Source organism: Chelonoidis abingdonii, chromosome 8 (assembly GCF_003597395.2).
Source record: "Chelonoidis abingdonii isolate Lonesome George chromosome 8, CheloAbing_2.0, whole genome shotgun sequence".
Lineage (NCBI taxonomy): Eukaryota > Metazoa > Chordata > Testudines > Testudinidae > Chelonoidis > Chelonoidis abingdonii.
The window spans coordinates 17277584-17416554 of NC_133776.1; the positions used below are offsets into that span (position 1 = coordinate 17277584).

The 138971-nt window shown below is 41.8% G+C and overlaps 5 protein-coding genes across 7 annotated transcripts in view; 2 read left to right on the forward strand and 3 right to left on the reverse strand.

Moving 5' to 3' along the window:
* Positions 1–4185, reverse strand: part of SEC62 (SEC62 preprotein translocation factor) — a 35580-nt gene extending 31395 nt beyond the window's left edge. The window contains exon 1 of the mRNA XM_032783704.2: positions 4086–4185. Within this exon, the coding sequence (XP_032639595.1) occupies positions 4086–4121 (36 nt within the window). The 5' untranslated portion in view covers positions 4122–4185. The remainder of the gene's footprint in view (positions 1–4085) is intronic.
* Positions 4186–17188: 13003 nt separating this feature from the next.
* On the reverse strand, positions 17189–29485 carry SAMD7 (sterile alpha motif domain containing 7). Its single transcript, XM_075068970.1, has 6 exons — positions 29398–29485; positions 27656–27734; positions 25465–26147; positions 19403–19524; positions 18533–18643; positions 17189–17461 (listed from the first exon to the last, which is right to left on the reverse strand). Exons 1-6 carry the CDS (start codon positions 29483–29485, stop codon positions 17189–17191), a joined length of 1356 nt encoding a protein of 451 aa, XP_074925071.1.
* A 30965-nt stretch (positions 29486–60450) lies between these two features.
* LRRC31 (leucine rich repeat containing 31) lies at positions 60451–76652 on the forward strand. Of its 2 annotated transcripts, XM_032783705.2 has the most exons (10): positions 60451–60988; positions 61957–62214; positions 63588–63737; positions 64125–64292; positions 65657–65824; positions 67145–67312; positions 68713–68880; positions 71092–71259; positions 73819–73986; positions 75239–76652. In XM_032783705.2, the coding sequence occupies exons 1-10, from the start codon at positions 60976–60978 to the stop codon at positions 75556–75558; spliced, it is 1749 nt and encodes a 582-aa protein (XP_032639596.1). In that variant the 5' UTR covers positions 60451–60975; the 3' UTR covers positions 75559–76652. The 2 variants fall into 2 exon arrangements, with proteins under 2 accessions (XP_032639596.1, XP_074925051.1); XM_075068950.1 differs by lacking the exon at positions 60451–60988 and having other exon boundaries at positions 61911–62214.
* A 4244-nt stretch (positions 76653–80896) lies between these two features.
* LRRIQ4 (leucine rich repeats and IQ motif containing 4) lies at positions 80897–90275 on the reverse strand. The gene is made up of 6 exons (XM_075068971.1): positions 90218–90275; positions 88621–89729; positions 84710–84883; positions 83469–83607; positions 82275–82471; positions 80897–81046 (listed from the first exon to the last, which is right to left on the reverse strand). Exons 1-6 carry the CDS (start codon positions 90273–90275, stop codon positions 80897–80899), a joined length of 1827 nt encoding a protein of 608 aa, XP_074925072.1.
* Positions 90276–94313: 4038 nt separating this feature from the next.
* On the forward strand, positions 94314–121559 carry LRRC34 (leucine rich repeat containing 34). Of its 2 annotated transcripts, XM_032783708.2 has the most exons (12): positions 94314–94392; positions 108373–108493; positions 110371–110492; positions 110647–110711; positions 111812–111895; positions 113570–113698; positions 115633–115728; positions 117032–117186; positions 118354–118509; positions 120144–120270; positions 120578–120786; positions 121272–121559. In XM_032783708.2, exons 1-11 carry the CDS (start codon positions 94371–94373, stop codon positions 120779–120781), a joined length of 1281 nt encoding a protein of 426 aa, XP_032639599.1. In that variant the 5' UTR covers positions 94314–94370; the 3' UTR covers positions 120782–120786; positions 121272–121559. The 2 variants fall into 2 exon arrangements, with proteins under 2 accessions (XP_032639599.1, XP_032639598.1); XM_032783707.2 differs by lacking the exon at positions 121272–121559 and having other exon boundaries at positions 120578–121188.
* Positions 121560–138971: the final 17412 nt, after the last annotated feature.

Here is a 138971-nt window from a genome sequence, read left to right on the forward strand (position 1 = left end):
CTATACTGTTACCTTCGCATCTTCCATGGCTAGATGTCCCATTGCTGGGAATCGCTCCCTTCTCAATGGGATAAAGCTTCTACTAACTGCCTATCTAGCAAGGCCACAAGATGCCAGACTTTAAAGTCAGGCTTTTTTATAGCTATTCGCTGGCAGATAATTGGAAGTTTAAACATCAGCCTATAATAAACAGTTAGGGTGGAATCCACAAAGCCCCATAGACTCCTAACTTATGTTAAGGTGCCTAACTTCCACTGATTAAATAGAAGTTAGGAGCCTACATTGATTCATGGATTCCACCCTTGGTTCCAGAAAATCTGATATACCCTTATAAAGGAAAAATTGACTATCTAATAGAGGCAGCTTGCAGTATTACTTTGAAAAATGGTGATCCTTATTGAACTATGCCAAGACAGTCCAAGAAGCTAAGAAAAACAATTGACTCATTTTGGCCAATTAAGAACTCTGCAAATTAAAGAGTACTTTCTTTGTGGACTCATCTACATTCTGTTTGATATATGATGGAGAAACTGCTAAGAAGGCAACATATGTTTATCTATGTATTTGTGTTACAAATTTAGGTTCGGTCTTGCCAACTCTTATACACACACTTAACTTTAAGAATGTGAATAGTCCTGTTAAATTCAGGAGTACTTCTTAAATGCTTTAAATTTGCATATGAGCGTTTGCAGGATTGGAGTCTTAGGTTGCTATTACACCAGACATTAAATGTCATACGTAAATTGTTATTGGTGAGGTTTTCCTGGACTGTATTAAATCTTGTTTGTACTTTGTTTGCTATATAAAGAATAATTCAAATCACTGACACTTCAGAGTATTGTACCTTATTATTGCAATGGATGCAGTTCTAACTTGTAAGCACCTGATTATTTTCTTGTTCTATCTATACTTTTTCAAGTTTCTTCTTTTTTTAATAGTAATTTTTTTAAAAGTTAAAAAAATTAAAAGAATAGGTCACAAGCATAAGAATGAATCCTGTCCTTCTTGGGCCTCAAACCAGGTATGATTTTTTTTTTCCCCCCAGAAAATTCCACACTGGGAGGAAGAAAGAGAAAACATTTCTCTGACAGTTTTTTTGTTGCTGGGTGGTGGTGGTGGTTTTTAATGGTGGGTGTTTGACACTGATCACAGGCATGGCATGCTAGAATAAGTCCCAGTGTGATAGACTAGTGGGCACAGGGCACATGAGATGATCAAAGTGAATAAATAGACCTATTGTATAACTCTACAATTCATTCCATGAACACTGCATCTATGAGTTCACAAATGTGCATACACACATTTTCCCAGACAAAATATGCTAAAATGAAGTTAAGGTTGAGAGTATATATTAGTAATTTAACAGTAATACAACATTATGGGGATGGTGTAATTATTCCCAAAAGATACATTACAAACCCAGGAAATTCAGAGTTAAAGTTACATTTAAAAGAACTCCAAACATATTCAGGTAAAAAAAAAAAAAAACATGGTGAAGAACTCTAAACAACCTTATCTCTGTCCTGAAGTAATGTAATATTTATGATCTCAGATTAAATTTATTTTTAAAAAGAGATTTTTTCACATTTCTCCTCCCTGCATGGCATCAGTTTCTGGGTTTGTAATGCATGGGTATAGGATAATTACAACTTCTCTATAATGTTTTCAACTGAGAAGTTACTGATATATATATTCTCAAACTTAATTCCATATTACTGCAGTTTCTTATCTCAATTTCTCTAGGGTTTTTTCAGTCATGAATACTAAACAAGAAATCTAAGAAGAATATTACCATATAACATTTCTAATTATTTGGAGATCTGCAGTATCAACCTCAAATCTTTTTTTGACATTTTAAATTTAGGGGCAAATTCACCAGTACACCAAAATAGCCAGAGTATGTCAGCTAGTTAAGATGGTTTTACAGCTGCTTTGCATCATCAGAGCAGCATTAAGCATACTGGAGAATCTGACTCTTAATTTGCAATTGACTTATTAAGTGAGAGGGCTGTATTAGCAAAACTGGTAATCCGTGAAGGAGTGTAACAGATCTTAGTCAGTGACTCTCTGTGCTTCCAGGATTCCCCCTGTGCTCCTGCACAAGATTTCTATTAATTTTAACTATATGGGAAGTCTGAAATGCCTGCATTATTCCATTGTTAAGATCATTTGGGACAGAGAAAAGACTGATAGCTGCTTAATTTCTTAAAGTCTTTAACTTAAACTAACTAACAAAATAACTTGTAAATTTTCAGAAACACTCTCTCACTCAATGACTGGTCCACTGTGGATAAATCATTAAATACACCTCTACCCCAATAACATGCTGTCCTCAAGAGCCAAAAAATCTTACCACGTTATAGGTGAAACTGCGTTATATCGAACTTGCTTTGATCCACCAGCATATGCAGCCAACCCTCCCCCCCCCCCGCCCGCTTTATCACGTTATATTGGGTCACGTTATATCGGGGTAGAGGTGTAGTCATTGGGCCAGAGACGGAGGGAAAGAATGACTGTAGTACAGTGGGTACGGCATCCACCTGGGAAGTCGGAGACCCCAGCTTCAGTTCCTCTGCTCCATTCACTTATTATTTATCCACAGTGGACCAGCTTCAGCAGGAGACTTTGAGGAAAACCCACATGAGTGATTAAGGCACTCTCCTGAGAGATGTGGGATACCTCTGTTCAAATCCTCCTTCTCCCTCTGCTAGTGAAGGAGGAATTGAACACAGATCTCTCACATCCCAGGTGAATGCTCCAACCATGGGGCTAAAGTTATAACATGGGCACCATCTTCTCCTCCTCTGTCCAGATTCTGAATGGGACCCAATCTGGTAGGCACATTCAGAGGCCACCTACTAGTTTGGGCCATGCATGTGAGATAGGCAGCCACATGGCTATTTTTCCCAGACTTGTGAATCACTCTGGGGTTTATGAAGGAGATGGTGTCTCAACACCTTGAGGGAGGCAGACAGGCATACTCTCAGAGACATAAACGTAGGCACAAAGGAGAACTTTTACCCTGAAAACTTAGGTGCCAAATTAGTTTTGACACCTACAGCATTTAGTGGGTGTTTTATGGATCTCAGTGGCACCAAAAGTGGGATTTAGGAACCTTTGTGGATCCCACCCAATATGTTTTGGCAACCTGAACTACAAATGCCTTTACTGTTCAAGCTGTAAGAAACACTTTGTTCCCCCACTTGAATATCTACTGAAAAAAAGCTCCTCCCCGCTCCCTATTAGTATTGGTCTAAATAAACATTTAAATATGTAGGATTTGGGAGGAGGAGAGGGGAAGGAGGAGGAGTGATTTACTGTACCTGAAAGAACACCCATCATTCACAAAAGTAATCATTTACCTGTCTAAATTTCACAAAAGCTCATCTCTTTCACCAAAAGAAGCTGTTACAATAAGAGATATTACCTCACCCACCTTGTCTCTTTAAGAAAAAGAACAAAACGTTTTTTAATCGTATTATGAAGAAAATCCCTTCTACATATTTTTGTTTACAACTGAATAGGTCTTCAAGTTGCAAGAATGTATGAGAAATTCAGACGTTCTTTATAAAATACTGGTTCTTAAATGTGGAACCCCCTTCTGTCCCCTCCTCCAAGACAAGGGAAGTATCATTCCCATTAATTCAATGGGCAGTGCACAGATGCGCTTTTGCGACAGGTGTAGCGCACTAGGGGTGCACCTCTGCACAGGTGTGCTAGGGGGGCTTGTGAGCATGCACAGGAGGTGGGTGGGTGGGTGCACGCAGGTCAGCACGGACAGGGCGGGGGTGATGGGTTGCTACGATATCACGACAGGGGTCCCCGCGTGCTCACAGGACGCAAGGTGCTGGGGGGCTGTGCAGGGCTGGGCTTTGCAAGCGGCGGGGCGCGCAGGGGCGCTCCAGGGAGGAGAGGGGCACTCTGGCGGGGCCTCACGGGAGGGAGACAGGGGCTGGGGTGAGAGGCTAGTGGGGGGCCCGAGTGGGCGGGAGTCCGGAGGCGGGGAGCAGGGCCAGCCGCAGGGGGCTCGAGCGGGAGCAGAGACAGGGCAGGAGAACACAAGCCCCCGAGGGAAGCTGCACTACCTGGACCCGCTTCCTGTGTCTCCTCCGCTCCGCCATGTTGTCGCCGTCTGGTCTGCCGGTGACGTGGGGGTAGGAGTCTCGCGAGAGGCCACAGGAGCCCTTATGTAAGCGGGGCGGAGCTGGCTGGTAACTAAGGTGGGGCTGGCGACTGACGGGAGGGGTGACGTGGAGGCTGAGATGGGGACAAGCTCGCCGGATTGGGGTAGAGGCAGTTCTGGGGGACTCCCGGCAGGGCTCGAGCCAGGCGGGGCGAGCACCCCCCTGGGTATTAGGCGGCCTCTTAGCGTCTCTCTTCGGTAGCGCGCCCCTCATCGCCTCGCCGCTGCTCCGCCTGAGGGGAGGGTCGCGTACCTGTGGTGCCTGCATCTTACCTAGCGCCCCTGGACGGGACACCGATGGTAGGTGCTGGTGTGGTGTCTACACTAGCGCTCACAGTGGTGTTAGTTAACACATCTTAATTAACTAACCATTCAAGTGTGGCTATATCCCTGGAGTTCTTTTCTCACCCTTGTGTCCAGGGTCACCACCATTTTGGGGCATTGGTGCACCTCAATCCCTGCTAGTCTCTTCCTGTGCCACACAGTAGTTTAGTCTGTTGAGGGCTGTAATGCTTTAGTCTAAAATCCAGGTTATTGGGTTCAATTCAAGGGATAAGCGGGTGATAAACAGGCGGTCAGCCTAGAATCTGATGGGATGTTCTTTTCTGGCCTTCAACTACCACTATGTGTCAGCATACACAAAATCATGTATGCAGTTATCACAATTTAGAACAATTGCCTGAAATGAGCCCACAAATTTAGGTGCCCAATTGTGCATGCATTTTTGCACATTGGCTGAAGGCATCCTGTTTTGAAAAGGTCCAGAATTTGGTCCAAAAGGCTACAAAGTCCTTGGTCAAAAATTTTAAATTGAGTGCCCAAAGTTAAGCTCCTAAATCTATTTTTACTCAGGTGTTTTTCTTCATCTCAGCCTGCTGTGCTCATGTGTTCTATTCATGTACAATACAAAGCACGTCATGATGCACCAAATGTGTGTGGCAGCACTCCAGGTACATTCTGCCAGGTACACTATTTTATGCCAGGCAATAGATTAAACAAACCAAAAAGTATCTCTAACTGGTCATAGACGTTATTCTCTATCTTGAAAGTCTGCCTCAAAACTAGGTTAATAATAACCCTTTCTTTTGAATATAGGCACATACATTTAGAATGGACAATTGACTACACATTCCTAGATGAGAGATTAGACTAAAGCAAAGATACAGTAGTTGATGCACTGTGCCTCCGTTTGTAGATGCTTGTTGATATGTCTACAGGTTATGAAGGCATTGTACCTGTTTAGGTTAATCAGACCCTTTCCCATAGTTTGAGCAATAGGTGCAGATATACATCTTACATAAAAATCAAATACCTCTTTACCTGAGATTGTTTCACCACGTGCTTTTACTAATAGGCCATATATATTAGCAAAGCATGTTTAGTTCTGTATCAGAATATGCAACTCACACCAAACCTTGTTGTACCTGGTTACTCCTGCTAATCTGGAAGTGCTCAGTGCATCTCAGTTTGTATTCATCCGCAAATGAAAATTATACTGTCAATTGAAAACAGTAAAAAGTTTTTAAAAGTTTCAGATATACTTTCCCCTGAATCACCCTGTGCACTTCTGTGATTTTATAATCACAATTTCCTATTTTTTTTAATGTTTTTCTCTCCGTTGGTGTTGGACAACACACAAGCTACAAGTTAAACTGGCTGACTGTAGAGGGGACTATACACAAAATAAATTGAAAATATAGGGAAATAAAGTTTTAATCCATTTTAGATAGAGTAAAATTAGGTGTTTCTTCTAAAAATAGTGGATAAAATATATTCAGACAGAAGTGTGATTTTTAGGTTGGCAGTAGACTTTTAATAATTATTTAATGTGCTTAGCTCTTGAAGTTACAAAACAGTAGGTTCAAACTGAGGCTGTTGGTTTAACTTTCCTGTGAAAGAGGTTTTGCCTGTCTCCTGAATGACCAAGGATAACACTTTACTTGGCATAGAAGTGATGGAATGCACAAGTGCTAACAGGACACTAAGTAGAAACATGACTTGATATGCAGAATAATGACAAATGGCATGTGATGTAATGCTTAAATCTATCTTATGAGAAGCGTTCTGCTAATACTGCAAGAAAGCTTTGGCTACTCAGGTTAGAGACATATTCATACACACACAAAACACTTTAGAAAGAAAATGCTCTCACTCCCTGGAACAGGAAAATATGTCCTGTGCTGTACCTCTCTGTCATGGTGTGAGGTAGCATATATCTGCTGTTAAAACAGCAGACTTGTTAACTGGGTCATCATCACATCAGGAATTTAAATAAGTGGAACAGCAAAGTTTCTTAATTCAGTCTACATACTGATCTTTCATTAAAAGGCATCTTACACAATTTCTGGAACCTGTATAGTAGGGAAATTCATGGTATTGGAGCAATACTTGGAAAGTCTGCCTGGAAGAATGCAGACGTAGGTGAACTTGGCTCTGCAACAAACAGAGGACTACCTGAAGGCCAACAAAACAGAGGAACTATTGTGGCCACAGCCGTGAACTGAAGGAGAGTTGGATAGATGGTAGAGCCATCCCAGATAAGAATGAAGTGACTTTGGAACTCCAAGGAATGAATCAAATAGGAATAGGAATGCATACCAAGAATCGAGGAGGGCACTATTGGCCTTTCCTATAATTGTCTTATATTGTCGCGGATATGTGGAATATAAAACAATTATTATGGCGGAACCTGACCATGGAAAGAGATTGTTTTACAGATGTCACAAAGTCCAGTGCTGCCAGGGGACGTCCTGTGTCACTGCAGCTGAAAGAGATGGTATCAACCTTCATGGAGTTGGGGTGTGTCCAGACATTAGCATGATAGGGCTTAGTCAAAATTGAGTGATTGCAGGTAGCAGAACCTTTCAAGGTGTTCTGTGTTCATGTGGATTCCAGATGTATAACTTACGTGGTAGTTATCTCCCACCAAGTAAAAAGAGTCAAATGGCTCAATTCATAATGTGAGTATCTCACTTGTTCCAATGGCCTGTTGTCTTTAGGAGAGTGGGATCATGCTCTTGCCTTGCTGGAGTTTGAATAGGGCATAATAAGAGAAATGTTGTAGGTAAGGAGGAGACTGGATCTGCTGGCAGCTACGTAGGACTTCAGGAATTAAGTTCTGAATTTTGTATATTGTGTTAGGAGTAGAGCGGGAATACAAGCAGTTTACAAAGTGGGTTTTGGATGCGTGATGTTCAAATAGTTAAGATTGTTCTGTATTGTATCTATCTGATTTAGACAGTAAGCTGCATGGGGCACAGACAATTTCTTTGTAAAATATCCACAACTATGGAACCAGTGTTTACAGACTTCTTTATAATCCCTGATACTGAGTTCTCTGATTTTACAAATGCCACTGCTCTTAAAAATCAAGATGGCTATTGTGACGCTACATCCCATATTCTTCATAGAAAGATGGTTATGATACGAATATGGCATAACTAAGATACCTTATATGAGCCACCTTGCATAAAATATATCATTGGAAAGGTTATAATTTACTTAATGTGATTATCAGATTTGTATGCATGTATCATTTCTGTATCTAAAGTTATGAATGTTGACTATGTAACAATTACATCTGTGTTTATACTTGGAAAAAGCCCATCAGACAGTAGGTAATCAGCCTTAATGGGCCATTAGAAAATGACAATGAGTCTTTGAAGATGTGAATTTCCAGTAAGGCCTGGAGTTCTTTCCCATGGCCATTGCAAATAAACCTGGTTTCATAGTTGCTTTGACACTGCAAGGCCAGCTGATAAGATCACCTGATACAAAATACCACCTGGGACACTGTTGATACTTTTCCTCTGTAGGCGGATGGAAATCAAACAAAGGTTTCCCGCCTGGGGTAAATCTTTTTTAATGCTGGGGAGGGGGTTAATCTGGACTCTCCTTCATTGCATACCCAGGAAGAAAGGCTGCTGAAAATACCTGAAGGGACAAAGGAACTAACCTGAGGGGAAAGGCAGAGGTGAGTCCAGACAGACAGGGGTCTAGTCTGTAAGAATAAATAACTGGAACTCTAAGCTACAGAAACTCTGCAACTTGCCTAAAATAACATTTAGGGTGAGAAATTACTTCTTGAAACCAGTCTCTTTAAGATCTTAAGCTTAGTATGCGTGTTTTGTTTTATTTGCTTAGTAATCTGCTTTGTTCTGTTTGCTATCACTTATAAACACTTAAAATCTGCCTTTTATAGTTAATAAATTTTTGTTTATTATTAAACCAAGTTTGTGCAACTTCTAACTGGGCGGGGCAAGAAGTTGTGCACATCTCTCTTCACATTGAGGGAGAGGGTGAATTTTTATGAGCTTGTACTGTGCCGATCTTTCTATACAGTGCAAGACAATATTATTTTGGGTTTATTCACCAAAGGGGGTGTGCACATGAGTGCTAGGTGAATACTCTCACACAGAGCTGACTTAAGTCTGTGTCTGCACCTGGGTGTGGCCCTGCCTATGTGTGTGCTCTGCAAAAGGCCAGAGTGCCTAATTCAGCAAAACAGAGAAGCCAGGCTGGTGGAGCAGGAGGGGCTTAGTGAAACCCCAGTACATCAGGTGGCATCCCAAAAAGGGGGTCTAACCTGTCACAGTTATCACTACACATATACATATGTTTGTCCATTTTAGTTAGAAACCTATTTTCTAATACATTTCATAGATTATACATGGTGTAAAGCTTTTGCAATGATAAGAACTTTCAAACTGGCCTTTCTTTTTAAGAGAAATCCTAACACAGCTTTCTGTATCCTTTAAGACAAATAATACACAACTGACTGAAAGGGATGATTCAGAAGTCACCCAGTAACCCACTACAGGGCCCAGACAAAAGAATGGAACCAGTATGGTCCATCATGTAATACATACTTTGGGACAACTTGATCTGCAGATCACTGACACTTTAAGCCTTACCAGCTTTTTTAAAACTGTATTGCATCAATGTATAGAAAGGGAGTCTTTAATCAGAGAATCCAGACAACCTGAACAGTATTCCTCCATATTAAAAAAAAAAAAAAAAATCCTTGTGCAATTTGATATTGAAGTCATAAATGCAGATTTGCCAAAAAACATGAAATATATTTTAAAATGCATACTGTGCATTACGTTACAAGTATAGATCAAATATAAAGAGAAGGCCATGACTGCAAGTGAATTATACTCTATTGTGCCTAGTCTTTAACCTTCTCCTTCCAGGAAGGTTATTAAAAAGGTTATAGCTGGGCAACTTTGGTGTAATCTAGTGTCAGATTCCCTGATCTCTTTCAGTCTGGCTTTGGACCTGATTATATCAGGAAGAGTGGTCTCATTGGTTGATGATCTCCTAGAAATAGACAAATTATATGTTGAGGCTGATTTTTCATTTTTTTTTCTTTTAAATATTTGTCAGCAGTTTTTGATACCAATGCCAGTGAAGTTCTGTTAACACACCTGCAGATACTGGCTAGGATGGATGGGAAGTTTTTATTTTTCTCAAATATATCCTAAATTGTGGGGTTACAGAATTGTTCATGCCTAAAAGTTCTCTCATATGGGGACCACTGTTCCAGTACTATTCTGTCACTGCTCTGGTTAATGTGTACAATATGTGAGGCCATTGCAGGAAGATAGTGAGAAATTTTGGACTATGCTGCCATCAGTGTTCAGGTGACATACAGCTCTATATCTGATTTTCATTGAGCGTAGATGGAGTAGTGTATCTATTTCCCAGTGCCTGGCTAGGATTGAATGTGGATAGGGTGAGGTGGTTGCAGTTCAATCCAGACAAGTTGTTGATGCTGGTAGGACGGGGCAGCATCTAGCAGAAGGCAAGATGGAGTGATGCCTGCCTCCGTGATTGAGTAGAACTGACTACATTTTGTCAATGAGGTTTGCAGTTTGGGCAGATGAAACTTTTGGATCCAACTTTGCTCCTGAATTCTCAAGTGGTATCTACAGCCTAAAATGTTTTTTTTCATCCAAGTCTGGTTAGGAAACCAAAACTGTAACCATTTTCTGTGGTGTAGGCCTTGCTGCTGTTACCCATTCCTCCAAGATTACTTATTGCAATGCACTTGGCAGGATACTCTCAAGAAACATCTCAGAAGCTACAACAGCTGCAGAAAGCAGCTGACCACCTCCAAGGAGAACTTAACACCAGTTTTCCAGAATGATTTTGCTTCTTATTTCCTTCCAAGTGAAATTCAGGTTATTGACAGTGATCTATAACAGTAGTTCTCAAACTTTTGTACTGGTGACCCCTTTCACATAGGACGCCTGTAAGTGTGACCCCCCTCCCCTTATAAATTAAAAACACTTTTTAATATATTTAACATCATTAAAAATGCTTGAGGCAAAGTGGGGCATGGGGTGGAGACTAACAGCTCGTGACCCCCCATGTAATACCCTCGTGACCCCCTGAGAGGTCCTGACCCCCAGTTTGAGAACCCCTGATCTATAAAACCATGTACGACTCCTGTTTGGGATCTGCCTAACTGAGATGACATCTTGTACTATTTGTAATTCAGAATGTCGAGGCAAGTCAGGTACTTCCTTAGCTTTAAAAATCTTGAAGCTGGAGTTGGGGCCTTTGTTTCTAATATGTATATTTCTGTTAGTCTAACAGAAACAGAGTTTGTTGACCATTCTAGGATCTATTTTCATAGGCTTTTACCTCAAGGAACTGATTTTGAGGGATGGACACAGTTCACAGTGTGGAGGTGCGAATTTATTCTACTTTTGTTTATCTTGGTCAATAAATTGTCTATGACTTTAGTAATTTTATATTTGCACTTGGACACAATGTGTTGGGCACATTTTACATATAAAAACAAGTAAATAGTACTAGGAATTGGGGGTAACATCCCATATGTGAGATTATACATACAACCAATGGTAAAACTGGTAGTATATTCCATGAGATTTAATCAGTAATGATTGGTGGATTTCAATGTATGCATATATAAAGTGAGGCATTTTGGTTCTAAGAATCATAAGGCAACTCATATGATGCCTTGTAAAGAGCTGGAATATACTGACAGGCATAGATGACTGGTGCAAATATTCTTGTGGTTGGGTCTGAGTTCCAATGGCCTATTCCTATTAGCACCCAGGACCAGCAAAATCTGAGCACCAGGAAAGTGCTTAAAATAAGGGGGTGGGTTTTGCAACCCCAGATTGAGCAGGGGCGCTGAGGGGCACATTATTTTAGTGAAGTTGCTGCTCCCTCAGACCATTCAGCTCAGCTCTGTTTTCCCATCAGCACTGAGTCCAGCTCTGCCCCATGCCACCCAGCTCCAGTTAGCACCTCCCCATAGGCTGGTTGTTCCCTGCTGGCATGATGAAGAGACAGCCAGACCAAATGTGGGTGACACTGAAACCCAGTGCATGGACTCCTGCTCCTAGTCCCAGGCTCTGCCCCCTGTGACTGATCCTGTGTCCAGGTGCAAACAGGTCAGAGGCAGAGACGCTGAGCAGCAAGATCCTGTGCGCCTGGCAGAGAGCAATTTGTGGGGACTGATCTCTTCTAGCCCTAGCCACCAGCTGCCTATGCTGATAGGGATTCAAGTCAGCTGTATGGGAATGTGTTATTCAGTTGCAGCAAAGAAGACTAGTCAGTTCCTGAGCTGCATCAGAAGTATTACAAATAAAACAAGAGAAGCCATTATACCATTGTTCAGCATCTGAGGGAAGTACCTTGTGAAGTGCTGTGTCCAGTTTTCAGTAACCTTCTGTAAAACATTTGTGGGATGGAGAAGATTCTAAGGAGAGCGGCTCAACTGATAAAAGTTATGTAAGGTCATAGCTGTGACAGCAGGTTGGTGAGCAGAAGCCTATAGAGTTTGTAGAGAAGCTTATGGGGATGGTAATATAGTACTTAAAGGAGACCTCAAAAGTTTAGGTGAGGCTCTGTTTGAACTAAGCTACAGTAAGAAAATATGTGGACAGCCCAGAAAACATAAATTGAGGTTAAAAAGTTCAGATATTTTTTTTCCCTCCATACTCAAAAAAATTAACATTTTGAATTCTCTGTCCTGTGAAGACTATTCCACAATTCTAGGATTTCTTTTTTTAAAAATGGGCAATTATTTGGTCACTGCATAGCCTGAAACATCAGTGGTAATTCTTAACTGGCAGTTCTTTCTTTGATGCACTGAATTACAATAATTATCTGATTTGGGGTCAGATTGGAATTCCTCTCACTGATCATACTGAGTTTCCTTTAGAGATTTTTCACCTTACTCTGGACTATTAAGAATGGAATCGTCTATTAAGACTATATGGGCGTAGTCTACATCATCAAATTCTGCAATATGGGGTGAGAAAAGACTGGTATTGATGGACTTTCCAACTTCTATTTTTTCTTCTCGTCAGAAGTATTTCTAATTCAGTTATTCCTAGCACAGATTGATTTTCAACACATCCAGTATTATATTTTATTTATTAAGCCTTGTCATTGAGCTTGGCTCTGTACAAACAAAAAGTCACAGTCCCTGCCCCTACTAGCTTATACATCTAGTGCAGACACAGGCAAAATAATTTGAACACATATAAGACATACACCCCTTCATTAACTGCTTCATTAAGTAAATAATGTCCAGTGCTACCACGTGTATTCAGGTGCATCATCTGTGTTCAATTGTGATTTCAGTGGCACATCAAAACAAAAGAACACAAAGGTGGCATGGACACCGGAACACCAGTAAATTACAAAGCTCAGCCAATATGGGTACATATTTGAGACGGCTAGTTACACCTCTAGTGCAGCATGTAATATTTGTTAAAAATATATATATATAATCTGAAAAGCATAGCAAGGGCTGAATATGTAGCCCTGTCTAGTAGTGCTGTGAAGAATTTTTTTTGCTTTTCATTCTTATTTCAGGAGCTGGTAGGGAACTCTTGGAAGAGAACATTCATCACTAGAGGTTTCTCCTCGTATACAAAGAGAATGGATGTGTCTGTTTATACGAATCCTCTTTCTTCCCAGTTCATCCCACCACAGATTTCTACCCTGCAAATCTGTGTTCATTATATTTTGGCTGCCCTAAGTGACATGTTTCAGGCATAGAAAACTGATAAATAATTCTTTTTCAGCATGGGCAGAATAATCCCATATGTGCAAAATGATCATGTTTCTTTCACAGTCCAAGCTGCAAAGTTCAGGTCCAATTTTCCCCACCTTTTGGAGTGTTCAGATTTGAGCCCATTTAGAAAGATAGGCCTAAATTCCGAAATCAGCTCCAGATCTGAAATCATCTTATTCTAGGGTATGGTATATTGTGTTAAAGTCCCCTCTGGTTTCTTTAAAAATAAATCTGGCTTCCTTCCTATCCTATCCTTAATAGGTACTGCAAAGGTGCTATTCTCAGCTACAAAGAGATGTCACTTAGCCTCTTTAGCTTTGCAGTGACTCTTATGACCAATTGACCTGAGAGAACAGCAGAGCTCTACCCTCCCATGTGAAGGAGAATTTCATGGGTACTGTGTAACTCTTTTTATATAACAGTAAGGCTTTCATAAAGGTACAAGTTTGAAAGTCTTGCAACTTAAAATTAAGTCACAAACGGAATGTTCCATACAATGAGAAGGAAGGGAAGATTGGAAGGACCATTGCATTAATTGTTTCAATAAGATAAAGGATACTGCCAACTGGAAATCTGGTCAGTTTTACAAAAAAATAAATAATTTAAAATAGCTTCAGGCACTACACCTGTCCCTCAGTCTCTCTGACTATTTTTGTGGTTTTACAATTGCCATTTTTTTTAAATTGTCTTTCCTGTTGCTGTGTTGAAAAACTACACAACAAAAGGAATGTGTGACTACAGTGAAACTTACTATGAATAAAGAACTGTTAAGAGCGCAATGAAAGAACGAAGAATAATTTTTTACTCTAATCGCTTTCACTTTTAATAATCATAAGCCATACTGACTCGAATATTAGGTAAAGATGTTTCAGGAAGAATGTGTTTTAAGTTGACAGTGGCCTTTTATCCAAAAGTTTTAAAAGTAAATTTTGATTATTTTTACAGAAAAACCAAAATCCTTTCTAGAAAGTTTTTAGCATGAAAAATACAAAAAAGTTAATGAAAAGGGTAGAGGTCAATACTGGTAAAGTTATCTGAGAAAAATTGACAGCAAACTAATTACCATTCTAAGTTTATAACACTTAGTTTTTTTGGTTTTGTTTTTTTTGTAGAGAACCTTATGGAGTTATACTTAGTTTTCGGCTTCAGGTTTTTTTTTTTTTTTTTTTTCTCATTACAGTGTTTAATTTTAGGGAATTTTTTACTCATATTTTAGAAGTAAACAATGGTTTTTTTAAATCTCTGCTTAAAACATTGTTTTCTTTGAATTATATCAAAGATTGTTCCCTTTGTACCCTTTATTCCCAGGGATGATCTCCAAAGATCTGATCTAAAACCCATAGTCAACAGAACGACTCCATTGACTCAATAGGATTAGGATCAGGCCCTCATGAGTAGAGAGGACTGTAGGGTCCTAGCACGATAAATAGTTTTTAAATACTGCAAAAATGACAAATTTGGGGTATTTACTATATATATCAGACATATCATTGATAGGTTTGTTGGGTTTTATTAATTTAGCCCTAAAACCAGAACCCTAGTTCTAGTATGTAGAGAAAATACACAATATGTCAGTATTAGAGTCCATCCTGCTCCAATAGAAGTCAATGACCAGAACTCCCATGAAGCAGAATCAGGCCCCTACTCTTTTTAGGCCCAAACTTAGCTGTTTCAATAAGAGAATATGCCTAAAGGCACACAGTATGACAGTACAAATACAGTAAATAAGCTTCTTCATTAGTTGCTGCTGTTAGGCATCTTTCACACATTATCTAATGAACAAGGTGTGATCTACAAGACCAAAGACTAATATAACATGAAAGGAGAGGAGTACTTGTGGCACCTTAGACACTAACAAGTTTATTTGAGCATAAGCTTTCGTGGGCTACCGCCCACTTCATCGGATGGATAGACTGGAACATACAGCAAGAAGATATTTATACATACAGAGAACATGAAAAGGTGGAAGTAGCCATACCAACTGTAAGAGGCCAATCAAGATGAGCTATCATCAGCAGGAAAAAAAATAATTTTGAAGTGAAAATTGAGATGACCCATAGAAGGATACTTATATGTATCCCTTGTTAAGTATCCTCACACCTTCTATGGGTCATCTCGATTATCACTTCAAAAGTTGTTTTTCTCCTGCTGATGATAGCTCATCTCAATTGATTGGCCTCTTACAGTTGGTATGGCTACTTCCACCTTTTCATATTCTCTGTATGTATAAATATCTTCTTGCTGTATGTTCCAGTCTATGCATCCGATGAAGTGGGCTGTAGCCCACGAAAGCTTATGCTCAAATAAATTTGTTAGTCTCTAAGGTGCCACAAGTACTACTGTTCTTTTTGCGGATACAGACTAACATAGCTGCTACTCTGAAACCTGTCATAATATAACATGATTTACTTAAAGATAAAACAAAAGAACAGGTTCCCCTAATTTAAAATTTTAAATTACTTTTCCCCCACAATCATGGTAAATTAAAAACATACTTAGACACTTACCATCCTAAGCATCAGTTTTCCTTTTGTTTAATTACTCAAGGCCACATCAAGTAGACTAGGGGAAAGAGACTCTCTGTTAATGACATACAGTAGAACCCCAGTTTATCAACCCTCAATTTACAAAACTCCATTTTATCCAAAAAGTGTGTGTGTTTCCAGGCGTAAGGGCCCAGTCCTGCAGGGATGCGGATGAAACTGGGAGAGAGCATTACAGTGCCACCATTAAGGCAGCATGTTACTGACTATCTCTCTCAGCCTGCCAAGACCTGAATATGGGACAAAGTATGCGACAAAAACCAACAGTGACGAACACACAAAATAATTAATGCAGGAAACATCACAAAATGCTTTGAGATTTATCCCTTTCTAAAACGTCAGCTTCATGATCCTTGTTTGTTCTGTTGCAGATCATTTTCAACAGAAAAAGTGAGGGACACCAAATTAGTGCATAACATAGATAATTTTGGCATTAAAATGAGTGACGTCCCTTGAAATGTGTTATATGCAAAAGGTATGCTGCTGAGCGTGGTGCGTTTTAATAAGTGGTCTAATAAGGTAAATTAAGACACGGGGAATGGGTGCTGCCGCAGGTCAATAGGCCAGCAGGAATTCTGAGCCTATCATTGGTTGTGACTCTGAGGCATTGAGCCAGCCAGCTGCAAGAACTGGAAAACATTTCTTTCTTGGCTTGTCTTCATGACAGCCTCTGCTCTCACTTTCTCCTAAACTCAGCTCATATGTGCAATCAGGCAAAGCAGAACTCAAGGGCAGCAGCAGGAGTATCTCAGAATAATGAATATAGCAGTTCCATGCATCATTTTAATATCCAGGATTTAACCAGTTTGTGATGCCCACACCCTGCATCTACTTCTCCACTACACACAAATGCTCAGTTCAGGGAGGACATTGAGATTTACTCAAATTGCAGAGCACTAGGCAAATTTCTCTATAGTTTGAAACTGTTCCCATATACTCGCATTAAATTCCATATGAATTTTGCCATTGACTGGCAAAGCAGAATTGGGCTCTCAGCAGAAGTCACTAAGAGATGCTGAGCAAAAGCCAATTGTTCAGTGCTATTCTTTTCCCTCTCACAGCTAGTTCCTCAGCACTCAGCAGCCTGTGGGATCAAGCCCTAAGACAGTATTCTTTGAATCCCTAACAGTTCTGAATGATACTTTTGGAGTTTTGATTTAAATTTAGGCTTTAGTTGCATTAATATTAACTTGTATGAATTGCACTTTAAATTAATTGCACTAATGTGTATTTGCACTTTTTAAAAAATGCTTTTAAAAATATTTTACTGAGTCCTGCTGCATTTGGAGGTTATTTCACTATCCCTGGTTATATGAAGGTTACAAATGGTTTCAAGGAACATCTGAAACATAGGGGTTCTACTGTATTACTGAAAACATTGTACATGTTGGACCCAGCTCAGCTCTTCTGAAAATTGATCATCTGAAAGTCAGTCTGGGCTCCAGCTGTGTCACATGGATTTCCCCTGTTTTCTGAAACAGTCTGCTCCACTGTTTTTGAAGTTTCTGGGTCTTGGGAGCAGGGACTGCCCAGTGTATCACCACTGCTATTGCAGCGCATAGGGGAGGCCATGTCGGAGGGCTGCTCTGATGGTTTGCCTGTAGCAGAAGGAAGGGGCATGGACATAGGAAGATTCATCATGTAGAACACATTGCCCAGCCGCCGAGACACCTTTAAAGACATAAGCAATTACAGTAATTACTTCAATTAATGTCAGTTTAACTAATTGCTCATCTTAACCTTAAATTTGAATGTAGTCCAAATTATCCACAGGGCTGATGGGGACATGACCTCAGAGCCTTCAGGTTGTATCGCCTCCAGCCATCTCATAGAGTCAGATCTAAGGATGGTTAACAAAAATTCAGAAATGTCCTCCACTGCCCCTGCTTCTCAGTTTCAGCTATGCCCAACTTCTGCTGAATTGGTTTGGCTGTGCTCAGCACAATCTGTAGGGGAAGGAGAGCAAGCACCCTTTGAATCTAGACAACAAACTCCTTTCTTCCCAGTAGGTGGTGCACTTCAGCATGCATAATACAGGCTATTGGTGGTATATAAGACAAATGATTAAGAGAAGAGAGAAATAGGTTTAATAAGAGGAGAATGAGAGATATACATGGGTTAAGAAGAAGAAGAAGAAAAGGAACATGGGTTAGGAGAAAGATAGACGAGACAAAGAGAAATGAGAACAAATTTGAAGTCAGTGGATGAAATTAAGAACAGGACATTTGTAACTGATGGGCAGGAAAACTTTCTTATCAGTGAGATCTGTAACAGTGTGGAATACTATCCCAAAGAAAGTGATGGAAGCTTCATCACTTGGGTTATTTTAAAGGGCAGGTCAAAGTAATGGAGAATCTACAGGAGAGAACAATCCTCTGTTGGTTAGAGGAGAGAGAGAAAAAAGGGGAGATGAACTAATTGATCAGACAAGTCTTTCTAATTTCAACCCAATCTTATGACCCTGGCTATGGATCCCAGCCTTCCCAAAGGCATTCTCTTCCATCACTGTCTCTCAAGCAGCTGTTCATAGATCTTCCCCAGGGCACTCATGAAAAGCAAAGGGAAGCTGAATTGGAGTTAATGCACTGTCCACTGGGACTAGATAGTGCACCCTGTCACAATACTATTTCAGATATTTTATGGGTGAAAGAATGTTATAACTTCAAAGAAAATCAACAAAATTTTGTCACCTTCCCATGCAACACAAATCTTTCATTCTCCCTCCATTTAGCATTTCAGTACCTGAGATCGAATTTTTAGTGCTGGTCCAAGTTTTAATCCCATTGTGTCCAACAGATGTTCTTCTGTGAGTAGTGGCAGGGTTTCTCCATCAATAGCATGATCTTTAAATACCTTATCAAACAATAAAATGCACACAATGGCTTGTTAAAACAGACTCTTTTATGTCTTCTATTTTAATCCTGATACCCAGGCAATAAAGGAAGGAAACAGTAACATGGAAATAATTCAGCTTTATGTTAATCTGAGAGCAGATGGATGTGGCTGTTATCATCTGTGCCTGCAGCACATCCACTTGCTCTCAGAGTTCCAGCTGTGTAATGTTGCAACATCATTTAGTTTTATTATTTTAACAAAAGTGATCAATTACAGGGAAGCTCATGTCTTAGTCATTCATTTTTTATCCATGAATATGCAGATTTTCAGCCTCCTGTTTATACTGCTTATGCTTTTTCATGAAATTGAATGAAGTAATTTCACTATTGCTTAAAACATTGCTTAACATCACAGGACCATGCAATTGCTTCTGCCTGTTTGAAAGTTGTGCAAGTGCTATACTGGCAGAAGGTGGGGTATTAAAACACTTCCTTATACAGTTGTTCTCCTATTAACATTCTCATATTACGCCATAATAGAACACTCTGTATTGCAGCATACAACCACAAACAAGCATTAACCTACATTGTTTGCTACCTTTAACTGCATGGTTACACATTGCCTTGCACAAAGGGTCCTCAAGATACTCTACTGCAAATAATAAATAGTAATAATAATTTAATTTCAGTAGATAAAATAATGTTAGCAGAACTTTAAATCCAGGGCATGTATCTTTAAATGTCTAAAAATGTAAGTATGATTAATACTTGTGGTCACCTGTGCATAATCTGAACAACCTGGAAGGCTAATAATAAAGTTGTATACATCATCAACAGTCCATTTGCGAATATCTTCAATTGAAGAAATATCTTCTCCACTCAAAATCAGGCCATGTGCTCCTTTGAGAAGGAAACAAAAATGTTGTGTTTGTATCATCTCAACAGGCAAAACAATAGAAAATCTTATTAAAAGTAAGAGTTTATACACATCTACAGGACCTACTTCATATACTAACAATACTTTATGGTCATGTACTTATAACATAGTCCTAAGCAACATACTAAATAGTCACTCATCACTTTCTAATTCTGAAGGGTTTGGTTTTTTCTTTTATTTGATTACTCTTATTTTCTCTGATGGTACTGTACATGCCTACCATGCTGCAGCATTTTCTCTAAAGACTACATTATCTGATGCTTTTGATTTGTTATACCTTACCACTATTTTAACTTGACTGACTAATATTTCAAGTGAACAAACATGCAAGCCGATAACAGTGCTCTGTGTCACACTCATTCATATCATGATGAAGCATGAACTGCTTATTATATGTGTCAGTCTCCAGGTAAATACTAAAAGTCAACATCTTCTATACTGTTTGAAGGCACATCAGTCTCTAGATGAAGCATTGTACTAGGGACCTCTTCTGTAAAATGACAAAACAGCACTTCATAAAAAATATAACAAAGCTCACAATGCATGTTATACACCAGCAGTTCTCAAACTTCATTCCACCGCGACCCCCTTCTGACAACAAAAATTACTACAGGACCCCAGGAGTGGGGACTGAAGCCTGAGCCTGCCCAAGCCACACCACCCTGGGTGGAGGGGGACAAAGCCAAAGCTCCTTTGCGCCAGGCTGGGTGGCCAAAGCCCAAGGGCTTCAGCCCCAGGCAGGGAGCCTGTAACTTGAGCCTCGCCACCCAGGGTTGAAGCCCTCAGGTTTGGGCTTTGGCCCAGGTCCCAGCAAGTGTAAAACAGCCCTGGTGACCCCATTAAAACAGGGTTGTGACCCACTTCAGGGTCCCAACCCAAAGTTTGAGAACTGCTGTTATATACAGACTATATATGCACCCAAACTCAGTCCATCACAACTAATATCTGCTGTAAATTCATGCAGAAAGAGTATGGGCAGAAGAGATAGGCTAGTTCAGAAACTTCAGCAATTTTTGGTTGGTTGGTTTGGCATTGTATTAACCTAAATTCATTTTGCAGACAGGAAACAAACATGTAACGCAAATCTGCAAGCTAATGAATTCATTTTGCAGCAATACAAACTGACTTTTGTGGATGTTTTAGGATAAAGACCTGAACCTGCTGCCATTTAAGTGAATGGAAGGTTTGTCAGGATTGGACCCATTGCTATTAGAGCACTTAGGAATGGCTGTAGAACAGTGATCCTGTGAAGCTCTCCCACCAACATAGCACTGTCCATGCTGGTGCTTAGGTTGGTGTAACTTAAATTACTCACGGGATCTACTGTACAGAGTTAAGTTGACTTAAGTTTTGTCAACAATCATAAGTCTCTTTAATAACATCAGTGGAGCACATCTACACACTAGCCCTTGTGTCAGATGAGCACATCCACAGTCGTTGCTCTTGCATCAATAGGAGAGCACTGCATCAAGGGTAGCTATCCCACAGTGAAACTCGCCAACCTCTGTTGCCCTCTGCCGCTGGGAGCTCTGGGAACAGATTGCCCTGCATCATGGGGACTTGCTCGCAATCCATTGATGCAGTTCTTTCCATCCTATCATTCCATGGGCTTCCTACTTTGTTTTGCGCTGTTTTTCAGCAGCCCTTGTAAACTGTGTGCCCGCCATCTGTGCCTGATGACATGGATCCTGAGCTGCTGACCTTTCTGGTGATGAGCATTATGAACACAACACGGCTGGTCCTGCAGTATTTCATGAACTGAAAAACAGAGAGTGAATTGGTGATGCCTGCCTTTCTGTCTGCCATGGAAACAAATCAAGATTGCTGCTGGCATTCACTGACCAGGTTGCCATTGTGGATCATCAGTGTTGGGCTCAGGAAATAAGCACTGAGTGGGAGATCGCATCATGATGCATGTATGAGATGATGAGCAGTGGCTACAGAACTTTTGGATGCACAAAGCCACCTTCCTGGAACTGCGTGTGGCGCTTCCTCCAGTATTGCAGTGCAAGGACACCAGAATGAGAGCTTCCCTCAGTGTGCAAAAGCGATTGGCGATCAGTGTGTGGAAGCTGACAACTCCAGACTGCTACTGGTCTGTCATCCAGGAAATAATTGATGGCTTTGAGGCAATGGGATTCCCTAACTGTGGCATGGCAATAGATAGAATGCATGTCCCAATTTTGGCCCCCAAACATCATGTGACAGAGCACATCAACCAGGGCCATTTTACTGATGTCAATGCAGGGTGGTCAGGGAAGGTGCATCTTTTGGAACACTGGACTGTGTGGAAAGCAGCACACTGGCACTTTGTTTCCAAACTAGAAGATTCCAGTGCAGAATATGCAAATGATCATAGTGATCCTTGGAGACTCTGTATACCCCTTGCTCCTATGGCTCATGAAGCTTTACACTGGGAACCTACATAACAGCAAGGAGTGCTGTAACCGCAGGCTCAGCAGCTGCCAAATGACTGTTGAATGTGCCTTCGGCTGATTAAAAGGTCACTGGTGGTCAGTTAGACCTCAGTGAGGAAAATATTCCGATGGCTATTGCAGCCTGCTGCACTCTCCATAACATTTGTGAATCAAAGGGGGAAAAATTTCCCTGGGAATAGGCTGCTGAGGCTGTTTGGCTGAGCTGATTTTGAGCAGCCAGATACAAGGGCAATTAGAGGGGTGTGGCGGGAGGCAATTCAAATTATGGAGGGTTTAAAGGAACAGTTTGACAGTGATTCATAGTAATGTGTCTATTTGACGCATTTGACCAGGCAACGTTTACTTGCTACCATGAATTATCCCTGTAGTGTTTGCTTCATGAACGTTAATTGCAAGGAGCAAATATTCCTACCTATAGCCACTGTGTTTCAATATTAGCACTGAGTGATGTATGTATTTCACAAATACAGACTCATTTTATTTCAAAGACTCAAGTTTAATGAAGAGATAAAACACAAACTTTTGAACAAACAGGATGAAAATGAGGAACAGTCTTGTGGTTAAGGCTCTCACAGCTGGGTGAAATTCCCATTTTCATTGGAAATCAGTCCCTAGACATGGAGTGCATGGGGTACTGTGAGGAACCGGGAGCACATGATGAATGCAGTGCGGGAGTTTGGGGAGGGCATAGATTGGAGTTCTGTAGTGGTTGGAGTGGGAGTTGAGCACAGATAGCTCTGAGTGCAGGCTAATGAGGGACTTCAACGTCTCCGTTTGGTCTTCCATGAACTTTATCATCTGCTTCTGCCCCTGTGTCCTTTCCTGGCTATTCAGCCTCAGTCTTTCACTGTCTCCCTCCATGCTGTTATTTGGCTGTGTGCTGCATCTCTTGACTGCAGCACTTCACGAAACATATCCTCCTTACTCCTCCTCGGTTGCTGCCTTATCTGATGGAGGCACTCCACTGGCATGGAAGAGTGTGTTCTCAAGGGCACATCTGCAGAATGCAAAGAAACTATGAAGAGAGACAGTATTGTGAGTACGCTCACAGCTGTGAATCAGAAAAGTCACACACACCTCTTTCTCACTGCCTCTTGGCTAGCACACAGGTTGCTGCAAGTCCCAGTTATGATGCATTCCCAGGGAGGTGGGGTGGGCAAGGCAGAAAGGACAAGAAGGGACAAAGGGTAGTTTGTGAAGGGGGTTATTATAAGGTGGTAGGGAGCCTAATCTGAATTTTGGTACTCTTTTCCACAGGCTAGGGTAATCAAACCCAATATCTCACTCTTAAGGATAACCTAGGCTGCAAAGGAGATCTCCTGCATTTGTGTGGCTTCAGACTGGCTTCGTACGCTGCTGGCCTGTGTGCCGCATTGGCCCCTGTAGAAATAATTGCTGGGTAACATGAGAAAGTTTCCTGTAGTGGAGGGAGAAACAAGCCAGCTCTCCCAAGAAACCTTTGGCAGAGGATTGCAGAATACCTACAGGAAAATTTCCTAGAGATCACTATGGAAGATTCCAGAGACATCCCCATGTATATTACCAAACTTTCCCACCATGGCCTCACTGCGTAGATTAGGAGTTCTCAAACTGGGGGTTGGGACCCCTCAGGGGGTCGCGAGTTTATTACAAGGGGGGTCGCGAGCTGTCAGCCTCCACCCCAAACCCTACTTTGCCTCCAGCATTTATAATGGTGTTAAATATACAAAAAAGTGTTTTTAATTTATCAAGGGGGTCTCACTCAGAGGCTTGCTGTGTGAAAGGGATCACCAGTGCAAAAGCTGGAGAACCACTGGCATAGATGGACAAGTTCTGGTGTTAATTTCTGTCCCTTATCCCTCCTCTGCCATATAACAAAGTACGTGAGAGCTCAATCTCCTCTCACCATGCAGTATGAAAGCAAAATGAGCACTTACCAGATCTCCCCTCTCCGGCATCCTGCGTGCCATAGCTGGAGTGCTGGGACTGGCTAGATCCTGGGAGCGGAAAAGAGGTCCTGACACACCACACCACCAGACAACCCTGCCGTGTTCTCCACATATTTCTCTAGCTCCACCTCCTCGTCCACCACTTTCTCAGAGTTGAGTCTGCTGTCCGCGGCCTCTATTGCCCTCGAAGTATCCATGGGACTCTTGACAGTGAAGGTGGGGTCACTGCTGAGGATGGCGTGCAGCACCTTATGGAAGCAGCGTGTCTTGGTTAGGCTCCTGGTACACCTGCCTGACTCCTTGATTTTAGCACGATACTGCTGTGTGTCCATTTCGTGCCCCTTCTCCTGCATGCCTCTAGCAATCGGTCCATAGCTATCGAAATTCCTACGGCTTGTGTGAAGCTGCAACTGCACAGCCTCCTCTCTCCATATACTCAGCAGATCCAACAGCTCTGGTGTGCTCCACATGGAAGCACGTCTGCTGCATAAAGCCGGCATGGTCACCTGAGAAGATCCTATGTGAACTGTTCACACTGAGCAAACAGGAAGAGGAATTTTAAAAAATCCCAGGCCTTAAAATGGAGGGGAGTCGCATACCTATGTATCTTCAGGTAGCAGAGTTCAAACTGTTGACCAGAGTGGTCATGATGGGCATTGTGGAACATCTCCTGGAGGTGAGTTAGGGTGACATAACCAAGTGAGGTGTCTGCACTGCTGCTGCGTCACTCTATGTCGCAAAAAGCTCAATGCCGTTCGTCAAGGTGGTCTTATTACGTGGAGTTACATCGATGAGAGGAACATTTCAGTGTGTAAACTTCCATTGTTTTGTTGACAAAAGCTGAGTTTTTTCAACAAAACTGTAGTGCAGACAAGGCCTTACTCACACCCCTGAGTGACATAGTTTACACTGACGTAAGCTGTCATGTGTACATAGCAAACCTGAGGCATGAATTTGGTCTCAAGCAGAGGGCAGCTGATAGGAGAACTTCCTGTGCTGCCCAACACACACATAGGTTTGTTGCTCAAATGGGCAGTTGCTGCCAGGATCCCACCAGGCAGCCTGGAAGAGCTGGGAAGACAGAATGTATCAAATAGGGTTGCAGAGAACCACAATATTATCCTGACATGATATATGTGTTAATATCCCACCAGCATGTGATGAGATCATTTTGCAAAACATAATGGCAAGACACACTATTGTGATGTTTGCATCAGGAGGTTACTTTGTGACTTTGCTCCTCTGTAACTCCATCTACTTCCCACGTGGTTCTGCAAGATTGAACATCACTGCCTTAGAGAATGAAACCTTCATATGCCAGCAAATAACATGTGGAGATCTCTATAAATGGGAGAAATAACTGTTTGCCATCACTGATGTGTACTTATCAGGTCATGTTAGCTGCAGCATATGCCCCTGATTAATGAAGTCCACATTTTGAAACCCTGACTCTATCATTGTAAGTGGAGTTTAAATAAAAAGAGGATGATGAGAAAGCTAATCAATTAAAAAAAAAAAAGAGACCAACTTGACAAACCTGGAGGCAGTAATGGATTGCTGGGTACTGGGAAGCTATATGGCAGTGCTGAGAATGGGATTGCAGAAGGATACATATATTTGTCATCAAAGGCTGTGCAAGAGTTATTGGGATCCTTCTCATTTGCACTGCTGCAGCCATTTGTTTCAGTGGAAATTTCATGAGTAACACAACTTTTTCTCAGGCTGTGTTCATACTCTTTACAGCTTTTCACAGCAGTAGCAGATGGCTCAACATGGGTTTTGCTTTGCTCATGTTTGTTCAGCATCTCAAGCTCTGTTTCTTTCTTGTCCTCTTTCTCATCATCAGCAGTGGTGGAAGCAGAGTCTGCATTTTTGTCTTCAGCTTGGCTTTTGGCACCATTGGCATTGCAATCACTAGTTTTGTGATTCCCAGCTCTTCTCCCTGGCCGACGGCCTCTCTCCCTTTGCAGGTTGCTAATTGGAGGATATGGGCTGGTTGCCATGAGCATGGTATTGCCATGAAGGTCATCAAGGGTGGTTCGATGAACATATAGGTCGCTAGAAAGGTGGCCTTCAGGAAGTCTGTGCCTGCCACGGAAAGCAACTGGGCTAGCTGGGATTCCATGGTAGAGGAAAGGTGCTTCCAAACCCAGTAGCCCTTTACGATGAGCTTTCTCAATTTCTTTTTGTTGAAAAATAGCACTCATTTCCATTTCCATCCTAAGAGGTAAACAGAGCATTAGCAGTGAGGTCTGATCAGTTCTCTTGTCATTTCTTTTTCAATGACAGATTAAACTAGACTGATATAATACATGAATAGAAAAATATTTCTTTCCCATGTTGCTGTGTGTGAAACATAAGAACAACAGAGGAAACAGAGTAAGTGACTATACACAAAGTGTTGTCAAATGCACGAAAGAAAACTCACAGAATATTATGCTTGTGAGAATAAGGGATGAAATATTTTCCAACAAAAGCATGATTTATAAGTTGATAATACGGGCATCCCAGCATCATTTAGACTCATTTCACCACCACAAGGGCTAGAGACTTAAAAAGCTTAGATTCCAAGCAGAAAATTATACAACACCTTGAAAAAGGGCACTTATGTGGCAATTGATACAGTAATATAATCGTATTATGCATGAGGCCTTGACTATACTGCCAGAGCCAATTAACTGTAAGTAAAGATCTTGGGTCAACTCTCCAATGCACCTTGGTCTCTGTCTAATGCTCAGATGGTGCAAAGGGCTGTATTCTGACAGTACATGACAATCAGAGAATTACCTTTGTGGAGGCAACTACCCACTGATATAAAGCCAACAGAACATGTTCCTGTACCAGCCGCCCACCACTGTATCTGGCATAGGGTGGCTTGCCAGAGAAAGGAGGTAGATGCTGAAGGTCAGGTGAAGCTCCACTATGCTTTATCAGTCCTTTCCTGGCACTAGGTCCTTTAGGGGGACAGGCCAGTGCAGAAGCAGGAAGCTGTGACTGGCTCCCCTCCCACCTCCAGTGAGTACCCCCACTGTAGGTACTCCCTCCAGCATCCCCAGCTGTACCTCTCCAAATTTCCCCTCCCCCCTCTAGCAGTGTCCTCTTTTTGGGAAACTGAACTATGGTAACCCTCTTGCAAGTTCCTCTTGCAATATAAAGGTGAGGGGTTTGCTACATTGGGAAGGAAATCCAGCTGATTACATTGAAACTGGGACCAATCACCAGATTTCCATATAATCATCCATGACACCAAGACTGCTTCACTAAACCAGGACATCTGGGCATCCTGTACATGGTGTAGGGATTTCCAATCCTCCAATCCAAATTTAAAAAATACTATGAGTGATGAGTCCAAACTGCCAAGTTCAGATCCGGTTCTGAGTTTTCCCAAGGTCAAGGGTATTTGAATCTAGAGTTCCAAGCTGCAAAGTCTAGATCCATATCCAATCTTTAACCAAGTTCTGGATGTTCCAGCTTGGGCCTATATCTTATATCTGCTATTTAAAGCTAAAAGCAGAATGAGGGAGAGAAGCAGAAAGTTCTTCTGTGCCCCTGGCTTCCTGAAACAGAGGATTTTTTATATATCTGGATGGTTTGAACAAGTACTGCAATTACCTTTAACGGGGCACCAAAAGTTGTGTATTACAAAATTTGCAGCTTAACCATCCCAGTCTGCCTCCTTTGTCCCCACTCCAGTCCTGCACCGCAGTGCAAAATTTACATTCAGGTACCTGGCAATATTTTGTTTTTGAACCAACTCCTGCCTTCTGGCCACAGCTTCTATGGATTCTGTCTGGAGAAAACTATATCCTAGAAAAAAATATATATATATGGTTAGAAAGGTTTAGAATTGCACTCACACTTCACCTATTCCCTGAAATAGCTGGATGTTCCTAAAAGTATTGTTAAAAGTTAACAGTTAGAAGGCCTGTTGAAAATGTAGCCTATGGAATATTTTTCAGAGTCACTGGTATAACTTCAATCCAGATGCTGCAAACTCTTCTCTCTTCAATGGTACTAATAGTAGTAATAACTAAGCCTGGTATCAAGTGTTTGTAGGGTCAGGACCTTAGGAACACCTGTCATCAATACTTCTAAGGCAAGTGAGAGTAGTGACATTTATGAGATAACTTCTGTCTTTGAAGAACATGGAGAACCAACTGATTACATAATAACTGATAGTTTAAAAAAGGAAAAGAAATGTAAGAACACTCCTTAAAAGTCTAGTTACAGGCTAGCTGCAATGGTCTTACAAGTAATTTTTTAATAACATTTCCTCTCTGAGAACTGTATCAGACCCAAACATGGTAAATCAAAGTCAGAGACTCAGAGAAGGGTGAGAAGCTGAAGCCAAAAGTTCCTGTTTCTGGACCATCGTGGCTTCTAGTGCCTTTTTATTCATCTTTGACCAAATCTGGGGTCCTTGCTCAGTTTTTACTCAGACCTGAGTAAGAATCTCAAGATATGGTCCATTATTAACTTGTTATTCCCAGCATGACATGTGTTGCACAATTATGCAACCATGAAATTTGCTATTGTATCCACCTCTTGCTTTAGGACTGAGCACCACAAGCTAAACTTTATTAAAAACAAATATGTAGCCATTTTATGGGAATAAATTATATCCAGGTAACATAGGTCCGGGCAACAGGATCAAGAAGAATGACCAGTGAAACAAACCCTTTAAAACAGCTAAGACCAAAAAAAATCCCTTACAGAGAGTTAAATGTGTGTAACCACAAAGAAACATTGCCAGTCAGATAAATGTTGCTGGCTAGAACATTCTGTTTATATGGAGAGAGATGGACAAATGCCATACTGTATTTGGAAAATGCAAAAGCAAGGGGGAGGATGTGCACACACACACACAAAGCATATAGGTGAAGATGTGCCTAATAAATTCTAGTTGCATGTCTGAAGTCTCATATTGGTGCAGATTGGGATTTCTGCTAGGCAGGCCGCTCCTTTCAAGGCTATTTTACAAACATAAATACATAAAACTTATTTATTGCCATCAGTGACAAATCTGATGAAAACAGGATATCCACTTTTTCAGTAGTACCTGTACTTCACAGGATCATTCAACTGGCTTGTTACCTGGACCGGAAAAACCGACTGGACAATATGTTTGGATGTTTGCATGCTGTGGGACCGAAGGTCCAAGGTGGGAAGCTATAATGGATCTGTCTTGGTCAGCTGGTGCATCATTTCAGTGGAAGGCAAACAGATCTCTAGGGAAAGAGAGAAAATTACAATTAGATATTAAAGTATATGCTCCTAACTTAACTGTCATGTTCTAATCCTATCACTCACATACATTGATTCAGCTCCTTTGACTTTAATAGGACTGGCACGTTTGACATGTGGCAGAACTGGGATAGCTATTTGCAGAATTTGCTCAAAAAATTTTTTGCTAAAGTAAAAAGTAATAAAATACTCGGATTAAGACCTAAATTCTCAGGTCCAATTTTACCTTTCAGCTGAAAAACCAGCATACCACATAACACTCCCACTTGAACACAGATTTTTAAGTGACTCAGAGGAAAGACATCCTGAATCATTCATGCCAACATATAGCAACACTCTGCATTTCTTCAAGGTCTCCCATTGCAAATACTGACTAGTCACAACTTTTAGATTCTAAGACTCAAAAAAGATATATCTTACGGTGCAATAAAAGACTGTGTGAGGCTAGCCGCAGCTGGCCTGAGTCAGCTGTACTTACGGCCACAGGGTTTGGGCTGCGGGGCTATAAAATTTCAGTGTAATGTTTGGGCTCAGATAAGTTGGGATCTACAGTGCAATTTTAGAGCCCTGCACCTGAGCCCTGCAAGCCTAAATCAGCTGAAACTGGGCTCCGAGACTTGATGCCAGGATTTTTTTTTCGCAATGTAGACATACCACAAGTCTCCTTAGAAAGACCACATAATTAGTAGCGAGCTGCAGACATTTGTCAAAGAAATTACTGCCCTGTTTGGTTGTATTGTTTGTGTACATGTTTTGATGCCATTGGTCCTTTGGACATCTGTCCTGGCAGATTGGTCTGTACAATATGGTCAGGAGCATTTTATGGGGACTCAACTAACACTTTCCTGTCCTTAGCAGTAGGAGTCAGTAATTGGCATGTTTTTCAATATTGGTCTTTCTGAGTTCTGATGGAATAGGCCATCAGTTATGTCAGAAAATGTCTCATGTTCACCTTAGGACTTGAGGGGGACTAATAAATATGTTTCAATCAGAGTAACTGGTATTAGAACAGTTGCCTCAGCAATTGTCCATGTGGAATTTAGGGCTATGCGCAAAGGTGGATAGTAGCATAGCAGGAGCAATGTAGTATTCTGTATCCAAAGACAGGATATTAAATTTAAATATAGGGAGAACACAGCTTCATCCATCCCTTAGTTATTAAGGCTATTTTAGAGAACTAGAGACTGTGTTAAAATAATCTCAATCTTAATTTCACATATTCATGAATATGATGATTTGCTGTTTTTAATCCGTGAGAAGTGGGGATAATACCTGTCTACAAATGCAGGTTCAAATGTGAAGGAATTGGCTGCATTCTCTGCTGGCCTGCCCTCCATTAGCTGAGGGTTTACTGCCATCATCTGGTTTCTCATTGCACTTCTTGTCGCTGTCGCAGTTCTAACACAAAGCATATAAAATTCTATTGTAAGTTCAGTAAGTGATTCTATATCCAGTATGAACCTTACCAGAAATAATATTAGTTAGCATATTTTTATATTCCACCTATTGATAAGGAAACCAAGACAACGTACTTACTGCCATTTAAAATGTAGACTTATATCCCCCGCTTGACTGAGCATCTCATTGATCAATTATAGCATATTATAATAGGGCTTGCAAGTTAAATTAATTGTGATTGTGCAATTAAAATTTAATCATACGATTAATCACGCCGTTAACAATAAGAGAATACCATTTATTTAAATATTTTTGGATGTTTTCTACATTTTTAAAAATATTGATTTCAATTACAATACAGAATACAAAGTGTACAGCACTCACTTTTATTTATTTTTATACAATATTTGCAGTGTAAAAACCAAAAGAAATTAGTATTTTTCAATTCACCATACAAGCATTGTAGTAATCTCTTTATCATGAAAGTTGAACTTACAAATGTTAGAATACAGTACAAAAAATAACTGCATTCAAATAAATGTAACTTTTACAGCCTGTAGTCCCACTCACACCTTTGTAAACAAGATAGGCAGCATTATCTTCTGCAAATGTAAACAAACTTGTTTCTCTTGGCGACTGGTTGACAGAAGTAAGACTGAGTAGAATCTAGATCTAAAGCAGGGGGTAGGCACGCGTGCCAAAGGCAACTCGCAAGCTGTTTCAGTGGCCACTATGCGGTCTGGCACCATCCCGGGGCTCTGCATTTTATTTATTTAAATGAAGCTCTTACTAATTATTTATAAACCTTACTTTACTTTACATAACAACAATAGTTTAGTTATATATTATAGACTTATAGAAAGAGACCTTCTAAAAACGTTAAAATGTATTACTGGCACGTGAAACCTTAAATTAGAGTGAATAAATGAAGACTCAGCACACCACTTCTGAAAGGTTGCCAACCCCTGCTCTAAAGTTTTACATTGTTTTATTTTTGAATGTGTAGCAGAGTGGATCTTTGCTCCGGCCCTGAAGGGGTTAAAAATAGCCCAGAGAAGGGGTGAGGCTGGAGAAAGCAGCCTTTAAGGCTGGGCTGATTGGGGGAAGTGGCAGCAGCTGGGGCCCCGCCCAAAACTGAGCAACAGGCCCTTATAAAAGGCAGAGAAGCCAGAAGCACAGATAGTTTCCCTCTGCCTGTAGTGGGAGAAGAGCCTGACTGCATAGAACTGGACAAGGGACCTAGAGTAAAGCAGTGCTGGGGAAAGGCTGGGGAGCTCCTGCCTGGAAAGCCCCAGGCTGTGGCCTAGGATTAGGCCACAAGGTACTGGGGTTGTAGGGTGCAACCCAGGGGTAGGCCAAGGCAGCAGGTCCAAACCCCTTTGCTGCTGATGAGTGGCTGGTACTGCAGTCTGCCCCCAGGGACTGGGGCTAGACAATGACTGGCAGTAGCCAATACTGAGGCAAAGTGGGGATAGAGGGTGGGGAGTTCCCAGGAGGGGGGAAACCCCAAAGAGAAAGGGGTTACTGCCAGGGGGGTAGAATCCCATGTAAAAGGGCACTGGGGTCCAGGGAGGGACATGGGGCCAGAGTAGAGGACAGGTGGATCATGGCCTGCAGAGGGTGCTCTGAGCTGGAATTTGAGCTAATTCCTGAAATAACCAGTAGGAGGTGCTGCAGGGGTGAGTGCTGCCTGTTTACAGAATGCAGTTTTTTTGTACATAATTCTACATTTGTATGTTCAACTTTCATGGTAAAGAGATTACACTACAGTACTTGTATGAGGTGAATTGAAAAATACTATTTCTTTTATTTATCATTTTTACAATGCAAATATTTATAATCAAATATGATGTTATAAAGTAAGAACGGTACACTTTGTATTCTGTGTTGTAATTAAAATCAATATATTTGAAAAATGTAGAAAAACATCCACAAATATTAAATTCCAACTGGTGTTCTATTGTTTATCAGTTTGATTAAAATGGCAATTAATTGTGGTTCATTTTTTGAGTTAATCATGTGAGTTAGCTGCAATTAACCAACTGCCCTAATATTATACAATCTTTAATTGCACCAGAAATAAACAAGACATGCAAAGCCTCATGTAAACACAGTGACAGTTTATACAGTCCATGTTGATGCATACCTCACCACTATTAAAGTATGAAGGAATAGTGATGTATAGGAAGTGTGCTGTTTGTGGAAATTTGTATTTTTAATGATAGGGCAGATCTGTGGAAAAAATGGAAGACTCTAATTAGCGAAGAAAAACACCAACCTGTCCTGATATGAAATAGCGTAATCTAATAGAATAAGCATAGGGCTTTGAGTCAGGAACTATTTCAGATTTGGGTGTTGAAAGCTAAATACAGAATTCCATATGCAAGCATCTCATAAGAGTCTGATCCAAAGTCCAGTGAAGTCAATGGAAAGACTCACATTTATTTGAATGGATTCTGGAATAGGACATAAGTACTTGATTTTCAGTGCACCCTTGGCTTCCACTGAAGTCAGGTAAAAGAGAAATATATTTTTCCTATTTGTTTTGATTGTTTTTAATTTTTACATTTTAAATGAATTAAAAGTTCCACAGGTCTAAGGATCCTTCACATCCTTAGAACCTGTGAGAGGTGATGCTAGTTTTTTGATTCTATCATCAGCCTCAGTCTTTGCATCTGAAGTATCAGTATCTTCAACTAAAATCAAATTCAGATGACAGTGGAGAGGGGAAAAAGGATGATTTTATTACAACTTGTCTTTTACTCTGCTGCTAGGACATGCATCTGCAGCAGTACTGTTTGTCATGTTAAACTCCACTGATGTTCTTTCCTCTGCTTTTTCTTGCTGTCATAAATAGATAGCTAAGGGTTAATGTTTCTTTTACCTGTAAAGGGTTAACAAAGAGAACCAAATACCTGACAAGAGGACCAATCAGGAAACCGGATTTTTCAAAGCTCAGGGGAGGGAATTTTTTGGGTCTGTGTCTTTGTCTGCCTCTCAGCTATGAGAGGGGATCTTTTTCTATCTTCAAGCTTCTAATCTTCTGTGTCCCAGTTGTAAGTACCAGTTAGGCAAAGTATGCCTTGAAATTGTTTTGGCATGTTATTTGCATTGTGTATCTGGCTGGTGGAGTCTTTTATGTGTATTTGCTATAAGTACTTTAATTGTAAAGCTGTTTATCCCTTTTCTATTGTTTGTTTCTTCTATAAGTTGAAGCCCTGTATCTTAATCTAGGTTACAGAGAATGTATTCTTATTCTTTTTATAAAGTTTCTGCTTTTAAGACCTGTTGATTTCTTTTTCTAGCTGACCCACCAGGAAATTGGTGGGAGAAGGAAGAGGGGGGGGAAACGCTGCTCTCTGTGTTTAACTCTCTAGTGTCCCAAGGCGGGAAGAAGCTACGGGGGAGAGAAGAATCTTTTCTGTTTCCTTGTCTTTGGGTTTGTCTCTTTGTGGATAGAGGAACATGCTTCTTGTATTGTGATGAAGAGGTGTTCATCAGTCACTCTCAGGTTAGGCCAGAGAGGAATTCTGGGTGGAGAGGGTGGGGGGAATGGTTTATTTCCCTTTGTGGTAAGACTCGGAGTCCTGAGTCTTGGGGTCCCCCAGAAAGTTTTGGGAGACCGAGTGAGCCAAGACTGAAATTCTTGGCTGGTGCGGCGAGATCAGATCTAAGCTGGTAAAAGATTGAGGGTGTGGTAATAGCTGCCTGTCCCAGATCTGACTTTAGCGTCCAAGACCTGGGCTACCTGAAATCCCCAAGCTCACTACCAGCTTGATATCCTCGCTGCACAGGTCAGATTATGGGCCTGACCCCCTTTCCTCTCTTGTCCCCAACCCTTCCTTGGGGACCCAAGACCAGACCCTGGGTCTCTCTCTCTCTCTCCCAGCTTCCCCCCTTTCCTGGGTAGCCGTGCAATGCTATACTTCCTCCTTGAATACAACGGAGAGGCAATCTAGCTCCCGAGGCTAGGCTTCACCTAGTCCGCTCACACAAGAGATTCCCCTCCCATTTGTCCTGCAGCCTTCCCGCCCGGACAATAGGAAGGTGAGACACAGAGTGGCTTTTCCCTCCCCCTCTGCCTCACTAGGAAAGAACTTCCACAAGGTTTAAAGAAAACTTTATAGGAAAAAAAAGAGAGAAAATATAAAACAACAATCTTGCATTAAGAAACTCAATACAGGCTCTTGCTTATAGACATATGAATAACAGTCTGATTATATGTTCTTATAGATAGCCGATTAAAGATAGCCGATTAATAGATCCATTAAATCACAAATTCACAACATGACAATCAGATCAGAGCCGAATACTTTGCTTTCTTCTTACTCACAGACTTTTAGTCGAATATTTAGGATAGAATGGAGATAGAAGGAACAACTTTGTTTACCCATAGCCGAGAAACAACAAAGACCGAGTATACAGAATTCCGCCCCTGACTTTACACATCCAGTTCTCTGATGGTCCTCGGTCAGGTGTTTGGTTCCCTTTAAGGCAAAAGAAATTAACCTTACCTTACTATCTACTTATGACAGGGGTTCAGCAGCACCAGATCTGGACGCTAAGGTCCAGATGGGAATGCTTGATACTTGCAAGATGTAGGTTGAGAAAGATCTTTTCCTTATTCATTCTTTGCAGGCAATAGTTGCAATGTTTATAGCATAAGAATCTGTTACAGTGTCACACTTTCATTGGGGGTTAAAAGTAATTGATGTTTTTTAATGGTTATCAGTTTTAGAGTCGACAGGTCAAAAAGGGTGCTTATAACATGGCTTATAACTTCCACACCCAATCTCCTATGTGCTTTTACATCTGTATATATGCGCTCATGTCTGACATGTTATACACTATAACCTTTGTTACCCTTATAAACAAACCCCAATATAAAGTGGGACATAAAGTTTATCTTGGTTAAATGCACTATACTACAGAGTATTAGTTGGGCCATATTCCACAGATGAACATCAAGATCCCACCAGCCTGCTGGGAACAAGGAGTAATTGAGGAAGGAAGGCCAACTGATGACACTCTGCTGCTCTTAGGTCTGCCAGGATGGGGCTGCAAAGGCACAGTCCAAACCTCTCTTCAAAATTCCCTCATCTGTACATATCCAGGATTGGTCTTGCCCTTTATAGGCCTCACATACAGACCTGTTTTCCCACAGATTGAGCATTCTCAGAGTGTAGTCCAATGGCACTATAAGAGACATACATTCCTGAATTTGCCCTTCAGATTAATGCTTAATCCCTGGAAAATTATTATCCCTACAAATTAACCAACAAAATATCTTAGTAAAATACATTGTTTAATAGTTATTATTATTAAGAATCCTGTATGACCTAAATTATTAGAGGTGCACATTTGTGCTAGTTGTAACTGCACAGCTTGTGATGCCCTGTTATTGGTGTCCCAGAGTTCTGGGAGTTTCTTGAATCAAAAAAAACTGCATTGAGGAGCCTATGCATCAGCGTTGCTATAGTTGGTTAAGATTGATCCTGCAAAGTAATAAGTACCTCTGTAAGTCACAATCCTTACAATCATGAAGTCCAGTGACAAGCTGCCACTGAATGGTGGAAGATCGGGGCTCCACTCAGTACCCAGCACTTGCAGGATGGGCCTAGATTATGGGAGTTACAGAGCGCTGCCCTCCCAGATGCTAGAGCCCTCAGAAGCAACTTTAAACTCCCAAAGACCACTGGGGCTCCATATAAATTTGTTGTGACTTTTGAAAGCCTTTCAGTTTTTCCAACGTCTGGTCAGGATCTGGAGGGGATCTTTCCAGATATTAGACTTATCAGATGTTATTGCTCACATTGAATACATATGTGAATACTATTAAACTGGTCTTGGAAAGTTTTAGTTCTAGCTTACCTCTGTGCCATGCCACTTGCTAATCGGATATGCTTTCGTCCAACTCCCTTGTCCCCAGTATAGACATCTTTCTCATGTGATCTTGGGGAGTCATGTTATGAGGTGTTGCAGCAGACCCCTTTCCAAGTAAGAATGAAGTCAGAAGGGCCCAAGAGATCATAAATATTCAAAAGTTAAAGAGCTCAGGTCCACATAGTTTTTCTATTAAACGCTAGAGCTGCAAGGCCACATGCATGGTTGTAGATACCATACAAACATGACGACAGGCAAAAATCCACAGTATTTCTGAATCTTTCACACTATAGCCATGTCAAAGGTGCAGAATTCTAGTTGCTACTATTTCCTTCCAAAGCCAAAAAATAATCTTTTGAGACTTTTAAAATTTCAACTTAAACCAACACTAATTTCCTGTGTTCCAAAAGCCCTTGATTTTTTTTTTGAAGTAACCAAAACATCATTATTTACCTAGGTAATAACAGCAAGAAACACACACAGAGATCGGGTAACTTTGTCCATCCTATCAGGTTCAGAGAGGAAGGTGCCCCAAATTATACCAGTTTAAAGTAGATCAGAATCTGTCCCGAGTCTAGCTCCAGTAGCACAACAGTTGCTGTTCTTGGAAAAACAAACAAGAACAACTAAATTAGGCTACACTCTTAAAAAACTTTAGGTGCCTCTGTTCTTGAGGGTCTTCAGTAATGATAGATTGTTTTCTTGCTTATTTGGGAGACCAAGACAAGACAGTAATTTGTGTGGATTGGTCATGAGAATGCTCATATATCTTTGGGTGACTGCCCGACTCTGCATGCTGTACTCCCGAGTTCAGATTTGTATCCGACCACTGTCTTTGACTCCCATCGTGCAACTCTAGAGGAAGGTCTTTTCACTCTATAGTCGCCTGTAGCGAGGATGTGTGTGGTAAGCCTCCTGTCGTTCGCACTAGTTCCTAAGTCTGCTGTGTAGGTATGCTCATGGATAGCGGAATCTCTTATAGAAGTCGACTTGTGCTTTTGCTCGTGAGTGTCTTTGACATGGCTCTCTATGGAGAGAATGTGATAGCCCATCCCCCTCTCCCCCACCAATAGTCTATAGGCAAAACTGAGCAGCCTTGGGCAGTGCATGTGGAATTTAGTATCTCTGTATTCGTGCCAGGCACCATTCGCGTGTTGACCCTCCACTATGTAGTGACGAGACTTACTGCTCTTCTTGTTATATTAGTTACGTACTTATTTTTTAGCTCGTGGATGAAATAGAGTATCAGTAGGGTAACCCTATAGCGATGTAGAGATAACATTCACTGTGAAATCTCGGCCTCACCACATTCACCCTCCATGACCCAATCTCATAATGGTTTTCACACAGGAGGAGGACATGTTCTGAGCAGGAGGCCCAAACATTTGGCTGGTTATCTGATATTATGGCTTGTTAACATTATCTATGGTGGTACTTTGATATTAAGGTTCATTCTCCTCTGAATTCTTGGCATTTCTTACTTCGATCTACCCCTTACATTATCTCAGTCATGCTTGTACTGTCTAACTGTTGATAATTACAAAAAATGCTGTGTCTATTTAAGCTGATATTAATTCTCTCATTCTTTCTCTTGATCTTTATCCAATTTGTATGCCAAAAATGAGAGTGTATTCTCTCGATGTGGTAATGGTACTGTCTCATAAGCGCTATCGATTTTCCTTCAATACCTTGGATGCATAGGGATAATGCTTGTGTCTAAAGTGCTACTATAGATCAGCTAGGTTGGGTTTTGCACGATGGAAATTTGTGGCCGAGGGGAGGAGCTTAGCACTGTGAGACTGTGAAACGGACATCTGCAAGCAGTCAACTAAAACTGATGGAGTATGTTGGGACCAAATGAACACATTACCAGAAATCACTATTACTTTTCACTGTGTGGAGATAGGTATTACTGGCACACACAACCTTAAATTAGAGTGAATAAATGAAGACTCGGCACAGCACTTCTGAAAGGTTACCAACCCCTGCACTAGCCTTTTGCATAGAAAGGACTAAACCCTTTTGGAAATGCACTCAGCTTTTTGTAACCATTGCAGATAGAATGAAAGGCCTTCCATTCTTCGCACAGAGAATTTCACCATGGATAAATTCCTGTATTCACACATGCTATTACCTAGCAACGGTCCTGGCTTTTCTGCTGATGGCCCATTCTACAAGGGCTCAAACGTTGTTGGCGTTAGTGGCTCAAGTTCCTATTCAGGACATCTGTTGAGTGGTAACGTGATCATCAGTCCACGCCTTCGCGTCCCACTACATCATCACCCAACAAGCTAGAGACGATGCGGATTTTGACCAAGCGGTGTTACAGTCAACATGCCAATGAACTCTGAACTCTCTATCTGCACAACTCCTTAAGAGTCACCTACATTGGAATGAACATGAGTAAGCATTCAGAGAAGAAAAAATGGTTCCTAACCTTCCTTAAGTGTTGTTCTTCAAGATGTGTTGCTCATGTCCATTCCAAAACCCTCCCGCCTGCCCCTCTGTCAGCGTTAGCTGGCAAGAAGGGGCAGCCAGATGACAGGGCTCTTTATACCGATACTCTGAGGGTGCGACTACAGAGCCAACCCAACGGATACCACTGAGGGAAAGTTTCTGGCAGTGGTGCTCAGGGTGACACACACCTACATTGGAATGGACATGAGCAACACATCTCAAAGAACAACAGTTGTGGAAGGTTAGTAACCATATTCCCCCTAGTTTTCTCTCTCAGTATAGAGATTGCTGGAATTTACAGTGTTCAACTTGCAGAGCAGTGAGACCAGCGCATATAAACACTCCAGTTGCCTTTTTTGTTTGAGAGAAGGACATTTGAGGGACATGTACCCTATTTGCACCTCCCGACCCCACCCCCAAAAAACAAAACAAAACAAAACTGCAAGCCTTGGGCAGGCATGGAATTTGTCTCTGTATGCACAGCCCCATTGGCCTCACTGGAGCTACCCCTCCAACTATGGTAGTCAAACTACAGCTATGATTTAGGCCACTATTACTATTTATTTAGCCAGTGCTAAGGAAATAGGTCTCAGTCATGTGCTGCTGGACCAAGTGGCGGAAGTAAACCCTAGAGTAAAGGAACCTTCACTGAAAATCCTCTGCCACCAGCCATGCCCATTTAAGCAGGGAGCTGGCATCTGAAGCACCTCAGTTAATCTCAAACGCCATGTTTTCACACAAGAAGGGACATAGTTTCTGAAGCAGGCAGGGCCCAAACCATTTTAGGGCTTTGGTTTATCTGATTTTATATGGCTTGTTAACCAACTTATTTTTGGCATATGGTGATACTTTTTGATATATTAAAGTGTCATTCTCCTCTGAAAAATGTCTTGGCAACTTCTTACTTAGATCTACCCCTTTACATATATTCAGTCATGCTGTACTGGCTAACTTCATAGATTAAAATGTGTGTTTTACTGATATTCCCCCTTCCCCCTGCCATTCTTGTATCCCTGTGGAGCCAATAAATTGAGGTGTATTCTCTTCATGTCTGGTCATCATCAACAGAATTTTTCACTAAAATCTAATTATAGGGCTAATCAGTTACACCTGTGCAAAGTCCATGAAGACAGTGGGGTTGCACAGGTGTCACTGAAGGAAGAATTTGGCCCAGGGAGGAAGCTTTAGCACTGGTGATGACATGAAAGCAGGAAAAAACAATCTGCAAGCAGTTCAACTATAAACTGAGTCCACTTTCTATGGATATTTTTGAGAGACAATGAACATGGACTTCCAAAATCTACAAACTCTCCACAGAAAATCATATTTTTAAAAGGGTAGTTCATTATCAGATATCTATATTCTTTCAGGGAATCAATCCTTAGAATTTATGTGGATTCTAAAACAAGGGAGTAACCACGTCCTTAGTTACTTTATAATAAATTGTATATGCATAGTTGAGTCATGCTTGAATCACAAATACTTTTCAGTGAGACGGAATGAGTGTGGGATTCCATTCGAGCCCCCATTTCTCAGAAAACTTTACCATCTTCTGACAATTCCCATAGTTGGTCTCAGTCCCAAAGTGAATTTTACTGAAGGAATGTGAATTAAATTAATTCAGCCATTTGAGGTATACGGTGGCAGGGGAGGGAATTACTCTCACCATGAAAAAATGTGACCTACTTTTTTTTAAAAAAAAAAAAAAGTCTCATTACTCACAAATGGCTGAAACACTAGGCCCCAAGCTGACCATGACAGTAGTCCTCGTGGAGGAGGAAAATTAAGACAAATTTGAAGATAAATAGTTTAGTATCTTTCAAGTTTTCAAGATAAGGTGTGTGTTCAAACCCATGAGATGTTATTTCATTCACTTTTTTTAGGGCACTTGAGTCATAAAGTGGTTTAGGATGCTGGATGTTTGCTGAAGTGCATCTGAGCTGCCAAAGTGCTTCTGAGATGCTAAAGCATTTTCAAAGGTGCCTTAGTGCTAAAGCTCTTTAGCGCTGAACTGAACCACTTTTACAATGGCTCAGGGGATAGGTGGTAACTAGCAGGAGGGAATGTAGAATTGCCATACTGTATTGGACTAGTGGTCTACCTAATTTGTTTCCTATATCTGACAGTGGCCAGATTGGATGCTTCAGAGGAAAGCACTAAACCTTTGCAATTACCAAACAGCCTGCCTATAGGGGAAGCTTCGTCGTAACCTCCTCAGGGTTTGGCTTGTGGGATATTTGGAGGTGGGAGATGAAGTGGCAAGGACTGGGTCTGAGGACAGAGCTTGGAGACTAGGAAGTGTCTTTTTGCTTTCCTTTCTAGTAAACCAGAAAAACTATATACAAAAACCTGACATTAATAAGATATTAACAGCTGCCAGGGGATTTGTCTGCACTGGAAAGTTGTTCTGCTTTACCTGTACCAGAATAAAGCATTACAACCCCCTAATATGGGCATGGCTGTATTGGTATAAGAGTGCTTTATTGTGGCATAGCTATTCCTGTGTGAGAAAAGGACTAAGCTATATTGGTATAACTATAAGGCACATCCACATCAACTATAAACTGTATCCACACTAGAACTTTTACTGGTGTAACTATTTCAGAAAAAAAAAAAAATCCCTAACCAAAATAGCTAGCCCAGTAAAACTTTTCAGTTTAGACCAGGTAAAGGTGACTGTAGTTAGCAGGTGACCATTAGCACTGGTTTCCATGTCATTCGCAAAATTATTTGGATTTTGACACTAACTTTCTATACAATCCATGACCGTAGTTAATATCTGCTGACAAACATGTTGTTGCTAAATAGCACAATTGTTCTGTGAGCTAGTGCCAGGGCTATTTCAGATACTGCCTTGAAGCACCTGTTAGGGAAACTTGGATGGGTTTTGTTTTGCTTTTTTTTTGTTTTGTTTTGGGTTGTTTTGTTTTTGGTGATGTTTCCACTGGAAATGTCCTCTCGAAATATGGCAGCAAATAATTCAGCTTCCATTAATCTGATGAAGCATGAGAAATATTTGCAGCTATGTGGTTATCATTTGAATAAAGATCAGCAAATACCAAGACCCAAACTAGTATCAGTTGATACACTCAATATAGGAATCTTAGGTTTTGTCCATATCAAGTCACTGTGGTCTTAACTAATGTAACTGAGCAACATAAATCTGTGGTGTCAAGTATCAGAGGGGTAGCCGTGTTAGTTTGGATCTGTAAAAGCAACAAAGAGTCCTGTGGCACATTATAGACTAACAGACGTATTGGAGCATGAGCTTTTTGTGGGGGAATACCCACTTCGTCAGATGCATGTGACAAATTGGGTATTCACCCACGAAAGCTCATGCTCCAATATGTCTGTTAGTCTATAAGGTGCCACAGGACTTTTTGCTGCATTTATAAATCTATGGCTTCCTCCACAAAGGCCGTAGCCCTATGCTTTTAGTGAAACACCAGGCTTTGAAAATCTACAAGCCGGAGAGAAGATTCCACTCATATGTGAGTTTTTCATGTTAGTGGCTCTATGAAGGCATTTTGTTTTTTACTGGTGCCTCAGTAAATCCCATGTAATTTACATTAGGTTTTCTTCTGATTATACTTGGAAAATTTCCCAATTGCTCTTGTCTTTGAAATTCCAAATCTAATTCTCTATACTGAACTTCAGAATATCGTTAGTGTGAATTTGGACTATGTTCATTTTGAATACAGGACACAATCTTGCATATGGTTTCTCTCTGCAGGAAGATTAAAACTTAAATGTTTTGTTTCAGTTGACCTGAAAACACAGAAACTGCCTTACTGAAAGAGAACAGTAGTTTGTCTAGGTTCAGCCTGCTTCAAGACTAGAAGTGACCTAGCCTCAGAGAGATGTAAAAACACACACAATGTACATGGCAAGCTCAGTAATGCTATTTCTTTTCGGAAAATTCCTACCCATACCAAACAGCAATTAGCTTGTGCCCTAAATTATGGGTCAAATTCATGTTTCTTTTAAAAGGCTCACTCTGCCTCCTAATAGCTATCATATTACAAACTGCCACATAAAACAAAACCACTTTGAAAATACAGAAGGCATACTTCTGATTCATATATTAGCTAGAACATTGGTGAGAACTAAAAGGCTGCTCAAAATTTTGAAGCAGAGTTCATATAAAAAATGTGTACACACCAGCTGTCCAGTGCTACATTCATGTATGACTCTTCTTTGATCCTATTGCACAAATCCTGGCTGTAGAGCACATTACATGGATGAAGACAAGTTAATCTCTAGCTTTGGATTCTTACCCTCAACAAACCCTTCTTGGCAGCAGGCAGAACCACTCACCCAGTGCTAATTCTGTCTCAAATTATTAGGCAAAAGGTGGCAAGACACAAACTTCATGAACTAAAAGCACTCACAAATTCAATCATGTTATGTGCAGTGTTAAAATGTGTATAGCAGTCATATGTATCTAGACAATTTATTCAAAGCAATCTACTGCTTTTGGCAAAACCTACTCTGACAATCACAATATATCATGTATAATATGGACTTGTTGGAAGACGATCCTTTTTTATAGTTATATAAATTAAGATTTCATTAATTTAAATACTGCTTTGACATACTTCATGTGCATACAGAATTACCATTTAAAAAGTAATTTGCAATATATCATTGCAATGGTTCTGCTCTACTCTTTTTGAAGGACATAAGTGTAGTTTTAAAATCCTCAAGTAAGTTAAAGAGAGAGGAAACAATTTTTTTAAAAAATACATCTTATTCTTGAATAGTATTCAACATAATATTGATGTAAATACTGTATATTTCTCTCTTGACATTTTTTGCCTCTTCTTTTAGAAGAGCTTTCTTGGCTGCCTCAATTATAACAAGTTTAGATTCTGTTTAAAAAGGAACAAATTTAGTCCAAACAGTAAAACCTGAAATCTGTATTGTTTTTGCCTTAAAACTACCCTATAACTACTAAAGTTCAAAATTGTGCTGGATTCATGAGTCCACACTTAGCAAAATAAATGGCAGTTCTAACAAAGAAAAAGATATGCTGATGTATCAGACAACAGCATAAAACATGCTGCTTTGATTGCGGTAAGGTACAAATTGACAGACTAGATTTAGGGGCTAAATTCTAATCCCAGATACGTGGGCACAAACTGCTCTGAGACTGAGATTAGAGTCTAGTCCTAAAACTGGATTGAGAATAATTTTTCCTCCTCAAGGAAGAAAAATAACTATATTTACTCTGTGTGTGTTGCCGATGAAGTTTGCATACTTTTACAATGTGTGTAACTGTAGAAAATATCAGCATGTTACACCATTATTGACCCATCTGAATACCAAAATTGGAAGCTTTAGTTCATTCATCTAGTCTTTTAGGTATTGTGGCCTTAAGAAATAATTCTAGAGCCAAATTCAACCCTGATGTTAGTGGGTACAGCCCCTGCTAAAGTAAATGGAGTTTAATTTCCACATGCTGTGGCTGATTTTAATAGTAGTTATTATTAGGACTGATCTTGTTTCCACTGAAGTTAATGGAGGTAGGAGCAGGCTAATTATTCTGCACACTTCTAAGGCAACCTTTAGCTACATGTATTACACTAGCATCTAAAAGACATGACCAAGATCAGGCCGTGACCCCCGTGTGCTACACACTGACAAACACTTAGTAAGATACAGTTCCTGCCCTGAAGATATTACAATATAATAGGTAAGACAGACAAAAGGTGGGAGAAAGGAAGAGTTGTTATTCCCATTTTTCACATGGGGAACTGAGGTATAGAGAAATTAAGTGATTTGGCCAAGGTCACACAGGAGGTCATGGCAGAACTGGGACTTCAACCTAGATGTTTTGGGTCTCAATTTAATGCTTTAACCACAGGACCATCTTTCACACAACCATAGCTCTATTAATATTTATTTTTATTTGTGGTAGCAAGGAAAGGCTTCAGCTGAGGCCCCATTGTGCTAGGCACTTTACAAACATGTAAGAAGACACAAGCCCTGCTCCTAAGAGTGTATAATCTAGTATCAGTCTGAATTACATATTTAGATTAAGGGAAATAACAAAACAAGATAAGAGCCCTGCAACCCAACTGAAACCCAGAGGGAACCTACTACAAATTTTGGGTTTGGGTCAGGACAGAAAGCCACTAGACACTCTCGGGCTTGGATCTGGTCAGTTCTGATGGCCTTCTCCTGGCTATGGGGTTCTCACAATGGCAACTGTGTGCCCTGCTCGTGCTGGCCTCTGCCTCTGTGTGCTCTGGAGTGAGTGTGCTGACGAGTTGTAGCACCCACAGCACAGCAAAAAGCAATGCCTGGCAGGAGTGGGACACACCGCCATTGTGCCAACCCCACAGGCAGAGAGAGTGATGGTGCTGACTCAGATTTGGTGGGCAGGGGTTAGGGTGAAAAATGACCTTCTTGGACTTGGGTACAATCAGATGCGTTGTGGTCCAGATCAGGTCCAGGTTGGGCTATAAACTTAGGCTCAAGCAGACCTCTAATGGAAGTTAATTTTAAATAAGAGCACAGTACGTTTGTGTCTCTACGTATACATCCTCTCTAGCATTCAGCATCCACCAGGACTCCCAATAAAGGAGCTGCTCCTGAACACAAACTATTCAGAAACATAAAGGTGTGGTACAGTGAAAACAATTTAATAATAATTACCAGGCTTCGTACATCATACTAAATGCCTCAGACCTATGACCTTGCAGTAGATGGTCTACTTATTAATGGGGACCAGCAAAGAGGGGAAAAAATGGAGCCTAGTGATCTTTTAACTTTTTTGATTTATAAAGCTGGCATGAAAAGGTTGGTTTTTTTATATTGTCTGTTTTGTAACATTGGAAATATAGGTCCTGGATAAGCTGGAAAACTCTTTGACAACTGGAGAACTAGACTGGAACCTAAGGGAGTTAGGCTCCCAAATCCCACTGAACTTCACTTGGATTTGGGCATCTGATTTAAATTCCTTTGAAAATCCTATCCAAGTGTAGATAATATGATCACCAGAGCCAAGAGAATAAAAGCTGAGCTGCTGAAAGAGGAAGGGACTTTTATTCAGCCTGATTAAAACTGTTTGGTGTTTGGGTTTTTTTTTAAATACCTATTCAACTGCAATGATTAACTAACAGTGTGACTAAAGAAAGCCTTTGGTAAATATTCAATGCTCTCCCCCTTCAATTAAGGTATTAGAGATCACAATAAACATCCCGAAAACCTTCCAGAACTTCTCCAGCAAAATCATAGAAAACTGAACTTGACATTTCTTGTATGTCTAAGATGAAACAAGCTGATTTAAAAAATACACACAAAAAACAAAAAACAAAACAAAAATTTTCAGGCATTCTTTATGTATCATAAAGTAAAAAGGGAACAACCCCCAAAAAAATTCTTTGGAGATTACCTTAGATTATGCATAAGCTGCTGTTATCAAATACCAAGCCCACAACCACTAGTGTTATTTTCTGAGTTAATATGCATAGCCACAAGACTTAAACCAAACTACATTTTATTCAGTGAAATTACTACATAAAATCTCAGACTTCAGGCCTGATCCAGAGAGGTACCGAGCAGCCCAACATTCAGTGGCTTCAGCAGAAGCTGAGGGCTTTCAACTCAGTACTGTGCAGGATCAGACTCATACATGGGTAACTTGGGTCAACATTGGCTTTAGGAAGTACAGTGCTCTCTCCATAAGATGGTGACTGGAAGATACGAGTATGTTGTACAGAGTGTGGAGAGAAGAGACTATCCTGATTTTCCATGGTCTTGAGAGAAATTATTCACCATGCAAACAGACAACATGTAGTTCGTGTTCACCAAAATGCTAAGGAAATTCCAGAGATCTTGAAATATTAAGTCTACAGTGCAATAAAGTAGAGCCTCAATCTTTCTCAGTCTACAAATCCGTTAACTCTCCAAGTTTTAGTGGTCACATTCCCTTTAATAGCTGTATGTAAGGAAGTTTCATCTTAGACTTCAATATTTTTACAAAAGATAATACAATGTATAAAGATGTACAAAATATGATGTACAGAATAGTAACAGTAGGTCCCATTAGATATCAAGAGGCTACACATGCTAGAGACATCTCAGATAGATCGACCTAAACTACATCTGTAAAAATAAAACAATGAAGCACATTTTATGGTTCAGTAGCCTGAATAGTCCATAAAGTGTTTCCCAGTCATTAGTGCAAATAATTGAGATTTTCTACTGTACTTCAAATAAGAGAAATTAACATGATGACTAAGTTGTAGCTGCTTAACAGCTAGTTAATTTTAAGGAATATTTTATCATTAAATATTTTTAGTTCCTCTGGGTTAAGATAAGTGGCATTCAATTTTCTATTGTATTTGTTTGAGATTTTCTGCTAAGCATGGCAGCATTTTTTTAGAAGAGTAAATGTGTATGCAACAATGAACCATCTAGAAAAACAGGACATACTCTATTTATGAAAGATTTTGAAAAAAATCTTCAAGCTGATCCATTTGATTTTGTAAAAATTTTAAAGCTTCCCTCCACATGTGCAAGGAGTATATATCAAGAGACTATTTCTAACAGATAGCCAGTGCCCCAACACACATAATTTATCATCTGTATTACCTATCATATACTATGCCTATTTCTTCCTAAAGTTACTGTATCTAGAGTTATCATGGTTTAAATATGCCATAAAGGAGACTAAGTAGATGTACAATTTTTCTGTTGTGATGTGAGGATATTTAATACCAGCATCTGAAAAATCATACATTTCTTGATATTGTGTAACCATGACTATACTGCCACATTATGCTAAAACAACTAGCATTTTTTTATTCCATTAACATGTATACTTACACCTATTATGAAGACCTTAGTTTCAAGATAAAGGAGAACACCATGAACATCCAAGAGTTTGTATGTTCACCATCAGTCTTCATTTCAAGCTGCCTTAGTCACATAATTGGCAGCTTTTAAAACACATGAAGATTAACTGTCAAAAAACTGTCTTAACTAACGCTGACTTTGCTTTAAATACAAATTCAACTGATCTTGATTAGCTCTCATCCCTCTTTTTAAGCCCTACCCACTCTGACATCACAAGCCCTGCTCCTATACCAGCTCTTAAAGAGGCTGTAAAACATAATTACAAGAAGAGCACCATGCTGATCTGATAAACCTCTTTCAACAGTTAACCTGCTAATCTGTTGTTAGCCTTTAAGATGCTTGGTGCATTCACTTAAAATCTTACTGTTCCCAAAAGAAATACAAGAGAAGGTTCAGAATTGCCTCAGCTCTTATCTATAATACTTTTTTTCCTATTGATTTTTAAAAGCTACATGCTTCTGCCATTTGTCAAGCAGATAGCTCAGAATTATGTATCCTATTAGATTCAGGGGAACTAGAGGATGACAATCCTGTTAAGCATATTGTGAGACTAACACAGGGATCAGATGGTTATACTGCTCAAGCTGACAGTTTACTCTTTAATTCTCAGTCAGTGAATTAACACCTCTCAGAGTGAATGCATGGTAAAGGGCAGACTTTAAAATGTCAGACATCTACTTGTTTCTTCTAATGTCAGTCTCAGTCAACGGGAAACTTGCTAATGTTGTTGTGACTGTCAGTCCCCTGTGCACTTGCATTAATGGTCAGGGAAGGGAGAAAACCTAAATGAAGCAACACTAAAATGTCCAAGAAACTGCTAACTTAATGGCTTAACCTGGAAAAACACAGAGCCACTCCTACTAATCATTGCTTATGGAAAGAAGTTTTCACCAATAAAGAGAGGTTATTTACCTTTAATGATGCCTTTTCCTAAAGAGTATTATGACATTAATTTTGAAGGCTTTTTAGGGGTTGGCATAATATAAATTTTCCCTGTTGTGGACATTGTCATGGTTACTGGATTAACTTCATGTAGTTTCACTATGAGTGAGAACATGAAGGCCAGATCCAAAATCTTCTGATACTGGAAACTGTCAGATCTTGAAACTCATTTCACAAACATAATTGTCCCAGCAGGCAACAGCTGGCATAGACTGAGAAACCTTTTTTAATACAGTTGTTCAATCCATACAAGCCTTGACAGTGCTAGGAAACATCCTAAGGCTCAAGAATAATTTCTCCCACCTGGATTTCCCATCCATCCACCCAGCCAGGTACCTACATGCAAAACCTTAACATCTGAAATGTAATTAATTGAACTAATCTGCAAAAATGTTTCCTAATTGGGCAATTTTTAAGTAGCATGGCCTCAGCCTAAAACTAGGAAACATTGGGTAAATTGGGCGGTTTCCCCAGTAGATCAAAAGCAGGGCCTTGCATCAAGAGTCTCTCACAAAGTTTGCTGGGAAACATGAATCAGGTTTCAAAAAGAGGGTTTAATACAGACACACAAAAAGACCCTCTCAGGCTGAAACAAAATCAGCAACATAATTATGACTTTTTTCTTTGATTTTACCTAGCAACAGAAGGCTGGAGATACGGAAGTAACTTTGCAAGATTGGTGGCATCCAGAGTTGGATTCTTGAGAAGAATCAGGATGATTGCATGCTTTAGGGAAGTGGGATAACATCATTTTCTGAAGGAGCGAGTCACTAAGCACATCTATCAGTAGTAAGTCTAGTTGGTCTTGGCTGGATTTTACCAGCCCTGAAGCACAGTGTTCTCAATCATGCAGTGGTCTTCACATCTCTTTATGCTTCTAGTACTACTCCTATTGTACATCTTCACTGGAGGGGAAGTGGGGAGAACAGCAAGGAGAGAAGAGAGAGACCCAAGGGATGAAATGTGGAAGGGAGCAAAGAAATGGAGGGGAATTTATGGTTAACAGAACCAAATGTAATCATGAGCTGGACGTGGGGGGAAAGAAATCTCCTCTTACATCATGTTGTGACTAGCCTATCAGTCCATCTTTGCCACCTGTTGGAGGCATCAGTGCCCTGACACCTCCCTGCTTAAGAAAAACCCTCTCAGGCCAGGCCACCAACAAGACTTAGTCCTCCAGGGGACTAGAAGGGCCAGAAGGAGACACTGACCAATCAGGGGCCAGTAAACCAGTTAAGAAGGCTTTCTTGCACCTGTTTGGGAGAGTGCTGGGTGAGGTTAGTGTAGGAACTGAGTACTTGAATACTAACCCAGAACTCTAAGGGCAGGCTATGGCCTTTGCTTAAAATGCTGCAAACAAGCAGTTACCTTTTATGTTCCTTTGCTCATTTAATTGCACAGACAGCCAAATTCTCAGTGTTTGTTCTTTAACTATTTAAAGGCTGATGCAGAGATCATGGAATGAGCAGTACTGCTCCATGTAAGCTGCCACATATGTCAGTGTCACCATTATCTAAGAGGATAATTTGGGGGGGTCACTTTATTATGTATCATAAGAAATTTGAAGAGGACTATCAAAACAAAATAGCAGTCTTCAAAAATGTAAGTAGGTTATCTTTAAGATGCCTTGAGAACCCAAGACAGTGTCTTTCTGAAGCCATTACAAAAGAGAAGACTGCCCTGGTATTTCTTAAGTTTCAGACATGCTCATGTATCTGCAAAATGTACCAGGTTGTCAATGATGGTGCACTGGTGAAAGAAACAATGTATTAAATAGATCAGCTTCCATTTAAAGAATTAGGCAAAGAATTATTAATTCAGCTGGTGGTGTGTAACTGGCTGTGAATAAGAAACAAGATGAGATGAATGAAAACTGTTGTCACAATAGGTTTGACAACAGTGGGAAAATAGTTTGAGGCAGAGCAGTCTTCTCCAATTTGTCAGAAACAATGGATATGATTGACATGACTCAGCTGGTGATATTTGTGTTTGAAAATAGCAGTGTAAAGGGAGGTGTTGGACAAAGCCACCTGTGAAGAAGTCAACAAGAGGGGAAGTTATTAAAAGTTCAAGAAGTATGTTATTTACAACAAAGTAGCGATGGACCTGGTTTGTGTAAGCATCAGCTTTAACTGGATCCAAACAGGTTTTATCACACGCTGCAGACCGGACACTGATTTTCTAAATGATCACTGCCTTAGTTATCAGCCAGCACATTATGATGAGTAATATGTTTCATCAAGTCCTTTTAAGCCAGGTCTCCCCATATGCAAAATGAGATGAGATTGTTGGGCCAAGGTAGAGTCTAGCAAAGGGTTTTCAGTCTTTTAACTGAGATCATAGAATCAAGAAATGGAGAAACATGATCTTGCCAACAAGGAGTTGTGGCCTGAGAACCTCTTGATGCTAACTGGCGAAGTGGTGCATAGGGATCGCCTGGGTTTGGTATGTACATTTTAGTTCACCAAAGAGTGAAATGTGAGGTCTCAACTAAAAGATGGTGTCACACTGGTCATCAATATCATTGTGAAATGCATGTATGGATGTTGTGTAAGAAGTCATGCATATACACTGAAAATTATGTTCTTAAAGGTCTGTGTCTATGGTCTGGGTACCAGGAAAGATGAAAAACAGGTTTTCTGTCATACAAGAAATGTTTATCTATCTGCCTGTTTACATGTAAATTAAGTTTTGCATGGTTCACAATGGATCTCCTATCTCCAGTCTGAACTGAATGCTGCTGAAGGATTATGAAAACTTCCAAGAGAAAAAGGTAACATGAAGAAGTAAACATCATGGAGCATGTGGGGCAGTGAACCCTATCTTGAGCTGCACATCAAGGTTTGCTGTAGTATATATGGGCCACAAAGGAGACACCCTGTCATCTTTCACCTAGGAAGTAAATGGAAAGTGAGTTTGCTTAATGAAAGAGGGATCTTGTCCAGGCTTAGTTGAAAATGCTGGAGAGAACTTTGGGTGAGATAAACTTCTTCAGACAGGAGCGTAACTTGTCAGCTAAGTTTACTCTCTAGAAAGCGTGTTGCCAGAGGAACAGAATACACCAGCTGTAGGATTGAATTCAGGTTCACCACTTTGCTTAACACCACAGTAATTAATACATAGGTTCTGCTAAGAATCCTCAGAACCTTTATATACTAAAGGTTTCTGAGGATTCAGGGATTGGTATATGTTTCTTGCTAGCCTGTACAAAGAAAATGAGGCATGTTGCAAAGACCTGGAAGGCAGTGCCTGTGCTGCCAGAGGCTGGTGTTTCAGGGAGCTGATCCACTAGACGCACAGACAAGATTTCCTTACACTAGGGGCAGGTGGTGTTGAGCTGACTCTCAACTCTGGGTATTTCTGGAGTGCATCACAGGAGGAGTAGCTGGACTTTGCATTTCTGATTGACATTGCTAAAAAGTTGACAGTCAATTAAAAGCATCAGGACAAAAAATATTATGTTACACAGATTCAGTGAATTCATTCAGTGTGAAATTGGATTTGTGGATAGCTCAGATAAAAAAGCAGTACAGCGCTTCCAGCCGTGAAAAGCTGTCTTGGAGAAGTTTGTAGAAGAGACTAAAAATTAACAACTCTGGGTATGTCTACACTATGCCATTGTAGTGCAGACATGAACTACATGTACTACACAGGGTGTTTCTGGCTATATGTACAAGAAACATGCAAAGATCATGCCTCATTAAGGATACTCTTGTATATTGCATATGGAAGTCAATGCAATTTTTGTGCTTTGTGTCTATTAGGTTAGTGTAGTATGCTCTGTTGCTTTTTCTGGAGTTGCTATCCTTCCTGGATAACCACACGGCTAGAAAAAGAGAGAATGAAACAGGGCAGAGGCAAATTTGAAATACATGCTGTATTTAGAAATGGGCCTTATCCTTCAAGTTCAGAACTAGATTTGTATTGGAGTTCGGATTTTCCCAAAGTTCAGGGCTATTCTGATGTTATGCTTAAGTTTGGCCCCATTATAGAGATAAGAGTGAGCCATGAAGATACAACAAGGCAAGGTACAAAAATTGCAGTTTAAATTGTCAAGCATAAATGCCAAGTGGAATATGTCTAATTATCTAGTTCCAGAACAGACTCTAGGTTTTCATCCTAATAAACCACAGAAAAGAGAGTTTAAAGCTAAAGATCAGTTCAGACTTTTCATAAATCATAATATAATATGGAAAAGATGATACAATTTCAATAATTAGAATTTGTGTAAAAAAAGTCTGTTTCCTTAATCCAGCTTCTTTCAGTAAAAGAGGTCAAATGGCGCTAAGAGTCCGTGTTAACCTGTTAACTCCCTGCACTCTGATCACTCTGACACCAATTAGTATTTCCTTCCCTCCTCCCTCTCCAAGAAAGCTGATTGAGGTAATTAAAGATAATTAGCTAATCAGGCTGGTAGGCCGCATGAGCTAATTAGTCCATCAGCTCAAGATTGATAAAGAGACACACGTGGGAAGTGCAGCAGGTGGGTAGTTGTAGCTAACACTAGTGCTAGCTGAACCCAGTCTCACGGAGGCCTCAGGGAAGGGGGACCTCTCCTCCTCTCAGCTCCTGAGGGAAGGATCTAAAGCACAGTCGTATTATTGCATGAGACTGTAAGAGTTGGTGGAGGGAACTCAAATAAATGGCACAGTGGATACACAACCAGTAGAGTCCAAGCTAGTTCAAATGATGTGAAAAGGCAGGAGGGGAACACACCTTCTACAGTCCAGTTATTTGTTTTAAGGAGTCATATCTGACTCCTCAAGACAGACTTAAACTTGCAAGTACGAGGCTGAACATGAAGGAACTGGAAAAATTAAAGAGAGGACTAAAAGAATTGTTATTGACATTAATGCAAGATAGTTGATGAAACATGAGAGATGGCCTGATAAAGTCTGCAAGCATCCATACCAGTGGGCAAACATTCCTACTTAATATCATTAATACTGCTTCTGAGAAGAAAACTTTGTGTCTGAGTTGCTGAAGGTGCCGTCCACAAATGCAGAGAAGAAAGTGACAATAAGCTTTTTTGCCATTTGTTCAAGACAATACAAACAAAATGAAAAAGAAGAATGAACTTCTTGCGTGCAATCTTCAACAGAGTGAAATATGTCCAATTGTGAATTCCACTCTGAATCGTAACTAGGATGACCAAGTGTGAAAAATCGGGACGGGGGTGGGAGGTAATAGGAGCCTATATAAGAAAAAGACCCAAAAATCAGGACTGTCCCTATAAAATCGGGACATCTGGTCACCCTAATCATAACTTCCCATTTTTGAACTATTTGCAGAGCACATGTCTAACCTTGCCCAAGGCAAGTCTATTATGATGTGCTCCAGACAGCTACCCTGCCCAAGAAAGGTGCCTGACACCTCACTGAAGATCTACCACTGAGAAGCCATCATTGAGCAATCTAGAGACATTAATTTTGATTGTCTCTGAATTAGTAGCCCAATCCCATGGAAAAATGGATTTTCTAACAGGAGTGTCACTATAGCTGCAGGTTTTGCAGCTTCTCAGCTTGGGCATACCAAAAAACCTCTTCCCTCATACTTCCTTCCTCGCAGGGTCCTAGAACCCATGCTCCAGCACAAGCCCAAACATCTACACTGCAGTTAAACAGTCCCTTAGCTTGAGCCCCACAAGCCCAATTCAGCTGTATAAGCCAGCCACAGATTTTTAATTGCAGTGTAGACATACCCTAAAGGGTTTGAGAGGTGTGAGGCCCTGTTTTTGGGAGCGAGGATGACTGGACTATAGAATCTCATGTCTCAAGGAAGGTTTGAGCCAGGGAAGTGTTCCCTAGAATCCCAGAGTTAGGAACAGTGACTAGACCCTACCCAGTCTCTGACCCAGTTGCCTTAGAAGCATTTGGGGCACTGCAATTGGGTCCACTTGCAACAGACTGATGACTGTCTCTAGTCAGACTGGGCCAGGTTGTGACACAGTCATCCTAAGCATCTGACACATCAGTGTTCACACAAACCTTATTGAGAAAGTACTAATACCTACCGGAGTCCTAGAGCACATTGTGGACATTCAAAAATTCTTCCAGAATCACCATCAGACTCATAGCTGGTTAATTGTGAAAAGAGGACAGATACCCTAGTCTTCCAATGATCTCAGTGGAGCTCTTTGGAAGATTGTGTCTCTGCATTTGTATGTATGTTGAAATTTGGGACTTTCACTGAAACACAGCATGCATGTTATACTGCAAGCAGATCTACTAAGTTTACAAAAGCAATTGAAGGAGGTTTTGGAGCAACATGGCGGATTATAGTCTGATGACACAACTGCCTCAGTCTCAATGGAAATCTGACTTGTTCTAGTTAGCAACAAAGAATGGGAGCCACCCAAAGACAAAACTGGAAAACCATACCTAGAAGCCACTGAACCAGTCCATGACTGCTCCCAAATACAAAGGTTGAGCACCGAGCAGTGACCTTAAGTTCCTTTCCTTTCTTTTAGCAGTTCATAGTCATAGATATTAAGGCCATGAGGGAACATTAGATCATCTAGTCTGACTTGTATTACAATTTAAAATGGGGGCTCCAGATTTCTAACCCAAATCTATATTTTTAAAGGAGATTGTCACAGCTCATTAAATCAAAAGGGTAGAAAATCATGGGTTTAAAATTATGGCGTATCCATGAATTCAGACTTGTCAGTTTTTAGAAGACCTGCCCTCCTCCCCATCTACGCAGTGAAATACACAGTCTGACATCATTATTTAGGATGACTATCAAAAGTATTTTAGAATGAATTGCTTATCACAAATACAAACATGCTCAATCCAGTAATACTTATTCTGGCTAAAGTTCTATATAATTTAATGGCGAGTTTTCCTGAAGTGAGGCCTGTAGGATCTGATCCGTTGTACCAGATGGTACCGTATGTAAGAAATACTGATCCTTTGACTCTCTTGATTTCCAATTAGGTTTCTAGTAATTAATATAGTTTACAGGCCTTGCATGAACTCAGCAGATTTCCCATTCATGTAAATGATTAACTGAAAGGGGATTACTCCTGGCATAAGTTCAACCAAAAAGAATTTTCCAGCACTGAAAAACTACTCTGACAAACTGGGAAATGGTAATACAGTATAAAAAAATTGTAAATGTATTTTTCTAGCCCTGCAATTTTTCAAAATAATTAATATCAAAGCACTAAGAACGCAAATATGATAATGTAAAGGTACGTTTCGTATGATCAATCACACTTTTTTTCTTTTATGAAATCAAAGCACATTCTCAATGGAATTCTTGGGAATGGAATTTAGCAAAAAGGTCAATTCTTTTTAAAAAATACTTAAATTGAATGAATTTTAGTCCCAATCTTACAAATGCATACTTTTGGGAAGGCCCCTGTGTCACGTATATGAGAATGCATGCCTGGCACCTTTATTGCTACAGTGAACTTTTGGGAGGACCAGATAAGCACTCTAATGAGTTCATACTCTTAGGAGACCACTACAGTGTCCTTACTGAGACAGTTTGAAGGTCACGGGCAGGACTGAAGAAAAAGTTCAGTGTGTAAGTATTAACATCTCAGTCACCTTCTACAGGAGAAAAATATTGAGGATATCAGCACCGTTATTTCAAAACATTACAAAAACTCTAGCAAAGAACATTTTGAATGGTATTTTTGAAATGTAAAAAACATAGTGAAAAGTTTAAATCTGAAGCCCTATTCCTGCAACCCTTGTATGCATGAGTAGTCTCACTGAGTTCAATGGGATTACTTGTGCAAAATTACTCCTATGCATACATGTTTGTGGGAGTGTTTGATATGTTCTCTGTAATACAATCAGTGTAACTTCAAAGACTCTTTTTCTGGTCATTATAAGACATTAGATAAATATTAGAATAAGGCGTTGGTTTAAGTTTTCATAACACAATGAAACCTGATTTAAACAGCCACCCAAGAAAACAGATTGTCTAGCAAAATCAGCTAAAGGCCAAACTCCAAAAACTTTCTGCTGAATTCAGTCCTCATGTATGCACGCTGAAATCAATGGAGATACATCAGTGAGGGTCAATGGAGCTGCTTCTTCTGCACCCATCTTCAAGTAATGACATTTCCTGCTAACTAGCCTAGTCTAGGGTACTTATCTGGGTTTCCAAAGACTTTTTGGCTGACTTTGCACAGTTGATGCACATCTGTCTTTGGCAGGAGTTCCCTTGGTTTAAATGTAGCCAGCAGCAGATTAGTGGATGACACCAACACACAAATTTGAACCAAACTGGGAAGAAGCATGAAGAGGTTATAGCAGTGAAGGCTGCAGACAATGAGATTGTCCCAGGATAATGAAATAAAATAGCAGATATACAAATTAAGTGGTGAGAAGAATTGGCAGCCATAATAATCACATTAAAACAAGTTTATTTTCATCCAGTCTCCTTAATAGTGTTGTAGCATAACATTTTAATATAACCAGGACCTGAAATTGCTGTAAATAAGGTGTGGGACCAGTTTTGGGATGTTGTTTGCTAAGGTGAGGTGATGATTTCTGATCTGGCACCACTGAAGTTAATGGGAGCTTTGCTATATTGATTTCAATAGATGTAGGAGCAAGCTACAAGGCAGGATCTCTGTCTTAAGAAGTTGCCCACATTAGAGAAAGGACTCCATCGCCATTAAATGCTATAATCTGAATTCAAAATAACTTTTTTTAAATTCTTGGTTATTAAATATATAAGTCCCTTAAATTCTCTATAGACTTTGGGCCAAATTCATCCCTGTGGAACTCCATTGAAGAGACTGGAATAAGAATAGGGGTGAATTTGGCCCACTATACTTATGTTCTGTGTTATTTTAACTAGATGTATTTTTTAAAATAGGTGCATGAAATAAATAATTGGGAGGGTGGATTTATGTTAGAAGAGGCATTACTAAACTGAAGAGAAAATCCCCAAAATGATACTCAGTGATTAAGTACATGGAATATAGGATTTCAGTGTTTGCAAATCCTTTTTTCAAATCAATTTGTGGCATTAATCTTCTAATGGCATTATTCCCTTGGAATATATGCTGGATTAAGGAGTCACGATGAGGCAAATTACAAAAATCCAAAGTAATCTCTCTATAGTGGATTCTGAATAGGATGCATTTTTAACTTTGTTCTAGAGCAGGTTTTGTTCCTATCCTCACCCCAGTTATTACACAGTGGAAAGAACACACAAGCGTGTTTATGTGGGGCACTCAAACAGTGGTGCGATCACAAACCACCTCCCTGCATAGCAACTGGGAGATACAGCTGATCTTTCATTAGCCAGTCCTGCCCGGTCCAGTGTGGGTGCCCTTTTGAGGGAAGAAGACACAGAATCTTTTCATCATGCAGCAGTAGAGCAATTACACAAGACTGCACATTGGAGGGAAAGTCGACCATTGCACTGCTGGGTAAGGAGGACATGACCAGGCCCATACACTGCAATCTGCAGCACATGCTAATCCACGGCACAAACTGGGCCATTCCAAAGCAATGTTAGTGTTTACTCCACCACTGTGCAGCTGTCTGACCAGAGTCATCCTGCTCTGCACTGGAATCACTCTGCTGCCCCCTTTCCCATCATAGCTCCTGCAAGTAAGGCCAGAGATATACCCTAAGGGAGGAAGAAATTAGGTCACTGTCAAACAGCATTTCTAGATCCTGTTGCTGTGGCACTAGATTTTCTGCATAATCCTTTAAAACCCTGAAGCAGTGAAAGCATTTTTGAACGGACAGTACACCCCATGAAGTGTTAGTGTCAAAGCATTAATGTTAGCTTTAAGCTAAAGAACTTGAATGAATCTTTAAAAAAAATACTCAAACGCCATGAGCACAGATTGTCACAAACTGCAATTTAAGAGGCTCTGTGGCATTGCAGTGAGAGTGCAGCATTCTGTTTCATCAGCATCTGAGCCTTTATTGCAGGAAAGAAGGGAACAGCTTGTCCACATTTCAACCCCCACCACTCGATTTCCAAGCAGAAATGAAAAGAGCAAGGCAAGGCAGTGGGTCAGATAAACTGGAGGCAGATAGACTGATCTGACAGTGGCAGCAGCTATGAGATGATGTGGTCAGAGACATGACATGAGATGGAACACAGTGAGATGATAAAAACGTAGCTCACAGAATGGGACCAATCGGAACCATCACCCATGCAAAGAAACTAGCATCGGGAGTCAGGATTGCATTACCATTCCTGGCGTAGGATAATACTAAAGAATGGTAAAGGCCAGTAGAGACCTACTTGTAGAAATATAGTAGCTGGAAATGGAAAAGACCTGTTAGGCCAACTCCTCCATCCCCCTGCCAGAGAAATGTAGTGAGTTCATTGCAGTATGTTTTCTATTTGTTTTTCCAGTCTAGTGTAAACATCCCATCCCAAGCATAACTGGGAGACTTTCACAATCTAATACTGTCAAGAAGATTTTTCCTGATATTCACTTCAGGTTTTTCCTGTCTTATCTTAATCTCATCCTGTTTACTCCTAGCTATACCCCTGTACATCGCCCTAGATAATTCCTCCCTCTCTTTGGTGTTTAAACCATAAAGGTATTTGCAGACTGCTATCATGTTTACCCACACCACCTGTCTTTTAGCCAAACGATGTAATTGCTTTTAAATCATTCCCTCCAGCCCTGCTGATCAATTTTGTTGTTCTTTGCCAAATGCCTTCTGGTTTGTCAGTATCTTTGGTGGTTTGGGTAGGTCTTGCTGAGTTCATGATTTTTTATCAGTGGGCCTCTGTTTGTGATCCCAGTAGCTTTCTGTGTGTTGGGCACACAGACTCCTCTGAGGATGGATTTACTAACTCATATTCCTTAATTTTTATTAATGTATTATTTGAATGGATTTAATGCTCACTCAGGGGGGCATTCTCATGGTCCTGGAGATGAAGGTACTCCGTTTACCCACAAAACAGATACAGAGGCTCCTCAACTTATGCAAGCGTTCTGTTCCAGAACTCCTTGCATAACTCGAATTTTGCGTAAGTTGGGAATGTATACCCGACCGTTACAAAAAAAATAAAAAAAATTCTACCTTTCGGAACTTATGGAACTTTTTCCGTAAGTGCGGAATTGCTTACATAACCCGGGGAGCGTCTGTACAACGCAGGAAATGGCAGAGCAAGCTTCCATATATAGCCCTATCCCTATGCCTCCTCCTTGACCCGGAAGAATTACCTCCGGGTCAAGGAGGAGGCATAGGGTGAGGGTTGTTCAGTCTCCATGAGCCATACAGTCCTTAGCCTTTCTTCTGTGACTGTAGACACAATTGCTTACCAGTAGCCAGGGCTGGATTTAGGGGCAAGTGAGCCAGGTGACCTCCTGGGGTGCTGTAAGGCATTCAAAAGTTTAACAAATGGAGGGGTGGAGGTGCCAAAGTCACTCCTTGGCAGGGACGCCATTTGATCTAGGGCTGGCCCTGCTAGTAGGAGTCATGGTGGTGTATCTTGGTTTGTGGACTCTTGTCGACTAGGAACTGAACTGATATTGCCATACAGTTAAACATACAGGGACAGCTGCTGCAAACTTTACTCAGTCAAAACTGACTTCAGTTGGAGCTGTGACTGAGCAAGGATTTCAAGTTTGGCCTATGATAAACTGCATCAGTTTACAGTCCAGACAATCGAGTACCTAAGGTGAATGAAAATGAACAAGCCTCTATTATCCCTCTTACTAAAACATTTCCAACCAAAGTATGCAAACTATTTAAATGCTCTACTTTGCTCACACTCCTGCAGTTCTTTTGGAGTGTACTGAGAGTGAGTGAAGAGGTGGAGGAAACAAAGAGCTTTTTCTTCAGATACTCATGTAATTTGATCTATAAACTGACTCAGCCCTTCTAAAATCAGCTGTTTCCAACAAGCTGTGGGAGGTAGAAAGCTCAGTACCGAAGTCCATGCAATGACTTCCTCATTTTTTTACTATTAATTTATTCTAAAAAGAAAACTGACAAGACTAGTCAAATGAATTATTCGTGGACCTGGTTACAAAAAGAGTGTTTGCTAAATATTTTGCGAGACCTAGTAGCTCAAATTCAGCAGAACAAACAGCCCAACAAATTGCAGTTGATCAACTGGTTTGTAGCAAGCAGCTGATTTCGAGTTTGCAAAGACAGAAACTCTCTGGTAGACAACAACAATAAAAATGAAACCACCCAGACAAATCTGGCATTTAAGGAAGAGAGAACTTCACTTCTAGAGAATGGTACATTTGTTTTCCAAGCCATGAAAGTGCTTTAAAAGGTGCAAGGGATCCTTTATTCCAGAAATGGAAAAGACAGGTATGTAACTTTGTCTATTAAAAATATTACAGTCCCAATACATGAAAAGTTACAAATGTAAACAGCATTGCTTTACTTGTATATATAATTCTGCTTTATATTATATTATTTGTTATGTACATTGGTCATGAGAAACATAGTAGTGACTAATCAACTAATAAATAAATTATATTTAGAAGTTCTCCTTTCCCACCTCTGCAGAGACATGAAAACCAAATAAAACATTTAAAAACAAAGTGGCATAAAATTAGCTGTATGTAAAAGGACTGTTTGCCAACAGATTTTGTTTTTATCATTTCTTCCTTCAGCCTAATTGCTGGTAAAATAGCATAAGAATTATATATGAAGGACCCAGTGTTTCTTCTGTTACTTTACAATTTTGTTTTCCTTTTGAGAGAAGTAATGCTTGCACTGTACCTGAAATTAGCTGGTAAAAGCAAATCACAAGGCTTTTCTGGCTGGTGTAAATACAGAGGGTAAAATCCTAACTCCACTGAAACCAGTGGGAGCCTTTCCAGAATGTCATCCCCAACACTTGGCACTCAGATGTCTGCAAATAATTTTCATGTGCACTGTTAGGTAGGAGGTGAAATAGAGGCCACCCATCCAGGTATTCCCCTCCATTGAAGAGAGAAAGTGGCTTTTAGGACTACTATACCCAATGAACTAACATAAAAAGGCACCAATATAGCAGAGACTTGGGATCATTAGGTCCACTTGTGTAAAATATTGAGCTCCTCCACTGTGGTGCTAAACATCTTCAGCTCCCTTTGAAGGCAACAGGAATTGCAATGAGTTCAGAATCTGGTCCACTGAGTCGTATACTATTGATACTGACATGGAGAGAATGGTGTGAAAGTAGCTAAGAAATTCCTGATAATATCCACTATTGGGTTGGGGGGCGCAGGTAACCAATTAATAAATGTTGCTAAAAACTGTTCTACCTATGTTTGTCAATCCTCTGAAAGAAGCAAACCAGAGTTCCCAGGATAGATGTGAAGAGGGCATCTTGAAGAGGTCCCCATTTCAGTTGATTATGAACCAAATCCAAAGGAAGAAATCCTTTGCGGAAAAGGGAAAACATCAGTGCTCATCAGGCACTAGATTCTTCAGGGGCTTACATACTGGGAAATCTCACCGCGAAAGCAAAAGAGAAAGTGAAGGAGCAGAAATCAGTAACTCTAGACCAGATAATCAGAATGACGAGCAAGCTCCCCATGTAGCAGGTAATGCTGATACCACAGTGATGGGTGCATTAGAAATGTATTGATGAATGAGTGGTTGGTTTTACTGCTATCCAGAATCCCCTGATTTGTTGTTGGTAGTTTATTTTGTATGTGTTGTTTTCTCCTGATTAAGCCACTATCATGCTGTGCCTTATAATCTGAGGGACATAAATCAAGAACTGGGACCCATGTTGCTGAGGCTGGAGGGATAAAGCTTTTGAGTTACCTCACTCTTGATTCCTAGTGCCAGAAGTCAATGTCAGAGTCAGCTCATCAGTTGCAGAGTTTATGTGGGACATCAGCACCTCAAGTGGTAGCTTGGTTTGCTTGTGTTCAAGGTCAGCTTCTGCGCACCCTGCTGCTAAAGCAATTTTAAGACAACAATGAAAGCAGATATTTCTCACCACTTGATATCGTGAGGCTGGAAATCAATCTTCTAATTTGTGTGTGTATACAAGGTTGCTATTAACCTTTGTGCTACGGAAGAAATAAAGCTATTATTGAAAGGCTGGTGGAAGGTGAGGTTTTCAAAAGGGGTGGAGATGGGGTGAAGAGGCAAAATGTAGAAAGAAGGGGTTACAGTCTTTTGTGCAGCTTTTGGCTGCTCACTTTTGGCCAGGGGTATTAAGTAAAATTGTTGCAGGAGTATTTTTACATATTTGCTAAGTGTTCCTAAAGGCCAGGATAGGTGCACTGTTACTTTATGTACGAATTGGAATGAATAAATAAGATGAAAGGGGGGTTGCTGTGCAGAGCCAAGACTCGCCAAGACCCACCTCAGTACCTACTCGGCAAGGTTAACGGATGGTAGAAACAGTGGTCAGAGCTGTCATTGAAGGACGGAGCAGAAGCCTTGTGGGATTGCGCTGCAATGACTAATTGAACTGGTGAAGCTCCATTGCCTGTACTTCCAAACTATACCAGCACTGTAATAGTCAGGCTGAACTGAGGGGGTTATAATACTTGTGCAGGACTAGTGCAGGGGTAATGATACACAGAATACATCTGCTTAGTGATTTACAAGCATTTTGTATGCTTGAACTGGTGCTATAAGTGTCAAAAGTCTCTAGTGTAGACCAGCCCAAAGACTTCACTAGAGACTTTTGACACCAACAGAATCAGGTACCATAAGGTACCATCAACCAGGGCATGGTGAACCTGTTCCCATTACTCAGTCTAACAATGGACAATTGACATGGTACAGAGGTTTCACCAGTAATCTCTAAAATGGGAATGCAGGCATTCCACAAGTTCTGCCAGGGTCAGTATGTTTCATTATGTCTTAAGATGACAGTTGTAGTTACACAAGACAAAATCTCATCAGTAAGATTACTGTTAAAGGTAACCACAATCCTGTTTTTTTGGTTATGCAGACAAACCTCCACATCTCATTTCCAAAACAAACACAACATCTGGTGTGTGGAGCGTTAAGCAGTTCATGCAGAAACTGGGTAAGAAGCCCAGCAGCAAGAATATGGACCTAAATAATTGTGCCTTAGATGGAACAGATTTATTGGAGCTGGGTAAGCACAAGTTTTCCCACCTACCTACTGAAAGCTTCTGGAACAGAGTCTTCTATTCTCATTCGCCAATGAAATAGTCCAACCCCACTCCTTTCCTCTCTCCCTCTGGTAATTATACTTTCTTCTTATTCAGGATTTTCATCTGAAGATCCCAAAGGATTTTGCAAACATTAACAATTTAAGCCACACAACAATGCTGTAAATCAGGTAGATAGCCTTATACCCATTCTACAGATAGGGAAACTGAGGCACAGTTTATTCTGAAGACAAATCACTCTGTATCATGTTACCATATTAGTTTAGAAAAGCACCTCTATAGTAAGGCATATTGACACACACATATTCACAAATTAAGTTGGTTATTTTTGCTGTTTGTTTTACCTCTAGTTGCTGTGTTACCTTTTCTACCAGAGCTGGAGGAGCTCAATCTTTCCTGGAACGATTTTGTGGGAGGGGTTCTGAAACCCCTTGCTCTTCGGCTCCATCATGTGAGCAAGTTAAAAATCCTGCAACTAAACAACTGCAAGTTGACAGCTGAGGATGTTACTTCTTTAGGTACAGTATGGCAGTTACGTTTACTTTCCAAACCACTCATTACCAAGGGTCTATTGTGAGCTATTAAATCTATGCTTCCATCACACCACAGCAGCCAAAGTCTCTCTGTGTCTGTAAACTCTCAGCTATAAAGAAGTATAAAACACATATACTTGCGAGTAACTTTATACGTAAGATTAGTCCCATTGAGTTCAATGGGGCTATTCATGGGCAAAAAGTCACTCACATGCAGAATGGTTGAGGAATCAGGGCCTATTTGCACAAGTGCAACAAAATTACTTAAACTGGCTTAACATTTTAAGCAATGAGCTTGAAATACCTGCTGGTAGACTGCTCAGAATTGGAAGATCAAATCACAGCATGATCAGTTTAGGCCTTTTTTCCTTCAGTAGCAAATACAGGGAGCTCTGTGCAGATGAAGATACCGATATCTTGTGGAAGAGACCTTAAAAACAGATGGGCTGTCTGTTCAGTGTAAGCATTCAAGATCATTCTGCTTTTTGGAAGAAATTTGGCCAAGATTTGCCTTTCTCTCACTGTTTTGCTGTAATTGGCTGCAACAGGCCACCCAACAAGGGATGATGTCCCATTTTAGAGATGGTATTTGTATAAGAGACCCTGATCTTGTAAACACTTACCACTGAACATAGAATTTACTACTGTGAGTGAGTTCATTGTGTACGCACAAAGGAAGGGCAAACTCAGGGGAGTTTGGGGCTCTGCAAGTTTATGGATTATTTTGGAGGTTCACAAACTATGGCATGAGCTTGAGTCTACTTTTAATTTATTGTTTGATTTTTTTCTCATTCCTTTTTTTTATACTCTCTACCTTTCTTTTCTTTCTTGTGTATTTTATATTTTACCTATTCCAGTCGATATTTTTTCTCTCTAGCCTGTCTCTGCCCCTTTTTCCACCAGCTCTCTCAGTGCTGTAAAAAAACCCACCCCCTCAAGGGGAGTAGCTGCCAGCACTAAGAGTGCTGCTCCCAGCACTGGTGCACTGTCTACACTGCCATTTTACAGCGCTGAAACTTGCGTCGCTCAGGGGGGTGTTTTTTCACACCCCTGAGCGAGAAAGTTTCAGCACTGTAACATGGCAGTGTAGACAAGACCTAAGTGTCAGGGGTGGAGAGTAGGAGGGTTGTGTGTGTGTGTTACTAGGTATGTGTACTTATGCAACAGCAAATCACCTCCTGACTTGCATTTTCTTTTTCAAATAAGAAAACCCAACAAAACTGCATAATTAAAATGAGGATGAAATGACTAGTGACATCCTTTCATATGGTGTTAAACTGTATTTTTATCCTGTACTCAAAATAGTATCTAGAATGATTCATCTTCGACTTCTGGGTGCTTTGTAACAGGAGAGGCACTTAAAACCATTCCTCACCTTGAAGAACTGGATTTATCCTGGAATAATAACATAGGTGGAAAACTATCCCTCTTGACCAAAAGATTCCAGACAGGCTGCAAGATCAAAATCCTAAAATTTACAGATTGCAATCTAACAGCGAAAGATGGAGAATCTCTAGGTAAGTGTATTTCATGTACCTATGTTGAAATACTGGCTCCTCAGAACTGCAACTTTTTTGGTTTCAGTTTTGGCATTTTACAAGAATCAATATTAAGCTTAGTATTGATTGAAAGTTATTAAATTTCTGGCTGGCCACTATAACAGTATCTGTATTGGTTTCCAAAGAAGCCCTTTTTTCTAACCGTATGAGTTAGGATGATTTTGTGGTTATAGCATGAGGTTGGGAGGAAGGATATTTGGGTTTGAATCTCTGTGTTGCCAGTAATTTCCTGTGTGACCTTGGGCAAGTCACTTAGGCCAAAATTTTCTAAGCTGAGAGTCTACAGTTAGACAATTAAATGTGTATTTAAGCACATGAATAAAAAAGCCTGATTTTCAGAGGTCTGGAGACTCTTCAAACAGAGAAAGACTTAAGTGAGAGCTTCAAGTGCTAAGCCCCTCTGAAAATCAGGCCATTTATATTTATGTGACTAAATTTGGGAACCCAAGCCCCAACGGTGTGAAGCTCATTACATGAATAGGGCCAGATGTATAATTGGCCCAAGTCTATCTGTGCCATGGTTTTTACCATCCCAAAATGGGGTAAGAATACCTGTTTCACCAAGAAGTGTTCTAGTGTGGACGAAGGTACTAGAAATATGTTATGTTATTTATTCACTTGTAGGGCCTGACCCAAAGCCATGGAAGTCAGTGGAAAGATGCCATAGTTTGGCATTTATGATCTTTGCAGTGTTCAAGATTTCCTGAACCTTGTGGGTTTATTGGTGGAGGATTCATGGGGTTTGCAAAACTAGTTGAGTTTATGACACTTATTTTTTCCCTCTGCACCCACCCCATGACTTAATATTGTGTTCTTTTGAAGTGATTCTGTATTTTGAAAAAGTTTTTCTGTCTAAAGGGAAACTTTTGTGCTATGAACTAAAGGTAAAGGATTAAACCTTCTTCCCACTCCCCAAAGCTAGAATAGCTCCAGTAGGTGGTCTGTATTCAATATATATAGTTCATCCTTTTGCATTAGAATGTTCTCTCTTCCCCTCACTGTTCCTTGTTGTACAGTTCTTTGTATTTTTTCCATTTTCTCACCCTACTGTTTCACTGATTTTTATTTCTCTGGTCCCTCCTGACTCCTTTGTTCACTGCATTTCTTAAGCAGACCATGAACCCAATTAATTTAAATCAAACTTTTGAGCCCATGTTGTTAGAATGTGTTTGAATGTAGACAAAACAAGTTGGCTCATTCCTGTTTATAGTGGTGTTTTCTGCAATATCCTTCCAGTAAATCTGGTAACTAATCAATTCTGTTTTCCTTTTATTTCAGCTCAGGTTCTAAATGTCATCCATGACCTTGAAGTATTAGATATTTCTATTAACAGAAACATTGGCTGCAGTATGAAGAGTATTGCTCAGGAACTGAAAAATGTGCCAGTGTTGAAAGAATTATATTTGCACATGTGTGGATTAAAGCAAGATGGCCTCCAGTATTTAGGTTAGTCTAGATTTAGTGTGGTTTACATTTGGAACACCAGATCTAAATCTAAAACCCATCTAAGGAAATGTCTAGACTACAGGCAATGAAATAGGTATTTTGTGTGATAGAAATCACAAGAATCATAACAATATCAAAAATATTGATAGACAATTATTCTCTTCTGTTTGGGGATTAAGTTGTTTAGTAAAGGAAACAGACTTTCAGCTCTAGTTTCTTGGTTCAAAGTCATCTTAAGGGGCTAGTAACACCAGTATGTCTACATTGCAATGTAAGCCCAGGGTTAGTGGGGGTTGAGTCAGCTGACCCATGTTAGGGAACCCTAGGCTTGAGCATCTACACTGTATTTTAACCCTAGGTTAAGACTTTTGTGACCCATGCTCAGACCTAGGCCTTTGGCATCCACACTGAAGTGTGCAGACCCAGGCCAAAATAATCATATCCCAGAGTCCCTAGAGCTTCGCCCTCCCTACCTCCTGAAATGTGGCTGCTCTAGCCCTAGGAATGTAGTGCACTGTGGGGAAACTTTACTGCCTGGCCTGCACCTTACCAGGAAGTAGCTCGCTTTGCAAAAGGCTTGACCAGTTCGCTTTCCTTTGCAAACCCAGGAGGCTCTCTGATAGTATGCTTGCAAATTGGTGATCAGAACAGAATGGGTTAACACTGACCTGAGCTGCTGCCATTTGCTGGAGAGGCGGGGTGAGGGGAGGTTGAGGGTCTTCCATTTTCAATAGAGTGGATTGCAAATTGTTGAGATAGAGAGGACTAAGTAAGTTGTCCCATGGAATTGTGGGTTACTTCTGGATGACTCCCGGGACCTGAGTCAAGTAGGGCTGTGACTGTAAAGCAATAGGGCTCAGCTCCTGGGCCTCAGCTTGACTTGAGCTTGGACTTTGCAGCCCTGCAGGGTTCTGGGTCCATGGGACAAGCCCTGGGTTAGCACAACGGTAGTATAATGTAGATGCCCAGGCCCAAGCATGAGCTTACATTGCAGTATAGACAGAACCTAAAAGTCATCACCTGAAGTCTGTCCAGATTATCTTTGTCTAGTTCCTAGTGGACTAATTATTCACCACATAAAACTCAGTATCACAGTTGATGCTATTTGGCACCCTTGATGGTATTCTCAGTAAATAGACTAGTATTAATGGGTATGAAGGGTGAGCTGCTCTCTCACTTTTGGGTGGTTCTTTTAGAGTAAGGTTGAGGGACATTGGTGGGAAGAGCTTTGCAATGTTGACTTACTTCTGTTGTAACTACACAGAAAACCTCATTCTCCAGAGCTGTCATTCCAACACCTTTCGCAAATATTAACGCTAGAGTAAACAAACGTTAAGTCCACAGTCTGCCTTATGTGTTAGAATATTCAGTAACCATGAATTCTGCCTTTTTCATTTTAGACAGGGCTTTCCAGTACTTACCAGAGCTAAACAAATTAGACCTATCGTGCAATAAAGACATTGGTGGAGGGTTTAAGGACTCAGCAGCTCATTTGGCCAGTTTTAAAGACCTAGAAGTCCTGGATCTCCACCAGTTCTGTGTAACAGAAGAGGACATGGTGGTTCTCAGTAAGAACATTGTTAGAAAATTATTAAGAATATAAATGTTTTTAACTTTGAAAACTTCTCACAGGCAGAAAATGGACCCCACCTCCATCAGATTGTAATAGTCAGGACTAGTTTATCCACGCAGATTTGGCAGTGCAGTGATTGTGGAGAACAACTAGCTTTTTGGTTAAGGTACAGGACTGGGAGTCATGATCATGAGTTAGTCACATGGGGGCTGATCCTGAGAGGTGCTAAGAACCTGCAGTTTCCCTCATTCAGCACCTTAGGACTTGCCTACACTTAAACACTACAGCAGCATCACTGCAGCTGAGGCATTGTAGCACATCAGAGTAGACATTACCTATGCCGACAGGAGGGATTCTCCCATTGGCACAGGTAATCCACCCCCCACAAGAGGTTAATGGAAGAATTCTTCTGTTGACCTAGCGCTGTCTACATGGGGACTTAGGTCAGCTTCACTGCACCTCTCAGGGGTGTGGATTTTTCATACAGTTAAACCGATTTAATTTTCTGGTGTAGACTAGGCCTTAGGCTCATGTGTAAAATGGAGCTAGTAACAGTTACTTGCCTCACAGAGATTTTGTGAGGGTTAATTCATTAATGTTTGTAAAGTACTTTGAGCCCCTTGAATGGAGAGAAAATACCGTTAGAATATTATTTTTGTTAGGCCACAACACTAAAGGGGCATTTCTCAATGCAAGCGACATAGGCCCATTTGGACAAATGTCCACATCATAGGGCTGGTCTACAGTACGGGGTAAAATCGATTTTAGATACGCAATTTCAGCTACGTGAATAACGTAGCTGAAGTCGAATATCTAAAATCTATTTACTCACCCATCCTCACTGCGCGGGATCGATGTCCGCGGCTCGCCATGTCGATTCCGGAACTCCGTTGGGGTTGGTGGAGTTCCGGAATCGATATAAGCGCGGTCAGAGATCGATATATCGCGTCTAGATGAGACGTGATATATCGATTCCCGAGCAATCGATTTTAACCCGCTGATACGGCAGGTAGTCTAGACATGGCCATTGACACTAGCACTAGGACCAGCTCCAGCTTTTTTGCTGCCCCAGGCGGCGAAGTGGGGGGAAAAAAAAAGATAAAGCTGTGGACGGCGGCATTTCGGCGGCAGCTCTACCGCGCTGCTTCATTCTTCGGCAGCAACTCAGTGACAGGTCCTTCACTCTGCCGAAGACCCGGACATGCTGCCCCTTTCCATTAGCCGCCCCAAGCACCTGCTTCCTGTACTGATGCCTGGAGCCTGCCCTGACTAGCACCAACTAGGCAATCTTGTTTTGTTAATTGATCACACTGGAGAAACCAAGGGCCAGATCCTCAGCTGGTGTAAATTGGCATGTCTCCAAGAGATGAATGCATGTGAAAATTGAACTCCCCTGTGGCCCGTAGTGGTAACTACATATCAAGGCAGAAATACAATGGCAGGGTGGTGTTAGGAAAGCTTGTACTGCTGTTCTTTGAAGAAACCGAAGACTTCATTCTCCAGGGCTCATTGTACAAACCCCTCTCAAGAGCACTATTTTCACTTAATATTACAGGAAATATACAGTTCACCTCTCACCAAGGAGATGGTTTGGTTTCTTTGTTTTCTGTTACCATTGTATTTTGACATGAATTTTAACCTTTAGAGTAAAAAAATCCCATGACTTGAAGTGTACAGTCTTGGTCCTCCTGATGGGGAAGATAATGTGAAAAGCTACTGATGAAGTAATACTAGTAAGGAGAAGAGTTAATTTAATCATTTAAGTAATAATTCTAGTGATTTATTTTTCATTTGATGCACACATATTAGGACTTTGATACCTATCTACTGGTATATATTATATGAACATATTCTACTTGAGGTTAGCAAAGGCTGTGAGATTTGGACATAGATTCCCCCATTAATTTTAATAGGAGTTGTGTGTTTAAACCCCCTAGCTGGCTTTGAAAATCTCAGCTACTCTATCTATTGGAGGCCAGACTCTGACACCCTTACTCAATGCAAAATAGTACCTACTCCTTGAGTAGTCATATTGAAAAGAATGGGACTATTTATGGAGTAAAGTATTACTCAGCATGAGCAAGGGTGTCAGAATCTGACTATGTTTTGGGTTGAGTTATAAATAAAAGTAGTTGTAGCAAATAAAACTACAGCTATATAGTAATTTAGGATCACAATGACTAATAAATATTGTGTATTTTTAAAGCACAGGTGATACCTTTACTCTCGAGTCTTCAGGAGCTGAATTTATCATCCAATAAAAATATTGGAGTGTCTTCCAACTACCTTTTTAGCAGGCTTAGATTTTTACCAAAGTTGAAATCTGTGATCGTCAGCAGTTGCTCTTTAGGGGAAGATTCTTTTGCGTCACTAGGTAGGAATGATTTTTAAACTATTATATATTCTTTGTATGCAGCAAGATGCGATAGTACAGTAGTTTTGCATTGTCCTTTGATGGGACTCAGCAGATCTGTGGTTGAATTCTGGCTTTGGTCATGAGTAAAAATTTATCTTTCGGTCTTACCCTTGGCTCTGTCTGCCCACATCACAAAACCAGCACATAATTTGGTCTGTCTGCAAAGGGAAGTCTGAAAGTGGAATACCAAGAGTACTATAGGTCAGGACTTAGGTGCATTTAACAGCTTCTGACCACATTATGCCCGATTTTAATGTAGTCCTATTAATCCTTCATCTTCCAAAGAACTATAATGTATTTACTAAGTTTAGAAAAGAAAGCTAGAGTATATGACCTCATACTTCGCTGGAATTGTAATCATTAGTGGGCAGACCTTGTGATAATTATCCATTTAATACTGATGTCTTAATATTTACTACTCCTGAGTGCAAAGGGATCTTGACACATGCCCATAACAGAGACCTATAGTCGTGAGCATATACCTTTGTTTGAGTAAAGTTTTTTCATCTCTAGTTACCAACAGAAACTTTCTGGCCTCCAAGTAAGCAGCCAGTGTGCAAATCAAGAGCTTATAAAAGGGATTATAGTAAAATGTTGCATACAGAAAAAAGAACCTGTTGTTTATTACTGCTTGCTCTACTGAAGTCAATAGCAAAATTTCCACTGACTTCAGAGGAAGCAGAATCAAGCTAGCACTGGTCTGAGGTCTTTGCAGGTACTGTGCTAAAGAAGCGTAAAATATTATTATTGAATAGTGATTTCTTGATATCTTGAAGTCAGCATTGTCAGAAAATGTAATGAATCTTGCCTTTAATTCATGGGTTTGCATCAAGAACTGCTTCATTTGCCATAAAATGGTCAAAATTGCTCTTTTTACATTAAATTGACTTCAGTGGGGCTGGATCAGGCCAATATTGCTAATGTAGAACAAAACACCCATCTGGGTGTTTCACCCAGGCCAGTAAGGGGTTCAGTTAACACCTGCCTTGCAGCTCTGGGTGCCTAAATGCTTTGCTGCTGTGCGGCCCACAGACAGAAATGACCTGTGCTTGCTGATAGTGAGTGTAGGGTGGGGCAGAGTGAGGGCAGCCGGCTTCAGCAGTGTTCCTGAGCATGCTCAGTCCATGTGAGCATGCTCAATACAAGCCAAACAGCAAATCTGTGAGGGGACACATGACCCCATATGCCCACAGACTTGACACCAACAGCCTGCATTCAAGCTTGCTGATCACACCTTGGCTTTCACTTCCCTATTACTCTGCCGGGGGGTTTCAACAACCCTTCCAGCCCCAAGTTCTCCCCCCACAAATGTCTCTGCAGTAAGGTTGCCACCCTCCAGTATTGGCCTGGAGTCTCCAGGAATGAAAGATTAATTTTTAATTAAAGATCACGTGGTGTGATGAGACCTCCGCGAATCTGTTCAACCAAAATTGGCAACCCTACTCTGCAATACACAGCCTCATGCACCGTAGTACTCACAAAACTGTTTCAGGTTTGCTGCTCCTATCAAGAGACAAAACACAGCAGCCTGTTAGTTTAACTGGGGTTAACATATCCTTCCCTTCAATCACAGTGCCAAGCTGGTTAATAGTAAAACCAAAACAAATTTATTAACAAAAAGACATTGATTTAAGTGATATCAATCAAGTAGAAGGAATAAGGATAGAAATGGTTACAAACAAACAAAAGTTAAAATACTCTACTTAGCCTGAAACACAACTTGACAAACTAGTCATTTGTTCATAGTTTTCTCACCATAGACATTCTTCCAGTATGGCTAGTCCTTAGCCAGGATCCAAATACAAAGTTCACAGCACTTAGTTTCTTTGTCTGCTCAGATAAAGGATAATTTAGGGATTCTCTCCTACTGTCTTTATAGCCCAGTAAAACTCTGAAATGTTTTCTTCTGAAGTGTATCCCCAAATAAAGTTCCTTTCCCCTGGGGATGTAGACACCAGGCTGTCTGGTGTAAATGCCATACTGGCTTCTCCAACACTTGTGATTTTTACAATGCAAATGATCTTCCTGCAACCTGTGATACAAATGAATAGGCCACCTAGCTTGAGGGGTCAGCCACTTTTTTTGTCAGGAAAAACCTGTTTATCAACTACCCCTGACAAGCTTGGTTTAAATACATTTTAGTGACATATTTGCAGCACAGCTGGATGCACTGAGCTGGTCAGGCCAGCTGATACTCATCACTGCTACATATCAGGGAGCTCCAGGCAATCTGACACATCTCACACCATCCCAACCCCTTTTAAAAAAGACAACTCAAGGACTTGTCTGTTAAATACCCATTCTATATGTGAAAAATCAAATGTTGAACTCTTGAGGGAGTATGTGAGATTTTATTTTGTCTAACTTTTACTAAGATCCAATAAACCTACGTTCTAAGCACAAGTAAGTAGGCAACATACTTAAAACCTATTTACAGGTGACTACATGGTGAAATGTCTGCTAAGGCCATGATGATTTCTGTTAGTAAGCAGAAGTTGCTGATGTTAATCTTTTCAGCTGAGACTGCCCTTCACCTCCCTGAACTGGAGATATTAGACCTTTCTTGGAATAAATGCGTTGGTGGGAACCTAAAGCTGCTTTTGGAATCACTAAAGCTGGCAACGGAGATTCGAATGTTGAGACTGAGCAGCTGTAACTTGGTGGCTGAGGATCTGACTCTTTTAGGTATGTATAATGTGATGTTTACTAGCAGGCAAGCAGCCGCTGCATTTAGACCACAATTCAGAGACTTGTTCCTTGGGTAGAGCAGATTTATGCATAAATCAGATGACAGGAGGCAGAATGTGGCAGTATCTTTCCACCAGGGAATTTTCATCTTGCTGATGAGGAATATTTACTCAGTACTTCACACAGTGAGGGGGCAAAAACTGAAGAGTGCAGACAATACTGGAAAAATATGCACGGACCCATTTTAGCTGAGCTATTTGTATTACTTCACAAATACAACACTTAGAAAATTATAAATGTACAATGCAAACACTAGATTTAAAGCCACTTCTGAGAAGTTTTATATTGCACAACCAGTATTTCTGGGCTCAGTAACTCCAGCTAAATTATATTTTAACAGCATTACACATAACTGCAGTGGTGCCAAATCTCTTAATTTTAGGGGTTTTTTTGTGAAAGCCCCAACTCTTGGAGTCATGTTATTAGAAGAGAATATCAGCTTTTTTTAAAAGTAAATTTCTACCCCTCTTAGTTGCTGAGAAGTGCTGGAAAATGTGAACCCTGAAGTTTCAAACACCAGAAATCAAATTTAAAATTCTCATAATTTTTTTTTAATCTCATGATTTTTACCAGTCTGTTGACTTTTGGGAGCCTGACACATGACTTTTGAATGCTTGGAGTTGGCAGTACAGTAATAGCTGCTTTAAAACTTTTGGGTCCCTGTAGACCACACAATGGTAAAAAATGCTTGAGCTCTGCTACCACTGTCCAAATGGCACCAGTGGTAAATTACAGGTCTTAATTTTCTTAGGGTAGATCCCTGGCCCCTGCTCCCATTAACTTTCCAGAATTAGGCATGGCTCTTTCAACATTTTTCTCTCTCCAAACCTCACTGTAAAATCTTCCTGCCAGTTTCATCCGATGCTTGACATTAAACTCCATCTGACTGATCCTTCATGAGGTTGCCACACACTTTTAACCTAACACCTTTGTAATCCCTTTAGTTCTCTTCGAATTGCATGTTGTAAACTACACAATGTCTTTTGCGATAAAATAGGCTTTGTGAGACCAATAGCAAGTATCTCTGATTAGTTTGAGCAACATGCTTCATATCACTTAGTAACCAATCATTCCCATGTTTTATTCCTAAAGGACCTTAAATAACATGGTAGTTAAAGAGCACTATTCTTAGTCCTATGCTTTTTGAAACAATATTTGTAATATGTATTCCAATATCCATTTCTTTCAGCATTAGAGGTCCAAGCTGGTCATCTAGCCAAATTACAGAAGCTAGACCTGAGTTATAATGACAGTGTTTCTGACGAAGGATGGGCCACTTTCTTTCAAGGCTTAACTGCACTCAAAGAACTTTCAGAGTTGGATGTCAGTCTTCGGCCATCATCTTGCCGTGACTGTGGAATATGGTTCAGCAAGTTGTTAACAGATATGTCAAAGCTGCCTGCATTCACAGAGATGGGGATGCAAAGGTGGGCCCTTCCGGAATCACAGCAGAGACAACTGGAAAGCTTTAATCAGGATGCCAAAAGGAACGTTCACTTTGACTATTGATGCAGGGTTTGGGTTTGTGAAAAGACCTTTCCAAGTAGCACATGCATTATGTATCGTGTGATTCTGACTCAGAAAATAGCCTGTTTTTTACTAGTAAATCTGTTTTCATCATGTCTCTTGAAATAGTGCCCAACTACACAATGTTATTTGATGTGTGAAATACACAGATAACTCCATTTGATCACATAAACTCCAAATGTCTGAGTATGTAAGGAAGGTCGGTCTATCTTATAGACATATCTAACTGTTTTTAATAAGCTACCTTTTAAATGTGAGCCTCTTCTGCCTCATTTGTGGTAATGCCTTTAAGCATATTTGATGATAGAAAGGTTGGAGCATGTTGGAACACTTATTCAAAATTCAGGACTGCACACAATTCTGGCCCCTGTATGCTATGCCAATGACATATGGGAGCTATAAACGGACCGCAGCAGATTGAAGGACAATTCCCATGGCAATGCTGGGCTGCAGAGCAAGCCATAGGCATTCTGGGTACGACTGCAACAAATCACAGGATCCCTTGGGGCTCTTCCTGCTTATGTGAGGGTCTGTTTCAGTCCCTGCAACAATCTTTATTGCCCTCTACCTAGACTACTCTGTGTTGCCTCTCTCAGTAGGTACAGCCATGGAGTCTAGCCATTAGCATTAAGGATCTGATCCACTGCTCCTTGAAAGCAATGGGAGTCTGTGATGCAGTGTGCTCCTCACACCAGCCCTGAGAGAGTTGAATTAGGACAGGTGGATCCAATCCATCAATTAAGCTCCAAATGGGGGAGGTTTAGGTTGCTTGGGGGGTACTAATTAGGAAGAAGCTCAACTGTGAGGGAAGAGGCAGGGCCTCTATAAAGCCAGGAAGCTAGCAACAGAGATGAGTTTGCAGATCTTCTCCCTCACCCCAGGGAGAAGCAGCATGGTAGGAAGGGGTCTAGAGATGAGAACAATAACGTGGATGTAAACACAGACCTTAATGGCTTGTTACAGGACCCTGAATTGGAACCTAGAGTAGTGTGTGGGCTTGGGTTTCCCTACCATCTACTGCAGAGTGGTACTGCTAGGAGCAGTGAATGCGAAGATTGCCTGAGTTACTGTGGGACAAGACACAGGTTTGAGGCCTGCCTGATGTTGCTGATGGAAGAGAGACCTTAAGAGACTCCCCTAGAAGGGGAAACCACAGTGTGATCTGGCTGGAGGGCTGAGTCACAAAGCAGCTGTATTGGAAGTCTGTGGAGTGAAAGGAAAGTGGCATGTGGGAAGAGAAGGGATTGCCTAACCAGCTGGAGCTAACTGCAAGCAGGAAGTGCCATCCAGTGGTGAGCAGAGCACCCCCCTGTGACAGAGTCCTTCTAGTGACTCCTCTGAGCAGGGGTGCTAGAATGGGGACCATGGCTGGAGGGTGAGTGATGGGTGGAGAGGGATGGGTCTTCTGGGGAAGGGTGCCAGTGGGCCTCCACTTTTAGGAAGCTTCTGCTGCTCCTGCCTCTGGGTCCTGGCTCAGGCCCATAGGGCACGTGTTACGTGTTTGATATGCAGCACAAGCCTCCCATCACATTCTCACAATGTCCCTGTGAAGTAGGTACTATTCTTTCTGCTTTGCAGATGGAGAAAATCAGCACAAAAAAATTGAGTGCTTTACTCTAGACCATACAGCAAGACAAGGCAGAATAATCAGGAAGAGAGTTTAGGATTTCCTGGTCCCCAGTCTTGAGCTCAGCCCATCTGACCCATTAAATAAGGAGCTGACTAGAATGTTCAGTAACCCTTCTGCTGTTCTGTTTGACAGGGCCAGATTCACCCACCCTTGCTCATGTTAATTGCTGCCTTTAAAAGGGCCAGATCCTGCAACATGTACTCATGTTGAGTAGCGTCTTAATCCACGAGATGCCCCATTGACTTCAATGGGATTATTTGTAAAGTAAGGTACATTTGCTAAGTGGTAGTATCAGAAGCTGCCCCTTAAGTGAGGAGTCCTATTGAAATCATGGGACAGATTGAGTAATAAAGTACTGCTCAATTAGTCCTGAGCCTTCAAGCAGAAAGCTTTTCCCAGTGGCAAAGACACATTAGGCTCATTCTCAGCCCAAGTCACTTTACTCAGGAAGGAGCCTCTGCCGGAAACCCCTTCTGTGCAGGAGTTTAGTATTTTGAAGATTCTTTTGGCAGCTTTCAGCACTGGCTATACTGCAGACATTAATTTCTGTAGCAGAAAATCCTCTCTTCTGGCTGGTCAATATGTGTAACCGCCAAATAGACTGCTGCTTTGTTTACCCTTCCCATACTGAATTACTACACTGTTTACTCTATGATTTCATTTGGGCATCTCTGAACTTCCTTTTTCTAGTAACAGCTTGATTGTAAAAATGCACTTTACTATCTGTAGGAGGCAAAACAGAGATCAAATTGTATGTTTGGTCAGACGTGGCATAAAAAAGTTGTTTTCAGAAAACAAATTCTATAAAGGTGAGCATGGAACTCTGATAATGCAAACACTAAAAAGAAGCAAAGAGCATCAGTTTCATTCCACTCAGGACTAACACTTACTAGTTGAAGCCTGTGCTGTCAATGTGTCCATTTCTAGCAATAAATATCATGCCAGGAGAATCTTACATCTAATATGGAGGCACTGAAAACATTTTAACATTAGTTTTAACACACACTTTATGTGACATCCAAACTGAGATAACATTACAATGATCTACCAAAACACCTCCCTCCTTTACTACACCCCATAGCAAGTAGTCAAGACTTGATGAATATCTTTTTCTGGTATCTCCAAACCCCCAATTTCTTAAGATTGTCCTCAATGTGGAAACACTTGCCAATATGCAGGTTGTCTCTTCCCTTGATTACAGTAACCTCCTGTCTCTATTCACATCTGCCAAATGTCCTAGATTTCCTTCAAATCCCCCCCTCTTCCAGCAATACCCTCTTCAATCAGTTCTGTACCCTCCCTAACTTGAATTATTGTCTTGCGTCATGTTTTGTTTTATTTAGTCTGGAAGGTTTTCAAGGGTAAGAAACATGCCTTATTTGTTCTTCTGGTTTTTTAAAAAAAAATCTTACCCCCAAACCCCTTTGTATAAGCTCTAGGGGCCTTAACAGCAATTATGTCTCCCAATCCATTAAAATATCATCTAGTAACACAATACAATGGAAGTATTTGCATGCCAACTCAAACAGCAGCAAAACTCCATCCCACTCCACCCAAAGTGCCCCTGCTTTCATCAGAAGACCTATTAAATAGATGGCTTTTGCAGGGAGTCTTGAAGGTCAACAATCTATTGACCAAATCCTTAGTTGTGGAACGTAGGACCAGCCCTGCACAGAAAGCTCCAGGATGGAAGCACTCTGTCTGATTTGCCCATGTTTCTACATCCCTTCAGGGAGTATTGCGTATCTAGAGTTTTCCCAGACAGGACACTCTTTTGATCCTCAGCCTGGGCAGATTTTTCAAATAAGAGGCAATGTCCAGGATTTTTGTGGCGCAGCTGTTACAACTCAGAAAGCACTGTCTCTGTGCACCAATTGGTCCCTTCCTTGCAGCCACAGCTGCTGGATCCTACCTGCCCAAGCCCTGGCTTTCAGCTCTGGCTCGGGGGAGAGGTCCACAGGGAGGTACTGCCTCCTGGGCCTTTGCCGGCTGCTCTGTCACCGTGACAGGGAGTGACACTGCCCCTCACCTTAGAATGAAGCTCCAGGTACCCTGTCCAGCACCCCCAGTACACACACGCCTCCAACTCCCCCCATAGCAGTGTTCTATTTTTGGGAACCTGAAATATGGTGATCCTATCATACCCCTCCAATGTGTGAGCCAATGGGGAAGGGCCAGCGCCCTACCTTCTCCCCACCTTTAGTACATGCTGGGAGGGAGCGGCACTGCAATTTTTGCCTTCCCCTCACACAGACCACCCACTCATGCTCTGCAAAGCAGCATATGGACTAGTCACAATCTGCCTCTTAATTTGGATTCAGGCCTTACCCAGGTAAATCTCTCAGCGAAGTCAAGGGAAGAAGGCATTGCCTGAGCAGTACTAAGTCAACACTAGGCAGTTATTCAGAGTATGGCCCTCTGTTTGTGAGTGCTGTTGTGTAAATGTGCAGGGCTGTGAAAATGGGTTATACTAACACACGAGAAACATTCATAGATTGCTCTATATGAGCAGGGGCACATTAATATGTGAAACCCAGAAATCAGTACCATTTTGTAGTTTGCAAATTCACTATGTTGCAAATATGCCTTTTATATTAAGACATTTTGCAATTGCATGAATTGTTTTTGGGACTAGACATAAATTTGAGGGCCTGACAATTTGCTGTTATTAAATGCTGTGACTAGACCTACTGAAAATTTTCCATTAAAAAGAGACTTTTTTGCAAAAATTTACAAATTTTGGACTTTTTTGTAAGTCCTGGTGGGAATAATTATATTTCACGTAACATTCCTCTTGTATTGCTGAGTGAGGCAGTCATCACTTCTCATTAAACTCTTGTATAGTATTGCTCTGTTTGGTGCTATGGTGGTTGTGTTTTTCCCAGAGGTGGCTCCACCTCAGTGGTAGGCAAAGTGCTGTCTAATGGTGTATATACATTTAAAACTCTATAGTAATGCAGCTGGATGAGGGGTCACCCAATACAGTTAATAGCAGGTTTAAAACAAAAGGAAGTCCTACTTCACACAATGCATAGTCAACCTGTGGAACTCTTTGCCAGAGGATGCTGTGAAGGCCAAAACTATAATAGGGTTTTTAAAAAAAAAAAAAAAAAAGCAACTAGATAAATGTCACTATTTGGTTGTTATATTAGCCCATTCTGGAGGATAGGTCCATCAATAGCTATTAGACAGGATGGGCAGGAATGCAACCCCAAGCTCTGAGTTCCCTAGCCTCTGTTTGCCAGAAGCTGGGAGTAGACTATGATTGCCTGTTCTGCTCATTCTCTCTGAAGAACCTGGCATTGGCCACTGTCAGAAGATGGGATACAGGGCTAGATGGACCACTGGCCTGACCCAGTGGGGATGTTATGAAAACACTCATTACAGAAGACATACATTTTAAAGAATGTAGTCAGCACAGAGCTCCACAGATACAATTCACTTCCAGTTAATCAATTGCCCTTGTGCTTTGCAATCATATACATTTTACCATCTAACCTCATTTAACTGGAGAAATTTTGACACATGCACAAAACTGGCCATAAAACACCTAAGTTATTTTTTAATGTTCAATGTTTCAGTGGAAATTTTAGCACTGATTATCCCTTACAGGGAGAAGCAAGAAAGTATCTGTCTTCCCAATGTATAAGAGTTCTAAACAGTTTGATATACAAATCATATACGGAATTACTACTTTTTGCCTTTTGCACCTTTGCCAGGCTTTTCTTTCCCCTTTTCTTTTCCTTTCTTATCTTTCTTTCCTTTCTTTAACAGTTTTTGAAGCTCAGCAAAAATTCCAAGCCCCTTCCGCACCATCTGCCCACGCCACCAAGCCTGGATCTGAAAGAGAGGATGGAACAACACTGTTACCCAGAGAAGAAGAGGGTGACTTCAAACAATTGAGCACTGTAGGCTAGTATTGATGCAAAAAGCTGAATGCACTGGGGTTTGTTGGAGTAAACTGGGGTTAAATTCATGATTAGACTAAATTAATTTAAAGTAAGAGGATCTGGCAACCAACTAAATTATATTTTTCAGATTATTTCCATGTGCTATTTTAAAATTAAACTAAACTAAAATTTCTCTAAGGGCGGGAACACTCTCGTTGTTCTCTCAACTCTTTGGTCAAGGCAAGAGCTTCAAGTGAAGAGAAGTCATCGTCCCAACGCTAAACATCACTATTTGGCTGTTATGTAACCCCATGTACCCACAGTCAATTTGGACCTAGCTAATGATCTTACATTGGGTCCAATGAAAGGGAAGTTGTTTCCCTTCAGATGTTGGGTAGCAGTGTGTCAGAAATAAGAGACAATAACTGGGGGAAGGGAAGAATTTGAAGTACAGAAGAACAAGAAGTACCTGCCCCTTGTTCCTCATCCCCATCCTTTGAGCAAAATGACTCTATTGCCTACTGGTGCTGTGGACTGAGCTTCTAATAACCATCTAGGGCAGTGATACTCAAACTCAGTGGTTCAGGAGCCAAATTAGCAATCACTATTACCCAAAAGAGCCACAGTGATTCCTTGTTTCACTTTCTCTTTTATATTGTATAATTAGAATCTCACAGCAAAACAACTAAGTATTCTACAACTGATTAATAACATAGTACAAGCATCCTGATTGGTTGTTAATTATCAGTGTTTTAATATGTGCTACAAAGAGCTCCAGGAGATACATTAAAGAGCCACTTGCAGCTCCTGAGCCTCAGTATGAGTATCACTGATCTAGGGCCATTCCAGGCTGAATCTTTGTGGCCCCAGATTCTACAGTCTTGGGACTAAAGAGTACAGTTTATAGCTTCTTCCCCAAGCAAGGATTTGGCTGAATAGCTCTGCATTTTGCATGGACCCAGTGGCCATTCTCCTGTCAAGCCCACATTCCCCATTTGGCTATGAGATAGAGACACCTTCTTGTGTTCTATGGAATCTGCTGCTTTACTGCTCCATCATAGCTGACAGAATTTTTAAGATATGTCAGGATCTTGCGTGCATGCCCTGTAGAATGTTGTGTAAAACACTGGATTATTAATGCAATTTGTGCAGTCTATTAGATCTCTTATGCCTTGTACCTTTGTAGCCTTGGCCTTTTGATGCCTCTTTTCTTGTAAATACTCCCTGATAGCCAAGTTCCCCTGGCTGCACACCTCAATTGGAGGGTCTGTCATAGGATTCCCATCCAGCAAGACAAGCTGCAGCTTCTGAAGATTGTCCAAGTTTTCTGGGAGTTGGAACAACTGATTGTTCTGAACAAGCAATCTTTGCAAACCTGAACAAATAAAATCACAAAACTGCAATGCACAGACTAATAATAATCTGGAGTGTTCCGCTGGGTGTGCTTACAATTAAACAAGGTATTGCTGGGGTGTGAAATATTTACTCTGTGTATATAAATATTTCCCAGCACATCAATAGGTTGTTTCATTCTATAGAATAAAGAGAGATTTTTCACAGGATTTCAATAACACCAGTATGTTTGTTTTAATGGTATGGTCAACGTTTTTTGTGTTTTTTTTCCCCTACATAAATAGCAACAAGGGTGTTACTGCTGTTGTGCCTTTCTACTTCCACAGCCCTGACTTAATGAGTTTTTCGACTTAGGCTCAAGGTAATTGCAAGAATACAAAATTGTTTTTCCTCAAAAATAGGAACTAGAGTGAAGCATTCAACAGAGAGCTTCATTTCCTAACTGATATGCCACACCCTGAGGTGGGTCGCTGGCAATGAGAAATAGACTTGGGAGCTGGGGATCTTAAAGTATGATCCTCTAAGCTTAAAAGACACCAGTCTGTTAGCCAAGGCTGAATCCGGCTTATTAACCTCTATTTGTGGCCCAACCACCACCAGGGGAGGAGAGAAGGCCACATTGAGTGGGTGTGGGTTACATAAACACCACCTACACACTGCATCTGTGCCTCAGACTCAGGGGAGTTTTGTGAAGCAGCAAAATGCTTTCTTGGTAAGAAAGCCGCAAGAATTGTTAATTGTTCTACTTTGTCATAAATTGACCAATTTGAAAAAACAATGCCACCTATGTCTGCAGATCAAACTTTCCCATGGTGTATATTGCATTTGAATCTATTCAGTAGGGAAAGTCTTCAATAGATCATCAGACAATAAGAATTTTTAATAATACAGTTTACTCAATCTAGTCTCTCATTTGGAGCAGGAAAGATGTCTGGGTGAGAAGAGGAAGATTTTTGAACTCTGAAATCCCTGCTTAAACCTGTGCCCTTACAACACAAATGCATAGGATGTTTTTTCACCTTGTACTTGACATATGGAGTCTGGGAGTTCTTTAAGGAGGTTGTTGTGACAGTCAACTATTTCTAGGTTGCTCAGCAAGCCTATGGAAGGTGGCAGGTACTCCAGACAATTGTTCTCTAGGTACAGCTCTTTCAGATTCTGGAAAAAAATGTGCATGATTTTCTATTTAAAAAAGGGATTTGCATCCTTAAGGAGATCATTGAACAATGCACAACTGAACATTGGCATTGTTAGGTGCTCAGATACTATGGTAATGAGTGTGATATAACTGGATAAATTTATCCAGCAGTGTTTGAGCATCTCCTTAAAGTGCAGCATGACCTATCAAGGCTTGAGGATTTACTTCCTTTGCCTTGGTTCATAGTCATGCACATGCACTAGGTGGTCCTTCTGCCACTCCTGCGTGCTAGCAACCTCTTGAAAGGTATAGCAGCTGCTCTGTAGGCAGGCAGAGAGAAGGGAAAACATGAATTCCATCAGCAATTGTAAAGTGGCTTACTGCCTGGGGCTTGGTGGTGATCGTTCACCCAGTAAAACATGGGTTTAACAATGCTACAGCCCTGGTGTAGAGGCCCAACACATTTTATGGGATCAGAAAGATATACATAAATAACCTTTTCCACATAGGGAGATGGAAATAATAGAGAGAATCTATGTGAAATAGGTTACATATAATATAGAGATATCTAAGTTTTGGGTCCATCAACTTTAACAAGACCTGTTTGTTACAAATGTTTTACCCAATCCGGGCCAGCTCCAGGCACCAGCCCAGCAAGCAGCTGCTTGGGGTGGCCAAAGGTGAGGGTGGCACGTCCGGGTCTTCGGTGGCAATTCAGCAGTGGGTCCCTCACTCCCTCTTAGAATGAAGAACTTGCTGCAGAATTGCCGCCAAAGACTGAAGTGGCGGCAGTAGAGCTGCAAATCGTGATCATGGCTCTTATTTATTTATTGCTGCTTAGGGTGGCAAAAACCCTGGAGCTGGCCCTATACCCAATCCTGCCCGACCTCAGTGGGTTCAATTCTGCAAGGTGTTGTATCCCATCAAATTAAATGGGACTTTAGTGTGCTCAGCACCTGCTGTTGACAGGCCCTGTGCACCAAAACCCGTTGTCCATGGAAGGTGCATTTGTGGAAAGACTACAGGACTGGGATTCATTCTCTTCAAACAGCTTAATTCTTGTGTGCTTCGTGGTACCATGCAGAATTATTACTGAGCTCCTCTCTCTGCTCTTTTTCCTACCTGCAGTTTGCTGATGTCGCTTGGAAGAGTCATGAATTTGATCCCTTTATCTTGTCCCAGATATAATTTCTCTAACGACTGAAGAAGAAAGACTTCCTCTGGAAAGACACTGAATCTGTTTCCAGTCAGACCAAGGCATTTTAAGTTAGAGAGTCCCGTCACCTCTGGAGGTATCTAGGTATGTTCCAAAACATACATTTAAAAAAAAATACATTTATATCCATTAAATAGCTATGTTTTGTTATTTGTTTGCTGTTCTGGGAAATAATCTGTCACATTACTATGGATCAACGAAGAATATCACGCTGGCCACATTCTATGATATTGCCACTTTATGATGGAAATTTTTGCAATGTTTCCCTGCTATATTCCCTTACTGAAAGGCGTCTCTGTGTAAACTTTATCTGAATTAGGCTAATTCTTAGCATATATGTTCCTTCCAGAAGTAGCTTACTGCAGAATGAAATGTAACAGTGTTCTTGTGCTTCCCAATCCCTCTGAGAGTATATGCGTATTATAAATTAATTTACATAAAATAAAATGTTAAAATGGGTCATTTGCATATATGACCACTTCCACAAATGTAGCCTTCAAGGGAAAAAAAATAAAACAAATCAAGATCTCCTGGCAGAAGATGCATTATATCACAAAAGGAAAATGTATTTGATGCCCTAAGAGGAAGACACTCATTATTGTTCATATATTGACAGATTTCAGCTGTATAATTGTCCCCTAGGCTAGCATAAGATAATGGATCTAAAAGGATTAACCACTTGTACATCCATTGTAAACTTGCCTCCTGCTCTGTTTCAAATAGTATGTCACATTTATTGATCCTAGGCAAATGCAATTATCAGACCATTACTTCAGAAAAAGATAGGAATAAATAGAACCAGGCCCTTTTAGCATCTAATCTCTACTATTCAAAGCAGGTTACCATGTCTAGCTTTTCACTTTTTAGTGGGTTGGTTTTGGTTCCTTTTTTCCTGGCTGAATATCTGCCTGTCAGTGGCAATTGGTTACAGGGGGTAGTGAGGTTGTGATGCACATCAGCATTAGGAAACAAGTGTTGTAAACATAATAACTATCAGTTTTATTAACTGCAATTTTAATTAAGCTACTGTCACTCATCCACTCCAATAGTTTTAAAAATGTGTTGTTCTAGCACCTTGCCACCTTTGAGTAGCGTATAACAGTGTCTCACATCACAAACAGCTTGTACTAATGCCTTATAACAGGGGTGGCCAAACTGGGGCTTGCGAGCCACATGTGGTTCTTTTATAGTTAAAGTGCAGCTCGCAGAGCCCACAACGTCCCTCGGCCAACATTTTCCACGGGATGGGGGGAGCTTCAGGGTTTCAGCCCACCGTGGTGGTGGTGGAGTTAGGGAAGGGGGTGGGCAACTTTTTTCGCTCAGCCATCTTTTCCAGGGTTGCACAAATGTAGGGCTGTGCCTCCCCAACAGCCTGGCCCCTGCTCTCCCACTTCCTGGCCCCTGATTGTGTCCTTCAGAATCCCAAGCCATCCAAGCCCCCCTGCTCCTTTTTTTGGTTTTTTGTCCCGCTGACCGCCCTCCCAGGCCCCCACCCCCTTATCCAACCCCGTCCTGACTGCCTCCAACCCATCACACCCCCCCCGTGACAGCCCCCCTTGACTCTACTCCAACCTCCCTGTTCCCCTCCCTGGATGCTTCCCCCCAGAACTCCTGCCCCATCCTCCCTGACTGCCCCCAGTATCCCCCACTCCCCGCCCCCCTACTCCCGGCCCCCTTACCAGCAGCAGGAGCTCACAGCCACGACACCCGGCCAGAGGAAGCTGTGCTTCCTGGTTGGGAGCTCAGGGGCCGGGTAGGATGGTCCTGCGGGCTGGATGTGGCCTGCGGACCGTAGTTTGCCCACGTCTGGGTTTAGGGGCTTCTACCCAGCAGGGAGAGGTCTTGGGGCTTTAGCCCTGTGGGAGGCACCTGCCAAGGCTTCAACAGGAGCAGGGCACAAGCCCTGAGCCTTGGTAGGCACCTCCCGGGGCTGAACCCCCAAGCCTTTACAGGCACCTCCTGTACGGCAGAAGCCCTGAGACCCCACCATCGTGCTGCAGGGTAGAAGCCTCAATCCCTGGCAGGCTCGCTGGGTTCTCAACAGGGCTGTCCCTACCCAGATGCAAAGTATGCAGCTGCATAGGGCACCAGGAAATTTGGGGCACCCGCCCTGCCCCAGTCCCCCACTTCCCACCCCTGCTCTGTCCCAGCCCCACCCCCTACTCCCCTGAGGACTGCAGCAGGGCTGGGCCTGCACTCAGCGGTGGTGGGAAGTGCAGTGACCTGGCCCCAGACGTGCCACCAGTGAGTGCTGGGAGTGGTTCCCCCCAAGCCAGTCTTTCCCTCCCACCCCCATGGAGGCCTGGAGCTAATCATCCCCCCCGCCCAAGGGCTGGGGCTCCACTGCCCACAGGGGGAGGGGGCTGTGTAGGGCCCCAGAATAGCTAGGGATGGTCCTGGTTCTCAAAATTCTGAAGATTATTGTCTGCAGCTTGGAGGGTCAGTAAGTTTGGCCACCCCTGCCTTATAATGAACACTACACAAGTATCAAAGAAAATATCCTCCAAGTAAAGCACTGAAGTACAATTCTTCCATATCATATAATTCTTGGGAAATCTAGGCTCCCACCCTTAGTGAAGTTCATGCTTTGCACCCCAGTAGCTGCAAGGATCTTTTTACTGAATTGGGGTCATCGAGCACTTAAAGGTGAAAGGATTTTTGATGCCTTGGGATATAGTTTCAAGACTGCCATTAATGTTAAAGAAAAACAATGAATAATTATCAGGGTTGGAAGGGACCTCAGAAGGTCATCTAGTTTAATCCCCAGACAGATTTTTATTCCACTTCCCTAAATGGCCCCCACAAGGATTGAACTCACAACCCCTAGTTTAGTAAGGCAATGTTCAAACCACCAAGCTATCTCTTAGAAGGCTTTAGATAGCTCAATGCCATCCTGTAAATGTGGTAAAGAAGAGAGAGCTGTAGATATCTGAATAGATTAAAAATTAAGTTGTAGAACAGTTTGGTATCGACACTCATTGAATGGGGCTAGCAGGGACACTGGGAACTGGCAGGTTACTGATACCTAACTCCATTGCCTAGTGCAGGGTAGACTGAGTCATGGTAAACCAGCGTTGAATTGTAATGACGGAGAAGTTATATTGCTTCTACAGCTGTCCCCATCCAGTGACTACCGTGGATGAGACCACCCCAGCAAAAGGCATGTCCCTAAGTTGGGAAGAGAGAAGAGAAATGACAATAGGAAGTCTCACTGTGTGGGTGGTTGAAAATATTTTGGCTTCTGCATTGGATAGATCTCTTCCCTGTAAAATAATATTCAACAATTACAGTGGCGCTTTCCAGCCAAATATCTCAAAGCGCTTTGCAAAGGACAGTAAGTATCACCTGCTCTGTTTAGAGATTGAGAGACTGAGGCAAAGAGAGGTGAGGTGACCTGCCCAGGATCACACAGCTGGACAATGGCAGAGCCAGGAACTGAATCCTTTGTTTCCTGCTGCCCCAACTAGTGGCATCTCTATGTGGCTGTGCTGCCTGGCATAAGGATTGCTGGGGTTTGCATGCTTTAGAGGGTTAAATATTCTTGAGTCTCACATCACTGGGTTCAGGCTTGTATTATTATTAATACTATTTATCATTTTAGCATCTAGTAACAACCATGACGGGCCAAGACCCCATTGTGCCAAGTGCTGTACAAACACAGAACAAAAAGATGTATCCTGCCCCAAAAGACCATACATATTATTATCTCCCTATGTTGTAGAGTTAAGTGGCTCATACTATTACATTTGAGATGCATATTAGCCTAGTGAATTGAAGTGTATATAGAATCCCACACCAAAAATAAAGAAATCAATACCTCACATATTTGATTGTCATCCAGTGACAATATTTCCAGATTTTCCATAGCACAGATCTCCTTAGGGAATTCATAAAAGAAATTTTCACTAAGATCTAATATCTTGATACAGGTTAATCTGGTAAAAGAAGAAGGTAGCACTTGCAAGCCAGTGTTTTTCAAATAAATGAGGCAAAGGGACTTCCAATGGCAAATCTGACCTGGAAACTTTTCCAAGTTGTTACCAGACAGACCAAGCTCGTTCATTTCTGTGAGCTGCTTGAAGTTAGGAGGGAGCCTACGCAGGAGGTTATTAGACAAATCAAGCACAGTCAGTCTCCGGCAGCAATGCAATGTATCAGGGACTGATAACAGGTTATTGAAAGCTAAAAATAGTTTCACTAAGTTTGTCAAAGAGACAATTTCTTCAGGGACAAAACTCACTAGATTTTGTTCCAGATCTATTATTTCCAGATTATGAAGATGACAAAGCTCCAGGGGAAAGCTTTCAAATCTGTTTTTTTGCAGGTAGATCTCCTTAAGTTTTCTCAGATTCACTACTTCTTTAGGCATATACTTTAGATTATTGCCAGATAGTCCAAGCAGCTCAACATGATGGAGGCATTTACAGATCTCCACTGGGAACTCATCCAAGTTTGCATCATATAGCCTGAGCTGACGGAGCGCCTGCAGTTTGCTGATGATATGGAGCGAACTGTAAGAGAGTGGATTGCTACTTAAATCTAAGCTCTGAAGATATTTCAGCTCCCCAAGTTCTTCACATACGTCATGTATGTAGTTCTCATCCAGATAGAGAACTTTCACCTTCTTAAGATGATGGATGTCTCCTGGGATACTTTCAATTAAGTTTTTTTCCAAGTGCAATTCTTCCAGATCTTCCAGTTCAAAGATTTGTAAAGGGATAGTTGTCTGTTGCTTATTGGCTAAATCAATAAAAAATATCCGATCTGTGACGTGTACAGGTAGAGTATCCTTCACTAGTTCTTTCGTCATTTGTGTTTCCCGTGAAATCTGCAAACTATCCTTTTCAAGAATTGTAGTATCTGCTCTTGAGAAATGAACATTCACTGCATTGGCATCAGGGCTCTGCTGAAACTCAACAATCTGTGCTACTTATTTTTAACTCTAAAGAGAAAAAAAATAAGGAATCAGCAGTAGTCCAACTTTAACCCACTTAAATAACAATAAAAGGACGAAATAGTTCAATATTTGGGGACAGATTCTGATTTCAGATGCACCCATAACACTGAAACTGATGTTACCCACTGACATCCAAAGCTTGAAAGAATGTAAATAAAGGCATTTTTTGGCCCTTAGTCTATTGGTAAAGGCACAAAGGGCCAAATTGAGTGGATGAAATGCTCCTGAAGTCAACAGAGATGCATCTGCTTACCTCATGACTGAATTTAGCCCAATGAGCCAGAAAGTCCTAGGTATAAAATTATATGGACCAAATTTTGTTCTAGGATATACCAGTGTAAATTTGGAGTAATGCCACTGAAGCTAAAGCAGTTACTGCAATTTATACAAGTGTAACCAAGAGCAGAATTTGGCCTTATATTGTCAAGTGATTTTAAATTGAATAAACAGTCCTTACATAGTGTGTTTTGAAATACTTCAAAAGAGGTCTTGAATTTAAGTTTTATGGGCCACATCCTCATTTGGTGTAAATCAGCATAGCTCCATTGAGCGATAAAAATTTACACCAGCAGAGGAGATGTGCTTATATTCTTAAAATGTTTTCAGTACAGAACAATTTGGATTTCTCTTCCCAAAATTCAGTGTTTTTTCAAATTTTCCAGTTTACTGGTGCGCCAGTGATACCTCCTGGAAATTAGATCTTTTCTATCATTAAAGTGTCCCGATTTTCATATTCTACTATTGCTTTGGAATTTTTGCTCAACTAGGGCATGACCTTGATTTCAGTGGGAGTTGATGAACCCAAGTAGCATCATGCCTTTATAGGCTCAAAGGCAGCAAAACACTTAACTTAAAGCATGTGCCTATGTGCTTTGCTGAACAGGAACAGGATTATTCACATATAAGGCTAAGGATATGTTTAAATGCTTTGCTGAACTAGGACCATAGAGTTGTTCTATGGGTTTTCTGTAACAGGCATCATGTTGGATATAGTTTTATGATTATAGTTCCCCCAGCACAATGGCCCCCAGATCTCAGCTAAGGCCTCTGACCACTATTGTATTACATAATAATTCAATAATAGCAGAGTTTTACAAATGATATCACCATTTTACATGACACATATTATTTCTATAGTTTCTGACCAATATGGACAAGCTAAGTGTCATTTGAATCATATGTATATATGCATTTAAAATCCTAGGATTGCAGAATGTTACTGAATAAAGGAAAATGGAGAATGATAGGAAGAGGAGATGATTAGCTCACTTGCATCTGATGTCACAAACCTACTGTGGTGGATATCACAGTCCCACAAGTCAATGTTCAAAGAGCAGCAGCAGAGAAAGCAATGGGAGGAAAAACTAAGAGGCTGGTGGCTGACATTTATCTCTACATCACAGTCTTAGCTGGGATGTCATAATCTCAATGATGAGCAGTTTGCAAGCACCAGCAGAAAGGGAGAGGAATGAAAAATATACAAAATAACAAGTGGTATAGAGAAATTGGAGTCAGAATGTCTGTTGCCCCATCTCATAAAACAAGAACAAGGGAACAACCAATGAAATTGAAAGGCAGCAAATTCAAAGCTGATAAAAGGAAATACTTTTTCACATAAGCCATAAATTAGACTGCAGAACTATTGTCACAGGATGCCCTTGAAACCAAGAAATTAGTATGATTCAAAAAGAGATTGGACACTTATAACAAGAATATCCAGAGTTATAATAGTAAATGATAAAAAAAATGTTTTAGAAGGCATATAAAATCTCATGCTTTGGGATTTAAACCAATCTCTGACTATTAGGGGCTAAGAGGAGAATTGTTAGGGAGCAAATTATCCCTCATCTGCCTACTGCAGGGTTTCTTGCACCTTCTTTTGAAGCATCTAGTGCTGGTCACTGTCTCAGCAGGATATTGGACTAGATGGACCACATATCTGATCCAGTATGGTGATTCTTGTGTTCCTATGAATGGAAAAAGAGATGGGGAGCAAGGAAAAGAAGCTCAGATTTGGAGACAAAGCAGTAGCCATCATAACCATCCAGGCTGGGATTACCAATTTCTAATACAAAGTGAGAGTCCTCAGTTTTCTATTTTTGATGTAGAAACAAAGTTTGTGCCGTCATACACCCTGCTTCTGCCCTGTGAGAGGCAGCAGCACATGTCCTGTATACAAGGGTGATATTAAGATAGTGACAGACAGTAGAAAAATGTACTAAATGAGAGGGACAGATACAGACACCTATGTGTAACAGGGTAGTCTGCCCCTTTAAGGCTGTCTGGAAGCCAGGGACCAACCTGCCCTGTTCAATTATCAGACACAGTGCTGGAGGGGTAGGAGCTCCCTATAAAGGGATGAGAAAGCTCAGTTGGAGGCCTGGAGAGTGTTGGGTATTAGTCCCTCTTAGGTGGGGGAGATGGACCAGTGGCCTACATGTGGTGGAGAACACAGGTTGGTGAAGTTGGGTGCAGAAGATGGTGCAGTGGTTACAGCCCTTGCTACCTGTCATTTGTGCTCAGAGACTAATTCTGAAGAGACAATTATTGACTGGTGGTTCTAGACCCATTCTTGTAGATCCTGCCTGTGGGAGCACAACGTTGGGTAAAGTGGTTTTGGCCATTATCCAGGGAGAGACCTGAGCAGAGTGGGAGTATCACATGGGGGAGAGCAAAAATGGGAGGTTGGGGGAAGCTCTCAAAGGGTCAGAATCCTAGCTAGCCCTAGATGTAGGGTTTCAGAATTTCCCTTGAGGGGGAGAGGTCCGGGTGGTAGGTTACTGATCCAGCAAACCTGGGCACAACAAAAGAGAGTGCCTAGTAATAAAGTGAAATTTTGCAGAGTGCTATTTCAGCCAAGGTGTGGGGGAGAGGGGAACACTGCCTCCTAACAATTCCTCCATTAAGTAACATGTAAGGCATCCATTAAAGGGACACACAAAGCAGGTCAGAGCACCAAAAAAAAAGAGTTCTTCTAGTGAAGTCTGTAAGGGGCCCCCCATCAACCCTCCAATTTCATAGTTCTGACAAATTGATGCCATCATAGGATGAGAGACAACCAATTTCAAGGCTTGTACAAGTGAGGGGGAGAGGGAGGTGGACAGTTCATGGCTTTGCAGGGAGGACCCCAATCAAACATCCTCTGGTGGAAGGAACCCCAAGTGTATGGCTTTTCAGAATAGAACTCCTCTGTAGGGAGAGGTATTTTCATAGCTGTGTCGGGGGACCCTGCTCCCATATGCTTTTCATGGGGAGGGATCCCCAGCTCACAGCATTGCAGAGCACCCCAGTTCAATGCATTCAGTGGGAGGGACCCCCGGTTTCACCCTGTTGCAGAGCACCCCAGTTCAATGCATTCAGTGGGAGGGACCCCCGGTTTCACCCTGTTGCAGAGCACTCCTGTTCAATACACTCATTGGGAGGGACCCCCCGGTTTCACGCTGTTGCAGAGCACTCCTGTTCAGTGCATTCACTGGGAGGGACCCCCCGGTTTCACCCCGTTGCAGAGCACTGCTGTTCAGTGCATTCACTGGGAGGGACCCCCAGCTTCTTAGATACCCCAAGCCAATGCATGCCATGTCTCGCAAGCGAGGGGCTTTGCTGGCGTAAGGAGGGATACGCGGGGGTTTGGAGTCACCCTGGCGTTGGGGAGCGTGAGGGTGACTCTCGCTCAGCTGCTTCCCCAGCAGTGCCCGGCGAGGGGCGTCCCTTACCCGGGGCGCTGGCGTAGTGGGATGAGGGAACGCAGGCGCACTGGGGAACCCTCCGGCGGGACAGGCGGCAAGGGAAAAGCGTGCGGTCGGTGTCTCCATGGCAACCGCGGCCGCGGACCTGAGCTCGCCGCCGGGGCAGCGCTCGTGAACCCCCATGGGCACGGCCGCAGGTAGCCGCCGCGGGGACGGGGGCTGCCGCCTGGGCCCCCGGACTCTGACCCCCAGCCCCGGGGAGCCCCAGGCATTCAGAGCGCAGGGACCCGCCGCCCATGGAGACCCGTCCCCAGTGTGGAGCGGGGCAGGGGGCACGGTGCGCCGCACGGGTGGGGGCTCACGCCGCCGCGCCTTGTGGGAGACCCCGGCCTGTAGGGCGCACAAGCATGTGGGGGCGGGGGTTGTTCACGGCGTCTCTGGGCGTGATCAGATCGGCCACCCCCTCACCCCCATTCTGTGCTGGGGGAGAGACCGGCCATGTGGGGCAAGGCTTGGAAGGACCCACAGGAACTTAACTCAGCTGGCCCATTCCGCCAGCAGCACTTACTAGTGGGTGTAGTGGGGTGGGGGTGCCTCCATCCACCGTGAACGCCAGGCAGCCGCGGCTGGATCGGGCCGGTGAGGCGTGCTTTGCTGCGCCTGATTTTAAAAAAGCTTCTTTGAAACTAAAACTTGTGAGGAACATAGTTAATGTTTGAAATATCCACTTGTAATTGCCTAGTAAGAGTCGCTTGTTTGCCCAACAGAAATAAGGGGAAAGCCTTTAAAACAGATGTGTGTGTGTGTGTGTGGCTGTTTGTAAAAGGGGATTTTTTAAATTTTTTTTTTTTTTTAATATTAAGCTATTTTCCTCCCGTGGTGTGATATCGGAGTTCTCTAGGTGCTTTCACTGATTACATTGAAATGACAGCTCAAACCTCTGAAGGTAACTTTATTGCTCGACAAGTTATACCATGTTAATATTTAATTTGTGTTGAAATTCACTGCTGCATATTGACACTCTTTATTTATTATTTAAGCAAATATCAATGTAAGATACAGGCCTTTGAGAATATAGTTCTAATTTAAAAGTAGATTAAAGATGATCAAGTATGTTGCAACAGTGAAATCTTTCTCTTGGTTTTGCTTAATGAAAAATTTAGTACTCACAGACTTGGGCTTGTTATTTTGCCATAGAGGAACATAGGGGTATGTCTACAGGGCAGCTGGGAGCAGGCAGACAGACTTGTGCTAGTCAGGCTTGAGCTATCGCACTAAAAATATCAGTGTGGAACTTGTGCCATGGGCTCTCAAGCACTACCGACCCCCTGGATCTGAGCTACAGTGGCTAGTCTGCGTCTGCAGCAGGGCCATCCACGCTGCTATTTTTATATGCTAATTTGGCCCTACACAGCTGTACGACCACAGCTGTAACTAGCAGCGCTGCAAAAATGTAAGTGTAGCCATACCCTGACACTATTTGTAGCACAGACTGGACCTGAGGCCTTGCTTACACACACTCTTGCACTGTTTTAACTAATGATGTGTTCTTGAACCAGTTTAGTTGAATCACTGTAAAACAAAAGTGTAGACTCTCTTTGTTTTGGTTTAGAGCAGGGGTTGGCAACCTTTTGGAAGTGGTGTGCCAAGTTTTCATTTATTCACTCTAATTTAAGATTCTGCGTGCCAGAAATACATTTTAACGTTTTTAGAAGGTCTCTTTCTATAAGTCTATAATATATAACTAAACTATTGTTGTATGTAAAGTAAATAAGGTTTTTTAAATGTTTAAGAAGCTTCATTTAAAATTAAATTAAAATGCAGAGCCCCCTGACCAGTGTCCAGGACCCGGGCAGTGTGAGTGCCACTGAAAACCATCTTGTGTGCTGCCTTTGGCGTATGTGCCATAGGTTTCCTACCCCTGTGCTAGTTCAAGCCCAGCTAGCATGAGTTTGTCTACCTGGGCTGGGAGGGTAGCTCCCAGCTGCAATGTAGACATGCCCTATATGTACAATCCTATAATAAACATTATGGGAAGATTCTCTCAAGCATCCAAGATTTGTTCAGTGCAGTAGAGCAGAGGAGTGGTTCCTGATTCTGTGGGCTTGTCTGCATCAGCCCCTGTGTGAGTTAGGGCCTTGTCTCCAATGTCTGACACTCAGCCTTTAACAGGCCAAACTGTTAATTTATGTAAAAACTCCAAATTGCCTTGTCTTCAGTAGGGTTTTACTTCGAGATAGGAACACATCTTTTTTTCCCCCAGTGAAGACAAGGACCTGTGTGGAGTGCTAGGGAAGTGTATGAATACATATGTACATATGAAAGGACAAAATATAACCCTAAACTGGATGAGGGATGCTTAAGTGGTTGTTTTGTCTTTTATCTGTATTACTCTGTCATTTGTCTGATTTTGAATTTTGATTAAAAGTGTGAAGTCTAGAGTCTTTCTACCAAGGTAGTATTTTTTTGTTTTTCCCCCCAAGTTTGGAAATGGAATCAATCTTGCTATCAGAACTGCTGACTATTGAACCTCAGCCCACAGGGGCAGAATTGCTCTGTTGTTTATTTGTCAAAAGAGTTGCAGTTACTTTTAATTGAGTTATTTTAAAAGTTCATATCTCAAGCTCACTACAGGTAGGGGGAATCCTTTTGAGGAACTTTGATTTTACTCTCTGAGTATCTGCCTCTTAGACCTGATCTATACTACAAAGTTAGGTTAATGTAAGTCTCCTTGCATCAACCTAGTTTTGCATGAGTCTGCATTCAAATTTGTCTCCTGCTGATAAAGCGGTGCAGTAACACTAGCTCCCCAAATGGCATTGAGCCATGGTGAATGTACTGTGGTGATGGAGTGCAATGTAGACAACCACTGAAACTCACTGCTTTGGTCAGTAGTGTGAACTCTGCTGCCCATGGGTCACAGAGATCTGAAGCTACCCACCCACCCTCACTAAAAACCCCACATTTTTTTGAAATGCCTTTTCCTGATTGCCCACCTTGTGGATACACCATACACATTGTTGTGTGCAACTGCCAAACCGACCATGCCGGCTACATGCTCCAGACATACTCCTGCATGGAATAGACAAGAGGTATCAGATCTCCTTGGCCTGTGGGGAAGAGAGACTGTGCAGGCATGGAACTGCCATAAAAATGTGACAGATGACATGGGCGATGCAGGTGAAGGGGTATGACAGGAATCAGCGATGATGTGGGAAAGCTAAGGAACTGCAAGAGGCATACCAGAAGGCCAGGGGGCCCAACAGTTGATCTAGTGCTGAGCTGCAGACCTGCTGCTGTTACAATGAGCTTCATGCCATACTTGCCAAGGAGCCTGAGAGACAGATCCCTGCTATGAACAGTGAGGAGGAGGATGGGGGGCATGCGATCAGGGGTGTCCAACTATGCTGCGAGCCAGGACCTGTTTGAGGCTCCACCACCGTCTAGTCAGTCCCAGCAGCAGAACTTGGATGAGTAGGGAAAGGAACCTTGGGTAAATGTGTGAATGCAGTTCCCATTACAGTGATTAAATGTACAGATGGTGCCTGACCCAATGCAGCAGGAAGCAGGTATTGACTTTTCATTAATTTACTCATAGAAGAGGTAGCGGTACATCAAACAGAGGTAGAGTTATCTGGTTTTCATTTCCTTGTAGAGTCAGGCAAGCGAGGCCATACAGAGCAGTTTGTTTATGTACACAGGGATGTCCCTTGAATCCTCCAGAGAGATCTTGATGAAACTTTTATACTCTGCAATCTTCTCCCAAAGCTTTCTAGGGATGGCAGTCTTATTTCTTCCCACGCCTGTCCGCAATGACTTCATCAGGCACCATAGCGGTAAATAGGCTAGCAGCATATAGGCCCAAGTGGCTTTGGGATGTCAGCAGCAGCTGTGCTGTCTGTGCCATTGTTACTCTAAGGGTATGTCTACACTACGGGATTATTCCGATTTTACATAAACCGTTTTTTAAAACAGATTGTATAAAGTCGAGTGCACGCGGCCACACTAAGCACATTAATTTGGTGGTGTGCATCCATGTACCGAGGCTAGCATCGATTTCCAGAGCATTGCACTGTGGGTAGCTATCCCATAGCTATCCCATAGTTCCCGCAGTCTCCCCCAGCCCATTGGAATTCTGGGTTGAGATCACAATGCATGATGGAGCAAAAAAGTGTCACGGGATGATTCTGGGTAAATGTCGTCACTCAATCCTTCTCCGTGAAAGCAACGGCAGACAATCATTCGCGCCCTTTTTCTCTGGATTGCCCTGGCAGATGCCATAGCATGGTAACCATGGAGCCTGTTTAGCCTTTTTTCACTGTCACTATATGTGTACTGGATGCTGCTGACAGACGTGGTACTGCAGTGCTACACAGCAGCATTCATTTGCCTTTGCAAAGTAGCAGAGACAGTTACCAGCCCTATTGCACCATCTGCTGCTTTGGAAATTGGCAGATGACGGTTACCAGTCATATTGTACCGTCTGCTGCTGTCATGGGTGCTCCTGGCTGGCCTCGCTGAGGTCGGCCGGGGGCGCATGGACAAAAATGGAATGACTCCCAGGTCATTCCCTTCTTTATGTTTTGTCTAAAAATAGAGTCAGTCCTGCCTAGAATATGGGGCAAGTCTACTAGAGAACCAGAGAGCACAGCCGCTCCGGGTCAGAGCCCCAGATATCCCACAGAAATGATGAGCTGCATGCCATTCTAGGGGTGCCCCTGCAACAACCCCACCATTGCTTCCCTCCTCCCACAACCCTCCTGGGCTACCGTGTGGCAGTTATCCCCCCTTTGTGTGATGAAGTAATAAAGAATGCAGAATAAGAAACACTGACTTTTTAGTGAGATAAAATGAGGGGAGGCAGCCTCCAGCTGCTATGATAGTCCAGCAGGACAGAATCTCCATTACTCATTAAAGGGTGGGGGAGAGAGGAGCACAGCCTCCTGCTGCTATGATAGTCCAGAAATCTCCATTAGACATGAATCTTTTCGGGGGAGAGGAGCATTTTTTTTGTTCCAAGGGGGCCTCCAGGGGGCTATGATGAGGATGGTTACAGCCCTATGCACCATCTGCCAGGACTGAATCTCCAGGGACGCAAAGCTTTAAAGAAGGGAATGACTGGGAGTCATTCCCATTTTTGCCAGGCGCCCCGGCCGACCTCACCGAGGCCAGCCAGGAGCACTCACAGGATGATGACAACGGACAGCTATCAGTCATTTTGTACCGTCTTGCCACCAGGGAGGGAGGGGAGGGGATGCTGCTGTTTAGCGCTGCAGCACCGCGTCTACCAGCAGCATCAGTAGACATACGGTGACATTGAAAAAAGGCGAGAAATGATTTTTTTCCCTTTCTTTGGGGGGAGGGGGGTGTAAATTGACGACATATTCCCTGAACCACTGGCGACAATGTTTTTGACCCTTCAGGCATTGGGAGCTCAGCCAAGAATGCAAATGCTTTTCGGAGACTGCAGGAACTGTGGGATAGCTGGAGTCCTCAGTCCCCCCTCCCTCCTCCATGAGCGTCCATTTGATTCTTTGGCTTTCCGTTACGCTTGTCACACAGCACTGTGTTGAGTCCCTGCTGCTGTGGCCTCTGTCTATCATAGCCTGGAGATTTTTTCAAATGCTTTGGCATTTCGTCTTCTGGAACAGAGCTCTGATAGAACAGATTTGTCTCCCCATACAGCGATCAGATCCAGTATCTCCCGTACAGTCCATGCTGGAGCTCTTTTGGATTTGGGACTGCATGGCCACCCGTGCTGATCAGCGCTCCACACTGGGCAAACAGGAACAGGAAATGAAATTTAAAAGTTCATGGGGGTTTTCCTGTCTACCTGGCCAGTGCATCTGAGTTCAGATTGCTTTCCAGAGCGGTCACAATGGTGCACTGTGGGATACCGCCCGGAGGCCAATACTGTCGAATTTCAGCCACACTAATGCTAATCTGACATGGCAATAGCGATTTCAGCGCTACTCCCCTCGTTGGGGAGAAGTACAGAAATTGGTTTAAAGAGCCCTTTATATTGATATAAAGGGCTTCGTTGTGTGGACAGGTGCAGGGTTAAATCGGTTTAACGCTGCTAAATTCGGTATAAACGCGTAGTGTAGACCAGACCTCAGAAGCAAGAGACCAGCTACAATCACCACTGCTTGTGGAAAATAGTGCCAGTACTCATGGAGATGGGGACCAACATTTTATTGTTCCATCCTACAGAACAATTCCCTCCTCATTTCCCCTGTGCTCCTGCTGGGCCATACTCACCATGGCTGAAACTGGAGAGCAGTGCTGTGCACAGGCACTCTGGAGCTGAAGTGTTAATAAGCATGTCTTATTTAAGACTTTAGGAGAGCAAGGGAAAGGAGCTCTGAAACGTAACTTTCACTTTATAAATACAACGATACCACTGTGTATTTTTTCTGTCTCTTCTGCGGTTGTGGTCTGGAGGAGTCCCCCTCCACACCTGTTGAAAGCCTGACCTGGATAAGGAGGAAAAAAAAAGACAACTCAGGAGGATATGGTCTCTGAGATCCTGCAAGACAGTGCTGTTTCAGACTGTGAGTAGAGGGGCTAGTGGGTGAATATTGCTGACAGCGTGGAGAAAGGCCCAGGAGTCCCAGCAGGAAAAGGAGAAGGAGGGAGCTGCACCAGGACATAATGGGGCTTTTCCAGCAGAAAACACAGACGCTGAAGCCTCTTGACCTACAGGTTCAACAAGCATGGGTTCACCTCCCTTTGCAGTCAATGGAGAACTCCATGTTAGCGCCTTTCCATGTGGCATCAGGGGCCGTGTCTCTATGGCTCCCAATCCATGCTCGAAAACAGCAAGAACAGCTTAACATAAACTGAACCGAGAGAGCCCTGGTTGCTGTTTGTATAGGCAAAATGGACTAAAATGGACATGAACATTTTCCCCTTTTAAGTTCTGTTAATTTATTTCAGAATTTTTTATTGTATTTTTTTAATTGCACATAGGTTTTTTGTACTAGTTTTGAGATGCAATAGAATTCTATTTTTTGGTATCTTTATTACTTCACAACATATGCTACAGAATGTCTAGAACTACTGAAAGCACCCACTGCTTTTTATTGTACAGGACAACAGAACTCATAGGATCAGTGACAAACATAGTGTAATAATTATAAAGTTACAGCGAACACTGCATATTAAAAGGTGCATTAACAGACAGTGTTACATTCATAAATGCACATCAACCACTGCACAGTACCCTGCAGCCCCCAAAACTCCAGGACCAGGTAGAGAGCACAGTCCATGACACCACATTACAGTACTGTGGCTAACTGTTAAAGGGCTCTTTCAGGGCCTCCTTCAGCTGCATAGCTCCATGTTGAGCTCTTCTAATAGCTCTTGTGTCTGGCTGTTCAAATTCAGCAGACAGCCACTCCACGTCCACCCTTGTGGCAACTTTTCCCCTTTGCTGCACAGATCTTATGCAGGATATGACTGGCAGCTACAACCATTTGCAGTGTTTTTCTTGCTGAGATCCAATCATGACAGTAAACATGGCCAGATTCTCCTCAAGCTAACATGAGCACATTCAGCTGTCATTCTGCACCTGCTGAGCTGTTAGTTGAACCTTTCCTTGGTGCTGTTGAGATGGCCGGCTTCATAAGCAAGTGGTAGTCTGGGTCCCCCGGGATCACTATTGCCATTTCAGCGTTGGCAGTGGTAATCTGCTGGTCAGGAAAGAATGTCCTTGGTTGCAGCTTTCTGAACAGTCCTCTGTTCTTAAAGATGTAACCATTGTGCATCTTCCCTGACCAGCCAGTACTGATAATGGGGAAGTGTCTCTGGTGAGTCCCCAGTGCTTATATTACCATAGAAAAGCCTTTCCGTTGATGTAGTCTGCGGAAAGATGGGCAGATGCCAAAATAGGAATATACGTGCCATCTATCACCCCACAACAGTTCGGGAACTGCATTGATGCAAATGCATCCACTATGTCTTGCACATTACCAAGAGTCCAGTCCTGTGTAGCAGGATACTATTAATGGCCCTGCATACTTGCATGACAGCTGCTCCCACAGTGGATTTTCCAACTCCAAAATAATTTCCCACTGACTGGTAGCAATCAATTTAGTGTTACAAATTTCCACAGTGCGATCACCACTTGCTACTCAACTGTCCATGCAGCTCTAATTCTGGTGTCCCTGTGCTGGAGGGTTGGAGATTCAGCACACAGATCCAGGAATGTGGCCTTTCACATCAGAAAATTCTGCAGCCAAGCCTTGTCTCCCCAAATCTGCATTACAGTATGATCCCACCAGTCAGTGCTTGTTTCTCGGGCTCAGAAGCGGCGTTCCACCATTTGTGGCTGCTCTATGAACTCCACCTACAACATTGAATTGGTTCTTGCTATGTCCCATAATAATCTGTCCTCCAATAAATGTTTATATTCTCTGCCGCTGCAGTTCTTCTTGAAGCTCTGCAAATATCAGAGGACCATACATCCTTGTGTCTGCAATGCTCAAGATAAGAGTGTAGAGCGTTGTGGGCTCCATACTTGAGATGGCAGACAGTGAGAAATACCATGCAGTTTTGGAGGATTTTTTAAAAAGGCACCAAAATGAAGGGATATGAATGACATTATGGGATAGAGAAAGTCGCATGATGAGAACTTGAATTTTCCCATCTGGTTTGGGTACCAGAACCACTGGAGATGCCCATGCACTGATAGATGAGCGTATTATACCCATCTGTAGCATGTTCTGGATCTCCCATTCTATAGCAGCTTGGGCATGAGGAGACACCCGGTAGGGTGGTGGTCTAATTGGGTGAGCATTACCTGTGTCAATGGAGTGGTATGCCTGTTCACATGGTGGTAAACGTCCTGTCTCAAATCGGACATTAAGTTTCAACATCTGAGTGTTTACTGTGGAATCTTCCCAAGCTCTATACCAGCTGGAATCTTTATTTCGTGCCCCAGATGTATGAGGCTACTATAGCCTGGGTTCCCAAATCTTGGGGGGAAACCCTCTTGCCCTTCCCAACTTCCCTGGAGGACCCCCAGACTAGACCCCTGGGTCTCCTCTTATCCCAGTCCCTCCCTTTTCTGGTGAGCCTGGGCATTGCTTATACTTAACTCCTTGAGTGCAAAACAAGGAGCTATTTACTCTCCCCTGAGGCTAGGCCATTTCAAGCCTGTCCTACACCCAGGAGATTCACGCCTCCCTGGTCTCTAGATAACAGAAAACCTCAACAAACAGGAACGAGTTGATTTTTCTCTCTTTCCGGGCTGGTTGTTCTGCCTGGACAGAGAAGTCAAAAAACAAGATGTAATTGCTTTTCCTCTCCTCTGTGCTTCCCGGTGACGGGAGACAGATACTGGTACAGAATTTTACTTCTCTGCCTCACTAGGAAAAGAAATCCCACATAGTTTTAAAAAGAATCTTTATATAAAAAGAAGAATAGCAAAAAATTATGGATTAGAGCTAAGTGAAGGTCTGTTATGAAAATAATAACGTCTGGATTACAAGATTACCCCCCATTTAAACTGTCGCACAGGTACAACACCACTTGTAAATACACAAAGCAATCACAGCGATTACTTTGTTTTCTTTGTTCACAATGTTTGGAGAAGATGGAAAGCAGTGGAGTTAGAAGAAAGCGTGTTTCTCCGCCGAGGAAAACAAAAAGACAGAGCAAGGCCAAAACTCCAGGTTCCACCTCTCTTTGGAACCATCCGGTTTCCTGATTGTTCTCTCTGGTCAGGTGGTTGGTCCATTTGTACACTTTAAAGTAAAAAGACATTAACCTTACCTTACCTATCTATTATGACAGTTCAGTCTGTCCTGGGTGGCTGAGACAATGGGGGAAGCTAGTGATCAGTCCTTGATTTGTCGCTGCTGTAGACGTTCCAGGGTGGTTGAGAGGTTCCTTTCCATGCACCGTCCTTTTCCCTCGTAGTAGAACACGTCAGGCCAGTCAGTCATCATCTCCTCTAGATGTAAACTGACAAACTGTAAGTCTCTGGAATAAAAGGCTTGAGAGAAATAACAATGGTACAACTCTGGGTTTAGGGAGAAATTGAGAAATGCTATGAGGTGTTAACAGTTCTAGGCGTCTTGCTGTGAACGGTCTCCCATGAGGCTTCCATTCTATGGGCCTGTTGGCTTTAAGACTAACTTGGTCTCCTACCTTGAAGGACGCTCTCGGTATGTTTATCATACCAGGCTTTTGCTCTTCCTGAGTATCCTTTAGGTTTTCTTTTAGCAAGGTAAAGAGTGTCGGAGGTATTGTGTAGGTTGCGTCAAAGTCAGAATGTTGTTCCTGGAGGGTGCAAACCTCCATTGTTGCTTCACAACTGTAATGGCCCTTAACTCGTGGCATACACAGTTCATGGTGAACCCTAAACTGGGTGTGGTACATCCTGTAAGCAAGAGCAGACTGCTGCAACTAGGTCCAGTCATTGGAGTGTTCTTCATGGAATTTACGGATCATCGGCCCAAAGTTCCATTAAACTTTCGCAGCGCATTGGTTTGATGTGGGAAGGGGTGGCAACCAAGTGATTCACCCCATGAGTTTCCAACAGTGTTTCATGGTTCCTGCCAGAATTAGATCCTGAATCTGTAAGGATGTTGGAGGGCACCTAACCCGGGAAAATGTCCGTTAGGGCCTGGCACACAGCTTTATGGCCTGGTTGCCAGAGCTACTGCTTCCGGCCTATATGGGTAATAGCAAGTCCACGAAAGTAGTAGTGACTGGCTTCACTCTGGGCTGTCTTTTTGGGAAGGACCCTAGAAGTATCCACAGCTACCTCGCTGAAATGGGACCTCAATTGTGGGGAGTGGCTGGAGAAGGGGCCTTTGACAGATCTTTGGGGCTTCCACTCGTTTGGCACATACCTCACAAGACCGGACATACTTGCAGATCGCTTGCCATCCCCCTCCCATGGAAGGCTGTCCCCAATGCTGTTCCTTTGGTTCTGTTACCTCCTCAGCATGGCCACTGGAATGATCATGGGCTAAGCTTTAGAGCTTCCCCGGTACTTAGTTGAACCACAACTGTTTTTGCGGCTGCCAGTCTCCTGGTTCAGGCAGAAGAAATTTCCATTGTATAAAAGTCCTGTGTCTATAACAAAGCGGGCTGGTTAGAAGAGCTGAAGGGTGGGGGTGCTCGTGCCGCCACCAGCTTCTAAAGGCTGTATCTGCTTCCTGCTCAGTCTGGGACGTTCTTAGGCTGGGGACAGACCAGTTCTTCCTCAGACTGTGACTTGGGCTGGTCCTCTGAACGATGTAGGTGATGGGGTTGTTTCTGTTGCGTGAACCGCTCTCCGGGGCACCTGGTGGTATTATCAGGCTCGGCTGAGCCCTTCGGTGATGGTTATCTGTGGTTCTGCCAGTTCAGGGCTCGGCTGGCCCCTCTGCGTTGATTGGTGAAGATGGGTGCAGATTACGGGTGCTGTGTGTTCGCTTGCCCTTCCGCGTTCCGGTAGATCGTGAGCCGACTTGCGAGGTGCTAGTGGCTGTTTCGTTGTTGGGGGATCCGGATCCACTACTCTGTCTGGTCTCTGGTAACAGATGGATTCCTGTGGACGGCTCCAGGAAGAATGGTCTGAAGCTTGCGGCTGTGGCTGCGTGTAACATTCCCACTCTCTTTGGCCGCTTTACACTGGTTGGCCAAGTTCTTCCCCAGTAGCATAGGGATGGGAATAATTGTCATAACGCAAAATTGGTCACATTTCCTGACCAGCCTTATGTATCTGACAGGCAGTTCAGCTGTAGGCCAAGTTCACAGCTTGTGACATGAAGGGTGAAAATGGTCACTTTGGCACTTTGGGGTTGATGAGTTGGGATCCAGAAAGGAGGTGGATAGCTGGGACACTGGTGCCCCTGTGTCTCCCACGCGGTACCTTCTTATCCGCTCCAGTCTCAAATTTCCTTCGCTCGCGAGGATTTGAGAGGCATCTGGGCCTGGATATTTGGTGGAGGTGTGGGTTTTTGGGCAGTTGCCCTTTATATTCCAAGTTCATTACACTTAAAGGCATCTGACTTCCAGCTGATGGGATCGCTGGGTTCGAGGTAATTACTGGACTGGGTGAGGTGGAAGAATAGGTGTCTGTGGTTTCCTTGTTCAGGTGGGTTTTTGGGGTTGCCTCGGTTGTAGGGTTTATTGTTGGTGTGCCCCCTGGGGTAATTCATTCCCCTAAGTGCTTTCTTGCTTCTGACTTCATACCATCTGGCTCAATTCCCCTGCCTAGGTGAGATTTTGGGTTTTCCATCTTGTAGACGGTTTATGTCCTCAGGAACCCACTCTAAGAATGCTCCTTTGTATGAGAGTGCAGTTCGTCCAGGGATTGAATGGTTTCTGATTCCGGCTCATAATTTCTCAGCGTAGTAGGGCCGGTCTGGGCAATGGACACCGCTCGTGTTTCCACTATTTGGGATTCTGCAAATTGCGTGGGGTCATGATCCGGATTATCCACCATTGCTGAATCTGGCTCTGGTTGAAACGTTTATAATCGTTCATTTTGTCCATTTGGCATTTCAGCCGCCACTCTGCTTAAGGGTGCCATGAGCTGTGACTCTCAAGCTCTACTGTACTGGTATTCAGGATGCGTAACCAGGCACGGCCCTTCAAAATTTTTCCTAGCAAGCTCAGTGTCATCACCTGCTTGTAGGTGGGAAATTTCTTGTGCTGTGGAACAAGTATTGGCGAAGGGTTGTTAGGATTGGCTGGGTTTCTGTTGCTTAGCCTGTTCTAATTCCAGTTCATGCTTTCTCTCTGTTTCTCCTCTCTGGACTTTTCTTTTGTGTTTTTCCTTTCTTGGTGCTTTGTTTTCTCATTCTTGTTGGTGGGGCATCTTTCTTCTTGTTCTCTTTTGGTGGGCTGCCTCTTTGGCGCTTGTTCTCTTTTGTGGGCTGCCAGTTTCTTTTTCTTTTTTTTTCTTTCCACTCGACCTCTTTTAGTTTTTTTCCATGTCTCGCCTGTGCTCTGCTTCTTTGATTTGTTCTCTGCATCCAGTTTGCTCTTTCTTGTTTCAGGCTTTCCTTGGAAGTCATGGTTCCTGTTTTCTTGTTGGGTGCCCTCTGGTGTTTATTGTCTGAACTGCTGGCTCTCTGTTGTCTCCTGGGGTCTGCCTAGCAACAGTGCCTTTTTTTTTCTCTCTGTCTAGCTAATCTTTTACATATAAATTAAACAAAAAAACCACTTTATTTGCATGTGTGTTCTGCTGGGTACTTGACTCACAGTCGGAATTCTAAGAAGAGAGATACCTGTAAAATGCAAGCCCAACTGAAGCAAGAACCTTATGGTTTCCTTGTTAAATGCAGCCAACTGAGCAGGGAGGAAACAGAAAAAATAATTTCTCTCTGGCTCTTTTAAACCAACTTTTCTCTTTGCTTAAAGCACCTACAGAGAAAGAAAATATATTCTACTGGCTCTGGATTCTTATCTTTATCCACACGCATAGCACATCATATCATAAGCATAAAATCCCAGTTCTGAACCTTAGAGTCCAAATGTGGGTGCCTGTGAAACTCCAAGCTGTTAACCAGCTTGGATCTGAAGGCTGCACCAGCCAGATTTTCAGTCTCTGGCGCCCTCTGTCTCCCAAATCTTCCTGGGGACCAAGACTCAGATGCCCGATCTAACAACAAAGGGAAAAACCAATCTCACTTCCTCTCCCCCTTTACCTCCCAGATTTTCCGCCCGGTACACTAGGAGATTATTGTACTTACCCTTGAATTAAAACAGAGAGGACAATTCCTTCCCCCTCTTCGTTTTCCTCCCACGTTCATGGTGGCTGCAGGCTCAATTCCCATTGAGTCCACTAGAAAAAAAAAATCCAACGGGTCTTAAAAAGAAAGCTTTATATAAAAAGAAAGAAAAGACGTAAGACTGTTTTGTCAAGGTTGACAATATACAGGTCAATTTCTTAAAAGAAAAAATGAATAAACAGCCTAATTCAAAAAGAATATCCAATTTTAAAACATTCCAGCATCCAGCAAACTACACAACATGTAAATACCAAAATAACGCAATAAAAGCCTACCTTTGTACTCACAACTTGAAACTGAAGATTAGAAGCTTGAAGATAGAAAGTCCCTCTCATAGCCGAGAGACAGGACAAAAAAGAAAAAGAGACACACCCCAAAATTCCCTCCCTGAGCTTTGAAAAATCCGGTTTCCTGATTGGTCCTCTGGTCAGGTGTGTGGTTCCCTTTGTTAACCCTTTACAGGTAAAAGAAACATTAACCCTTAGCTATCTGTTTATGACAGCCCCCTTGTTCCCAGTCATCCCTGCACAACTTATTCCTGCCCCACCAGGCATTGCTAGAATTTCCCAAAAGACAGTGTGCTGGATGATGGTGAGTCGCACACTGGAATACCTATGCAAATTGCACCACTGTGCATCAACACAAGCACTCCTGGTGAATATGCAGAGCACTGACGCAAGGAGCCAAAATGCTAACCATGGCAGCTTTATGATTGCGTTGACCAAAGTTTGTAGTGTAGACATGGTCAAAGAGTCAAGATGGTTCATAGTCCCAGATCCTAATGCTTGTCCTACATGCTCAAAAAGGAGTAGCTTGCAATGCATTTTTTCCATCCAGAAATGGCTAAGTGGTTGAACTATTCCCCTCTGTTATGGCCTCATTGCAGAGATTCATGCATGTGAATTCTCCAGACTGCATTATTGCAACACATACTCTTACCTGGTGTTAACACTAAAGATCACTCCAGGCTTGTCTGTATGGAGAGTTGGAGCGTGGGAAATAGTGTAAATCTACAGTGCTCTAGCCTGCTATATACTAACTGGCCATATGGAAACTCCTACAGGACACTAAAAGTCTATAGCATGCTTTGACTTACTTCTGCCTCTCAATTTCGTAGGGTCCCCAGATTTTATATGATGGGCACGTTAGAAATGCATAAAACTGTCTACTAAATTGCTTTTATTTTCAAGCTGTCATGTCAACTCATCTAAGTCTCCATGAACAGTATTTGCAAGCCTGCCAAGAGTCGACCCAGCCAGAAAACCCTTTCATTATCCACATACTTGAAGAAGCTGAGAAAGCAGATATAACGTAAGGAAATAATAAATAGCATATTTTAAATACTTCTGAAAGCTTTGGACAGCGTAACAGGACCATGAATAGAATGATGAAAAAAAGTCTGTAGTTGCATATTCCTTCCAGACAGAAAACTCAAAATGTACAAAACATACAGGGCAGTAGTTTCCAAACTATGCAAGCTCTTGTCAACAGGTACGTGAGAAAAATCTTGTAATGGCGGACAACGCATTTTATTTAGTACAGAGGTTCTCAAACTGGAGCATGCCCTGGAGGAGTGTTCATGTGGGAGGAGGGGGAGGTGTGAGCAGCGATGCCAGGCAGCTCAGGCCAGCCCCAACTGGCAGGGCTCGGGGAGGGAGTGCTACTTCCGCTACCTGACTCACCTTGGGCCAGCCCCAGGCAGTGGGGCTTGGGGGGTGGGGAGCGCCACCTCCACCCTGACTCACCTCAGCAGGCCACTTAAATTTGAGCTGAGCCCCACCTTTGAGTTACAATTTTTGGATGTGCCCTCCCCGCCCCCCCAGACAGGCCTGGCGTCACCGCTCACCGCAGTTTGAAAACCTTTAGAAGCTGGCACAAGTACTCCTGTTCTTTATTCAAGGTAAAGTGGCCCGTTAACACATCTGCAGTCATAGGATAAAAAGAAGAGGTTAGTGGGTTACAGATTGTTGTAATAAGCCATAAATCCACTGTCTCTGGTCAGCCCATGATTTTTGGTATCTAGCAGAGTAATGAATTTAAGCTGCCAGGCTCATCTTTTGAAAGTAGGTTTCCTTTGAGGATGAGGACAGATATGTTAGATATAGAGTGATCACTTTGTAAAAAGTGTTCACCCACAGATGATAGGGTGTTTTTGTTCTTTATCATTTTTCTGTGTGAGTTTATTTGAGAGCATAGTGATTGCCTGGTTTCACACACAGAATTGTTGTTTGGGCATTTAGTGCACTGGATGACACATACCACATGTTGTGATAGGCATGTATAGGACCCATGGATCTTGAAAGGTATGTTCATCATTGTGGCAGTGGAGATACGTCTGCAGGTTTTGCATCAGTTGTTCTGGCAGGGTCTGATGCTGCTTTGAGCTGGTGTACCCTGGTCTGTGGAGATGTTGCTTCTGACGATGAGCTTGGAGAGGTTGGGGAGTAGTTTGAAGGCCAGAAGTGGAGGTTCAGGAAAGATTTCCTTCAGGTTGGGGTGGGTCCTGATTGAGTCTGGGTTGTGGTTGTTTGATGGCACTATATATGGGTTCCAGTGTAGGGTGCTGGCTATAGATGACAGATTTCTTTGTGTGTTTGGGGTGATCTGAGGAAAGATGATATAGAGAAAATGGAAAGAGAGCTGCTTTCTTCTGTGCTCAATTATTGAGGGTGAGGTGGAGTAAAACAAAGGAAAAAGGAGAGAATGAACCTTCCAGAATAATCTCCTGAATCATTTTGTTGCAAAAATTCTCAGTGGGGTCTTGTGGCAGTACAGTGTATCAGGCTGCCAAAATGAACAATTATGAATTACAGCTGTTAAAGCATTGTTCTCCATGGATTTTTTTTATCCAGATTTCACAATCCTGATAAATATACTAGAGTGGGGAAAGCACTATTGCGTCTCCATCCTATGATGCATATGGAACTACATCTCTACCCTGATATAACGCCACTCAGTATAACACAAATTCTGATATAAAGTGGTAAAGCAGTGCTCGGGGGGGGGGGGGGGGCTGCGCTCTCCAGCGGATCAAATCAAGTTTGATATAACATGGTTTCACCTATAACGTGGTAAGATTTTTGGGCTCCCGAGGACAGTATTATATCGAGGTAAAGGTGTAATATTTTTGTATAGTGTTTCTGTCTCCTGCCATTCTTATGTTTTAAAGTATTTCTGCATTACAACAGATTGACAAAAGGGATCACATTAAAAATAGCTGGAAATAACCGCTTGGTGCCAGTACAGAAAGTTACAGATGAGGATTTTCGAATGCTTGCTTGCATCTTAAGCGATAACACATTTGTTACAGGTATGTCATCTTATTGCTTCATATCTCTTTATAAATTGGAAACAAGAAACAGTTTTGAGTCTTGGTTCTTTCTTCTTACCTTTCATGTGGAGATCAATTAGTTATTAATAAGGGTTGTTAGTCTTTATTTATTTCTGTATTCTTTGCCTTTCAGGGCTGGACCTTAGATATAATGTATTAACTGATATTGGAGCAGAGCATGCTGCAAAATTCCTTCAGGTAGTTTTCTCTGGGCCAAAATATTTGGTTTTTACCTCAAGTTTGTGGTTTCATTGGCCATGATAACATTTATGTGCAATATATTGGTGACAGTATGTGTTGTTTTGGAAAAATTCCAGAAATCTTGGCTTTTCATATCCAGATCCATCAATTTAGTATATCAGATTGCATTCATCGTAAACTTTTTGCAGTTGTTTAATATATATGGTTTTTACAGTACAGTCTGAAAAAGAGGCATTTGTGTAGCATTTTGGTAGTATATTGTGCACGACAGAATTAATGGAAATGGACAAAAACATATGTATATCCTTAGTATGTATGGAAACTTAAAAACACAGGCTTCTAGTGCTAGCCAGAAGCAAGCTATATACAGGAATCACTGTAGTCTGCAACTCCACATCTATGGAGTTAGCTCATTGGTGCAGAAGCATGCTCTGAACCTAAACTTTCATTTTAAAAAAGAAAATTTATACTTCTAGCTCTAATAGTTGTGTAGAAAATCTTGAAAATGTGATCAATGTAAACCAATGCAGTATCGCTTTCCTGAGTCTGCTGACAGCCTGAAACAGTACCTCTGAGGTGTATACTATTGCAGTCTTTTCCCAGGGCTTTGAACTAAAACCTAAGGATGTCAATTTAAATATCAATACTATTAACTTTTTTATTGATGATCATTTTAGTAGCATTTTAGCACTGGTATCCCCCAGTCCCAAGCTGCCTCCCACACCTCCCCAGTTATCTGAACAAATACTTCCCTACTTGCCTAAACCTCCGATTTGCCCCTTGTCATCTTCTGTGATGAGGTTATTTGTTGTAGATACAAAAACCTTTGGCATGTTGAAAACTTAATATGCAAATATAGCAGTTTGAAGCTGGGCCATTGGTTAATAAGGATGTTTGTTAGTTTTTGGTTAATCACTGCTGTGTTCGTGTTTGTGTTGTTTTTAAAGGCTGGTGCTCGATATATTAATTATGGAGAAAACAGTTTCTAAACAAAACGTCTTTCAAAACCGTGTGAGGCACCAGCTCTTTAAAATGTGAAAATGCTCTGTAAAATATACTTTTGAGTTTGGTGTTGGTTTCCTGTTTGTGTACTGTAGGAAAACTCAACCCTGTGCTACCTCAATCTGATGTTTAATGATATTGGCATCAATGGAGCAGAACTGATAGCTAAAGCATTGCATGTAAGTATTAATCGATATACTATAGTAATTTTGACAATAGCATCTGATTTGATATTGTGTCTTGTGATGGACATCAGCATCAAAGTTAATCTGAAAAACACCTTTTCTTTCCTTCACTCATGCCCGTCACCCCAATCGGGGTATGGGCCGCCAACCACAGATCTCCAGAGTCCTCTATCCTGGGCCATTCGCTCTAGCTGGTTCCAGGTATAGCCCATTTTTTTGCTATCAGCCTGAAGGTCGCATCGCCAGGTGTTTCTTAGATGGCCTCTTTTCCGCTTACCTTGGGGGTTCCACCGCAGTGCCTGTCTGGTGATGTTAGTTGGCTGCTTGTGTAGTGTATGTCCTCTCCAACCCCACCTTCTCCTTCTGATTTCTTCCTCTGCTGGGAGTTGACGGGTCCTCTCCAAGAGGTGGATGTTACTGATGATGTCTGGCCAGCGGATCTGGAGAATCCTTCTAAGGCAGCTATTAATGAAGGTCTGGATCTTCCTGGTGGTTGTTTTGGTTGTCCTCCAGGTTTCAGCTCCATACAGTAGGACTTGTAACAAAGAGATTGCTTTGTCTTCTCGAGACAGACTGTATCCCTGCTACTTTTATATCATCTTTCAGAAGAAGAGAAAACTGCCCTCTGCAGCCATTGATATTTATTGATTTCAGCTATAAAATTGCTGAATATCTCTTTGTGAAAATTATTAAACTGAAAAATAAAACAAAATGTCAGGTATTTCATCAAAATTTGATGGGGGCAAAATTTCACACAATTCCATACATATCCAAGAATTTTTTTTATTTTTCCATTATGTTCTGAAACTTGCTATCAGATGCCTTTTATATGCCTATTTTTGTCTTTGTTTTTAAATTTTCCTTTTTTTTGTGGTGACATTATTTGGCTTGACATCAGTTTGTCTAGGATATGACTATATAATCTCACATATCAGCATTATAAAATGTGTTTTTTGTAATTTCATATTTAAATTACTCATAATGAATTTTTCAGTGCAATTTCTGTTACAGTGGCACTGAGGAATTAAAAAATGAAAATTATTGTGTATATACTACAGCTAAGGCCTGATCCTTCAAATGCTTAAGGCCTGATCCAATGCCCACTGAAGTCAATGGGAATATTTTCCTTGACTTCAGTGGACTTTGGATTAAGCCCTTAGTTTGCCAAAAAAGAGGCCAGTCTTGCAAAGATCTGCACACAAGCTTAACTGTCTGCACATGAGTAATTCCACTGAAGTCAGTTGACTTCAGTGGGCTTTGATTACTCATGTGATAAAGGCAGATGAAAGACCTGCAAACTTCTAGTTTTCTAAATTAAAAAATTCAGCTATTAGCTAAATATGTGAAATGACAGGCATTATAATAAAATATAATGATGAATAGATTTAACTCTATTTTTAAGCAGTTTGGACACAAATATCAGTCTGGAATTCTTTAATAAGCATATGAAAATTGGTAGATTATAGTGGAAGCACAGATACCATAAATAATTCAGAACCCTCCCATCCTTACAAAACCTTATGCTCTTGGTAGATTTTACTCAGGCAACTAGTCCCAGTGAAAAGATAGGCAGTTACTTAGCTACTGTTAGGAGTTGGCTGTATTCCTTACAGAAGGTGACATTTTGTCTTTATGCCAAAGGAAATCCTTTTAAATTTTCTTGCCTAGAGGAATGAAACACTCCTACACCTGAGAATGACAGGCAACAAAATTGAAAACAAAGGTGGAATGTACTTTGCTTCAATGCTGCAAATTAATTTGACCTTAGAGAAGTTAGATCTTGGAGACTGTGATCTGGTGAGTAAAGTAAAATTATCAACTTAAACTGCAAACTAATAGCCTTTCAAGTGTATTATAAATAGGGTGACTAGTTAGCAACTGTGAAAAAACGGGACAGGTGGTGGGGAGTAATAGGCGCCTATATAAGAAAAAGTCCCCAAAAACGGGACTGTCCCTTTAAAAACAACCCTAACCTTAGCCCAGAGAACACTCTCCTCCACAACCCTCACCCTACCTCAGTGAGGCCCACCTACCTGAACCCTAACCTTAGCCCTACATTCCACAACTCTATCCCGAACCTGGAGAGCTCTGCTCTCTGTACCCATGATATTACTAACAGTCTTACCCCATATATTATGAAAAATTCTTCTCATTTATCAGATTCTGTTTATTTTCAGCGGGTCTCATAGTAATTCATGCCAATTATTTCAGTTCCATTTTCTTAACATCCTTTGCCTGCTAGTATTTTCAGGAAATGTTTGTATGGATTGCAGTACTGCAGAGGCAGATGACCACTGAATATCTCCAACACACAGAGCTAAAAATAATAGTATTTCTGGGTCTGGGGTGCAGGTCCTGGGCTGGGGATTGGGGTGCAGGATGCAGGCTTTGGGATGGAGTTTGGGTGCTGGGTGCAGGCTCCGGGCTGGGGCAGGGGGTGAGGGGTGCAGGCTTGGGGACAGAGTTTGGGTGCAGGCTTTGGGCTGGGGGTGGGGGTTTAGGAAGGGGTGAGAGGTGCGGGCTCTGGGAGGGAGTTTGGGGGTGGGAAGGGGTGTGTGGGAAAGGGGAGGGGGTGCATGCTCTGGGAGGGAGTTTGGGGATAGGAGGGAGTGCAGGGATGAGGGCTGTGGGGCTGAGGATGAGGGATTCATGATGCAGGACAGGGCTCAGGGCTAGGGCAGAGGGTTGGGGTGTGGGGTGAGGGCTGTGGGGCTGAGGATGAGGGGTTCATAATGGGGGGCTCAGGACTGGGGCAGAGGATTAGGGGGCAGAGGGATGAGGGTTGGGGCTGAGGATGAGGAGTTCATGCTGCGGGGGGGCTCAGAGCTGGGGCAGAGGATCAGGGTGCAGGGGAATGAGGGTTGGGGCTGAGGATGAGGGGTTCATGATGCGGGAGGGCTCAGAGCTGGGGCATAGGCTCAGGGTGCAGGGGAATGAGGGTTGGGGCTGAGGATGAGGGGTTCATGATGCGGGAGGGCTCAGGGCTGGGGCAGAGGGTTGAGGTGTGGGGTGAGGGCTGTGGGGCTGAGGATGAGGGATTCATGATGTGGGGGGGCTTAGGGCTGGGGCAAAGGATCAGGGTGCAGGGGAATGAGGGTTGGGGCTGAGGATGAGGGGTTCATGATGCAGGAGGGCTCAGGGCTGGGGCAGAGGGTTGAGGTGTGGGGTGAGGGCTGTGGGGCTGAGGATGAGGGATTCATGATGTGGGGGGGCTCAGGGCTGAGGCAGAGGATTAGAGTGTGGGGGGATGAGGGGTTTGGGTGTTGGAGAGGCTCAGGGCTAGGGCCGAAGGGCAGGGTAAGGGCAGCCTGCCCTGCCAGTATGGGATGGCAGGCACTAGGACCCTAGGCAGCAGACAGCAGTTCTGCCGGGAGCTGTTCTACTCAGGCAGCAGAAGCAGGCAGGGGAGAGGCGCTGTGCTGCTTTCTGTCAGGAAGGGACGCGGCAGGGCGGGAAAGGGAGACCCGTGGGGGCCGGGGGCTGATCCAGGCAGGGCTAGGGGAGAGACCCAGGTCCAAATATTGCTGGAGCAGGGCCCCCAGCCCTGAATATTCCTGGTGCTCAAGCACCGCAAACATATGTAACCTGCCGCCTATGTTCTAACTCATGTCAATTTGATATTTATGATCTTCTAAAAATACATTCTGTAAGGAGCGTGGTATCTTTGGTATGTTGCTTTATTTATGTATTGAAAACGTTTTTCTAAGAAGTTTATCTTTTTTTGTTTTCAGGGTACACAAAGTCTAATAGCAATAGCAACAGTTATGAGCCACAACAAAGCGATGAAAGCACTAAACCTAAACCGTCCTATACTGTACAGCCAAGAGGTATGTCTATATACTGTAGGGTCAGTTCAATTAAACAGATATACGCATACAGAGGAGCACTACTGATAGCTTTATGGAGGCCTATAATGGTCTTGGACAGTGTGACTTTCTGGGTCTTCTTTATATGCTTGTGTGAGAGCTGCCAGGATTGTTTTTTAAGTCTTTCTGCCCAAGGAAGAGAGACACCAAGAAAAAGGATTGTAGGCAGACTCAGGAGCCAAAATTTTCATACCTCATGGCCAAGGGTTATGCTCCTGAATCATAATTTAGGCACATGAAGAAACAGCCTTCTTTTCAAAGTGCTCAGTTCTTAATCTCAATAGAAGCAGTTGGATGATCAGCCCTTATTTAGGGGTTGTCTAACTGGGAATTGCAGAGTAAGAGAGGCTTTTTTTGTTTAGCTTAAACTGTTTCCTAAGTGACATAAACAGAACCAAAGAAATGTCACTCTTAAAATGAGGTAAGTATCCATTTGGGGGGTTCTGACAGTATAACTACATCCGTTTAAATTCACACCTTGGCTTTTACTGAAGAAACTTCCCTCTGTAGACAAGACCGTAGGTGCCTAACCATGGATTTAGGAGTCTAATTTTAGTCTCCTGCTTTTGAAAAAAATCTGGACCAGAATAAACACCACGCTATACTAAGGGCCCAATCCAACACCTACTGAAGTTTAACGGAGTCTTCCCATTTGTTACTCCTCTCTGGTCTGTAGGCTTCTCCATTGTGTCTATCTGTCTGAAGCCCCATTTAAATTATTGTCTTAACCAAAGGTGATAACTTTGAAACCAATTCGCTCCCTCTTATAGAGGCAGGACATACGTTTTTTCTGTAGTTAATCCCTCTTTCAAAGACTTCTGCTCTTCATAAAATAATTGTTGATACCTATTTCTGTCACACCATTGACGTCAATAAAAATTGGATCAAGTCATAAAACATTGTGTCATGGAAACTTGGAAAAGAAATGATCAAGGTAGATGAGAGAACTAGTAGTTAGAGTATTGACTTGCCTGAGATTTACACTGCAGAGGTATACAGTTCCTTAAATCTGCAGCCACATTTTGGTAACTTCCACTATTTTCCCAGTGATCACAATAAGAAATTGTTTCCTGATTTTTCGTATGTCAAGTTGTAATACATCAGAAGGAAGATGAGTTAAGGCCAAATTCTACTCTTGGACATCTACCGTTGACTGCAGGGAAGGTTGAACTTCTTCTTGGAGCCAAACACCAAAGAGTGGAGTTTCACCGTAAAAACTGATCTGACGCTAAAATTATAGTTTTAACTGTGATTTTATTTTTAGGAAGAGACCATAGTTCACACAGCTCTAATGATGAAAAATAACTCTTGTCTTATGGAACTGCATTTGTGCAAACATGAAATGAAGAACTTCGGTGTGGAGCGTCTGTGTGATGCATTGTATGAAAACTGTAGCCTGCGATATCTTGACCTCAGCTGGTAAAAGATTCACCCTCTGGTTTTGTTTAAATTACACAAACATAGAGTATATTGTTGCTGGTGAAAATTGTGCATAATGCAATATCAGTATAGCAGGCATGAGAGGTATTATATGGTATTGATACCATTTCCTCCAGAAAAAATGTGATTTTTCTAGATGAAATGGAGAATTGAGGTGGAAGCCGTAGTTGGAGGGAGTGCAACATTATTAAGGGATAAACTAGTATTTAGCCACAGCCTTGGCTGTGAGGGTGGTGGAGATATGCCACCGCAGAAGGAGCACCAGAAAACATTCTGCCTCAGGGAGGTGCAGTGCCCCCTGTATATATGGAGGAGCAATTAACACCACCCCTTTAAGGGGTGCAGCCTCCTCCACCCTCCCTAGCCTGCCTGGTCAACTCTGCTATGACTCTGGCTACAGAAGAAGCGGAAGAGAGGTCCCCTCTCTTCCCTCCCCCGCTGCTTAAGGGCTATACCATAGTCTAATCCTAAATTTACAAGCTGCAACCTAAGTGGTCAGCTATATCTCATTAAATCATTTTCCTGTCTTGCAGGAGCCTCAGGCCTGAGTGCATTTCAGTCCGTCCTTTTTTTCTACCCATTGTCACGCAATAGTTTAGTCTCCTGAGGGCTTTAATACTTTGGTCTAATTCTTGTTGTTGGGCTTGGTGTGGGGCTAGGGTAGCTAAGTGGTGTTGGTGGCCTGTGATATAGAGGATGTTAGACTAGATAATCTGATGGTTCCTTGTGGCCTTAAATTCTGTAGTACTGTACACTTGAGTGAAGAAAGAGCACTTACTCTATGGTACATACTAATCAGACAGTGTGTGAAATTATGCCACTCTACAGAAGATGTAAAAAATCAAAAATTGGAAGAATACAATATAAGAGGTTTAGGACCTGATCCTGTTACCCAGCAACTATTGGAAGTGCCTGCACATGGATTGCTAGAAGGGGTTCTAAAAATCCGATAAATCTGTTAGCTTGTTTTAATAGTTGCCAGTTTGAGTAAAAATCCAGTTACAGTACGTGTATTGTACATTCCTTCAACAGCTGTAAATTTCAGAACAGTTTATTCAGCAGCCTATGAGGCATTTTCTGCCTAGGAAGTAATACTGCTGGTTTCTCAATAGTATCCCCCCTTTAAAAAATATATTTCTCTTTCAGTAATAAAATAACTCGTGATGGTGTGAAATTTTTGGGAGAACTGCTGAAACGGAACCAAACTCTGGAAATCCTAGATCTTAATTCAAACAGGATAGAAGATGATGGAGCCATCTATCTGAGTGAAGCCCTGGCTTTGTACAACAGGACTCTTCAAGCGTTAGTATAGATGAAACTCCCAAAAAGAGCTTGCAAACGTTCCCAAAAAGCTCCCAAAAAGTTACAAGCTCCCAAAAAGAGCTTGTAACTAGTGGCAAACGTGACACAGCAGTATATGAGTTGGTCCTGTAATACATCACTTTTTTACGGCTAGTGATCCAAACTGCAAAGTCAAACTGTTTCCAAAATCACACATAGTTTGGGACAGCTGGGGACACTGATGGTGACAGTCCCATGGCTTCACCTGGGCTCTGGCAGAACCAGTGAAATGCCAGTCCAAGGAATGCTCCCCACTCAGCAAAGCAAATCTGAGTGTCTGGACTGGCTGGATTGAACTGCTGGGTTAATCTGTGGGAGGGAAGTCACATGGACTCTCCGCTCTTGGGAGGAGGGATGCTAGAAACAAGAAAGGTTAGGGGCAGAGGGAAGAGAGGCAAGAGATGGAGAAAACATGAAGATGCACCCTTCCCCACCAGTGACAAAGCCCTAGTAGTTTCCCTATCCAGCTTCTGACCCCTGCATTTGATCATCCACGTGGCAAAAGGAGGCCAAACTCTTTACCACGTCAGTGACTAAACCCTGGAACACTACTGCTGCCAAACCCTTCCCTTCATGGCAAAAGTCCCAAACTCCTTCCTCCCTCCACCAGGCACACTTCCAAGCTGCTAAATATTCTGGTTTATCCTTCCTATGGTCAGTTCTACTAAAAGCCCTTTTTTCCATTTTACTTGGTTCCCCCTCCTTGGTTTAAGTTATTTGTTTTTATAGAATAGTAGTTTCTGTTGGAAATGTTTTTACTCCTTGTTCTCATACTTTTGATATTTTAGCAAGTTCTTCTTTTCCCCTTATGGATGAATCTAAAATTAATTTGATAGTATTTTCCTCTGTATTATATTTGTTCACAGTACACATCTCAAGTCACTCTAATGAACATTTGGTGGTCAGATCTGGTTCTCACTTCCTTTTAGTATCTTGACTGTCTAGGCTTTGCAGAGGATTTGCAAACAAAAATCCTAATTGCTGTACAGAGTGCCGTTTAAGTCAGTGTGACACACTGCAAGAATAAGGGTCTGTGTGTTGTATCAGGTCTTAAAAAGGATTTTCTTGAAGCCTTTTATTAGCTTATTTCAGGTTCACCAGGAGATTGTCCAGTCTCTCTTACAGGATATATTTTATGTCTTATAGACAACCATACCTTTGGCTGGATGTAAGCACTGATCATAGCTGTTTGCCTGAAGCCATTAGTTTTGGAGAGTAACGATCAAAGGGTCTGCTAGGTGCCTCTGAAAAACTTTCAGGTTCACCAATACAAAAATATCTCTCCCAACTCCAGGATCAAAGTTTAACTTGGCTAGAAGCCAGGGCCATGCTTCAAAACAGACTGAAAATGAGAGCTGGCCACCAAGCATAGGGACACCTGCTTTGAAGAAATGAATCATCAGAGTCTTTGCCACCCAAATCAAGGAAGTGCCCTGAGGAATATTAGAATTATATAGTACTTAATAACAGATTTGAGCTATACAAATAATTGTTGTTGCTGATTTGTTCCAAATACCATACTTATGAGGTAGGAATCAAATGGCTTGGAATTTACTTATATAATTTGTTTTTGTTTTATTTCTTCTGTTTACTAGGTTAGCAGTAGTGAGCAACAATATAAGTGGAAAAGGACTTGTTGCTCTTTCGGATTCAATGAAAACAAACATGGTGCTTTCCTACATTTATATTTGGGGAAACAAATTTGATGAGGCCACCTGTGTCGTAAGTGTTTTCTTCTTCATTGACCTTTTCCACAGCTTATCTTCTTTTTATACAACTAGTATGCTCACTAAAACTATTTGTAAAACTTTATATTTTATTTTATTGTAAAATTATGGTAGTTGTGGCATGGTCTTCTCATACCAAGCAATTATGGGACAGTAAAAATATACAAGTGATTAAAATGCCATTGAGTGCTGACCCAGTCTGCATCATCATCTACTGTTCTGCTTTGGACTTTCTAAGCCTCTGGCAGGTAGAACGTGTTAGAAGATGTTAAATTTAAATCCTTTGCATTTGTTCATTTCAGGCATTTTCAGACTTAATTAAAACTGGCCGCTTGAAACCAAATTGCACAGACTTGGATCCGTATGAAGTGGATGGGCATGTATATCTTGCAGAACTCTCTCATGGCCTTAAAAGGCATTACTATTGGACACCAAGTTACGGGGAGGTTGATAACAAAGATGCTAATGCAAGTCTTGCAATAGGAGCAGTTGCAGAACATTTGTGAACAAGGTAACAACTTGATGCATTTATGTCTATCAGCGTGTGGGTTCTTCTGTCTTACTTCCTTGTAAATCAAAATGATAGTATATAGTTTCTTGAGGAAGTTATTTTGGAGTGCGCCAATATACATTTAAAAAGTACTAGAGATAAAACCAACTCAAACTGAGTCCAACATGAGTTTTTTAACAAAGTAGTATACGTTGTTGCTGTAGGTAGTGGTTCCCAACCTATTTAGCATTGTGGGCCACATATGCAGCTCTCTGTATATTGTGTGGATGCGGCCCACAACACATACTACCTATATAGCCCTGAGGATGTCATATGGGCCACAGCTGTGCGCTGATTGAGCTGCAGGTTGAGAACCACTGCTGTAGAGAAACAGAAGTTTGGTAAATGATGCCCAGACTATGATTAAAGGACTCTTATGATGAAAGTGCATGGGTTTAATTGCTGTCATTTTTTTAGATAAAGAGACACGATGCTCTCTGTTACAGACTATTGTCTCAAGCGTCTGTCTTCTTTCTGTGCCCACTCATTTGGTCAATATGATCCACCCTCCCACAGAATAACAGAGGAAGAACAACCAACTATGACAGCAGTACTTTGTATTGATATCTTCCACAGGTACAGCACAAAGTTGTGGGTTTTAAGTGACAGATTATACTGCCCTTAAATAGAAAGAGTGTACATTGGCAAGAAAATCAGGCTTCTAAAATAAAGCAAAATTGTCAGGTAGCTACAGCAATGCATTTACAAAGCAACTATGTAAGTATTATTGTTAGTTGGACTCTCAGTGCCACAACATTGCTATCCTAGTGCTATGGGACTACTTAGGGCCCCACTGCATCAGGCAGAAATATCCAAGAGGGTATTGATACTGATTGTGCATGCACAAAATTAGCCTTAGCCCTGGAAGTGGAGAGAGGGATATTGGGTTTTTGTGCCTGTTTAGATTAGGGTGACCAGATGTCCTGATATTACAGGGACGGTTCTGATTTTTGGGTCTTTTTCTTATATGGGTAGGAAAGATAGAAAATGTGGCAAAAGACCACCCTGGCTTAACCACGAGATCTTGCATGACCTACAAAATAAAAAGGAGTCATATAAAAAATGGAAACTAGGTCAGATTACAAAGGATGAATAACACCTGTCATTGATCCATGTTTTTTCTTGTTTTTTTGGTCACCATAAACTATTGAATATTACTGCTTGGAAATCTAGGTTTCAAAGATGTTTATGTTTCTGCAGTGACTAATTTTAGCCCTGCTTGGCTGTTCGTTGGCGCGGCAAGTTGTCTGTCTTATAGTAACTCTCATGGGTGTCAGTCAGCATGTCATCAGCACAGTCTGGGCCTTCTAGACATTTGCCAACTCCCCCATGCTATACCCGGTCTAGTGTTGCTATAGACTTCTTCAATATTCAGTCTATGCAACTGCCAACAGCAAAGTGGATTTAAATGCGCCTGTTTTCTTTGTCTATTGTGTTCCACTGCAACCATTCAGTTGTTCTGGGGTCCCCCTTCAGAGCATTCACATCTCTGTACGTGGCCTTGATGATGATTATGACTTTAGCTGGATTCTATAGAGTAAAGAATGAATAGTCCATAATAGATAATCTTTGAAAAACAATCAGTGAAATTGTTGAGGAGAGCTTGTCATTCTATAGTTTCATTCTGCAGTAGTCTGTACTGAATCTGGTCTACACAGAATCTTTTGGGCCTGAATCCAGCCTGTTTTCTACGTTTGATCCACTCCTCTTTCATCCTATTTAGAATCACACTACAGAAGGGATTTCCCTGCACAGGTAGTGTAACTCTCTTCAGTTGTTACAGTCAATAAGAATCACCCCTTTCTGCATTCTGATGATTCCATATTTCCATTGGTCAGGAGGCTTCTCTTTTTCCCAACCTTTATTGAACAGCTTGAAGTTTCATTAGGGTGATGGTATCAAATGTTAGTGCATTTCTGCAGTGATTTGATCATCTGCTGCTGCTTTGTTGTTTTTCAGCTTCCTGATTGTGGCCTGCTACTTCTGTCATCCCTCTTGACTGATGCTTAACTTTCAAGTTTGGTCAGCATTTGCATGTAAATGGAAGTCTGGTGCTGAAGTCGGACTTGGTTCTGCAGAATGCTGTAAATGCTCTGTCATTTATTTTGTCTGTTCTACCCAGTTGTAAGGCATTTTTCCATCTTTGCTTTTATTGGCCCATGTCCTAGTCTGAAATTGACACACAGGCATTTAATCACTTGGTAAATAGGCTCTGATAATGCTAATAGCAGCGCTTCAGCTGCTAGATCTTCATGTTAGATTCTTCTTCTGCCTTGCAGCTTTCACCACTCTATGCTGCTTTCATGCACTCTCTGCTTTTCCAGTACTTAGTGGTTTTAGCATTCAGGATTTTTCCTTTCAGGTATTTTCCTTCCTCAAAAGAACAGGAGTACTTGTGGCACCAAGTACTCCCGTGTCATGTGCAGATACAGACTAATTCAAAATCCTTCTTCCTCACGTTAGATTGTTCATCTCTTGAGTTATCCATATCTCTTCTTGCCTCTACTGATTCCAGCTGTTGGCTACTGCCAAGCTGAACATATTGTCTGTAACGCCTGCCCAAAGCAGTTTTACATTAGCTTTTTCTTTTTCCAAGCAGTGTTCTGCTGTCTGCCGCGTCACTGCTTAAGCTTTCCATGTGATTAGTGGGAGTGTTTATGCGCTCCCAAGTCAATCTTAGACCTGTCAAGAAATCATCCATAAGAGCCACACGAGGTATGTTTTCTCCATGTCAGACAAACAGCACCTGTGCTATTTTTAAGTGCATTCTTTCTTGGTTTGGTTATTGTTGATTACCTTTATCTGCATTGGTGCCTTGGGTCTAGGCCCTGGTAAACAGAAGAGCATAGAAGATGCCACTTAATTATAATTCCTACTCTCACTCCACATAAACAACTCATCTTCAACCTTAATTAAAGGGCCTTGTGAAAATTTAGTGTAGTGGATTTATTCCTCTGCAAATGGATTCCTGATCCTGGATGCTCGTTTCTATTTGTTGCTTTCTATCCGTGTGTCTTTTTTTCCTTTGTCTGCTACCTTTTAAATGCTAAATAGACCTTTTCATCTTTTGTGTTTATCATTTTAAATGTTGACGTATGTGTTTTTGATTGTTTAATGCTTAATTACATTGGTCGACTTTGCTGTTGGGCTTACTGGACATTATGAAAGTACACCAGTTCTCCCAAGAGTCTTCTTACTGCACTGAGCCATCCTTGCATTGCGTTCCTACTTCACTGTATTTGCTTTGCACTTAGCTCCCATTCCAGCATTTGCCAGCAATCTACTGTCCTTCAGCACTTGAGTGTTAGGACGCTGGATGAATCATTTTGGTTGTCGATGGCGCGCAGTTGTGCCTTTTTCATTCTTTTGCATCTTGTTTTTTTCCCCCTCGTAAATCTTTCCAGGATTTCCTCGATGGCCAACTGGTCATTCTGTACTGAGAATCGCAACCAAAGCAGGGCCTTGATATAAGTGACAAGGCCGCTCCATGTGACCAGATCTAACGCTCATTTTTGACCGAAAAATACAGCAACAGGTATGAAGGCTGAATCGCAGTTTTATAATAATTATTGCACAAAAGAAAGCCTTCTTAAGGCTCCACCAACTCATCTGGTACACTTTGTATTGCAAGTCATCTTGTTAATGTATTAAAGTACATCTCTTCTTATGTGCTTATTACTATTTTTTTTAAAAGTTTAATTGTCAGATTTACTGGTAAGCATATAGTACCAGAAGAGCAACTAACTCTGAAAAAAACCACATCCTATGTAGATATGATTCCTAAGAATTTTTGTTTCAACTGTTTTTATATTTAAAATTTTAGATTACTTACAGTAATTCTTACATTTTCAGACTTTTTTTTAAAAAAAAAAATTTTTTTTCCAATGCTTTTAGATTATACTGGATCCATTTAGTATTATTAGAGGTGACATTTGCTTATATTACTCATTTAGTTTTCTTATAGCACAGGAAGATCATATTTTTACAAGACAACGGTTTTAAACCTCTCTTCACAGAATACACAGTTCATGATAAAGTTGTTCTCTTGCAGCAATAATTTAATATCTGTACTCTTGAGTACCAATTTTTAATCTCAACTTGGAGGAAATGACTAGCTTCCTGAGTATTTCTTAAATATATTAATTTATAAACATATAATGTAAAAAATGTGGAGAAAATGTTTCAGCTGGTGCTGTCAAGCTTGAGAGAGAGAGCTGTACTGCATATCTGTGACAATGCCTGGATACTTTCCATGCAGTCTCTTATGTGAAAGCATACTGCTCTCAGTTCAGTTTGACTGGAAGTTATTTCAAGAGGATTGATGGTCCATGTAAAGAGTGTGAAGGCGGGAAAAACATGGACATCTTAAATAGTTAAATGCCGTTAATAGTTAAACCAAATTCTCCTCCCTGAAAGATGAAGGGAGAGCATAACATTTCTTTAAAATTTTGAAAAGACTACTTAAAGAATATCTCCAGTGTCATCCAAATCTCAGCAAGATCCACTAACGTCATGGAAGTTTTTGCCCTGAAGGGCTCCAGACTACTCTTGGAAATTACCAAAATAGCTAGGCTATTTCCAGAATGCGGTTATACCAGAATTAGCTACTGTCTGCAATAATTATTTGGGAAGTTCAAAAACGTATAAACCTTGCGTAAGGATTACAAGACTGGACTTTGTTGAGAGTGTTTTGCGGTACGATTACAGGAAATAGGATTTCTAGATCAGATTAGTAATCAATTTTGGGTTAAGTTGATTTTTTGAAGTTTCCTGGTATATACACGTGGTTTCCTTCTTGTTGTTATGTGTGTATATATATCCATCATATCCGCCTGTGGTTAGTACATTACATAGGTTGCGTGTAGGCTAAACTGTGTAATCCCTGAGCTCGGTCTGTGTGAAACAAAGATATAATAAAGAAACATCAACATAACACCATCACAGCAACACACACAAACCAGACAGGCCCTACACCATAACAGCTAAAAGACCAGCATCATCATACATCCCAACAGAAAACCCCAACCACTCTACAAAATAGTCAAAGACCAAAAAACCTAATACACCTACCCGAATTAATACAAGGACCAAAAACCACACACAAACACATATAGGTCTCAGCGCAATAAAACCTCTCAGCTCAACCCCCCAAATCTCCCCCGCCCCACCCCAGACATCAACTCCACATAAAACTCCATCTGCGCACACCCGCCAACCACGAACCCACTCTGCAGCCCGACCATCACTTCACAAGCCACAAACGCGCCCTAGCCCTACCCACCCCATGACAGCACTCACATAAAGCGCCCCCACAGCAGCCAGATCCGACCAACACCGGCACGCTCTACCGTCATAGTAACTCAACGCGGCATAATACGAAATGACACAAAACATGAAAACAAAGCCAGTGCAAACAATATACCCCCATGAGACAGTAAATCTCAGTCCTACAACAAAACACACTAAACAATCTAACACTGCCACTACTGCGACTCAAAACAAATCTGTCCATCCCAACCCTCTAAATCTATCCAAAAACGACTAACTATACACACCAGAAAAAGATCTGCCTATAAAAATCAGAATACAACAACATCCCGAAAATAGAAAAACTCATGAAAACTATAGAAGAATATCATCAAGGCACCAAAAAAAGAAAAGAAATACAACAATCAATAGAACAAATGCTTCACAGCCACCATCTAAAATAAAAAGACAAAATAAATACACACAATTCCAAAAGATCCATACCTTCACATATACTCTCCACAACCAAAATAAAACACTGCCTTACAACATACTCACACCATAACACAATATAAAATTACCCAACATCATATAACAATCCTAATGAAAAACAGAAGTACGACTAAAATGGCAGCTCAAAAAAACAAAACACAAAAAACATCCCAACTACTAAAATAAACTACCACTAATATCCACACTAAACTCTACGACATAATGCTACTAACAGCCACACTAACTTCAGCCAACTACTCTTCACAGTCGGCACTCGCTCCACAACAACAGCTTTGAACCTCCAACTCTCCCTCCCCTCCCTTAACGCTCCCACCCCCCAGCTCACCCTCGCACCCAGCCATATATGTCTAGATACCAGCTCCCTAATGTTGCACCTCAGCTACCAACTCCAATCAATCAGCTTCATCGGCCATAAATACCAAGACAACCAACAAACCCCATGTAACAACAGCCACCATCACCTAACACACTCATACAAAACCTATCTTGATGACGCGCTCGTCAGGCCAACGTTAACAGGAACTCTCTCAGACTAACATATCCAGCACATCCAGCCTATGTTAACCCATACGATACAATAGTAACTGCAGTGGCCTTCTAGGTATATCAGCATTTCGTTTCTGCCCTCCTCAAATTGGGCACCTGAACCACATTGACTATGCCGAACCGAATCTTACGTGAAAGAGGTCAATTTATTCTTTGATATCATACGTGCCTAGTGTCACTGATGAGAACGGAGTTTGCACACTTTTCAAAAGGAGAAGAACCCCAGGACGTGAACACATTTGCAATTCACGCTAACAAGACCTTCGATCTAAAAATTATATAGCCGTGTCCCATATGATATAGGTGTATTTAAACTATCTTATGGACTGTGCCAGCTAATGCAGAAATATCCTCTTTGCCTTTCCTTTCTATAGATTGGTCATATTGAAAAAGAAAGTGTCCATCCGCCAAAACGTTTGGAGAACTATTCATAGACCTTGGTACTGTTCTCTAACGTCTGTGTAAGATTAAGTGTCAGTGGTCTTCCATAGACTGTCATCCACTGGGAATCATTTTGCTGTCAGTCTCGGCACATATATTCATGTTCATGCGGCTTGTCCTCCTAGCCCTATATACATGTCTGCCACTGCTCTAGCCCTCAGAGATACTGTGATGCTACGTGATAGGACTCACACACCAATCCATTGTGCTTGCCCATAGTCACTGCCTGACGTCATATCTCTGAAATGATCGCTCATGAGTGATCTTAATGCACATATGCATTTCTATGATTCGTGCATGTGTATCGTTTTTGTTATATTGCAAATGACTCAAAGCTATACGAAACAATGCAATTGTTTCATTCTATTGGAGATGTCAGTATCTCCAACCTACATGAGCATACTCTATCTTTATACAGTGTTCTGATGCTGCATTGTATTTCTAAACTAGAGTGACCCGACAGCAAATGTGAAATATTAATGAGCCCGACTGGGCGTAGGGTTGTGTTCCATTAGATTCCATATATAGAAATCCTTTAAGATTCTTAGTTGTCCTACTGAAGTTGATCTGTCAGACGGATCCTCTGTCTCAGTCCCTAACCCTTTATAGCTCAGGACCAATCAACTTGTTCCTAGTGTACCTATTCCTTCTCGATTAGACATTTCATATGTCCTAATCCTCTTCTTATAAAATATCTCAGTAATACATTGATTCCTACTATATCTCTCCTCAACAGGTCCTACTTTTGATTCAGTGTTTAATGCTAAGTACCCTTTGACTTCTGGACTTATTATCCATTATTCGTTACCAACCTAAATCTCTTTTTCTCTTTTGCTCATTTGCTTCTTTTAGATACTTGGTGCTACATGTTTTCTCCCTCTCTCCTTGCTGAACCACTCTCTCTAATATACACCTCTGTACAAACTTGCTATCATGTCTCTCCTACTCTCATGGCTGTCTAATCTCTTTTCCAAAAACTCAATAAACCTAATATAACTTTCAGCCTCACTTACATAGGTTCTTCTCAAGACTTTATCATTCTTGTTGACTTCTTCTACTGGACCCTCTCCAGTTTCTCCACTATGCTTTCCTTGAAATGCCAAAATTGTTGCCTGAACTCTGAACACAATCCTCCAGTTGAGGGCCTTAACCAGCGCCGGAGAGAGCGAAGAATGACTTCTTGTGTCTTGTTTACAACACACCTGTTAATGCATCCAAGAAATCACGTTGCTTTTTGTGCAACACTATCACCACTGTTGCTCATATTGTAGCTTGTGTCCATTATTGATCCCTAGATCTCTTTTCTGCCATACTTCCTTCCCTAGACATTCTCTTCTCCCATTTGTATTTGTGAAACTGATTAGCCTCTGTTCCTGCCTAAAGTTGAAGCCACATTCCCTGCACTTTTGTCTTTATTGAACTTCATGCCTTCGTTTAACTCGAGACCATTTCTCTAATTTTCCAGATCATTTTAATTTTTGCTCCTGTCCTCCAAAGCAGTTGCCAATCGTCTACCCAGTTTAGGTATCGTCGCAACTTAATACGCATAACTTTCGTATGCCACATCTAATCGTGATGAAGATATTGAACCAGCACACAAGTATGTCAGTTCCCCAAAGACAACCCCTGCCGAGACCCGCCACACTCTGTATGTATACCTCTTCCGAGGCAGGATTTGCGGAGCCATAATAACTTACTCTTGCGGTAACGCTGATGTGCTATTCCCTCATGTCTCTCTATCTAATAGAGTAGCCCGATCTATTGTATCATTGACCCTAGGCCCTCCTCTCCTCCCTACTCTCACTGCTCTTACTACGTTCTACTATCACATCCTATACCTCTTCTACCTTCAATCCACGACCGTAATATCATCATACCGCGCTACGTCTATAGATTGGTTTTCTGATATTATATTATTTCTTTACAAAATCATCGCATGGTGACTGTAATTTCCCTAATTCACAACTTCACCATCCTTCCTGTGTTTGCCAGATGAATGAGTCTCTTTGTTTCTTGTGTTCTCTCCTATCTCCTCCTTCCTGTATCCATGTTAAAATGGTAGAAACTAAACTGAGTCTTGTAGTTTCTCTGAGTGTTTTTATTCTCTCTTTCTTTGAATCAATAAGGACTATAATTTGCCATTTCTATTCCACTCTTATCTCAAATCCTTCCAACTACTCCCTACTGTTGTATCCACGTCATAGCTATTGAAGGCCTCATAGCACTTAACCATCCTGTATACATCACTAAGCGCTCTCTTAGCTTGCATAGTGCTCTCAGTCCTCTGGATGAACTTCCGGAATGGTGTATCATCTCAGCTATTTCTCTTATAATAGGATTTTTAACTCTCCATTTACTTTTCTTATTATCTTGTCATTCACAAACCTCCGTATCTCCAGCGCTCTCCATACTAAGCTATTATTACAACTTACCGTCTATAACATTTTACCTTTAGATCTTTCCTCTCTTTTCAGTGAGACCGATACAGATAACCCTAGTACTATTAGCTCTGCTATCTCCACAATTTACCTCTATAGTTTTACCTCTGCGTGATGGCCAATGCTGTGCCACGCATTCTCTTCCTCTCTGCTTCCTTCTATTGTGAGTCTAATGGTGCGGTTCACTGTTCTCCTATAAACTCAGACCTAATTTAACTCCTGTCCTTGGTCTTCCTCTGCTTCTAATGATTGATAACGTTTCTTCTTTGCCTTTTATTCCCATAGCTAGTTGTTTGAGTTCATGGTTGTGCCTGCTTTCTAATCTTGCCCCTGCATTCCTGCTCTTGTTGCTATATTTCATATGAGCGAGGAGGTTGGTATGTTTATGAGGTGTGGTTTGGGGATGAGGGTTTGGGGTGTTTGGAGAGGCTCAGGCAGCTGAGGCCGAAGGGGCAGGTGGTAAGGCAGCCGCTTTGCACCTGGCCATATGGGAGATGGCAGGCACTAGGACCTAGGCAGCAGACAGCAGTTCCTGCGGAGCGTGTTCTACTCAGCAGCAGAAGCAGGCAGGGGAAGCGCTGTGGGCTTTCTGTCAGTCGAAGACGCGGCAGGGCGTGATAAGGGGAGGAGCCCGTGGGCGCCGGGGCTGATCCAGGCAGGCGTAGGGGAGAGACCCAGTCCAAATATGCTGAGAGGGCCCCCAGCCGCTTGAAGATTGCCGGGGGGCTCAGCACCGCAAACATATGTAACCTGCCGCCTTGTTCGAACTCATGTCCAATTTGCATATTTATGTCTTCTGGAGAAGAAATACATTCTGCTAAGGAGCGTGGTGATCTTTGGGGTATGTTGCTTATTTTGTATTGAAAACGTTTTTCTAAAAAGTTTATCTTTTTTGTTTCAGGTACACAAAGTCTAATAGCTAATAGACAACAGATGAGCCACACAAAGCGATTGAAAGCACAAACCTTAAACCGGCCTAACGTACAACAAGTATGGTCTATATACGAGGTCAGTTCAATTAACAGATACGATACAGAGGAGCACTACTGAAAGCTTATGGAGCCTATAAGGGCTTGGGACAGGGGATTCTGGCTCTTCTTGATTGCTTGTGTGAGAGCTGCCCAGGATTGTTTTTAAGCTTTCTGCCCAAGGAAGAGAGACACAAAGAAAAAGGATTGTAGGCAGACTCAGGAGCAAAATTTCAACCTCATGGCCAAGGGTTAGCTCCTGAATGGTTCATATTTAGGCCGATGAAGAAACAGCCTTCCTTTTCAAATTGTCAAGTTCTTATCTGCAATAGAGCAGTGCAGTTGGATGATCAGCCCTTATTTTAGGGTTGTATAACTGGGATTTGCAGAGTAGATGAGGCTTTTTTGTTTAGCTTAAACTGTTTCCTAAGTACATAAACAGAACCAAAGAAATGCACTCTTAAAAGAGAGTATCCCTTTGGGGTTCTGACAGTATAACTACCATCGTTAAATTCACACCTTGGCTGTTTACTTAAGAAAACTTCCCTCTGTAGACAAGGACCGTAGTGCCTAACCATGGATTTGGAGTCTAATTTAGGTCTCCTGCTTTGAAAAAAATCTGGACGAATAAACACCACGCGTGATACTAAGGCCCAATCCAACACCTACTGATAGTTAACGGAGTCTTCCCATTTTGTTACTTCCTCTCTGGCGTCTGTAGGCTTCTCCATTGGTGTGTCTACTGTCTGAAGCCGCCATTGTAGAAATTGTCTTAACAAAAGGGAACGTGAAACAATTCGCTTCCCTCTTATAGGAGGCAGGACATACGTTTTTTCTGAGTATCCCTCTTTCAAAAGACTTCTGGCTCGGTTCATGAGAAAAATTGTTGATAGCCTATTTCTGTTCACACCAGTTGTGAGCGGTCAATAACGAAATTGGATCAAGTCAGAAAACATGTTGTCATGAAACTTGGAAGAAGATGATCAAGGTAGATGAGAGAACTAGTATTAGAAGTATTGACTGCCTGAGAGTTACAGCTGCAGATGGTATACAGTTCCTTAAATCTGCAGCCACATTTTTGCGTAGACTTCCACTATTTTCCCACTGTCACATAGAGAGATTGTTTCCTGATTTTTCGTAGTCAAGTTGTGAAATACATCAGAAGAATATGAGTTAAGGCCAAATTCTACTCTTGACATCACCGTTGACTGCATGGAAGGTTGAACTTCTTCGTTGGAGCAAACACCAAAGAGGGAGTTTCACCGTAAAAACTGGATCTGATGCGCTAAAATTAAGTTTTTAACGTGATTTGTATTTTTAGAAGAGACCATAGTTCATCACAGCTCTAATGATGAAGAAATAACTCTTTCATGGAACTGATTTGTGGTGCAACATTGAAGTGATAGAAGCTTGCTCGGGTGTGTGTGAGCGTCTGTGTGATGCATTTGTATGAAGAAACGTAGCCTGCGTATCTTGACCTCAGCTGGGAAAAGTTCACCCTTCTTGGTTTTGTTTAAATACACAAACATAGAGTATATTGTTGCTGTTGAAAATGTGCATAATGCAATATCCGTATAGCAGGCGATGAGAGGATTATATGGTTATGATACCATTTCCTCCAGAAAAATGTATTTTCTAGATGAAATGGAGAATTGAGTCGGAAGCCGTAGTTGGAGGAGTGCAACATTCTTAAGGATAACTATAGTATTGAGCCACAGCCTTATGGCTGTGAGGTGGTGGAGATAAGCCACCGCAGAAGGAGCACCAGAAAAATTCTGCCTCAGAGGTTGCAGTCCCCCTGGTATATATGGAAGGAGCAATGTAAGCACCCACGCCCTTTTAAGGGGCAGCCTCCTGCCACCGCTGCGCCTAGCCTGCTGGTCAACTCTTATGAGCTCTGCTAGCAGAAGAAGCGGAAGAGAGGTCCCCTCCTCCCTCCCGCTGCTTAAGGGCTATTACCATAGTCTATCCTAAATTTTACAAGCTGCAACCTAAGTGTCGTCAGCTATATCTCATTAAATCATTTCCGGTCTGCAGGAGCCTCGGCCTGAGTGCATTTTCAAGTCCGTCCTTTTTTTCTACCGCCATTGTCGACGCAATAGTTGTAGGTCTCGCTGAGGGCTTATCTTTGTCAATTCTTGTTGTCTGGGCTTGGTGTGGGCGAGGAAGCTAATGGTCGTTGGTGGCCCTGTGATATAGAGGATGTGTAGATAGATAATTGAATGGTTCCTTGTGGCCTTAAATTCTGTAGTACTGTTACAGCTTGAGTGAGAAAGAGCACGTACGTGCATGACATAGCTAATCAGCACAGTGTGTTGAAATTATGGCCACTCTACAGGAGATGTAAAAAATCAAAAATTGGAAGATTACAATATAAGAAGTTTTAGGGGACCTTGATCGTGTTACCCAGGCAACTATTGGAAGTGCCTGCACATGGATTGCTGAGAAGGGGTCTAAAAATCCGATAAATCTGTTAGCTGTTTAATAGTTGTCCGAGTTTGAGTAAAAACCAGTACATGTACGTTGTATTGTACATTCCTTCAACAGCTGTAAATTTCAGAACAGTTATTCAGCAGCCTTATGAGGCATTTTCGCCGGAGGAAGTAATACTGCTAGGTTCTCAATAGTATCCCCCCTTTGAAAAAAGTATATTTCTCTTTCAGTAATAAAATAACCTCGTGATTGTAAATTTTTGGAGAACTGCGAAACGGAACCAAAACTCTGGACATCCTAGAATCTTAATCAACAAGGGATAGAGATGATGAGCCATCTATCTGAGTGAGCCCTGGGCTTTGTACCAACAGGACTCTTCAGCGTTAGTATAGATGAAAACTCCAAAAGAGCTTGCAAACGTTCCCAAAAGCTCCCAAAAAGTTACAAGCCTCCCAAAAAGAGGCTGTAACTAGTGGCAAACGATGACAGCATTATATGGAGTGGTCTGTAATTACATCACTTTTTTACGGCTAGTGATCCAACACTGCAAGTCAAAATGTTTCCAAAATGCACACATGAGTTGGGCAGTGGGGACACGGATGTTGACATCCGATGGCTTCAACCGGCTCTTGCAGAACCAGTTGAAATGCCAGCCAAGAAGCCCCCACTCAACCAAAGCAAGATCTGAGTGTCTGGACTGGCTTGGATTGAACTTGCTGGTGAATCTGGATGGAGGAAGCACATGGACTCTCCGCTTGTCTTGGGGAGGGGATCTAGAAAACGAGAAAGGTTAGGGCAGAGGAAGAGACGGCCACAGCAGATGGGGAGAAAAACATGAAGAGGTCGCACCCTTCTCCCGACAGTGACAAGCCTAGTAGTTTCCCACCAGCTGTCTGACCGCGCATTTTATCATCCACGTGGCAAAAGGAGGCCAAACTCTTACCACGTCATGACTAAACCCTGGAACACTACTTGCTGCTAAACCCTTCCCTTCATGGCAAAAGTCCCAACTCTTCCTCCCCGTCCACCAGGCAACGTTCCAAGCTGCAAATATTCTGGGTTTAGGCTTCTAGGTCAGTTCTACTAAAGCCCTTTTCCATTGACTGTGGTTCCCCCGTCCTTGGTTTAAGTTATGTTGTTTTATAGAATAGTAGTTTTTGTTGGAAATGTTTTACTCCTTTTCTCATACGTTTTGATATTTTAGCAAGTTCTCTTTTCCCCTTATGGGATGAATCTTAAAATTAATTTGATATATTTCCTCTGTATTATATTGGTTCAGCAGTACACATCTCAAGTCACTCTAATAACATTTGGTGGTCACGATCTGGGGTCTCACTTCCTGTTAGTATGCTTGACTGTCTAGCTTTGCAGAGATTTGCATAACAAAAAATCCTAATTGCTGTACAGATGCCGTTTAAGTCGTGTGACCACACTGCAGAATAAGGGTCTGGTGTGTTGTATCAGGTTTAAAAAGGATTTTCTTGAATCCTTTTATTAGCTTATTTCAGTTCACCAGGAGATTGTCCAGTCTCTCCTACAGATTTTTTATTCTTATAACAACCATTACCTTTTGGCGGATGTAATGCATGATCATCGCTGTTTGCCTGACGCCATAGTTTTGGGAGAGTAACGATCAAAGGTCTGCTTAGGTGCCTCTTAAAAACTTTCAGGTTACCAATACAGACAAATATCTCTCCCAACTCCAGTATCAAAGTTGAACTTGGCTAAAGCCAGGCGCCAGTGCTCAAAACAGACTGAAAATGAGAGCTGCACCACAGCATAGGAACACCTTGCTTTGAAGAAATGAGATCATCAGAGTCTTTGCCACCCAAAATCAAGGAATGCCGCTGAGCATATGTTAGATTATATAGTATCTTAATCAACAATTTGGCTATACAGAATAATTGTTTGGTTGCTGATTTGTTCCAAAATACCATACTTATGAGTGGTAGGATCAATGGTGGAATCTTACTTATATAATTTGTTTTGTTTAATCCTTTTTTTTTTTTTTACGAGGTTAGCAGAGTGCACAATAATAAGTGGAAAAGGACTGTGTGCTCTTGGTCGATTCAATGAAAACAAAACATGGTGCTTTCTACATTATATTGGGAAACAAATTGATGGGCCTTACTGCTGTCGTAAGTGTTTTCTTTCATTTGATTTCCAACTGCTTATCTCTTTTTAATACACTAGTATGCCCATTAAAACTATTGTAAAACTTATATTTTATTTTATTAGTAAATTAAGGAGTTGTGGCATGGTCTTCTCATCTAAAGCAATTATGGGACAGAAAAATATACAAGGATTAAAATGCCCATTGAGTGCTGACCAGGCTGCTCATCATCTACTGTTCTGCTTGGACTTTCTAAGCCGTCTGCAGGTAGAATCGTGTTAGGAAGATGTGTAAATTAAACCTTGCATTTCATTCATTCAGGCATTTTCAGACTCTTAAGTAAAATGGCCGCTTGACACCAAATTGCACAGACTTGGATCCGTATGAGGGTATCGGCAGTGATATCTTGCAGAGACTCTCTCATGGCCTTAAAAGCTGGGATACGTATTGAACACCATATTTTACGGGGAGGTTGATTAACAAATGCTAATGCCAAGTCTTGCAATAGGAGCAGTTGCAACATTTGTGAACAAGGGGTAACAACTTGATGCATGTTAGTTCTATCAGCGTGTGGGTTCTTCTGTCTTTACTTCCTTGTACAATCAACAATGAAGTATATATGTTTCTTGAGGAAGTTATTGGAGTGGCGCCCAATAACATTAAAAAGTTCTAGAGATAAAAAACTCAAACTGAGTTCCAACCTGGATTTTTTTAACAAGTTAGTATACGTTGTTGCGTTGTGAGTTCCAACCTATTTAGCATTGTGGCCACGAGTGATCTCTGTATTTGGTGTGGATTGGATTCGGCCCGAAGCAGCCAATCCTGTTAGTGAGCATATAAAAACTCTTATATACCCTGAGGATTGCATATGGGCCACAGCTGTGCGGCATTGAGCTGCAGGTTTCGAGAACCACTCTGTAGAGAACAGAAGTTTGGGTAAATGATATGCCCAGACCTAGATTAAAGGACTCTTATGATGAATAGTGCATGTTTAATTGCTGTCATTTTTTATGATAAAGAGACACGATCTCTCTGTTAAGACTGATGTGCTGCTCAAGCGTCTGTCTCTCTTTCTGTGCCCATCTCTATATTGTATACCACCCTCCACAGAATAAACAGAGGAAACAACAACCTATATACAGCGATGTACTTTATTGATATCTTCCCACAAGGCTACAGCACAAAGTTGTGGGTTAAGTGACAGTATATATGTTAAATAAGATTACATTGGCAACGAAATCAGCTTCTAAATAAGCAAACATTGTCAAGTAGCTATCAATGATTATCTATATGCATAGTGTAAGTATATTTTAGTGGACTCTCAGTGCTCACAACATTGCTATCTAGTGCTATGGGACTACTGTAGGCCCCATGCATCAGCAGAAAGATCGCTAGAGGGTATTGAATACTGATTGTGCATGCACAAAAATTAGCCTTAGCCCTGAAGTGGAAGAGAGGGATATTGGGTTTTTGTGCCTGTTTAGATTAGGGTGACCAGAGCCTGAATTACAGGGACGTCTTGATTTTTGGCGTCTTTTTCTTATATGCGGTAGGAAGATAGAAAATTTGGCAATATAGACCCCTGCTAACTACCGGATCTTCGAGACCTACAAAATAAAAAGGACATTATAATAAATGGAAACTAGTCAAGATCTACAAAGGATAATATAGTGTCAAACAGAGCAGGAATGCAGGGCAAGATTAGAAAGCAAGGCACAACATGAGACTATAACTAGTATGGGATATAGAATATGCATAATGATAAACGTTTATCAATACATTGAGAAGGCAGGAGGAAGACCGAAGGAGCAGTTAGGCCCCAGGCTGGGCTCAGTGAGGAGGGAGAGAGGCATCTCGCGGCCATTTTCAGGAAACTTTGGAAATGGCAGAGATGCGTTAATGACTTGCTTTGTTCGGTCTTCACTGAAAGTCTTGACAGGGATGTCTAACGATACGTGAATGCTTATGAAGGGGGTTTAGGTTAGAAGATTAAAAATAGGAAAAAAATGAGTATATATATATATCGACTTGAGAAGAGGTGTGGTAGGGAGTACGGTGGGCAAGGGCACCAGGCTGATTGAAGATGCATCGCGTAGAATACTCATAGTGAGTAATTAGAGTATCTATTACTTTGGAAAGTCATGGAACGAGAGACTTCCATAAGACTGGCGAAAAGGGCAAATATAGTGCCATTTATAAAAAGGGAAATAATCAACAACCCCAGAAACTACAGACCAGTTAGTTTAACTTCTGTGCCAGGGAAATAATGGTAGCAAGAAATTATGAAGAGAGGGTCAGTCTGCAACACTGTGGAAGGGGTGGTAATTAGGGAAGAAGCCGAGCATGGATTTTGTAAGAGAACAAATCATGTCAAACCAATCTAGTGAGTTTTGATAGGATAAACGGGGGAGATGCTGTGGATAAGGAGAATGCGGTGATGTGATATACTGGCTTTACTAAGGCATTTGATACCGGTCTCGCTATGATATCCTTATCGTTAAACTAGCAAATACAATTTAGATGGGCGGCTAGCTGATTAAGGGGGGGTGCAATAACTGGCTGGATAAAGCTGTAGGCTCAAGATAGGTTATTAATGCTTTCCAATCCGGCTGAAAGGTTATTAACAAGTGGGTTCTGCAGGGTCTGTTTTTGGACTGGCTTGTTCAAATCTCGATCCAAGCGATCTGTGAATGTTGGCATAGAAAGATGGCTTATTAAGTTTATATCTATGCAACTGTTTGGAGGACAGGGCAAGATTCAAATGAATCTGGACAATTAGAGAAATGTGTCTGAAAGGTAAACCGATGAAGTTTCCAATAAAGGGCAAATGCAAGTGCTCCACTTAGAAGAACAATCAGTTTCACACATAAGAATGCGGAAGAACTGTTTAGGAAGAGTATGGCAGAAAGATGATTCTAGGAATCCTAATGGTACCACAGCTAAATATGAGTCACAGGTATGGTTGCAAAAAAGCGCAAACGTGATTCTGGAGCATAACAGGTGTGTTGTAGAGCAAGACAAAGAATCATTTTCTGCTCTACTCTGCTCGTGTGTAGGCCTCAACTGGAGTAATTGTGTCCAGTTCTGGGCACCGCATTCAGAAAAGATGTGGAGAAACTGGATAGGGGTCCAGAGAAGAGCAAACAAGATGATTAAAGGTCTTGAGAACGAGACCTGATGAAGCGAAGCTGAAAGAATTGGGTTAGTTTAGGTTTGAAAGAGAAGACTGAGAGAGGACATGATATGCAGTTTCAGGTATCTTAAAGGTGTCATCAGGAGGAGGTGAGAAACTTTCACCTCCTAGCTTCGTATGACAGAACAAAAGCAATGAGCTTAAACTGCAGCAAGGAGGATTTAGGGTTTGGCCATTAGGGAAAAAGGTTCCAAACTGTCAGGGGAGTTAAACACTGAATAAATTGCCTAGGGATGGTGTGAATCTTTCAGCTT

Coding starts and splice junctions, on each gene's coding strand:
- SAMD7 (XM_075068970.1), bottom strand. CDS start 29,485: ATGATTCAGGATGTCTTTCCTCTGAGTCACTTAAAAATCTGTGTTCAA. Junction 26,148..27,655: donor CAAAAACAAAATATTGCCAG/GTACCTGAATGT, acceptor TTTACCTCTTAG/GATGGAAATGGAAATGAGTG. Junction 17,462..18,532: donor CACTAAAAATTCGATCTCAG/GTACTGAAATGC, acceptor ATGTCTTTAAAG/GTGTCTCGGCGGCTGGGCAA.
- LRRC31 (XM_075068950.1), top strand. CDS start 61,911: ATGTTGCTAAAAACTGTTCTACCTATGTTTGTCAATCCTCTGAAAGAA. Junction 67,313..68,712: donor AGATGGCCTCCAGTATTTAG/GTTAGTCTAGAT, acceptor TTTTCATTTTAG/ACAGGGCTTTCCAGTACTTA. Junction 71,260..73,818: donor AGATTCTTTTGCGTCACTAG/GTAGGAATGATT, acceptor TAATCTTTTCAG/CTGAGACTGCCCTTCACCTC.
- LRRIQ4 (XM_075068971.1), bottom strand. CDS start 90,275: ATGTGGCCCATAAAACTTAAATTCAAGACCTCTTTTGAAGTATTTCAA. Junction 89,730..90,217: donor AGTATTTCAAAACACACTAT/GTAAGGACTGTT, acceptor AAAAATAAGTAG/CACAGATTGTTGAGTTTCAG. Junction 81,047..82,274: donor AAAAGGCCAAGGCTACAAAG/GTACAAGGCATA, acceptor CCTCTCTTTCAG/ATCCAGGCTTGGTGGCGTGG.
- LRRC34 (XM_032783708.2), top strand. CDS start 94,371: ATGACAGCTCAAACCTCTGAAG. Junction 94,393..108,372: donor GACAGCTCAAACCTCTGAAG/GTAACTTTATTG, acceptor TTTATTTTCAAG/CTGTCATGTCAACTCATCTA. Junction 117,187..118,353: donor CGATATCTTGACCTCAGCTG/GTAAAAGATTCA, acceptor TTTCTCTTTCAG/TAATAAAATAACTCGTGATG.